General features: G+C 36.0%; 5 protein-coding genes and 1 pseudogene across 8 annotated transcripts; 4 read left to right on the top strand and 2 right to left on the bottom strand.

Moving 5' to 3' along the window:
• Positions 1-51: 51 nt before the first annotated feature.
• On the bottom strand, positions 52-7,080 carry LOC113085854 (ornithine decarboxylase antizyme 2-like; annotated as a pseudogene).
• Positions 7,081-37,133: 30,053 nt separating this feature from the next.
• LOC113085849 (RNA-binding protein with multiple splicing 2) lies at positions 37,134-48,132 on the top strand. Of its 2 annotated transcripts, none has more exons than XM_026255283.1 (8): positions 37,134-37,535; positions 40,448-40,525; positions 40,636-40,674; positions 41,069-41,131; positions 41,441-41,591; positions 42,861-43,009; positions 47,029-47,101; positions 47,191-48,132. In XM_026255283.1, exons 1-7 carry the CDS (start codon positions 37,482-37,484, stop codon positions 47,092-47,094), a joined length of 600 nt encoding a protein of 199 aa, XP_026111068.1. In that variant the 5' UTR covers positions 37,134-37,481; the 3' UTR covers positions 47,095-47,101; positions 47,191-48,132. The 2 variants fall into 2 exon arrangements, with proteins under 2 accessions (XP_026111068.1, XP_026111067.1); XM_026255282.1 differs by having other exon boundaries at positions 42,861-43,024.
• Positions 48,133-50,966: 2,834 nt separating this feature from the next.
• LOC113085848 (AP-3 complex subunit beta-2-like) lies at positions 50,967-83,420 on the top strand. Of its 2 annotated transcripts, XM_026255279.1 has the most exons (28): positions 50,967-51,194; positions 60,673-60,748; positions 62,976-63,050; positions 63,603-63,698; positions 64,896-65,056; positions 65,791-65,857; positions 65,943-66,125; positions 66,203-66,379; positions 67,388-67,485; positions 67,872-67,926; positions 68,358-68,429; positions 68,571-68,633; positions 70,243-70,375; positions 70,664-70,773; positions 70,851-71,027; positions 72,040-72,226; positions 72,383-72,501; positions 75,289-75,327; positions 75,865-75,979; positions 77,597-77,786; positions 77,885-78,056; positions 78,186-78,273; positions 78,353-78,462; positions 78,904-79,132; positions 79,226-79,310; positions 79,807-79,904; positions 81,298-81,436; positions 82,209-83,420. In XM_026255279.1, the coding sequence occupies exons 1-28, from the start codon at positions 50,971-50,973 to the stop codon at positions 82,393-82,395; spliced, it is 3,525 nt and encodes a 1,174-aa protein (XP_026111064.1). In that variant the 5' UTR covers positions 50,967-50,970; the 3' UTR covers positions 82,396-83,420. The 2 variants fall into 2 exon arrangements, with proteins under 2 accessions (XP_026111064.1, XP_026111065.1); XM_026255280.1 differs by lacking the exon at positions 75,289-75,327 and having other exon boundaries at positions 50,970-51,194.
• Positions 83,421-83,931: 511 nt separating this feature from the next.
• On the top strand, positions 83,932-95,856 carry LOC113085852 (cytoplasmic polyadenylation element-binding protein 1-like). 2 transcript variants are annotated; one of them, XM_026255285.1, is made up of 12 exons: positions 83,932-84,102; positions 84,587-84,692; positions 86,528-86,725; positions 88,361-88,563; positions 88,669-88,924; positions 89,931-90,044; positions 90,131-90,220; positions 91,016-91,152; positions 91,247-91,445; positions 92,419-92,513; positions 92,588-92,668; positions 94,668-95,856. In XM_026255285.1, exons 1-12 carry the CDS (start codon positions 84,088-84,090, stop codon positions 94,776-94,778), a joined length of 1,605 nt encoding a protein of 534 aa, XP_026111070.1. In that variant the 5' UTR covers positions 83,932-84,087; the 3' UTR covers positions 94,779-95,856. The 2 variants fall into 2 exon arrangements, with proteins under 2 accessions (XP_026111070.1, XP_026111072.1); XM_026255287.1 differs by lacking the exon at positions 83,932-84,102 and adding an exon at positions 86,408-86,458 and having other exon boundaries at positions 84,605-84,692.
• An 11-nt stretch (positions 95,857-95,867) lies between these two features.
• Positions 95,868-100,525, bottom strand: LOC113085853 (synaptic vesicle glycoprotein 2B-like). Its single transcript, XM_026255288.1, has 13 exons — positions 100,349-100,525; positions 99,923-99,979; positions 99,650-99,811; positions 99,155-99,317; positions 98,937-99,058; positions 98,289-98,452; positions 98,043-98,123; positions 97,831-97,926; positions 97,634-97,722; positions 97,339-97,466; positions 97,073-97,168; positions 96,765-96,924; positions 95,868-96,212 (listed from the first exon to the last, which is right to left on the bottom strand). The coding sequence occupies exons 1-13, from the start codon at positions 100,410-100,412 to the stop codon at positions 96,029-96,031; spliced, it is 1,566 nt and encodes a 521-aa protein (XP_026111073.1). The 5' UTR covers positions 100,413-100,525; the 3' UTR covers positions 95,868-96,028.
• Positions 100,526-100,839: 314 nt separating this feature from the next.
• LOC113085851 (sorting nexin-1-like) lies at positions 100,840-114,315 on the top strand. Its single transcript, XM_026255284.1, has 15 exons — positions 100,840-100,986; positions 102,680-103,265; positions 104,331-104,464; positions 104,786-104,852; positions 106,732-106,775; positions 106,858-106,999; positions 107,089-107,167; positions 108,632-108,707; positions 108,886-108,999; positions 109,084-109,177; positions 110,366-110,571; positions 111,751-111,894; positions 111,982-112,062; positions 112,941-113,012; positions 113,089-114,315. The coding sequence occupies exons 1-15, from the start codon at positions 100,885-100,887 to the stop codon at positions 113,137-113,139; spliced, it is 1,992 nt and encodes a 663-aa protein (XP_026111069.1). The 5' UTR covers positions 100,840-100,884; the 3' UTR covers positions 113,140-114,315.
• Positions 114,316-118,789: the final 4,474 nt, after the last annotated feature.

Raw genomic sequence — 118,789 nt, 5'->3', positions numbered from 1 at the left:
TCCCTTCTGTAAAAAGTATCTCTACCATGTCTGCCATCTGTATCCTGTTCTAAATGTTCCATACATAGTGTACACAAAAGTTTGATATATGGTGTGAATTAACAGAGAGGGTATGCTGGATTTCTGCTTTAGCACCAACCCACCTCCTGCTGATGGAACGGCCAATCAGAACCGATTGGGATAATAATGGAAACTGAACCAATCAGAGTGTTAGTCTGCCCAGCTTCACCCCTCCCCCTTTCTTAAAAGTCCCTGATGCAGAAGTATAATAGTAGTAAGTGTGATTGAGAGTTTGATGGTCACTCTTCATCAGAACTGCTGCTGTCCATGGAATAGACCATAAAGAGAAGATCAGGCCGGGCCGGCACCAGCGGGTGACCCGGTTTTACCACTTCAAAACCCATGTAGTGGAAGGTCTTCATGATGGACACTGCACAAGTGGAAAGAAAGACAGTTCCTCATTTACTGAATGGTATAAGATTCATTATCCAGTTTAAAAAAAATTTATAACCCAAATGAAAGTTCTATTATCATTTACTCTCCCTCACGTGAAAATGTATGCATTTAGAAGGAATTTCAATCCGTTCAATCAATCCTCTCAATGATGGAGTTTGGGTTCCTTGCCACTTGTCTGAATTTAACTGGTTTTATAAATGATGAACCCTTACATGGTTATTGAACTGAACTGACTTGAGCCAAATAATGTCACTATTGTGATTTTTTTTAGAGCTGCATTACAGCACAATTTAAATTAGACTCATATTTTAGTTGAACTTCGTTGCATTGTTATTTCCTGTTTATTGCTGTGAAGCTACTTTGAAACCCTTTTTTTTTTTTTTTTTGCACAATCATAAGGCTGTCCAAGCTCCAAAAATTACAAAAAGCATTATAAAGCTGCATTGTTTCCATTATAGGGGAAAAAACTGCAAAATATCTTTGGTTGTGTTGCACAAAAAAATGAAATCCCTGTTGACACCAAGACGATAACTTTAATGATCTAACGCTTTTAATAGACAGAAGGTTATTGTGTGGTGGTATGGATGGTAAAATAGTTATAGTCATCTTTATAGTTATCATTCTTTGGTTTGAACAGGCCATAAGTTATATCAGTTTGGTACAACATGAGGGTGAGTCAATGATTACAGAATTTTCATATTTTTTGTCAAAATACTTCTTCAACGTGTTTTTAAACATTTCTTACATCGATCGTCTCTGTTTTTTTGAAGCCACAGGAACACATAGCTGACTTTCAACTGCTCCTCTGCAAACTCCAGCAGCCTGGTTAAACTGCAGCACAATGAGAGAGACAGAGATGGTGACGCAGTGCTGCTTTTACGTAATGTCTACCTTATGTAATAATGCAGATGTAGAAGCCAGAACAACTTTAGTCAGAGCGCACATATTTCTACTGTGCCCTAAAACTGAACCATGTAGAGACAGACAGATATGGTTCTGCTTTCATCTTCAATATAGAGCAGCACAATGACAGATTATTAACCCAACGTACCCTTCTCTGCTGCCATTGTGAAGAGCTCCGGTGGGGATTTCCAGGTAGAGCGCGTCGTCCGACAGAACTGTGTCCCAGCAGGAGAACCGTCGCTCACTCAACTGGTACTGGAAGTGCAGGACAGGGGGCGCTCCGTTTACTGACCCCGTCTGAGTCACCGTCAACTTTTCGTCCTGCAGGACACATATGTAGTGTTTACTCACAAGCTTGTTGTCAGAATGTTAATAGGAGTCAAGTTAAGAGTCAAGGGACCTAAAGGAGATCTGTTACGTTTCGTTTAAATATCAACTGTATCTTTATCGTTTCTCCAAAAATAAAAAAAATAAAACACAATCGACGCATTTGGGTTGCGTAATTATCATACGGTCTTTTCTCAACATAAAGCATCTATGTTTGATCCTATAAATATAAAAATAGCATTATTTTTTACGGTGCACATAACATTTCCAGCAGTTAAATGTAGAAACAGGTCATCTAAATAAATGTAGACTTTTGCAGTTCGCAATGAAATCAAACTATGCAAGAGAGATAAAAATGCTTAAAGAGTTACTCTCTACAAATCGATTCAATTATGATATTGTGAAGCACTGGAGTATTTTTGGAGTATTTTTGGTAATGAACGCAGTGTTATCCTATACTTTTTCAATTGATTTTCTCTAAATATTATCAGAGTGGCATATTTAAACACAATCAATTGATATAAATGAGCTCAAAAGCAACCAACAGTCACTTAGTCACTTGCATAATATCTCGTTGCACAGTTGTGAGTGATGCAAAACCTCTTAACGTTTTTGAGACGGTCGCATGTCTGCACACAGACAGTGCTGACATCTATAGTCTCTCACACGTGGTCAGCTGTATGCTGAGCTCGAGTCGTAAGTGCCAACACCGTACATATGTAGAACAGATGGAAACTCTAGCTGTAAATATGGCACAGAGCTACGTGACAAATAACAAGCTCTAGAGATCTCGTCGCACCCATCTCCTCCCTTGGGCTGGTTGTCTGTGTATGTTTTTTGGAAATGGCATGGCTTGCTGCTCCAGTGTCTTACTGACCTAAGTATTCATTTACTGTTTAGGGTGTTTATTTAGGTCATGCTTCGGTAGTAAAGTAGTAAACGGAGATGGGCTGCATCACATTTTGTGTACTGTAAAGTATTGATTAACTAATATATCTGATATTCGAAAATACTGAGATATTGTTGTCAAAAATGTAGTAAATATTGTGAGTGTAATTCATTACTAGGTCTACATCTTAAGTGTATTACTTCACATCACATACTTACTTCACTAATCGATCAGATTTGGGGAAATGTAGCATTGCATCACTTGCTCCCCAATGGATCCTCTGCAGTGAATGGGTGCCGTCAGAATGAGAGTCCAAACAGCTGATAAAAACATCAAGGTAATCCACAAGTAATCCACACCACTCCAGTCCATCAGTTTACATCTTGTGAAGTGAAATGTTTAGATTACTTGTGGATTATTGTGATGTTTTTTGACTCTCATTCTGACGGCACCCATTCACTGCAGAGGATCCATTAGGGAGCGAGTGATGCAATTTTACATTTCTCCAAATCTGATGAAGAAACAAACTCACCTACATCTTGGATGGCCTGAGGTTAAATATATTTTTAGTAAATTTTGTTTGGTTGAACTAAGCCTACCGCTCTATGGTTTTTGGTGAGCAATGCAAAAATGAACTTTTAAATATATCTACATTTTTTTATGTTCAAATGTGAAGTTTGTACAAAAACATGTTTATTCTTACCTTGTGCAGTACACTATGAGGGAGATCCCTGCCTGTCCCTCGCCCACCCGGGATCTTCGTCAGTGGGAGAGGGGCATCAGGAGCACCACAGAGGCCCTGGAGCCTGCTGCCTCGAGCCCAGCACAGCACAACTACAAGACAGACAGAGACGGATCATTTCATAGCTGTGTTAGATTATCCCTTAGCTCATTAACAAAAATTGGCATGTGCTTCTAAAAGCTACCTTCTCTCTGCATCATGAGTCAAGTGCATGACGCAGCTTGGCACAAGCCTGAGGGTGCCAGCTGATAACAAATAGCCATCCTGCTAACAGCATAACAACAGTCTGACTGTATGCTCCACTGAAACGTTGGCACTTTTATGGGCTTGCTCTATCTATATCTGATCTTATGCCTTATCAGACACTGTGTCACCTTGTAATATTTTCTGCAGCAGTGTTTTCACATTAACACTCGGTTCTCTGATTACAGACAATGGCAGCACTTGAGACTTTGATGTCGGCTTGAAAAAGCTAAGCAATAACTATTTATGGAGTTTTAGGAGGTCAGCATCTAAGACTTGGAAAACAAGTAGCCTACTGCTTTTGCACAAACTACATCAGGTCACAGAGCCCAAGCATGAACTGACCTGATGTCAGCTTTACACTATCTGTAAGCAGATATATTTGGGTTCTTGGAGACAGATGTTTCGCTTTCCACTAGACAGAAGCGAAGCAGTTTGCGCAGCTCACAAACAAGCACATGATGTGAAAACAAGTCTGTATATAGCAGCTTGGCTGAGAACATTTCACATCCCAGAGGGCTTGAGTTACAGCACTGGCTTTTAAAGATGGAAATAACAGACATTTACGTCCCCGTGTCATGTTGGGAGATCTTTGGATCTGACTTCTAATCTGAAGCCAGGCCGCAAACTGTCAGCAAAAATGTCTTGTTGTGATTGAAAGCAGTCTTACTTTTCAAAACAGCCCTGTTTACAACAAACGAAACGAAGGAATATGATATCTCATGATCACCTATTGGCAATATGCTGATCAGGAAACAGAGCATTCATATTTTATGGCATTATCAGCTGACATGGTTACAGCACGCTGGCACAAAAGTAATGGCTGTTCAAAGCTAGAGTGTTTTTTCACGTCTCATGAGCCTGATTACCCAGCAAGCAAATGAAAGGAGGGGTGTGCTGTGGTTTCTACGCCCTGGCAACTGAATATGTAACCCAGGTGACAAAATCTGGATAGTGACCACATGAAAACAGGTGGCACTGTTACCAAGGATGCTGAATTGCATTTTTGGTTACGATACAGACTATTTTTATTCAAGGGCAAAGAATTATTATGAGAGATATTTCAATGCACTCTTGAGATGTTCTTGATTGTCTTGATTCTCCTGGTCTCTATATAGAAGCAGTGGGCATCTGCGAGTGAAATGTCAGCTTGTTTTGAAAGCCGATGCTTTCACCCTCTGACATTCAAGCACCCCTTTCCCCCACTACAGTCTCTGACTGTATATGCTCTGGATCAAAACAGATTCAGGCCTACTTTAAAAAAAAAAGAAATGAAAACTGTGGGTCTTTCGTAAAAATTGTGAAACTTAACACTTGGAAAATAATTAGCATTCATGCCTGGTGCACAATGAGGGCACGATGACCGGTTCCACCTTTAACATCCATGAAAGCTTTCCAAAAAAACATGAAACCATTAAAGCTGGTCAAAATTTCTTTATGTTATCAAAATGTTCTTCACACCAAAAAAAAAAAAAAAAAAAAGATAATAATCTGTTATTTTAAGAACTTTTCACTGAAAGGTTCTTTCGGAACCCAAAATGTTTCTTCTACAGCATCACTGCAGAATGCATTTGTTTTTAAGAGTGTACATGGGTTGCCAATTATGAACAATAGTGATATAAAATAGGAATAATCTATCTCTTAAACGATCCAGTATCAATAAAGATCATTCCTGACTCCTGCTGACCTCCAGGACCAGCACAGGGTGTTAATTTGGATCCGTTTAAAGCCTGGGATTCAGGTTAATCTTTAGTGTAGTAATTACTGGCTCTGGTGGTGAGTGTTTGGAGAAGGGCCAGGAAACAGTCAGAACCAAAACAGGATACTGCGAGTCTTCCAGGAACAGTTATAATTTGGCTACAGAGGGACACGAAGGGGGAAGTCCAACCTTCAACTCATAGTGAATTAGGGCTGCACAATTAATCGAAAATATGATTACGATTACAATTACGGATGCCACAATTAACGTTCAAAGTGGAAGTTAATATAGTTCATTTATGTTATTCTGCATGCTTAATAAGCGTTTTCTAAAGGGTTTCCCCCATTATTTTAATTTTAGTTTCAGTATACCATTCAAGAAACCAATCTGATGTACAGTTGACATTTGAGGCTTATTCTTATAGAAAAGCGCGAAAAATGTTCAGTTATAGTGCTTTCAGCTTATTTATTTTCATATAAATACGGCATGCAGTTGCATTAAACAATGGAACATCATTCAGTGTAAATTGTGATAATTGTAATTAATAATGCCAATTACAATTTCAAGGGTATTAGAGGTTTTTGTCATAATCACCTACAGTGAATGTGGTTTAGACCAAACACTGACCAGGACAAATATGCCAGGATTGTGTTTTTCAGATTACAAAGCCTCAAGCAAATGGCTACCTTTGAAAACAAGTTTGACATGTTTCTGTTTTGTCAGAGATTTAGTGCTGCTGCATTCTTCAGATAAGTGTTTGTCTTTTGAGAGTTGCCGATCTCGATGGATTCCAAGTAAAACGAAAATAAAATGAAAAAAGGAGAACAAAATTAAATGAGGTTTGAATTTTGAATGGGTCTATAAACAGGGCACCTGCAGAGATGTTAACTGAACAATAGAACGCTCTAGGAACTATACCTTAATGTTTATCTAATGTTCTGTCCTTGTATTCTTTGCTCAGAATACATTAAATCCCAGGTTAAATGTGGTTTATCAGCTCTCACCTGCACTTGTGCTAATCTTGTTACAGAAAAGTTTCATAACATGATGCTTGCAGGTGATCTGTGCTGGGGTTTTCCAGTCTCAATCCAGATTAGAAAATTGCAAACGAGGAAATTAGATCGTTTCTGAAAAACGAAGTGATTTGGTCCTGTTACAGGCTCATAAATCCTAATTGAGTTAATGGGGTTTTGGGTGAAATATTTATAGCATCGGTTCTCTCTCTCAGACACTCGTCTGTTTGCTCGACATTGAATCCGCTTTGATAACAGTCTGTGAGTCTGATCCTTTAGAACATCGCAATAAATCCAACCCATTCATAATTTACATACATGACATCGCTATATCCGAACAAAATATAAAATTGATTTCAATTTGAAATATTATCGAAAATATAATCATATAATTATTTAAGGGGAAAGAAAATATATTATAGAACGTCTGAATATATTCAAATATTTTATGTATTTTATAAAATATAAGTAAATATTGAAAATAATATAAAAAAATCATTCTGTATAGATATTTTGATTTATTTAATCCATTTTAAGTATTTTAATATATTTTCAATATATTTAAATATGTTAATAGAATGTTAAAAGACTAAACAGATATGTAAATTAATCATATCAGCTGAAAAAAATCTTGCACGACTATATTTATAAAATATGATCGTGTTATTCTCACCTCTCCTCTGTGTTGCACATGTTTTCTTCGTAGACCGTTGTACTCTGATAACACAAAAAGTGAATGCTGTGCAGAAAGTCCACGGAGAAATGCACCATATATATAAAAATTCTCACTGACGCGTTCTGCGATAAGCCTCCGTGCTTTGACACCGAGTACTGACTGCGCGGTGACGTTGAGGAACTACTGCTGAATATTAATGAGCCTACGCAACGTCTGCCAATAGGCGGGCATTGTCAACCGATACGCAGCTTTATTAATATTCATCGGCGTGCAGCGCGGAGAATCATGGGAGACACGACACCCATAATAGGGAAGTGATAGTAAATCTGCTTTTATTGTATCTTTATATATCAGTATCAGTATAGTGAATTTGTAATGTGTTATTCCAAAATATATAGTATTTCAAATGGAATTTAAGGCATATTCAGAAGCATAATGTTGACTGAAGGTTTCTGTGAAATGACGTTTTCAGCTTAAAAAATTCCAACACAGAGATTCTAAATCACCTAATTAACCAATAAATGTAAAATTAAGAATAAAAGTGCTTAAATCAACAGAGAAGTCACGTTCTTCTCAACTATCATGTCAAATCTTATGAAATTATCCTTAGAAATTAAACGAAACTGATGAATCTTCTGAAAATATTTGTTTTATTGTACCCCTTTATTGTTTATTTTTTAAGACCTCTACAGGACTTTTGGAGCAGGACTTATGTAAGAGCTGATAATGGAAACAACCGAGGGCCAAGAGATTAAAGGATTAGGAACTGGACACCAGGTAATGTGATCGTTACACAGCGGTGGGTGAAGATCAGTCTCAGTGAGTGACCTCCAGAGAGAACCCACAACACAAGTCAATATCTTACAGGGTTTAACTCTGCAAGGCACTGGGTTTGAATTTTCAGTAGTAATGGAAAATCAACAGTGTAGGGAAGGGGTTTTCAGCTGTTTTTGCTCAAGGATCTAGATCATCTTATCCTAACTATGCATTAGAATTTATTGTTTGCATTAGCTGGGTTTTAGTAAACTAGTTAAGAACCGCTGCGGAAGGGGAACTTAACCTGGGCTGTGGCCTTCTTTAAAGGGATACTTCACCCAAAAATGAAAATTACCTCATGATTAACTCATTCTCAAGCCATTCTAGGTGTATATGACTTAGTTTTTTCAGACAAATGGTGGTAGAGAATTGCATTAGTAGTGCAAAAGGTTGTGGTTTCAATTCCCAGGGAGGTTAAAATGTTAGCCTGAATGTACTGTAAGTTGCTTTGGATAAAAGCGTCTGCTAAATGCATAAAAAATGTCCAGGCTTTGTAATGGAAATGAATGGTTGTCAAGATTTTGAAGCCCAAAAAATGCGTCCATCCATCATAAAAAGTGCTCCACATGGCTCCGTGGGTTAATATAGGAATTCTGAAGCAATGTGTTTGTGTTCGAAAAATGTCCATATTTAAATCCATATTTTACTCCATATTGCCATTATAAAGCTTGGCAAAGCCAGGACATTTTTTTAATATAACTCCAATTGCATTCATCTGAAAGAAGAAAGTTTAGCAAGCAACACTTGATATCTGCTTATTTTTGGTTCAGTATTGGATTTCATATAGCTCATTTGTTCTTTTTGGTGATTTGATTACATTAGCAACCACCTGATTTGGCGGTACCTGAAACTGATAAACAAGTTGGACGACCTGAACATATAGTAAATCACGTGAGATCTCGCCAGTGTCTGTGACACATCCCTCTGTGTGGTTTCTCTCAAACTGAGGTATTCTGAACCCCCCAGGGCTAAACAAACAACAAAAATATATTTCCTCTTCCATGATGTTCTGAAATGATTCACCCTACCGGCTGCTGACAGATGAATAACAACAATAATTTTCCAAAATTTAATATTTGATAAAGGCAAAGATTGTTAGAGCAGTAAATCAATAAGTAATCACAAGATTCAGGACTACCACAACATCCACATTCCGGAATTCCCTAACAACCACCCAGAATACCTTCGCAACCAGCCAGAATTCCCTAGAAAATAGTCAGAGCTTCATAACCACACATAACCCCCAATCACCACCCAGAATACCAGAGCAACCACCCCAAATTCCATATTAATTCCCTATGACAAGCACGCAACATATCGTAGTTATCAGTCACATCCTAGCAGCCAAGAATTTCCTAACGACCACCCGGAATACCCTAGTAACAGCAAACATTTCCTAGTAATGCCCTAGTAACTGCCTTACACCATATAACCACCCAGAATGCTCTAGAAAGTACGCAGAAACCCTAGCAATATCCTAGCAACCACCTAGAATTCCCTAGTAATGCTCTAGAAAAAGCCTAGAACCCACCACCCATTTCCATAGCAGCTACCCAGAACAACCTAGCAATGCCCTTGCAACCCTGCAGAATTCCCTAGCCAAAATGTTTCGAAACATGTTATGAACAAACATCTGATGACTATGTGTCTATAACTGTGTACTAAAACATTTTACATCAATCAATCAATCAATCACCTTTATTTATATAGCGCTTTAAACAAAATACATTGCGTCAAAGCACTGAACAACATTCATTTGGAAAACAGTGTCTCAATAATGCAAAAATGTACATCCATTTGCATGCATTAAAGGTGTGGTATGTAGTAGACTGGGTACTGCAGTCCAAATTCAAAATATTAGAGAGGGTTGCCAGATTGTAAGAGGAATGAGTGCAATTGATAGTGTAATGTGATGAGCCCTACACTGTAAGTTAATGAGTTGATTTATCCAAGTTTTAATATTTCTCTGGAAAAAAATAGATTTTTAGTTGGATGGCGAGGCTTTTAAGGTCGGGTAGTATCTGTGATATCTGGTCCAGTTCTTTTGCTGGCTTCCATGTCTGCGATACGCTCTCTTTTCTGCTAACTGGCAACCCGGGGGTCAAAATACTATTGGATAAATTGGCAGTGGGTAGAATCACACAGACCAAAACAAAAACAGACATTTCTAAATGGAACACGCATTTCAAAGCAGAATAACTGGCTATTCGGTTGTTAAGTGATGACGTAAGAAGCGCTGTTTCCGGGTCCAAGCCTCAACTCACTTCACTTGAGAATACGACCTCAGCAGCCGTTTATGAGCACTGTTTATTCATATTAATCATTTAAGCTAAACGCTTTCAAACTTACGGTTTACACTACAGTCTCCGTGCTCACAGCGTCCCAAACACAAATAATTTTTAAATATTTTTTTTATATTTATATTTTCATTGTCTGGCTATCTGGGACTTCGGTATGGAGTTAAAGGTTAAGATTATAACTTTTTCGCTAATATTCTATCACATTGTGAGTTTATATTAGCACCTTTTGTTGTTTTCTCATGGTAACTGATAGAGCGTTTGGACACGGAAGCGCTGCTACGTGACGTCAGACTTAACAAGCGAATAGCATTGCATTTCAGAGAAAACTTACAATGTTTCCTAAGCATGCAAACACTTGTTTCCTACACTGTAAAAAATGACTGTTTTTTTAACGGTAATTTTTTTTTGAAAATGCTACAGTACAAACAGCAATTTTCTGTAAAATTTACAGGGAAAAAACCTAAACTGACTTTCCCAGAATTCTCTGCGTTGCATTTCAAATTTTGTTTGAATTTGATGTTTTTTCTTTGAAATAACGATGTTTCTTCTTATTTTTCTCTTATCTGTTATGTTTATTACGGTTGTAGGTTACATAAAATGTTGTTAAGTTAATGTTTATTGCATATTTCAGTTTAATGAGTCTCATCATGATGGTGTTAGTGTGAATGACACCGTGCACCTTCTATGTATCTTATTATTTAAAAGCTGCTTGTGATGGACTTTGTTTCATCACGTGACTTTCTAATCATCACCTGCTTTGGGTGGTTATCAGTGTATTACAAAGTTACAAAACAGATTAAGTTGTTATAACATTATATCAGTTAAATTATGGTATTAAACTGTAAATTTTGCAATAAAACCTAAAACGTTGTTACCCTATTTTAATTTAATAATTCTGGCAACAACAGCTGCCGTTTTTTTACAGTGTAAGCATGCAAACACTTACCATGTTTCCTAAGTATTATGATATTTTTATGCTTTATTACAGTCAAAAAAAGGACATATAGCACCTAATAATATACAGGCTACACAGAAAGTGCCCCGTCTCGCTCCTGACCTCAGCTGTGAAGCTCTGTCACTCGGGGACAGGCTGCTAAGCGACCGTGAAATTATCCAACCGAATGAACTTTCAGCAGCAATGCTGAGTTCAGGCTATTCCTCATGCGTGCTCACCTGGGTATGTTCTGTCCTGACTGACGTAGACAGAGTCATATCAGTTGCTAACCCATGTTAAAACACACATCAATAAAATACATTCTGTTCACTTTATGACCCCTGACCCCTGATGGATGGTTAGGGATGCTGGCTTGTGTCTGGCACTGAACAGAGGTTCTGTGTCGCATCAAGGGTTTTGTGGTGTACAGCATTAAGCTAATTGACAGGTATACTTTTTGTAATGGCTTTGAGCTTCCATTGTGGCGTTCCTCACAGGACAGCTGATCACACACGCATGTCACTTCCTCTTACTGTCCATACATCCATCATACATACTGTTATTCCAAGAGTTTAGATCATTAAATTAAGATGACAGGTGTTATGTCGTGTCATCTAGACACAAGATTTTAAATTCCAGGGAGGTAAATGTTCAAAAAAAATTATGCTTATTAGAGAATTGCATTCTTCATTTCTGTCCTGAGATCCATGACTTTTCAATGTTCCCATCTGAGTCTATTTTTGCACGCCACGCTTGGAGAAAAAAAAGGTCAATCTTTTAGTGATCTGCATGAGTGTGTAAGTAGGAAGGGCAGCGGGTCATGGGAATGGGCTCAGCGCACCAGCCTGGGCCTTCAGCAGAGACTCACTTCCAGCAAAAGCATCAGAAGTGCAGTAAAGGAACAACTGAGGAAGTGGAGAAACAATGTATGAGTCTGAACAAACACACACAGGGTGTGGGACTGCAGCGCAGTGACTGCCCTTTCTCTGGACCCAGAAACCCACTGAGAGAAGAAAGTTCGGTTTCCCATAATTCTGTTTACGTTTCCGCTGGTTACGTTCCCACGGTGACCTCTCTTCTTCTTTTTGAATGTATTTACAGTTTCCTTCCAAACTAAATTTAAAACTGGTTATAGGATAATGCATATAAATTCATGAGTGTGTGACAGTGAGTGTGTTTGTAACTTCAAAGGGCTCCGGGCTGGAAATGAACCAGTTTGTTTAAGGGTGTTGTTTGTTGAAATGGCTCTTGGTAGGAAGCTAGAACGTGACCAGTTCAGCTGCTTGTGCAATGAATCCATGAATAATTATGAATACACACTGTTCCTGTCTTACACAATTGCTGGTGACATTAAATTCACTCTTTCATCAAACAGAAAGCTATGGTCAACCACTTCTGATCACCACTTCTCTCACATTAAGCATTTTTGTTCACTTTGTTAAAACACCAGCTTTGACCAGGAATGAGTTTTAGTGCTGGTCTGGGCTAGTTTATGCGTGTCTATCGAGTGGATCAGTGTAATTTGTATAGTGTGCAATCTTAATAGCATGCATCATCATTCTTATGGCATTTTTGGTGATTTGTGTAGCAAATATAAATGTAACTTCTAGGTTAATCTCAAAATATGTTAACAAATCAACCAAATATTACAGGAAAACTTAACTATTTTATGAGGTGTCAATTTCTTATGAATCAAATTGCCATGAGATTTATTTTTTTGTGTGTGACAAACATGTTGCTTGAATTTTTAATAGTGATAAAGTTTTCATATAATCAAGAAACTCTAAAAGGCATCAATTTGTAACTCTGCCATTTATTAAGTTAAATTAAAAGGTTATGCTATTTTGCTTTGCATTTTATGAATGTTTTATTTTCATTGATTGAATGTAACAAAAAAAAAAACTAAAGAAAATAAGAAGAGTCTGTTCAGATCTACATCCTGATTTTCCCAGAATGTAGAAATAAACATTGATTTATTACAACTACTACTAATATAGCAATAATTATTATTATTTCATTGGTTTAATGTGTCATTAGAGTTAAAAGTGTCATTGTGAATAATATTTATAGAAAACAAATGATCTGAGTTTTTTTTTTTTTGGCGTACAAGTTAAATAATTATATAATACATATTTATATATATATATATATATATATATATATATAAAGAATAATTGAAGTTATCTTTAAAAAATTAACATTAACTAAAAACTAAAATTGAGAATGACTTTTCTAAAACCGTATAGGGAAGACATAATCTTCTGGCTCCATCACTGCAGGAATTCCCTCATACTGAAAGGGCTCTTGTTTTGTGGTTTTAGACACTGAACACTGTGCTGTTAAGCAGAACTTCCAGTAAACAGGGACTGAAGTGTGACATTCTGACACTAAAACATCGTTGAGCACTTAATGAGCATGTTGTTACTACCCTGCTTTTCTTAATCTCTGTGTTGAAACAGATGGAGAGGACAGATATTCCGGGTATGTCCGGGCCTCTGTGCTCTTCCCAGCAAGCCTGTAAACATCTGTAGAATAACACAGCTAGGTTTCAGCATTTTGGACCTGCTCTTTCCACATGGCCTGAAGTAGGACAAACTGCACAGCAGGGCTTTAGAGGGGCAGATTTGTGCCGAGTCGAGGGAATTCCTCCCATACTTCCCCTCGCGGAGTCTTTTTCTGCGTGAATGAATTGCTGCAAAACAAGAAGGGAGAAGAGCTCTGACTCGTAATTCGGGTCAAGTACATGAACAAAAAAAAATCACATAAACCACAGAGAGCACAATGTTTCCTCTTACAACTAACACAACTACTGCAACTAGAACATTAAAGGAATAGTTAATCCAAAAAATCTTTGGACTTTCGTTCTGACGGCACCCATTCACTGCAGAGGATCCATTGGTGAGCAAGGGATGTAATGATACATTTCCCCAAATCTGTTCTGATGAAGAAACAAACTCATCTACCTCTTGGATGGCCTGAGCATGAGAACATTTCCAGCATGTTTTCATTTCTCTTTACGCTCGTAGTTTGTTGTTGTGTTAATTGTAAAGCACTGCAGAGAGGAAAAAAAAAAGAAAAGCATGTGCTCTGTGGTTTATAATGTGATTTTTATCACTCACTGTTTGGTCAGAGTGGCTCTGACCTCAAAGTGCAGCAGCAGTGTGTGCTGGGAAACATGTATCCTGGAATTTTAGATGAGTGGTGTGTGAACATAAAGACACAGAGAGAGAAAGTTGAACATGATCTAAACTCATCTTTGTTCCCGCTGAGTGTCACAATGGCACACTGAAATCTGAAATATCTGTCTTAAATCCGAAGCACCTGTATTATTAGTGAAATATGGGAACTTTTGACTTTACCCAGTGAGCAATTGCATAGCAATACCAAACAGTGTTGTGGGTGCCAACTTTTACATGAGCAAACAGCAGTTATATTTTCTTCAGAGCTCACTTTGTATGTTTTTCATTGTGATTGTTTGAACACTCAGACTATATTCATCACATGATTCGCAATGCCTGCAAATAAAGACCTCAAAATACAGCAGCTGATGTGAGATCAGCAGTTTTCTGCTGTTCTTGAATCATTATCAACCATCTCTTTGTAATAAAAAAGGGACTATTTAAACATAAACCTACATTTCGATCTATTTATGCTTAAGACAATCAACTAAGAAGTTAATTCAAGATATATTCTCTAAAAATAACATTTTCGTATCTTACACATTTTTATTTTAACGTGTGTGTGATGCTTTGCACCTCTCATCATCTGCACCGTAGAACATCATGTGTTAGTGATTTAGAAAAAAACCTCGAAAAACTCAAAACGTCTGAAAAATGTGCGTGAAGTGAAAAAAGTGAAAAGTCAAAAGATGTGTGAGTGTGTAAAATCATTTTACTGTGCTGAACAGAAACAGTGGATGTTCTCTGGTTTATATTCCCACCTTTCAAACCCTGACCTAAATACACAGACACACACTGACCAGTGATGAGTTATTGATTTGGCTAGAGACTCTCTCTCTGGCAGAGAGACACATATGGAGAAATTGTATTTCTGAACCAAATGTTCACACTGAATTTGACTGATGTAAATTGATTTAAATGTAGAGTAGAGTGGGTAGAAAACACCCCCTTACTGTTTTGCCAAAAATATCCACTAGATACAATCAAGATCATTTTTTTGTTGTAACTGGACTGCACTGACAAGAGTGCTGTAGACCTACTGACCATGAAGCTTACACTGGTGATGTGCCTGAGAGAAAATGGATTTCACAGCAAATTATCTCATTTACAGCAGTAAGCAAAAAGTGTGTTAAAGTTAGTTGTTTTGTGGATCATCACAGTTAAATGATATGAGAATAGTAGGGCCTGTAGATAGCGAGTATGTGTTATTTAAGAAAAATATATTTTGATATGTATATATATATATATATATATATATATATATATATATATATTATTTTTTTTTTTAAACACCCCCAGGTTGCAAGGCTTAATTATTCTGTTCTGAACTTCCTTTTGTTTTCGAATCAAATGTATTCTTACTATTTTTCTGTACACACACACACGCACGCACACACACACATACACACACACACTCACTATATGTTTTCTCCCACTCTTCTCTAACTGCACAAGAGGTCAGTCAGGGGTCAGGGGCATTATCTGTGTAAAATAAAAACAGTAGCTGAGATGTCATGGTCTAGTTGTTCTAGCAGATAGCGTCATCTGCTGTTTGTAGTTGAAAATGAGTTTTAGAAATCAAGTGACGTTTGCTTTTATCCACCTTATCGAATTTGCAAGATTTCCGATTCACGAACAAAGTGCAGAATAGAGCACGTGCGTCTGCAAAATGTCTGTTAAAGATCGCTTCATCTGGAAAGCATCTGCTGTGTACAAACATCTGATAGACCCACTGATCTATAATAAATAGTATATCTCTTTTTATGTATTTTCTTTAAATACGTTTTTATTTATCGTCACTGATTTTCAGGACACAGTCGGTTGAAGTTTGTCTCAAGTAAGTCAAATAATTTTTCATGTTTATTGTTTATCATAGCAAATTTTAATTATGTCCACAAGAGGACGCTATCGTCTTACAGGTACTACAATAAATAGCCATAAATAATCATCTTTCCCCGGGTTCCTTGCAAGTTTGATGAAAATGCATAGTCCTCCTTCCTGATATGAGCTCTGGAGGTCAGTGCCAATAAACTACAGCTGAGATGTGTATTGTATGCTGTTTGCAAATAATATAATGGGAAAATCATCTGTACTATATATATTTATGCTTTATGGCTGTATATGCTGTAAAAATCTAAATTCTACTTTGCTGAAGCTCTCATAAAGATAGAGAATCCTGCAGCTCATAATGGAAAATCATCTTCTGCATCACACATACGCACGCCTCCAGAGCTAACAGCTGGACACAATAAGCATAATCTCCTGTCTTTCTTTTGACTGTTTTTCCACAGTGTTGTGTTTCATAAAGCACGTCGATCATGTGAAACCTGTTATGTTTGTATTAGCAGATCTAAGAAACAGAAAGCCAGAAATGTTGACTCTTTTAAATGATCCTATTGCTTCATGACAAAATATTTACCTGCGCCAGAAAGATGCACAATCCTTGCATCATGGGAGAGAGAGAGCGTAAAACTTTCAAGTTTGCACTGATTCAGTGAGAAAGACCAAACACAGACACATTTCCATAACTACATATTCATGAATGTGACAAAACAAAGGAAGCACTAATGATTACTTAACCATTCTGACCTCGTGGCAAAGTGAGGGAAACATGCGCTACCACTGTGGCTCAGTGCAAAAGGTCATGGGTTCAATTCCCAGGGAATGTGCATACTGGTGAAAAACATGTATAGCCTGAATGCACTGTAAGTCACTTTGGATAAAAGCATCTGATAAATGTAAATGTAAGTATCATATTTAAGACGATTAGCCATGTTTCAGTAGTTATTTTGCTATTTTCGCCATTATTATTGACTATAGCGTTTTCTAGGTTGATCATTTTCTGACTTTTGTGATGGTTTATTGTTGGAAAGGCAGTTTGGATGGCACAAACCTGTGCATTGCATAATATTAGGTTTTGCATATAATCTCATGCATGCATTCCTCATCTTTCTCTCTCTGGACATACCTGCACTGATCAGAGCAAAGGAGAGTTTATGCCGCAGGAATCTGATTTGTAGAGGAGAGTGTTTCATTGTGATGTCACTGCACTGGAATGTGGCGCGGTTGATGAATAACGAGTGGAATTCCAACCAGGAAAGCGCTCGTTATCCCAGCGTGCAGGAGTTTTCTTTTCTTTAAGGATTGCATCATGATATAAGCACGAAATCTGTCTGGCATCCCACAGTGCCTCGTATCCCTCAAATAAAGTCCACAGCAAAACTGAAAGAACTAATTCACCCAAATTTATCCAATAGAGTCTGACCCGCTGCATAATTTCACACAGGTTTGATGATGTGTAGAAAATGAATCACACTTACTTTTATTTTTTTATTTTTTTATTCAACAACAGACCAACCAATGATTTAAGAGAACAATGTGTACTTATCCGTCAAATCTTGTGTTGATTCCCTTTCCATATAATGCAATTTTAACAGTTTCGGTGCTAATTGTTTATGAACCTGTTAAATATGATGCAGCTTTCCAAGCTGTTATTAAAGAAAAAGATGGTTAAAACGGCAATAACTATGGAAGCTTGTTTCTGTCATGGGATAAATAAAAAAAGCTATTTATGGCTTGATTTATTTATTGATTTTTGCCTTTTTGAAAAAACTCAAAATAGCTCACAATTCTGATTATTATTTTTTTTAAGTTAAACATGAGTCTGTATCTCACAATTCGGACTTTTCTTCTCAAAATTAAGTTTCATTTCACAATTCTGAGTTAGTTTTTTTCTGCCACAGAATAAAAAAGAAAAAAGGTAAGCAACCTGTTTTCTTACAATTATGTATATATATATATATATATATATATATATATATATGTATATATATATATATATATATATATATAAGTTAGAATTGTGAGAAAAACTCAGAATTGCGAGAAACAAGTCTGAATTTTGAGATAAAAAGTTACCAATTTATTTAACTCTTAAAAAAACATTAATGCAAGGCACTCAACAATTTAAGAAAAAAGTTAAATAAAACACTTTTATTCAACCATGGTTTAAATATTTAAAAATAAGTGGTTAAATGGTTATTTGTTACTGTTTTTAAATAAACAAATAAATAATCATTTAAAAATGAAGGGTCATATGACCCTTTAAAAAATACAATTACCATCATTTAGCAGACACTTTTATTCAAAACTCGATCCCACTGGAGTAGCCTGAGGCACAGTAATATTAGTTTCTCTCACCTGGGGATCAAACCAGAAATCCTCCATTCCTGAGCTTTTTTTTTTTTTTTAAAGAAGTATGGTCAAGGGAAAAACATATTTAACAAAAAAGAAGAGAATTAGAGTTTGTTGAATGATGCAGGGTCTGTGGAGTTCAGGGAGCTGTGGGCGACCGCCGCTCGTCTGTATCTCTGAACTCAAAGTGGCAGTTCTGTGCGAGCATCAAATATTTAACCTGTTAAGTGGAGCTCAACGGGACGACTCTGATCCGAAACGAAGCCTGGAGAGAGCTGCCATATAGCTGCACACACACAGCTCCATCTCTGTGTTCTGCATTAAGACACAATGAGGATATAAAATTCATCATGATGGAAGAGTTTTCAGAGTTCAAGCCAAGTATGTACCGCCCTTTCAAAAAGTATTATGATGCTGCCATGTTTTTTTGGGCTCTTTGGGATTCTTTGAAGGACAATGATGTATCAAATTGTATGTCCTACACTGGCGGTCAAAAGTTTGGAATAATTAGGCTACATATTCAAAAACATTTTAAAATATACAACAGTATTTCACAATATTTCAATTTTTTATTAAATAAATGCAGTTTATAACAACATAAAATAACATAACAGTATTTCCACCTGAAGTAGGGCCAAGGGGCCTGCTTTTCTTTTTATTTTTTTTTTACATTTTTGTTTATGCTGTGATTTCTGCTGTAAACTTACAGTAACTGTAACTCTTTTGGAGTTACAAATGTTTCAGAGTAATCGGCAGACTGATGGGTAAACTAAACACTCCAGTCATTAGCCTCTCTCTCTCTATCGCTCTCTCTCTCTCTCTCTGCATTCCTCCAGTGTTAGGTAAGAACCTCTCTTGCCAACACAAGTAAAATGATGTATTCAGATTTCCATGATTCAACTTCCTCATCCTGGTCATCGAGTCCATATATGGCTAATTTCCATTTTCCTGACGGAATCAGACTCTGCGTGTTGTAATTGGTTCTCAGGGCATTCAGATTCATATCACACGAGTAAATAACTGCACTTCTGTAATAACTGTGGGAGTTGTGGTGTTCTGAGGTGTTGGTTGTTTTGGGCAGAACACACTAATGTTGTGTTTCTTATTATTTAAGTGGAATGAGATACTCTCTAAGTTAATTGGTTGATTTTGTGTACTTTTTAGAGGAGTCATATTCCATTCTTCTTCACTTCCCAAAAGTCTTCTTAAGATCTTTTTAAGTCATTGTTTCACGCAACCAAAACAGCATGATTGACTTTTACACAACAGTTTTTTTTTACTTTTGTAGTACACTACCATTTCAAATGTTAGGGGTTAGTAAGAATATATATAATCATTTTTTATGATATGACCCCAAGTTCACCTGATTATTGCTCTTTCTTTATTTATATATATATTTGTCTGAGCTTTAAATCACTTATGTTCTTGTCACAGTAGACTGTAGAGACTCTCCATCAACACATTAGACAGAATTATCAAGTTTTTGCTGTTACCAATCTCAAGTTGGTATTTGTCCAGTGGGATGTCCATCTCTTCAGTTCCTCCACCTCTGTGTGTTCAAACAGGAAACACGACACGATTACATCAAACTTACTCAAAGTTCTTGAAGAACCCTCTGGAGAAGCGTGTTGAGATTTATTAACTGCATAACCATTTACACACACACACACACACATACACACACCGACCTTCAGTGACCTCTCCTCTCCTCTTTTTCTCACTCCCTCTTTCTTTCCGCAGTTCACTGTAAGTTCTTTCATATTTAATGAGATTAGTTCCACCCACTGCCTGTGCTGCAGTGTTCATGCAGCTGAGAGAAACACAAAGAGATGGACAGAGAAACACATGACCATATGATAAAGAGAGTTTGATTCTCCCGAGTCAGTCATCATTAGTGTATGATGGGCAAACCTGACCCCAGATCAGATCTCCAGCCCTGTCTGCTGTTTCAAATGGAATTCGTCAGAAATAAAACATGCAGACACGTTGTTTTGGTATTTGTTAATCTTAAGTAAAACAACATTATGTTTTTACCAGTATTATTGATTGGTTTATAATTAAAACTCCATCATTCTTGTTTATCAAAACCCATTGCAAGAGTTTGTTTTTTAACATATGGGATTTCATTTTGATAAGCAATTGAGTTGCATCAGATATTGTAGAAATTATATGGTTTCATTGTGTTTTTGTTGCAATTTCACACACACTGAATAGTTTGGAAACTTAGACCGGGGGGGTTATCTAAACACGCCGAGAGCAGAGGAGAGATTTTCAGGTGGGCCTGTGGTTTATCACTGACAGCTCATAGACGTAATCCAGATGACAGCGGGAAGAGTGCAATAGAGACAGAGATATAAACAGAGATGGCATGTGTTATGGTTTCACATCTCTGATTGATGATCTTTAGCGCAAGGTTGGTGCTTGCAAATTACCTCTTGTGTCGATCCGGAGAGCAGGAAGTTTTAACATCTCCTTATGTCCAATCCAAATGTCCAGGTGATATTACCTCACATGTGCACATTAGTGAGGGGAGAGAGTGAATATTTCCATTTTTCTGCCCTGTTAGGGTTTATAAATAGTTAGCGGCAGCTCGCGATTGGGAGAGGACGTCCCACACTCGGATATCTTATCTTAAACAGACTCTTCAAAGCTCCAAAAGGAAACACACACACAGCCTGAGGGACGGAGACTGTAATCTGAGGATGTTAGCATTGCTGTAAGCTTGTATTTATACAAAGGAAAAGATGAAACAGTTTTTCACAAAATCAAGCTTAAACTAACTTGATCAACAAACCAAACCCTCCAATGTCAGGAACCATGTAGTCTAGCAACATATCTGGTGCACTTTCATAGATTCAGCAGTAAAAACCTTGCAAGCAAATCCACAAATCCACCCACTTTTGTTAATTGTCACAGCCCTGGCAACTCCATAACAATGTCATAAAATCACTCGGAACACTTTAGCAACCACCTCGCAACACCCTACTAACTACAGGTACATCGAAAATTAACAAAATAAGCACTCAGAATGTCTTTCCGACCACATACACCCTAGAAACCACCCAGAACAGTCTGCAAACTTTGACAAGTCCAGTGACTTTTCTTCTTTAGAAGTGCTAGCTGCAGCAGTCCTGGGAACTTGTAAACACGATTTTGCTTCCTGTGACTCAGTGATGCTGTGTAGAAGCCAGCTAATCTGATCGGATCTAGATCTAGTGCTCTGAGACAGCTTTATGCTGTTTGGAGAAAGCCCTTGATGTTTTTTATGCTTGTAGATGGTCAGCAAAAGGTCTGAGACACATGGAACCGTGTGATTTTTTGACTCCTAGGAGGAGTTGATATGATCATGACACACAGACGTAAAGAAAAGGTTAAAGGTTATTATTTTCTGCTCTCCATCTCACTTCTTCATCAACAAGTTTTAAATATGGATTTATGACTAATCCTTTCAAAGCAGGTAAATCAGAATATAACCTTTAGAACAAAGCTTCACTTAAGTTTTTTTTTTTTTTTTTGCACTAAAATCTTTTTATCTGCACTGTTTGTTCACTTCTGGTCTGCATTCTGTCTGCCATGTGCCTTGCGCTACTTTATTTAAATGTTTTTTTATTTTATTACATGGCCTTATTGTATAGTTGTATTTTATATTTGATCTAGATTTCTAGGCTCTAATGTTAGTGTTATCTGTATGCACTATAGGTCTGAAAGTAATGCAATTCCAATTCTCTGTATGTATGTACTGTACATGTGGAAGAATTGACGAATAAAGCAGACTTGAATTGAAAGCAGAATATAGTGAGTGAGCAGTGGGCAGACATATTCCTGCATCACCGGGGAGCAGTTGGGGGTACAGTGTCTTGCTCAGTTGTGGTATTGGGGTTGGAAGAGAGCACTGGTTATTCACTCCCTCCACCAACAAGTCCTGACAGATATGAGACTTGAACCCACAACCTTCAGGTTACAAGTCCGACTCTTTAACCATTAGGCCACAACTGCCCCTATATAGAAGTGTGGTCAAGGATGTCTTGTTTACTTCCTACTAACTGCATGCTCTATCATGCATTTGGAAATCCCCTAAAAACACTGATACACATCTGGAATATTCAAAATTCATGGACGCAAATCTCATTCATGGACACAAATGTCTGGAAAATGTTAAGTGTTTTAGTTTAATGTCTGAATCTAAATATAACCTGAGATGTTGTGTGAAGGTGCTGGGATTCCCACACTGTGTGTGTGTGTGTGTGTGTGGTTGTGTGGATCAGTTCACTGTAAACGGGGATAACGGGTCACAGAGGTTATTTTACTTTAGTTATTTTACTTATTTTAGTTTAGTTTAGTACTGCTCTGGCAAATCAAATTGAATTTTAGCACTAGTTTAGTAGTTTTCAGTTTATTTTAGTGTGATATTGTTTTGGCAACAAAAAAAAATTACACTAAACTGTTGGTTTGTTGGGTTTTGCTTCTGTTATTTTACTCTGCTTTGACCATGCAAATGGACAGTTTTAGTCCATTACAATGCACTGTTATTTCGTTTGAAACTAAATTAAGAGAGAGAAAGAACAGAATTTCCCATGTTTTTCTTTTCTCTCTCAAAAAGTTCTCAGAGAACTAAATTTAGGAGCACTGGGTGCTCTCAGTGACACTGTGAAGAGGAAGGTCAATTTCCTGCTATTTTCGTTCTCTAGAGACCCCCTCAGCTCCCTCCATATTCTCCCCTGCTGTGAAAGTCCTGTTAATTGTTTTCTCTCTGTGTTTGTTGGGAACATGTTGCTCTTGACCCCCTGGTTACAGAGAGAGAGAGAGAGAGACCACTCAAACTCTCTCTCTCTCTCCACCAGGTGTGTTCACGATCAATCGCTGCTCTGTTCTTCATTCCACTGTTCATGTGACCTCTTTTGTTCTACACATGCACACAGTCAGTCTCCACTCTACAGTATTTCTCTCTCTTCTCTGGTCTGTGGCCAAGTCCCTCGTTCATTCCAGTAGACTGTCCTCCTCCACAGAGCGAGGGAGGGTCGGCTGGGGGAGGTGGAGAGAGGAAGGCAGGAAAAAGAGAGAGAGGAGAACCCAACAGTATGTAAACACCTCGTGTCAAGGACAGGCTGTTCTTAAGCTTGGCATCTCCAAGGAATTGATTTATAAAGCTTAAGATGTAGAAAGAGTTTTTTTCCTCCTGATTTTAGAGCAGCACTAGATCTCTCTGAGCTCATGTCACAAGTCAGAAAACCACATCTCTGTGTCATTCCCTCACTGTAATGAACACAAGCTGCATTTCCGGTATTATTCCCTGGCAGGAGCACTGTGTGCAGCTACCTTGAATACTGTATATTGTTGGTGGATATCTGAAGCACTGTAAGACACATCTGACCTCAATTTGCATCTTTGTTGAATTTTATAAGTCTGTTTACTTAATAAATTACATTGAAACACTGTGCATTTGAATGACAATTACTTTACGGCTACATGCCATTGTTTTAAAATAAGTGTTTTTTATGTAAAATTAACCATTTCAATATTTAATTTGATATTACATTATATGTGATATTATTGATTTAATCATATTAAAATCAATGGTAAGATGATATATATTTATTAATGACTGTAATAAATCAATAAATGACTGAAAAAAAAACTTGATGGGCATATGCCATTGTTTTAATCTGTTATTAAATGTACAGTATTAACATAACTTTTTAATAAAGTTATTATGGTTTCAGTGTTTTGTTTTATATTATTATATTTCATTGTATTAAAATATTAATATATTTAACTTGTGCCAATCACATTATAAACTTTGTTTGAAAATCTGAAAGAAAAAAAAACACTTAATAATATCTAATAAATTAATATTAAATAATGCACTATGAATTATGTAATACATTTTCTTTTTTTCAAAACATAAATATATTAAACAAATTTATAAGTATAGAAATATATAAGTAGTTTGAGATGGAGTTTTGTGCCGTAACTTTTTAATAAAAATATACACAGAAAATCGTATTCTTGCTTTCCAGTCCAGGTACCTGTGATTTTAGCGTGTTGTCTTGTAACCCTGACGTGACTGTTGGAGATGATCTCTGCTGATTAACCAGCTCTCCATTTGGTGACACCCTAAAAAACACTGATAAGATTTAAAGACCAAAACATGACCGTAATGTGAACAGATCCACAAGCTAATCACAGAATCACTGGAGTAATTTTGTGTCATTATTGGCGCTGTGTTGTCTTGAGCGTTATCAAACACAAACCCAGTGCAGGAAGTGAGGCCAGCGATCTTTCCTGTTTTCCTGAGATTTTCAAAGTGTTTCTGTTTGGGGGAAATGAGGGCGTCAACAGCACCGAGGACAGAGGGGGTGCAGAGAGAGCGTTTTAGCACTGTGATGAGGCTAACGCGATCGGACGGCTTCACTGAGGCGAGAGAGAGAGAAGGAGGGAAGAGAAAAGAGACATGCGGGGGGATGTCGAGGGACCTCTGGGACGCTCTTTCTGCTTTTAGGTGAAACCGCGGCTCCACTTGTACCTGCTGCACCTCCTCTCTGAAGAAAAGAGAAAGAATGAAATACAAAATATACAAATATTATAAATCTAAAATATTTTAAATATCATAAAAAAGTGCAGTAGCTAACAGTAGATGGAGGACCAAAACGCTGTCGATTTAATTAATTAATCAATAAATAATGAATAAATTAAAATTACTTTAGGAAATAATATGAAATAATATATTTTACCATAGGAAGAAATTATGATTTATTAACAAAACAGCAACTTTTGAATTAAAAAAAAAAAAAAATCATGCTTTATTTTAAAATGGCTTTTGAAATTAGTATGTTTATTATGGGAAAAATAATTGAATTACAGTAATGGTTTTGTGAAAGTGGATATTAAATGCTGTGTTTTTTTTATTGAACATTAAAAATAAATAGTGGTATATTTATTTATTAGTTTAATTAATTATCGATTGAATTTTTTTTACTGCTTTCATTAATTATTAATAGATTATTTTTTTCTCCTTAATATCTATAAACATGTTTTTTTACCATGCAGTAGTACCCCCTGAATGTGTTCTGATGCATTTATGGAAGCAATATAAAATCATGCTTGTTTTGCAAGAACAGTCATGTACATGTGGGGAGTATGTGTTGGGCCGAAGAAGCCTTTATCCCACACTGGGTACCAAAACACAGCAGCAGTGTCTTTTCAGCAGGGAAACTAGAGATGTGGTGACCTATACATTACTGAGTGCAGAGAAACACAACTGATCCATTCCAGGCAGAAGAAGCCAAGAGCTGTCACTTTTAGGCAGCAGAAGGCTAGAAGATGTTAGAGGTGTGACATCATGTCCAGACACCCGTGGCCTCCTGGGAGTCTGTCTGCGGCCAATCGCCTGGAAGAGAGAAGTAGAGGTGTGATACACAGCCTGATCAATCAAAACAAGAAGAATAATAATACAAAAACCTAGGTACCAATTTATTTGGATGATGTTAGATTTTTAACTGTGCATGGTAAGTTCCCATATTTTACATTTAGATTAAGTCTGCTGTCATCTAAATTTCACATAAAGTTGATTAATGAAAACAAAAATAATTCAATAACACTGTTAAATGTAACATTTTGCAGATCTCAAAACGAATATACGTTTTTTATGCTGTATTTTACAATGTTGTGATGCCTAAATGTACTTGTAGCAGGGTAAAAAAAAAAAAAGTTCTTATTTTTTATTATTATAACGATATACGAAAGTAACTAAAACAGAAATAAAATGAATATCTTAAAATCTTAATGATACCTAAATAACACTGGCTTTCTAGCATTTTGTTAGCAATTGTTAATTTTAGTTTTAGTTTGAATTTACTAAAATAACACCTAATTTTAAAACTGATTACATTTACATTTATGTAGCTATCAGATGCTTTTATCCAAAGTGACTTTCAATTATTAAATATATTTTTATATTTAACATTTATAACATGAAAATAATTATTGGTCGGAATTTAGAAAATCCTCTGACAAAATACTAACATTATCACAGTGGGTGGAGACATTTGGTGCTGTCCTTCCGTAGGAAAATCCATAAAGCGTCTTTCCTTCTTCTCCGAACAATGGAGTTGTCCAGTCTTTATGCTCAGGTGTATAATTCCTCTGCCTACCCTTCCTTCGGTGACCTCACTTCCGGTCTTTCCTCTCTTCACACTTCCTGTTTGACAATAGATTTGTTTTTTCCGCAAGCTGCTTCTTCAATCTAACGTTTGGACCGTTTCCATTGGGAATGTCATCCCGGGTCCCATGAATTCAATCAGTGGCCTTGAGTTAAGACAAGCTACGACTAAACTAGCCATGCCAACTTTATCTCTTACTTCACCGTAGACGACAAACGAGCAGAAACTTTTCTTTCTGAAGCCACAGCGCTGTGAATGATTTAGCGTCCCTGCGGCCGTGCTGCCGGGAACAGCAGGGCTACACCAGCACAGGCTTTAGAGCTCATCATTTATGGAAGTTCAGGGGAGAGAGGGGCTTGTTTTAACCCGGAGCTGGAGAGCATGAATAAGACATGTTCAGCCTCCGCTCGGTCTATATGGTAGGCAACGGACGACATGATGGAGTCCGTGGAGGAACAGGAGGAAAACATACACGGGGCCAGACAGGAGGCATGTTGTGACTGGGAACAGTGAGGTTTATTTATCATGACAGCAGCAGCAGGAGATCTAATGAACATGAGAGCTTCAAGCAGGTGTGTGTCCGGCTGCCTTTAGATCAGTGGATGGCAACATGTTAAGCCAACGACTATGCTGATTCACTTTTTGGGATATATTTAAAAAAAAAAATTAAGTGGTCTTAAAGGGATACTCCACCCCAAAATGGAAATTTTGTCATTAATCACTAACCCCAATGTCGTTCCAAACCTGTAAAAGCTTTGTTCGTCTTCGGAACACAATTTAAGATATTTTGGATGAAAACCGGGAGTCTTGTGACTGTCCCATATAGACTGCCAAGTAACTTACACTTTCAAGGTCCTGAAAAGTATGATATAAGCATCATCAGAATAAGTCCATTGAGTGATGTGGAGAGACACAGGGGAGACTGTTGACAAATTAATTGTTGAATAAAGTAATTATTTTAGTTTTCTTCACTTAAAAACAGTATTCTCGTCACTTCATAATGTTACGGTTGAACCACTGATGGCAGATGGACTATTCTGAAAACGTCTTTCATACTTTTCTAGACTTTGACAGTGTAGCTTTGTGAAAGAAACTATGTTATTAGATTACCCTTGCCATCATTTAATGCTCACTTAATGTTAATCTTTAAAAACATTGATAATTCAACAAATGTGATCTTTAGCTAATCTCAAAATCATCTATTTTCAAACTGTAGGTTTTAGGTTTAGCATTTACTAAACCACTTTTTTGTTTTAAGTGCTTATTCTTAATTTATTTAGATAAGCTTCCTAAAAGGACTCAAAAAGCAGCATAAAAGTACTCCATACTATTTTTTTTCACTATATTACGAGTCCTAGATGGCTTTGTGTGAGAAACTTAATTCAGTAATTGTTATTCATTGAAAAGCTTGGTATCTGCTTTTATTAGGGTTAATGAGACAATAGCGATTCATCAATGAATCATTCTTTAAGATCAAATCTTTGAAAAGAATCGGTTCTTTGTGCAGAGAAACCCTCCCAGTCGGCATAATTTGTTCATAAATCAAACTGATTCGGTTCAATGATTCAGTTACAGCAGTTCAACATTACTTGTGAAAAAGTTTTTCTTCAGAATGTTTTGCTCTGAAAAAAGACTTTTTAATGTATGACTAATGAATTACAGTACACAAGTTGTATGGACTAAATTTTTTTTTGTCCTGACATTGATAGTAATTGTATTTCATTGAAAAGAGAAAATCTTTTTTTGTTAGGAATTACATGAGGATGAATAAATTATGACGTAATTTTCATTTTTATGATTTTCATTCTGAACTCTTCTTTTAAGGGAGCAGTCTCTGCAAAGGTGGAAAACATATTACCAAGACTCAAATGCAACATTTTAGGAATCCACCCAAAAACACCCAATATTGACTAATCACTAATCTGATTATAGTGATGGACATGCAGCATCTCTGTCGGTTACAGCCCTGCTCTTTACACAGTGCTGTGATTTATGAGATTAACATTTGATTACACATGATGAATTAAAATTTGAAAGGATGGCTTTCTTCTCCTTCTCTGTTTTCATGTATCTTTGATGTGCATTTCATTTTTTTTTTCTTTGGTTCACTCTCAGACCCAGCATAACACACGCATAAGGACGTTTTTAGCTTGGGTTGGGTAATGAACTGTAAGATTTGACTGTGTGGAAGAAAAAGCAGTGAGACGGAAGACAGTCCCTCTTGAGGGCTGCTAAAAGCATGCTTAAGTACAGCCTTTCTACCACCACACCCCACCAGGGCAACGATCGCTGAATCCCACGCAGATGCAGTACACCGAACACACACTGACAAGATTTTGTTAGGATGACCATACGTCCTGACCAGGATTTCTAAATCGCCTAAAATGTCGGGTTTTGGCTTTGTTTTCCTGTTGCAACACTTTCTACCATCCTCATATATTATATGTACATGCTTTTGCATTGTTTTGACCATTCTCTGTAGATCCCGCCTTCTCACTTGCAATGATTGGTTGATATGTTCATTGCCCGAATGCTATTGGTCAAACTACTTTTCAGTCATTACTTATACAATAGGAAAACAAAGCCAAAACCTGGATATTTTATGCAATTTGTCTGGGAAAAAGAGGACTTATGGTAACCCTAATTTAGGAAGACCAGCTTCACCAATACTAGCATGAATTCCTATGCTGGTTTTTCAAATTCATTGGTCAAAAATGTGTAGGAACCAAAGTTGTGTTAAATTCAGAGTTGGCTCTATTTCTCTTCGCGAGTTGGGATTTGAATTGCATTGGCCAAACTAAACAGGAAATGTAACTCAATTGACGAGAAGAGGAATTGTAATTCAAAGTCATTCAACGCAGGCAATGCATTCTGGGAAATGTAGTCAGATTCAATGTTGAATTGGGCAATTTAAAAGGCATTCTCAATTCAGTTCTGAAAAGTGCACAATCCTGCTGGGAACCTCACTTGAACTTACTGTTAGTTTGGAAATTGTACGTGCTGGTCTTTTCAGCAGGGACATCCTTCAAAATCTGCTTAGTACAGTTTTCTCAAGTTTGGACCAGCCTGAAAGTCCATGTCTGTGATCTTTCACTGCTATATCAGGTGGACGCTTCAGGGGGCCAGTGTCACTCCGGGGTCCTAGTCAACAATACGACTGACAGCCAAACCTTTTAAGGCAGAAAAAAAAACAGAGATGATCAGTAAGAGACACAGATGGACTCACCATTGTATGGCCTCAGCGTGTAACAGTAGTTGGGACTAATATTTCTCTTCATGCTTTGATGTCCATGAGCTCCTCGCCTCCTTAAAAGGACAGAGAGGATCTGAATCCGACCTTTAAAATCAAGCTAATAAAAGACTTTCAAGCTTCTTGACCACACGGGTTTACAAGACCCAGATCTTCCATGCAGATAACGCCGGATTACGTAGTAAACTCCTGCTACCAGCTTTTTTTCCGTTTATCCTTTTAAGTCAGGGTTTTTTTCGGTCTTTATATTAGTCCGATTTGGTCTCTAGCTCTCCGTCGGTGTGTTTTATCAGCTGACGAAGGACTGGAGTGCTCAACTGCTGATTTGTTGGAAAATAAACACTGACCGTTTAATTTATCTCAGCTGCTCTGGACTCCATAAAAGGCCTTGGTCTTCTGAAAGTCATTTGTTTACATTTGAGCTCTTGGACATTAGATATAAAAATATGAGAATGGGAATAAAAAAGCCAAAGGGTGTTGTAAAGAATGTTTAAGCTTTGCTAAATCTGTGCTATTCTAGTCCTATATCCCATATCTGGATGAGGAATCATTCAGCGGGCTGTTTTTTTTAGTTGATGTGTGTCAACGGCTTTGAACTTCTGTGTCTAGTCGTGCTGAAAAGCAGAGGAAAGAGATGTTTTAGCAGGAAATGAGGACAGGGATTTTAGTTAGGTTCCTGCATCAACTTTGTCTTAGATGTTTCGTCCAAAATCATACAAAACAGGCCAAAAGATGCAGTAAGCATATAGAGTTATAAAATATATGTGACCCTAGACCACAAAAGCAGTCTTAAGTCTCTGGGGTGTATTTGTAGCAGTAGCCAAAAAAACATTGTATGGGTCAAAATGATTGATTTTTCTTTTATGGCAAAAATCATTAGGATATTAAGTAAAGATCATGTTCCATGAAGATATTTTGTAAATATCCCACCATAAATATATCAAAACTTAATTTTTGTTTAGTAATATGCATTGCTAAGAATTAATTTGGACAACTTCAAAAGTGATTTTCTCAGTATTTAGATTTTTTTGCACGCTCAGATTCCAGATTTTCAAATATCTCGGCCAAATATTGTCCCATCATAACAAACCATACATCAATGAAAAGCTCATTTATTTATAAATTGACACTTCAGACTAGTTTTATGGTCCAGCGTATTACATAATGCTTGTATTGCTGGAATCTTCCAAAACTCTAAAGGATATACATTTAATAAATCTCTTCAATATCTCCACTGTTTCTCCTACACTGCAGTGAGATTAAATGCTTCTCACAATCTTCTCCGGGGTCCTTCTACTCTCAAATCCTTCAGAGTTTCAGAAGACATCTCCAGATTTCCTCAGATTTTTCAAAATACCACAGTCTCAGAGATCTCAAGATGAACTCAAATATTTATCATCAAATTCTTAGACTGAGCGATGCCATCCACATCATTTTATCTCTCTGTACTTTATTGTATTGATATAAACGTAATGCTATATATAAAATACTAATATTGTAATAATCGTAGTATAATAATAGTTCTCACAAACAGTCTCTATACTTTAATGACAGACTGATTTGTGTTTGGTAAATTTCTCTATTTTATCTCAATTGAATCTCATTGCTGTCCAGAAGAAACAAATGAGATATTATTTATGATTATGGACTTATTTGTGATTTTGCGTTTCCATAGTTCTCTCTTTCTCAGGGAGATTTTACTGGAACGGTCTCCCAACAGTTCTTGGCAGCAGAAGTTCAATGCAGAGAGCAAACAGGGAATTCACCTTAAAAGGAGCCAATCTTGAGTCTCTATAAACCCAGAGAGAGCCAAGAGTGTATATACAACTGCATGAAACAGTTTACAGTCTCTCCAGTACTTCTTAAATAGATACTCGACGTCTGTTTTCCTGAGCATGTGTGTGTGTGTGTGTGTGTGTGAGAGAGAGAGAGAGAGAGAGACTGTTTGCATGGCTTCACTTTCCTGAGAGAAAGAGTGTCTTTACTGTCCTGTTTTTACAGTCATATATCATCTATTGTCTTTTTACTGCTTGATGCACAGCTTACACAACAAAACACTCACTGCTGGACCACCAGACAAGCATGTGATGAATAAAACTTTGAACTCTGCAAGAAAATGACTTCCTTAGTATCTAAGAATGGCAGATTTTACTGGTTGAAGTCATCATGGGAGACCAAAGGGCCTCAGACAAACACTGAAAAAGATCACTGTTAAACCATCCTGAAATCATGTTCTTTCCTGGTTTTAGCTGGTGTTTAGTACAAATGTTAAAATAAGCTTGAATTAAAGCACAATGCAAAATTTTACTATTTAAGGCAACATTGAAATTCAACATGAATTTGAAAATTTTGTGTAGACTTGAACCAACAAAAACACAATGTTATGGTCTTGATTTGAGTTCCAGAATAGTTGCATCTTCCTGATAAAAATGGAAATGTGGTTTAAAACAGGAACAAATTTAGGCCTTGAGAATCTCAAAACCATCTTCAGACAGACACAAAACTGCAATAAGAGGTTGTGAATATTTTACACGCAGCTCTGTGGTCCATCAAACACAGCTGACAGCACTGAGAGATACAGCGCACATTAAAGCTGGTGTCGGATCTGAGATCAGCCGTCTGTAGTCCGACATGACATTTTCAGCTGAATTTAGTTAATATTTACTTTGATAGATTTAACATTTTCATATTCCGAGTTAAATTTAAGAAAGTTTGCTTTTAAACTGTATTCGCTTTCATTCACCCAATAAACTTAACACAAACTGAAAAGATTGAAATTATTCTGTTTGAACTCGTATCTAACCGAGAATATCTCTTTATTGTATGTTATTTATTGTATGTTTTTTAATGAATCTTTGCAAAGTTCTGAATGTTTTCAGCACTGATAAACCTCGGTTTTCACCACAGCATAAAAAATAAAAAAGGTAATTGTGACTTTTTATACACCACAATTCAGATTATTTATTTATTTATTGTATTTATGTTTTTGCAATTCTGAGTGCACTGAATTTTTTTTTCTTCATTCATCACTTAGGGCAAGTTATTTATTTTTCATTGGCTCAAGTTAAAAAATATAGATGTGAATCATTACCCTAATTTTTTTTTTAATTGGATGAATGAAACATTTTTTTTCTGTGTGAGATATAAACTCATAATTCTGAGAATGTCAGATTTGTGAGAAAGTTTACATCTTGCAATTCTGTTTTTTTTTCTTCTTCTTTCCACCACGGAATAAAAAAGACAAAAGGAAAAAGGTCATTGCCACTTTTCATCTCACCATTCAGACTTTTTGTCTCGCAATTGGAGTTTATATATCTTGGAAATAATTCTTAGAAAAAAAAAATCAAGAATGTTAAGATCTTAACTCACATTTCTGATTTTACATCTCACACCTTAAGACTTTTTTCAATTGTCAGATAAAAAGTTAAAATTCTGAGAAGAAATCTGCAAAAAAAAAAAACTGTAGAATTGTAGAAACATTTTTTATTTTTTACTTATCCTAGTTAATTTTACAAACAATTACAGAGAAGCAAGCAAAGTAATGAATTGAATTAAACGTAAAAATTCTTAATTAATACCAGAATGTAATTTTTTGGGAGAAATATACCCCAATAATCTGTAATAAACTTTGGAAAATATTTTTTTTACAATGTATAACACGGAAGTTCTGCCTGTTTCTAAGCATTAATGCTGTAATCCGGAGGCTGTTGTAAATCACAGAGCAGAGTGAGAACATCTCGCCTTCTTCTGTCTTCTCGTGCAGTAGAGATCTGTACATAACAGAGGAACAGAGCTATACACAAGCTCGATTTATAGCAGAGAACACGAGCACACATGTCCGGAGTTGACGCTTCATTCCTTTTGCTAATTCGCTACTCCTTAAGAAAACCAGAATCCCTTTGTTTATGAAATTTTTCATCCTTCAAATTTTATAACTGACCCCCTGAGTGACCCCTGCAGTTCCTCTAAACACTAACAGGCTCTCGTTTAGGTCCTGTTGCTGTTATCTCTGTGATGATGAAGAATGTTAGGGGTTGTTATTTATACCCCTGGTGTCTGATAGTGAGGTGATGGTGGCAGACGTGTTTATCTCTGCCAGCATTTTCTTGATTATGAAGGGGGCAGGGTGGTCTGCAAAAGAGACGCAGACCCCCGCTGGGACACTACAGGGTAAAAGCAACGCCCAAATCACGCCCTCTGCTAATTGAAGTGTTTATCTGATATCTCAATTAACCGAGAAAGACATTTGCAGACTAATTTAAGGAGATTCGTCTAAGACACGAACCAGCTGCAACAGTGATTTTTGTTTTTTTTAATAGAAATTGTTAGTAAATTTCACAATTAATTACAAAGAATCAGGAAGTAACTATAGAAGCCTGTTTCTGCCACAGAATAAAAATAAACTAAAAAAGCAACCGTGGCTTTTTAATTCACAATTCAGGCTTTTCACTATATATATTTTCTATTATATCTCATATATATAGATATAATCTCTAAGAAAAAATTCAAAATTATCAAATTGTCAGCTAGAACTATAAGGTAGAAACTTGCATTTCTCAGAAAAAAGTCAGAATATAAGATTTTGTTTCTGCCACAGAAAGAATAAAAAGAAAAAAAATTAATTGGGATTTTTATCCCACAAGTTATATTTTTTTGGTTTCGCTTTACAAGTTTAGATTAGATTTGATAATTCAGACTTCTTTTTTTTTTTTTTTACAAAAAACATGTGAGATAAAGAGAAAATTACCTTTTTTTCTGTGTTGGAAATTTTGAAGTAGAATTTTTTTTTTTTTTTTTTTTAAGTGTTTTCTGGTAAAACATGCTCCAATAATTACTGTATTATTTACATCTTCAAAAAATCTATATATTTTACAATGTACATTTTTAAGAACTCATGGCTGAAACATATTCAGTATCATGATATTTACAAAAGTAGATACTATAATATCTACAGACAAAATAATATATCATTAGAGGAAGTTATTGTTGCAGCATTGAAATTACAATCCATGAAGGAGCATGCATTAAAAACAGAAATAATAGCTGTATAAAGGTCTGAAAGAGACCTTTTCTACATGAACTCTCAATGAAATCCTAAAACTTGAGAGTGCTTTTGTTAGTCATGGGTTAATCAGTGACTCGAAACATATTTAGCAATGCTCATGAATATTTAGCACTAGCAAAACTTAAGAATGGAAAAATAAAGCAATAAACAAAAACTCAAACTGGCGGAACTATGCAACATTTAAATTACAGATGATTACTGAAATGGTACATGTGCATCTTCTGTACATGGAGGGAGTGTAAATAAACACACTACAGCTGTAATACTACAACAATTGTCAACAATATCTACTAACACTAAAATTATATCAGAATATCAGAGACTGAAGATGTAAACCGCAGATATTGTGCCATCTTCTCCTCTCCACACATGAACTAGGAAGGTTAGAGATAGTTTTAGTTAAGCAGTAAGCAGGTTAATGATTGTTAAGGCCTCAGACCTTCTCCGAATCCTGGCAGCAGGTTTCTGGTCTCTGAGTAATTGTGCTCCAGTACAAAGTCAGGAAACCAGTCATTCCTGCACACACCGGCTGAGTGTGCATTAACACACACTCACAAGCACATTTACACACACACACACACACACACACACACACACACTTCAGGCAGAAACTGACTTCAGCCCTGCCTGTGTACATATTAGACCAGTTGAATCACAGACTTAAACACAGAGACAAGCCTCTACAATTATACATACACACACATACACACACACAAACACACATACACACACACACACCCACACACACATACACATATATATACAGTAGGCTTATTGCGAAAAGTTATTCGATTTCAAATGAAGGAGCATTAAATAAATATAGAAATAAAAAAGCTGTGTAAAAACTGTTTCTGTTTTTGTTTGTCTGCTTTAACGCAGGTCAAGAAACTGTCTGCTAAATGCTTTAACAGGATCGTTAATGTTTCACACACTCGAGCGCGTTTACTATGAACATGCGAGGAAGATCGAGTCTGTCACGAGACGTCACACGGGACAGCCGCGAGATCTCACAGACCTCAGAGGATATTTAGATACGTAATGTGGAATATTAAATCAGAAACTACATTTGTGTAACCCTTATCCAGCATTTGCGTCACATGTGGACAGAACAAATTCAGTTCGTTTTGGTAAAGTGGGGCCAAGACCCCAGAGCAATACTTCAGCCAGTTAAAATGTGTGTAAAATCGATTCTGTCTCACATTAGAGTCAAGGAAATCGTGGCATTTCATACAAACATATACATACACACGACTATGAACATTCAAAATAAAACCTACAAAACTCCTATGAACCCTGGAGTGAAAGGCAAAGCTATGAATACAATTTTTAACTGTGCAATACAGAAATTTAGAAAAGGGAGGGGTACATACAGGGCTGTTGTTGATGCTGTCCCAGCCACAATGATGAGGGGCCCACCAAGGTCCTCTGTGATGTCATCGACCCGTTGGACCAGAGGGGGAGAAAAATACTGGCCTGGGCCTTATAGAGTTTAGCAGTAGCCCTGGTTGGATGAAAAGACACTTAAATGATCTGTAGATACTTTTAATATGTTGTGTTTATGTAAAGATATAAGATCATGAAAGAGGCAGGGTTAGATGATATGATTTTGTAGAGTGAAGTGAGGAAAAAAACAATAAGCAGAATCTGATAAAGTGACCAAAAAAAAATTGTTGTGTGAAAAAGGTGAAAGCAGAAAATATTAAATATTCACACATTAATAAAATCTTAATAGTATATCAATCATACTAAAAAACTGGATAGAAGTGAATTCATCTATAAATATAATTTTTTATTTATTTGAAATTATAATTCTGTATATTTCTGTTGGGAAATGAAAACAGCCATATTCATATAGAATATATATTTTTGCAGTAATTATTAAAAATTCCATTATATTGTAAGTGATATTTTGATATCAGAAGCTCTCAATAGTTGCCAGTGTTTGGGTTTGGGCCCCTTTTTCTGTTAGCATCAGACAGTCAATTAAAATTATTTCCTTTTGGCTCCAGAGTGCGTAGTCACGTGACATATGTGTCTCAAGTGATTGGTTCAAAACAACCAGGCTAAGGAACTCAACGCCAATGAGCAAAAATGGCAGATTCGCATATTTGGCATGAATAGTAGACATTGGAAGGCATTCTGTAATCATTATAGACCTCCTTGGTCTCAGACACAGCCATGCAGGGTTAGATAGAGGCAGGCATGGATGTAGAGGAGGGGTTAGACATGGTGATGATGGTGGTAAAGTGGGCCGGGCCTCGCGCAGCTGAGTCCCATCTGAAGCTCGGGTGCGCGCATTTAACATGATTGATCCGCTAATGGGACAGAAGAGCAGACGCACAACTTCAGCTTTAAACCTACCCACGGTTCCTCTTTCCTCCTTTCTTTCCATTTCAACTCAAACGAGCTTGATGTGAGCGAGGGGGGAAAAAAACTCCAAAAATCACCTCCTTTCCCTTCTGTCACCCTCACAGAGCACCTCTCACCTTTACTTTCGGATTGTGGCTTTAACTCACGGCTTCACTGGGCACAAACGACACGAGATTCTTCTGCAACTTTAACGCACACCAGGGACAAAATCACCGACAGGGAAACTTTTTATTTTTTCTGGCACAAAGAAGCGTTAAAGTTACACAATGAGTCTGAAGTCAGATTCAGAGACGAACACCAGTGTTTCATTAGAGGAGGAGGTAAGAGAAATAAACTCTTTTGGTCAATATAAACTTCATTTAGGGAAGTTCAAGGCTCTGGCGGCGGATGACTGTGGAAAACTGTTCTGGCGTTTGACTTGACGTTTGAGGAGAAGCGTTTGCTGTGGAGAAGCTTGAGAGGAATGCGGAGTCTGTTGATGATTAATCTTAAAGTTGCCATTGAAATATGAGACCCACCTGATGAGAGACACACTCGTGTGACTGTGCATAAAGTTTAAATGCAGATTTAACAAGCAACTGTTTCGGTGGCTGTTCTTAAGTTTTTCTGTTATTGTTTTTTTCTGTTGTCATTCTCAGGGTCTCGTTAAAGACGACGCACTGAACGTGGGTCTACCAGAGATAATGACATTTAAAAAATAAAATAAATGAATACAATTAAAACCACTTTATTAATTTTAGAGTGGGGCTGTCTTTTATTTAATTCAATGTGGGTCAAAAGTGTTGTAGGTGTTTTTTTTTTTTTTTTTTTTTTTTTAATTCCCAAACGTCTTAATTTGCATAGACGCAGTTTTACTTTTATTAATTTTTTTAACTAACTTCTGTCCTTTTTCCAGTATTTGTTTCCAATGTTGATTTAGTCTGATTTCTAACGAAGGAATTTTAAATTAGAACTTAATTTTAATTCAAGACCCCAAAAGACTATGCTATTTAATATTATATTTTGTTTAAATAATTCTTTTTAAATTGAGTTTATTATTATTATTATTATTATTATTCATGCTTTTATTATTTAGCCTTTTCATTTAATGTAGATGTTTCAGCAGTTGCTGTAAATTGAGTGGAGCATATAGAATTCTTATTCTAAAGTCTTATTTTATTCTATGCTCTTGAGTGTTGTCACCTCTGACCTCTTGTAGAGGCATTTCCGGCTGCTTGGTGTATTATTTTACTGGCTTAAGACCTTACAAGGCAATTTGCAAACACTCCCTGTCAGAACGCATCAGTCCTGGGTAGTTTCTTGTTAAAGTGTGAAGTTAGTGAGGGTCTTTGTGTAAATGGTGTAGTTTGAGTTGGACTCTGAGTGTTTGGGTGGGAGTTGTGTCCTGTCATTGTTACTGGGCAGCACTGGGTCAGAGCGTGTGGTGTGTTCAGATTGTTCATTGTGTTCAACCTGCAGTAATTAGGACAGGGGTTTCCTCCCTCTGTGCCTCGAACCGGTCGCTCGCATCCCCGTACATGCCCTTTGTTTCTGTCCTGCGAAACCTGCATCCCATTTTTCTGACCGCAGACAGAATCGACTGTTTATTTAGGTTATTAAGTGGCACGTTGTCCATTTATTTGTGCTTGTGGACTGCGTTTATTCCTTTTTGATTAAATTCCTGTTTGTTTGCCCTCTCAGCTGCTGGCAGCACTTGAGCACTGCACTCATGTTTCGTGTTTCAGGAACATTGAGGATAATCTGAAAGTTTCTGCTGGGGTCTTCTAGCCTAACAGGAGTCTGAACTCTGCGACTGCTCAGGACATGACAGGTGTCCAGTCGCTGATATACTGAAGGAAATGTAGAAATCTAATTGATGGACGTTTGTCCTGCTACACATTCTGATTTGCTCTTTTAGCATTATGACCTCGCACTGTTTTTAGGATTTTTACCATATATTTTATATACAATGGTGTTCAATCATGGCATTATATTTAAAAGAATACCATGGTGCTATCAAGCTACAGTAGATTTCATACCCCCCCTGCCCAAATAAAAACAATAAATATTTTGATATCTTTGTTAGTGCAGAATTAAAATCAAATGGTTAACTATACTAATAAAATGTATATTTTTATATTTTGCTTGGTCTTTTTTTTATTATTATTTTTTTTTTGCATGAATTTTCATTATCCCTACAGGGGAAAAATACTGTTTAATTAACGGTCTGTAATTGAGAATAATTGGAATTAAATCATGCAGGGCTATTAAATATTATAGATGCTACTTTGCCTCTTTTTTTACTCTGTCAGACAAACATTTTCAATGACAATTTGATTTTATGTAATCTGTGTTAAAAAGGAGAAAATGTTATAATAATTTTAATATGCACTAACTCTAAGGGAGAAATTGCTAGAATTAATTGAGTTCACTGAGATTGTTTTGAAAATGTTGCAGAATGAAAGGGAAAACTTCAAACAATTTTACAAAATTGTCTTTATTTTAATGCAATAAAAAAAAAAAAATGGTTTCATCTGGTTCTCTGGTAAAATGTGAGCTGGGAGAATGTGATGGGTCAGGCTGAACTGAAGTTCTTTCTCTCCCTCTCCTCTTCTCCCTAAAAGGTCATAGCACACAGTGTCCTCCAGTCTTTCTCTTCTCCCCACTAGATCTGTATAGAGTTGCTACATCTGTTTTTAAATGCTCGCTGCTTTTTGAGTAACTTTAGAATCCGTAATACTCGCTCTTAATTTGTTGGATAAAATTCGGAATTCTGAGGTCAAGTGCTAGTTTCTTTTTTACTTTATTTATTTGATCGCCATTTGCTTTCTCTCTCTGTTCACTGTAATATAATTTGATCCATCCTGTTAATTTGTCGAGTTAAACCAGGTTTACCTTCCACTCACATTGGAGCAATAATGCTGTCCGCTCCCTGCAGAGGTTTCCGCATCCATGCTCAGGGTCACACACACCTGATCACCACGCACACACTTCTGCTCACTAAACTAACACAATCTCATGATTTGATCTGAACACGTTCAGTCTCCAATAGCAAATTCTGCAGACAAACGGGGAGATTCTGACACGATAGGAAGGGACAGAGACGATCAAAGGTAGTTCTAAATGATTCCTATTCTTTTCAGGTGCACTTTTATAAGACCATACATGGCACTCATAGGTCAGAGGTCACTGCATTTTTGCCTTCTGTAAATCGATTGTGTGCTGATGTCATTTAGGCTTTTCCTTGTTCTAGGTACGAACACTATTTGTCAGCGGGCTGCCTGTTGACATCAAACCACGTGAGCTTTACCTGCTGTTCAGACCCTTCAAGGTAAGAGGGCGTTGTTTTATTAGTCCACCTTTTTCTGGATGTGGTTTTATTTTAAGAATTGACGTTGAAATTGTCCACAGATTTTATTAATTTTGTCTTTTATTAAACAGGGATATGAAGGATCTCTCATAAAACTTACCTCAAAACAGGTAAAGTGGAAACTTATTTCCGTTCAGTGGGATTATTATTATAATAATTCCAAATTAGTTGTTTTTCCTAAATGTGTTCTGTATGTAAGAGATGGTTAAGATTTTATCACCTGTAATATGCATGTGACAATATCTTAATTTTTTTTACATATATTTGTCACATGCAGTAGACCCTTGAACCCATATATAATTAGAAAATGTATTTTGAACTCCTTTCTTTTATAGGTTGAGGCTTTATCACATTAAAAAAAAAAAGTTTAACTTATTTATCTTAATTTTGAAAGTTTTTGTGTGAGGGTCAAATGATGCAATTCTTAAAAGATTTGTTTTCTGCTTTAGTAGATTGGGAAAATCTACATTTTTGTCTCCGTTTCTGTTTCTTTCCATTCTCTAGCCTGTGGGGTTTGTCACGTTTGACAGCCGGTCTGGGGCTGAAGCAGCCAAGAATGCATTGAACGTAAGTAACCGCTGGTCCATCAGTAAGCTGAAGTGATGGCAGCTTTTAATGATTTATAAGACTGTCTGTGCTTTATGTCCCCCCCAAACTTCGCTCTTAAGTCTGACTCAGATGTTGCTCTCCTCTCTGAGGGGGAAGTTTCACTTCGTCTCTAAGAAATGTTCCATGACGTCATGCTTTTTCAGTGGGATGTAGGATACTTTGGGAATCCGTGCACTTGTGCTGCTGTTCTGTTTATGGACCTGCTGATTGATTTGTGCATTGTATGAAGATTAATTAGACCCAACACCCGACTTCATCTCTTCTCAGGGTATCCGCTTTGACCCAGAGAGCCCTCAAACGCTGCGTCTTGAGTTTGCTAAAGCCAACACAAAGATGGCAAAGAGTAAACTGATGGCCACGCCAAACCCTTCCAACCTGCACCCAGCTCTGGGTGCGCACTTCATCGCTCGAGACCCATGTGAGTAAAACCTTGGGCTTATGCCCCGCCCACACCGCAAAACAGGAGTTCATTTGCGATAAGCCACCAGTAACAGTCAATGTTGCACTTGTTTTCAACCAGAAACAATACTTTATGCATTTTGGTTTTTCATTTACACTACAGTGCTGTTTTGAGGGAAATGCAAATGTTTGAAAACCATTTGAAGACCTTTGTCTCCTTGTAAACTTCATAAAATGTGAACTTGTAAAAACTGTGCATGTGTATTACGTGTTTATTCTGTAGCAGACACAGGGTTCTTTTTATAAATTGCCAACTACGGGCCTGGCATGTATAATACAGCAGTTTTATTCATTTTTGTGGATCTATTTTTTTTTTTTATAACGTTGTCATCTGTACACAAAACTTTAGAAACACAAATGAAAAGGTTTTTCGATTTCTAGTGCGTTCTTATAAACACCCTGATATAATTTTGAATGCTTTTATTATTCTCATTGTTTGAATATAGCTTTTTTAAATTTGAGATTTGGCATTGGTAAGCTGTATTGGTGGCGGAAAATAGTATTTGCCAATGTATATAATTTAAGTCTGTTCACCAAGAATGCACTAGTTTGATTAAACACCGAAACAATGTTGTGGAATATTATTAGTTACACGTTTTTCTGTTTGAAAATGTTATTTATTCCTGTGATGCAATGCTGAATTTTTAGCAGCCGTTACTCCATTCTTCAGTGTCACAGGACTTCATATTTTTGTGGAAATATTCGAAGTGTATGTTGGATGTGGTTTCCTTTTGGCTGGCTCAGTTAGCGGTTAAAATACACCTAATATTATCAATTTGATGACAGTGACCCTCATATGAGAGGCTATTCAGTATTCATTATTCAGTTTATTTTGTAGCTGCTTTATAGCTGAATCAAATTTGTGTATATATATCTGATGACATTTTTGCAACATCAATACTGTTATTGAACCGAATTGAATCGACATTTGAATTAAACTAAATAAAGACCATTTTCATCTGTTTAGCTGCTTATAGCTGAATTTAACTGGCGTCGTAATCGATAAACTACATATTTATTGATCCGATCCAATGCTGAATTTACTTGAGCTGAATAATGACACTATGGTGCTTTATAGCAAAATTTGTTACTCCTGTTTATTGCTGTGAAGCTACTTTGAGACCATCTCTATTATATAAAGCGCTATAAAATTATCGATTCGCTTTAAGTGGTGATTCTGTTTCCTAGTGTTTGGTTCCGTGTGTGACTCTCAGATGTGATTCTGTAGATGACCTGACGGGGGCAGCACTGATCCCTGCGTCTCCTGAGGCGTGGGCTCCGTATCCCCTCTACACCACTGAACTGACCCCAGGCCTGCCTCATGCCGCCTTCACGTACCCCGCCGCTGCTGCCGCCGCCGCCGCCCTGCACGCCCAGGTGAGCGACCAACCGGTGTGTCCTCTTTTCTTTCACTCCATCACTGTCTCTCTGATATTGGCTGTTTTTATGTCTGAACATTACTTCTCTTAGTTTGTGTAGGAAGTACATGCTGTGCTTGTGAACTTGTCATGTTCATATTCTAAATGTGTCCCAAGGCCAAGTTTTAAGGATTTACTCATTTGTATTTGGCATACACAATTAAAATAAGATTAAAACTCAATTTAAAATAGAGTCTTTCTGGCTTTGTATATTCATTTTTAATCTGATTCTTTTTGTAGGATTTAAGTTGGTATACTTTTTTCTCTTGGCTTTTTTTTTTTTTTTTTTTTTTTTTTATACAAAAATTCAAAAACAAAACATTTAAATGTACAAAGGCATTCATATAGAAAAGATTTTAATTCATGCGCAACACATACATATGCATATATAATAAATACCCTTTTAAATAGGTTTACTTTATTTGGATTTAAAGGTCCCGTTTTACGCGCTTTTTTGAAGCTTTGATTGTGTTTACAATGTGCAATATAACATGTGTTCATGTTTCCCGTGTAAAAAAACTATTTTTCACACAGTTCACCTATCTGTTTCACTGTCACAAAAAACGGGCTGATGACTTCCTTGTTCTATGAAGCCTCTCCTTCAGAAATACGTAATGAGTTCTGATTGGGCCAGCGGTTCCTGTGCTGTGATTCGACAGCAGCTGAGCGCAGGCTGACCTCCTGGTAACGTGACTGGGCTAGAACGCACGTGCTGGAGATGTATTTATAGTCACAGGAGCGCTTTTCCTGACGAGATGAGCATGAAAACCGCATTTTGTTTTTTTTGCACAGCCCTAACATCTAGTTAACAAAGCTAAACAGCGTTGCCCTTTGTGTAATAAGTTACAGAAACTGTTAAACGCACCAACTTAAATAATAAAATACACTTACCAGTTGTGGTCCATAAACAACGCCTTCTCCAGACAAAGAGGGAACTGCTCCATCTTTCAAGAATAATCTTTGTGCAAATCCAGCATTAAACTGATTGAGATTGAGAAAGTTGTCCTCAGCAAGCTGTCCTCAGCAAAAATGAGCTGCACATAGTTTTACATGTGGATTATAATTTTCGGGAACCGAGTTAAACATAAATTGTAACCATTAATGTCAAAGTACAGCGTTCCTGGGAAGCCCAAACAAAGGTGATTGTACTCCGAGATGAAAAAAACAGCGTTTCAACGACATGGCGACAAAAACAAACAGCTCTTCCTTCTCCGGAGCGCAACAAGGCCACGCCCCCTGTTTGTGAATTCATGTGGGCGGAGGTTAGTCAAAACTGTTTTAGTGATGTCATTACTACAGGAACTAGAGGGCTGTAGTCCAAACGGGTCGTTATTTGTAGGTGAATTCTATTAAATAAAATATCTCGCTTGGCATTGAACTTTGAGCTTTAGAATTTTACAGATATTATTTATACTCTAACAACAACATTACACACTAACTAAAGTTTAAAACATGGAATCACGAAGAAGGGGACCTTTTATTTTATTTGTATTTTTAGATGTTTAACTGAATCTCTTGAACTTTTAATTTTTTTTAAAATATGAAAAATATTTACTTTTTTTTTTTTTTTTTTTGCATTTATTGGATATGCAATTCTACACTGTAAGCTTTATCATGTACTGCACAATTCTACAAATAGCATTAGCCTTCAATTCTTTGGCTTGTAGTACCTTTCCCATAATGCCCTGACTCGAGCTCTGGTGGACACTGACCCTGGGGTGACGTGCTGCGTCTAAACCGGAGGTGTCAGGGGTCCGCTCTGAATATTACCCACAATCCCTCAGAACAGCATTCCTTGGCCTGCTAGTGTTGCTAAGAGATCACATCAGAGAAAAGCTGTTTTTAATTGCATCTCAGAGGTTGGATTATAACAGAGTCGTTGAGTGAATCTGTGCCCAGGGAGGTGCCGGTTAAAGTTTAGCCAAAAAAAATTGTGTTCGAGCATTTTATGATCCATTAAAAGCAGCACATGTTAAAATTCTCCCCTGCAAACACTTTGCAGTGTAGGTTTAAACGGGTAAAAAATTAAAGTGCCTCATGCTACTCGGGCAATAATGACATGGTTTATGGTCAATCATTCTGTTTACTTCAGTTTAATGAAATGTGATTGGTTTTGAAGACTCTGTGCTGACTGATCAAGTTTATTGATTGGATGGCTAGACTTTGTGGTTGTCATGGAAACCCAGTGAGAGCTAAAGGTCACGGATGAAGAGGTTTTACTTCAGTCTCTTGAGTCGTACTGTACGTTCACAGGTTCCTCAAGCCGTAAAGAGAACGGGACAAATGTAAGTTATTTTTTATTAAAGTGTTTTAAGATTTTATCCCCAAAAAAAACATTTTCCAATCCTGTTCGGAAGAACTTGCTAAAGTGTAGGATGTTTTGTCAGGATCTCAAAGGGGTTGTAAAAGGTTTCATCCTCTAGGTGAGAAAGCGAGCGAGTGTGCTAATGGATCCACACGCTAACACCTTCTCTGCCCAATGTCACTCTGAGGGGCTTCAGAGAGATCAACTCGTGTGTGTGTGTGTGTGTGTGTGTGTGTGTGTGTGTGTGTGTGTGTGTATACAAAGTAATTCAACATTATATAAACAACATTGTGCAAAATGTATATAAACATAATCAACACTGTGTACATGTATAATTTCTAAATTTTATATGGTGTGAAGTAACTTTAGTTGGTGGTGGTTCATATGTATTTTATATGGTAAAATATTTCTTTACATAATTGTGCAGATTTTTTTTTTTTTCTTTTATCACTGGATCAATAGTTTAAATATTAGACATTCAAAACAGTTTAAGTCGCCCCAAAAGGGCCATATAGCAGTCTTGCTTGATTTGGCTCAAGGAAAATAGAAGTGGAATTCCTTCTGGCATGTTTACATGTAGTCGGGATGACGAAACTAAGTCTGCAGTTAAACTGCTGGAAGAACAGAGCCCTTGGCTTTCTCTTACTCCACCCTCTCCAGCAGACACCTGCAGAGGAAGATCGTCTCGCTCTCTGCAGCAGTGACCTGCGCTCGGTGTTTGTGTGCGCTGTCTTCAAACATCCCGACCCCTCGTAACGAACGTGGGAAGCTCGGAGTGAGAGTCGGCAAAGGGCTGAAACGGACATGCCAGGCTGATTGTGGTTTTCTTGCCCTTGGCTGGGGAAGGGAGTGTTTTGGGCAGGACGGGAAAGGAGCTAATGTCATCTTGCTGAGAGTTTATAGATGCACCGATAAGTTTCCAGTTCAGTCAGGGAATTCATGCTTGCATCAGGTCATTAGCACAGTTTAAACTACTTGGTGTTGTAGAAATTCCTCTCTCTTTCTAGTTTTGTTTGTCTGTTATTGCCCTCTTCATTTTAAAGACTTTTTACAACGTCTGAAAGGTTTCAAAGTGGTAATTAAATGTCTCTTTGCAGTTGTAGTTGATTTTATAGTTTTAGTTGGCTATATGGGTTTTGGGAGATTTAAATTGATCTGAATATTAAGCTTGTGTGTGTTTACAGGAATATAAATATTAGTATTAAGTCATAGTTTAATACATTTTTGTGAATATTTGAAACTGTAAAAATAATGCATAATTTAAAATGCTTAATTAGGCTTTTATTGTTTTAATTTTTTTTATTATAGAAGTGGTTTTAAATGTATTTATGCAAATACAATTTCGTAATGCATGGTTTTATAAAATTTATTTACACTTCAATATTTTAAAACGATGCAAGTGTATTTTAAATATCCAAGTAACTTAATGTACTTTTTTAGACTTATTTATTCTAGAATATATCTTTTTCATGTCACGTATGATTCAATTAAAACGTAGTAATGTGTATATCATTTTTCCTTATATAAACGGTGCAAATGATAATGCAGCGTTTATCTACATGTTCTATTAAATTAGTGTCAATTAACTTTATTTGTGGTCTATGTTGGTTGAGGAGAAGCTTTTGAAATCTCAAACTGCTCATTGAAATTGTTCTTGTTCATCTTGTCTGTAGATGCGCTGGTACCCTTCTCCCTCTGAAAGTTCTCAGCCGGGGTGGAAGTCACGCCAGTTCTGTTAAAGAATCTGTGAGTATCGCTCTCTTCACTCTCTGCATGTGATCACTGTCTCTGATCATAGATGACCGTAAGCTGACGGGCTGTTCTCATCTCCACAGATGCCATTCTGTACCAGACGTGTTTTTTTTTTTTTTTCTTTCTCCCTCCTGTTTAAATGAAGGCCAACTGGGTGCAGCATTTAATTTAATCAGGTTTATTTAACGGACAATTTAAACATGAAGGATTGTTTTCCTGGAGGAAGTCTTCTACAAAGCACTCTGAGATGCTGAGGACTCTGACAAACCTCACGGTACGGTCTCCATTTCAAAAGCCTCGCATGACGAGCCAATTGTGCAGGCGTTCAACATGTCTAGCTGCTCTGGTAGATGCATGTTTTCGAGGTCGTAATTCTGCATGCGATAAGGCATGAGTTTCAAAATCCAAACCTTTATTTTTTTTTTCATCCCAGCTAACCCAGAGGTTTTTTTTTTTTTCAGCCTGCTTGTTCTTGCAGGTTTTTTTTTTCATAAATCCAGTCTGTGTAATTGTTTTTTATTTTTAAGAACTGATGACATATGCACTGGGTTTTTGTTTGTGATCTTGATGTGAACCGAGCAGATTCGAGTTCTTGTCTCCTCCAGACCTTTGCATCTTCCTCTGCCCTGACATCACCAGTCCTCTGCTATCGGTGTCTGCTTGGAGAATATTTGAACAAAAAAAAGAAATGTACTAGTATTTTTGTACATTAGTGTAATATTTATGCATTTGTTTGGTGCAATTAAATAAGTATATATGTAGGAGTAGTTTAGTGTTCCCTTGTATCTTTGTGTTTTAGTTGGTGGTTAATTCAGTCTATAACCTGTTTGGAGTAAATAAGTGCAATCTTGATTCTTTTCCTTTTTTTTTTTTTTTTTTTTGCTGTTACATACTGAAGTGTACAGACTGTGGCAGAGTTTAAACGGACTGCTAACATGAGATTGCTGTATTATATGAAGAAAAAAAGTAAATGCTGTTTCTTTTTCAGAATGTGAAACTGGAGAATAAAAGGGAATCTGAGGATCTTTGAGTGTTTGGAGTTTTTTTTTTTTTTTTTTTTTTTTGAAAACCTACTCCTAAGGTCATCAAATTTTTACATTTTTCAAGGGACGAGAATTGGGTACATCAAGGGTATCATTCCTTCACTTGCTCAAAGCTGCAGTATGTAAATTTTGTAAAAATATATTTTTTACATGTGTTAAACCTGTCATTATGTCCTGACAGTAGAATGAGACGGATAATGTGTGTAAAAATCAAGCTCCTCTGGCTCCTCCCAGTGGTCCTATTGCCATTTGCAGAAATACATCGCTCCCGGTAAGAAACAACCAATCAGAGCTGCGGTCCGTAACTGTGTTCATAATGTAGAAAAATGTATATAATAAGCGAGTACACCATGAATCCATTTTCCAAACCGTGTTTTTAGCTTGTCCTGAATCACTAGGGTGCACCTATAATAAGTGTTTATATTCAGACTACTTTAGATTGCTTCGGGGGTACCGCGGCGGAGTAACCCAGTACCTTTGTGATGCTTCATAGACATAAACAGAGAGAAGTAGTTCCGGCTACGATGTTCTTCCGCAAGACGCAAGCAGTTCTGTTTATTAACCGCTAGAGCGTCAAGTTACCTACCGCAGCTTTAACCAAACAGCTGTTTAAAAAAAAAAAAAAAATCCACACCACTCCAGTCCATCAGTTAATGTCTTGAAGTTAAATGCTGTGTTTGTAATGAGTGCTCTCTGCAAAATATTACTTTCTTTTGTTAAAGGCAAAATACTCCATTTCCTTCTATGGATTGGACCTGTTTCTATACCCCTCATATTACTGCTGCAGATATCATGAGGTTTCGTTTCATGGTTTTCCTTTTAAGGCATCATTTTCTTAGCAGCTGAAGAACAGAACTTCTAATCACAGCACAACTGCAGATCTGGTCTGTGAGAGGCAGTTTATTTGAACAGTGCTATTGTTTTCAAACTACGTCTGAAGGTCTAATGAAAGAATATCAGTGAGTAGTTCAAGTCATTTGAATGGTGCTCTCAGAATACACTGTTCCAGTCAGCTTTCCCAAAAATAGTACCTTGCTAACTCCCAAGTGAGCAAGCAGAGGAAAACCCCCTTGGATGTTTAAACAGACAAAAAAGAAACCTTACAAAGGAACCAAGACTCCACAAGAGAAATCCTCCTCATCTGACACATATTTAAAGATCCCAAAAGTCAGAACTTGACTCTTGTGGCTTACTGTTGGTTTCTTTTTTGTGTTTGTGTACTCCTGAAAAGTTGATTTCCAAAAGTTTGAGTAAGATTTTAAAACATTCTTATTCCGCAAGGACTCATTAAGAGATTACAAATGTTAAAATATTTAAATTTCAAATAAATGCTGCTGTTTTGAACTTTATATTTAAAAAGTAGCAGCAAATCAATCTAGAAGAATGATTTCTGAAGATCATGTGACGATGACGACTGGAGTAATGATGCTGAAAATTCAGCTTTGCCTCACATGAATGCATTTTAAAATATTTAAATAGAAAACTGCTATTTGAAGGTTTAATTCCAACCCTAATTCAACACACCTGAACCAGCTCGAACTACACATACTATACACTTCCAGGCAGGCGTGTCGAGGCAAATTGGAGTTAAACTCAGGACTGAGTTTAGAGACCCCTGTTAATTTGGCTATTCACATACATTGGTGAATGAATCAGAAGTCACGCACATTAAAACTAGCTGCAAAATAAAGCAGATAAACACATATTTCTTACATGAAGTCATATGTTGACAGAAGAAATGTTAAGAGGGATTTCATGAATCCAAGAAAAATGTTCAAGTGTTCCCTCAAAGAACAGAAAGTCTATCTATCTAATCTAGGGTGACTACAGTCTCTTTCAGCTGTTATTAGAGCATAAAATGTCTAATGGCATGTTGCGCTTCACTTTAAATAAATAGCATAAATGCCTCCCTTTAAAGAATTTTATTTTATAAGATGAATGAACAGTGAGAAGTTTTGTTTATTCAGGCAGGCTGAGGTCAACTTTGGGCCTGAGAACTGAAACCGAAACGCCCACAGAGCAGACTCTGCCCAAAGTCATTTCTTATTGGACTGTTGCTATGACCTTCATTGTAGAATGATGTCATGTTGATATTTTCAGTCCTTGGCTCTTCATTATATGTTATAATGTATGCAATTAATACAGGCAGTGTGAGCAAACCTCTGCCAGCAGGAGCAGCTGCATGATGTAGCTCTGCCGCCATCTGGTGGTTAGAAAGAAAACCTAACCAAATTAAATAATCCTTCTGGTAATAATAATACATTTTAGTATTTTATAAAACATTGCTTATTGCTTGTTTCTAAATTGTGAGTATGTGCGTTTGTTTGTTATTTATATTTTACAGAATAAATGAAAATAAAATAAAATAGAAAGAAAACTTGACAATAAATAAATTACTTAATACACTTTAGTATTTTATATAATGGTGTTTATTGTTTCTGTATTTTTCGTGTGTGTGTTTGGGTACATTGTAGAGTACAGTAAAATACAATTATTTTAAAATATTCAGTTTTTGTCCTATTTGGGAATACTTTATAATAAATTGTTGACATAAAATAAAATACAACTCAAAGTGAATTGTTGTATTCTAATCACAATTCAAAGTGATTTCTCAAGAAATCTCTCTCACTAAAAATAAGATGCTGAATTAAATTATATTTTCGTTTTTTTTTTTTTTTGCATATCTCACAACAGTACAGATAAAATCTAATGTAAAATAAAACGTTTATATCATATGATGTCACTACAGTATTGAAAATAAAATAAAATAAAATGGAAACAGATATGAACAGGGATAAAGGTGGAGGTGCTCACGCACGCATGCGCGCTCCTCCGGCTCTGTCCGCTTCAGCACCGCGTAATTGGTCACGTGACTCAGTCTCCGCTCTCAGCCGCTCCGCATCATCATCTTCATCAGCAACAGCAGCAGCAGCAGGGATGTCCGCGAGCTCCGCGTTCAGCGATGAGAAAGGCGGCTCCGCCAGCGAGCCCGAGTACGGACACGACCCGGCCAGCGGCGGCATCTTCTCCTCCGACTACAAGAGGTGAGACGCTTGGTGAACCCTCGTAGCCCGAGGGCGGCCCACCGGAGCCTTTACCTTACAGAAAATCTCAGACGGGGCGAGGTGCGCATGCGCGGATGAACGAACGAATTCCGTGGAAAAACAAGGACATGATAAACATCTAGATAAACTGGCCTGAATGGAGTGTGTACGTGTGTGTGTGTGTGGTTCGCGTGTTTGTGTTTCAGCACCAGTCGGTGGACAGCGCTCAGGTCCCACATGATGACTTCTGTGCTGTTTTACACCTCACTCTGACTGTTTAGGCGTTTATTTGGTGAAACGTTTGGTTTATGTTGTTAATATTTGTATGGCAGTGATATATCGTTGGTTTTACAGTGTAAATATAGCCATGTAATCTGTATCTCTCGCATCCTGTAGTCTTAGCGTCGCTAGCATCACGTGACCAGAACAAATACCGTCGTCTCTGTTGAGAATAACTCTAGATCAGCATCTCAACAAACACACAATGTTGTTTAATTTGTGGGTGAACGACAGATTTTTTATTTTATTTTATTTATTTTTTGTAATACAAAACGTTTTCTAGATGCCATTTTTACGTTTTATTTTTATTATCAGTAGCTAACCTTCCCAGAAACTTCTGGGAAACAAAAAACTCTTAGATGTTTTTGTCCATGTTTCACATAGTTATGCTTAAGTCTGGGTTTTTAATTCACACTGCTTATCTCTGGCACCATAACCTAAACACACACACACACACACACACACACACATATATATATATATATATATATATATATATATATATATTTAAAATAAAAACAACAAGAAAACTAAAACTAAAAGAAATGACAAGAGCACATAAAAATATTCAAAGTTAAACTAAGATAAAAAAACTGAAAAAAAATAAAAGCTAATAACATATTATTACTAGAAAAATTATAAAAATACTATATATATATATATATATATATATATATATATATATATATATATATATATATATATATATATAATGCAGTTAGTTTTGTCCATGTTTCCCACTTTACTCTGGGATATTAATTCACACTTTTTAACTTTGGCACCACAATTGGAATAACAAAATTACAAATGTAAAAGAAAATTTCAGTTTAGCAATCAAACTAAATTAAAATATAATAATAATAATAATAATGACAAAAACATATAACAAAATCACTAAAAATAAAATTAAAATTAAAAGTGTAAATATAAAAATAAAAGCTAATTCAAAATATAAAAATACTGTGGTAGTAAGTAATACTAAAATTAGTAAAATAATTAGTAGAGTAAAGTTTTTTCCCCTTGTTTTCCTGGGAACCAAAACTTACAAATGTGAAAATGTGGCTTAACAAAGGGTTAAATGTGACCTTAACCCAGGATTTTACATCTTTACATTGAAGCTGGCATCTACCTCTTCCTCTTCCTCTATTCTACCTCTGTCTCTTGTGAAGATGTGATGATTCTGAAGGTTAGATCTTTAACTGAGATTGATAATCAGTGTTGGCAGACTCTTTCTCTGTCTTAGGCAGGTGCTTCAGTCTGGTGTGTGGAGAATATCAAGGCTCTGGTCTGTTTCTGCTGAGGTCATGCTCATCCTGTAGCTGATGGATGCAGTGTTCATTTGCTAATATTGTTTACTTAAAATGTCTATTTTATCATTTATCAGTTGTATTTTTGATGCTTGTTGAATCCAGTGCTAAAACTAAAACAGAAAATGCAAATAAATAATAAATTAATGATAAATTAAATTTAAAACAAATTAAATTTAAATGAAAATGGCAAAAGCACATGACAAAGTTATTCAATATTAATAAATAAATGCTATAATAGTATATAAACAATGCTCAAATAAAACTGCTTGGATAAATCTGTTCTTTCACTGGGCATCATTTATTTCACGCCATCTCTCTCTCAGACAGTAGAGGGAGCCAGATGCACATTTATTCCCATCATTGCTTTTGTCAGGGTGTCATTTGAACTCATTTGAACATGGAGACTAGTCAACAAACCCGTCTTTACTTCTGCTTTACTTCTTGACGATGCGCACTATTCTTTTTTTATATTGTTTAATGTTGATAGAAACACTGATATATAATGTGTACTGATCTACAATGAGCTTCTGTGGTGGAGGGTTATTTGTGTAATAGCTACACTACTGTTCAGAAGCTTTCTAATGCTCACCAAGGCTGCATTTATTTGATAAAAAATACAGTGAAAAGAGTAATATTGTGAAATGTTAATGCAATTTAAAATAGCTGTTGTAGATTTGTATTCTTTTAAAAATGTCATTTATTCTTGTGATCAAAGCTGAATTTCCAGCATCATTGCTTCAGTCTTCAGTGTCACATGATCTTCAGAAATCATGCTGCTCAAGAAACATTTCTTAATATTATCAATGTTGACAACAGTTGTGTTGCTTCATAATAATAAAAAAAAAAAACAGTGATATTTTTTTTCAGGATGAAAAAAAAATCAATAACACCAAGCCCAAGCTTTATTTAGTTTTTAGTTCCTTCATCAGTCCACGCTATTTTATATATACATACATATATATATATATATATATATATATATATATATATATATATGTTTATCAGAATAACTTCTGAAGCAACTTTCCTGTTCTCCTGAAAATGAATAATCAATAATAATAATCATAATCAAAATAATAATAACCAATTATATTATTGCCCAACATATTTTACACTCCCTGTCCTCAATTATTTCCCACTTAATATTCTCTTTTTCTTAGAAATATGTCATGGTATGGAAATGAGATGCATTGTGAATCCGGTTCATTCTGTTGTTTTGTGAATGAGGCATAAATGTGACAGAGGCTAACATAAATATTTTAATCATCACATCATCATAATCATCACTTTCAAATTTCTGCTCTGCTGTCACAGAGATCTGACACTGTTGAGCTGCAGGATGTGTGTGTGTGTGTGTGTGTGTCGTGGCAGCTCCACTGGTTCCATGGTGAACATGAAGAAAAGCGATTCTCACATACTGTTGCCTTGGCAACCCGCCCCTCTGATCTGCTACTGTAAGGCTCTCCATCTCTGCTCCGTTAACAGCTAAATACACAGAGTATCTGTAGAGAATCACCCTCATGGAGATCAGTCAGACAGACTCTGTATGTGAGTTTAGAGAGATTTGGGGGTTTCTGACGCAGGAGAATGTCTTTTTAGAGGTCAGTGGCTTTTAGCACTGCAGTGTGAGTTCTGCATCTGTGTGTGAATTCGGCTGTTCCCCTTCTCCATGTTATTCTGGGCTCAGAAACGCCACGTCACATGCTGACGGATGAATCAAACTGTAGTGAACAAAATGACTGTGAATCCTTTTGATCAAACTGTGTCAAACATAAAGGATCAGACTGATTAAAGTATTCAGTTTGGTTTCTATAAAGATTATACCAAACTGTATCTGACAAAATAACAGTTGACTGAGTCATAATGATTCAAATGAAACAAACTGTATCAGACAGAATAAAACCGAATAATTTTAATCAGACTAAATTTGACTGGAATGGAACTGAATCAGAAGGATTCAAATGAATCAAGCTGTACTGGAAAGAATGAACGAGAATTTTACTGATTCATTTGAATAAAAATGTCATACAGAATGAAACTGAAGCATTTTACTCAAACTGGATTAAACAGGATGAAATTGAGTCAAACTAAATCAGACTGATTCTAATTTAATCATTCTGTGTTGAACAAGATTACAATGAATCAAACTAAATAGTAATTACTCAAATAAATCAAACTGTATAGAATTAAACAGATTTTTTTAAAGACAATTGGACAGAAAAAAAACTAAATTGAGATCAATCAGACTGAACTGGACAGAATGAGACTGACTCGATTGTTTTTATCAAACCATATGGGACAGAATGAAAGTGAATCGAATCGAAGCAGATTGATTCAAATTTATACAAACTGGATCAGACAGAATGATAGTAAATGGAACTGAATCACACTGATTTAAATGAATCGAACTGTATCAACAGAATCATTTTAATCAAACCGAATTGGACAGACTGAAAATAACTGAATTGAACTGTATAAGTCAGAATGGAAGTAAATAACATCAGTGAATCAGTCTGATTCAGTTTCACTCAGTTTTAAAACAAGTTTGAGCTAGACAAACACTGTTTTGCATGCAATTGATGCAAAAAAAAAAAAAACCTGTTATTTCACATTTTAAAGCCAATTTTGTGTAAGAAATATTTGAACCTTTTTCAAATGAATCAAATAATGAGTCAAGAAACAGAAACCAATTGTGAAGGGTGCAATATGTACGCACACTCAAGACAACATGTATGACGCCACGTAAGAATATCTGCGCTGTGTTTTTAAATTTTTATGTAGTATTCAAAGCGAATAATAATACAGTGCCTGTGCTTGCCGACATCCCAACTTAGGGGTTTTCCTGTGAAATCCTTTTTTCAGAGCAGCGTTTCTAGCTGAGTCATATCAGAGAGAGGGAGAGGCAATCGACCGTTGCAGAAAATACAAAGGAAAAGAGGACGAGGGACAGAAAAATGTACCAGGGACTGGTAAAGAGTGATGGTGTGAATGAAGGAGAGGGAGAGACCAAGTGTGTGTTTCACGAGGGGTGGGGTCTGGTGCTGGTAGGCGGGGCTTAGCTTTGTTTAGCGATCAGAGCAGTGTGTTCACCATCAGTCGGCTCTGAGCAGGATGAGAACAGCTTTTACTCTCACCTCCCTTCTCGTCTCCTCACCTCTCAGAGTCGCCTCGTGTGAAAGAAGGAAAGAGCGTAGAACGCTTTGAAGCCTGCATATCTGCATTGTGTCGACAGCTGAAGACCAGACCTGAGGATTTAGCACAACAGGCTGTTTCATGCTTTGGAGTATACGGTCTGCTTGCTTTTGAAACTGATTCTACAGGTGTGTGTGTGAACGCTTGGCTCTTCAAGAATCATCTACGGGTGTGTTTACCTGTCTCAGGGGATCTAAACAGGTGCAAAAGTTTTCAGACTAGCTTGACGATGACTACCATGCAGAAGTTGCTCCAGCTGCCTGTGAACGCCGTGAACATGGTGAAGGGTGTGCAGGGAGTCGCTCAGGGCCAGGAGGAAGCTCTCAGTCCGGTGCTGACGCCCGACAGTGGCCCACAAAACTGGTACAGCGCCGTCCAGCCCGAAGAACTCCGACACCTGAGATCTGGGGGGACGGGGGGTGGGGGTGGAAGTGGGGGTGGGGAGGGGTCAGAAGATCGATCTGCGCTGGAGGAGGGGCTTAGCAGCGTTCAAACGCAACATTTACGGTATGCTAACTCTCATGATTGGCTGTGTGAATGATGCTCTTTCAACGCATAATTTAAGCCACTTTGCCTCTGTTGTTTCTCTGAAAAAAATAGTCACATATGAGAAAACTCTCATTAATGCTTTCTCTTCCCTAGTGGATCTTGTCTTGTTGTACCTCTTGAGCAGAGGGTTTGTTAATTGTCAGCTCTGGTTGGTGTAATAGTCACCTGTGCACCTGCTCGTACAGTCATATAGATCTTCAGAAATGTTGGCAGAGACTCTAAGAGCATCACTGTCTCAGAGTTTGTGTCCAGAGCGGATAGCTGTGCTCCTCAACAGGTCATTAGAGAGAAAGGAATAACCCTGTGGAGTGTTGAATTATGAATATCTTTAATAATATGGAGCTCAAAGTGTCTCATGTTTGAAGAAGATGATCGGGGATATATTGCAAATAAGATTCTCTGCAGGGAGCTTATGTTACATAATTATTTGGTTGTTACAATATGCTATAAAATAGCTTTAGTTTTACACGAGTTAAATATTGTTCTCATGCAAATGCAGCTGCTGGGACAATGCAATGCTATTACTTTGTGCTGTTTAACATATTGAGCATGTCCTTGTGTTGTTACTGGGACTGTAGCAAGTGCTCTGGAGTTCATTCAAATTACTAGATGTTTTACAACTATACACAACAACAATCATTAATTTTACTATCAGCTTTATCAACAGCTAAATAAAATGTTGATTTTACAGTCTATTTCGAACATATTTTTTTACTATTACATTATCTTGAGTAATATTTTTACAGTGTGCATCAAGCTTAAATGTTATAATATAATATATAAAAATAATAAATATAAAATAAACATATTTGTATATTAGCTATAAGCTTTTTGCAAACACTCCTGTTAAAAATGATATATATTACATATAATATATATAGCTGTGCAAGCTGGATGCCTAAATATATTTAATGCATTCATATATGTATGTTATATATATTATATAAAATATCTATCATTTTGTTTGCAAAAAGCTTATAGCAAATATACAAATATATATATATTATATTTATTATTTTAATATATTATATTATATTACATATGTGTGTATATATATATATATATATATATATATATATATATATATATATATATATATACACACATATGTTAGACTGTGTTAGCCTGTGTTTCAGGCCTAATAGTTTTCTATTTGTCGAAAAATATACTGTGTAAGTATACCCAGCATCAGACCTTTCGTCAGGACTAATTAATTTGCTAAAAGCTCCAGTATGTAAATCAAAGCATTGGTGCTCAGTCACTGCAGGTCAGGAGGGAAAGTGATTACAGGTTTGTATTCCCTCTGCATGCAGCCGTTTATACTGTGATTCAGAGACTTCCCCTTGCTCATCTCTGATGTGTGACACTGTTTATCCACTATCTAAAACGACTTACAGTGCATTCAGTTCATGCACAGTTCTCTGGAATATGACATAATAATCTGCCATGATGTGGAGATGATGTATTTGACTGTAGCATGTCTGCTGAATCACCGAGCCTGTGTTCATCCTCTGATCACGACCCACCGCGTGCGCGCGCGTCTGTGTGTGTGAGGTAACTGGAGCGGACAGAGCGCATCCACACACGACTAGCACAGCCATCAAGACAGGACACACACTCTGATGCATGAAAGGAAACACCACCCCCACCTTCTCACACACACTAATATTTGACGGTGCTTATACGGCCGTGAATCTCCGCGCACCCTTCCAGCTAATGAAGGCCGCCAAGGGAATCTTTTTTCAGGAGCGATAGATGGTTGTATTGGGTGGGAGACTCTGGCAGCAAATCTATTCGCTGGAGTTTATTGCTCTCTTTGTTGCTGTGGAAACCAGAGAGCAGGACCTGGGTGTGTTGCGAGATATCATAGTCGTTTAATTCCAGCGACAGTGGCATGACAGCCACCGGGGGAATGTTTTTAATTAGCGAATTGTGTTATCTCAACCCGTTCACAATGTTTTCATGCAACAGCTTTGAGGGCACACACTCGCTCTGATTCGCTTGTTCTGAGCCCGCTGCGACATTATTAGGAGTGTCATAATGCTTCACGTTTTTATTGATTTACAGGGTTCTGATCTGTGATGACATCAGTGGAAATCCAGTGTTGCATCACTGTAGACTGTTACTTTATTATAGTACTGCATTTGCCCATAGCTAATTAGAAATCTGCATACATTTGAATATATTAAATGATTGGCTTTTGACTATTACAGGACAGACCTTTATACACTACAATTCATTTTGAAAGACGTCTCTTATGCTTACCAAGGCTGAGATACAGTAAAATAGGGAAATGTTATTACTATTTTAAAATAACTTTTTTAATGAAAATTATTTCTGTGATGCAAAGCTGAATTTTTTAGCATCTTTAATCTTTAGTCTTTTTTTATTTTTTATTTTTATTTTTAATTTGATGAAGAGAAAATTCAAAAGAACAGCATTTATATGAAATATATATGTATTCCCTTATTAAACAAAAATATATTGCAGGATATTGGAAAATATCATGTAATATATTAGGCATATATTCTTATATATGGGATTTAATATTTATTTTTTCCAATATATTGCAATATATTGAAAGCTGCAATCATTTTTATATTTTGCAATATATTATATAATATATGTATCATCAATATATTATTCAATGTATTCAAATATATAATATATTAGAAAATAAAAAGGGAAAATAATATATTACAATATATCACATTTTAAGAAATATATTGGTAAATATATTTTCCTTTCGTAAGGGTTGTAACATCATATAGGCCTAAATGTTTTTACTGCCACTTTGGATGCATGCATTGTTGCTCAATAAAAGTATTAATTTCTTTAAAATAATAATAATAAAATCTTACTAAGCCTAAATTCTTAAATGCAACAAAGCCTCTATTTTGATGTTGTGGTGGGTCATTAATGTTTGACACTCAAATGAGGCATTTTTAAATATGATTTTGAACTCAATTACTATTTCCTGCTGTGTATGAATCATCATCAAAGAACAAGCAAACATAATTATTATATTTTTTAAATACATTAATATCTGTGCATAGCTGAGGCAAGACTGGACACTAGTAAGTGGGAATTGATACTAGATATGTTCACTGAGTTTGTTTGTGTGTAAATGTGTGAGCAGATGTCACTGTTGATTTAAACCCAGCCAGTGTGATTAATGGCAAGAGAGAGAGAGCCATAAAACGAGACTTCATGACTTCTTTCTAAAACAAGATTGCTAACATTAGGATGTGGTTGCTATAGTAATGTGTGTTTATAGACAGATATTTCTTGCACAGGATGTCAGACAGTCTCATCTGCGACGAGTTTAACTGACCCAGGATCAGATGTGGGTCTCAGCTAAAGACTGGCCAATCAGAATGAGTTTGGCTCGACATTATATCTTTTGTCATTTGAGCTTAATTAATTAATTTTAATATTAATAGTTTTTCCCAGATGTCTGGAGGATCATTAACATTGCCAATAATTTAGATTTATACCCATAGAATTTTTTCTAGTGAACACAAATGCTCGGAAGCTGCCCTTTTAGGGGAGATTTAATGGAGATTTCATTTACATTTGAATATCAACTTTTCCTAGATGTTTTTCCTATAATTCATCATAAACAAGGCAGTTTTTGACATGATGAATGAATGTGTACGGTATTGCTCAAGTCATCTGATGAGAAATGTTCGAGTTCATACTGAGATCTCTAACTTTGCAATATCTTCTGGTATCACAGTTTGAGACTTCGTTGTAAAAGATGCATTTGAGAGTCTTCTTCTCAGGAGAAGCGTGTCAGAACAACAAATCACTGATTTCTTGGAGAAGCAATTGCGATCCAAATGAGAAGCGAATGGTTTGTGGCTTCCCCTGTGTTAATATCTGGTGCTTATGAAAACCAGATCGTGCTGTTGATGGTGTTTCTGGGTGTGTTTGTCTGCTTTGATTCTCTGTATGTCAAATTTGTGTGAATTCTTAATGCAAGGTTTAATTTCATTTGCTCTGGTTGGTTCTTCTGAACTCGTGAATGTCTGCAGGGCTCTTAAAGAGCTGAAACGAGTCTCTCTGAATCTTCTTTTAATGGTCACCTTTGTGAGATTTTTAATAGAGAGAGAACAAGAACAGTCTTTTTTGTTTTACATCTTCAGACACGATGACCTGAAGGAAATGCTGGACAGTAATAAAGACTCCTTGAAGCTGGAGGCCATGAAGCGTATTGTTGCGGTGAGTACACCAAACACATTTTTGTTTTGTTTTCAAGTCTTAATTTAACATACAGTTATTTGACATACAATATTAAGTCTTTTTTTGTGCATACTATTTCTGAAGTATTCAGTATGTGTATAGCATGCACATTTTCTGAACGCATTAAATGACATGCCAAAATGTGCATTATAAAATGCGTAATGTGTCCCACAATGCAGTTCTCTCAAGCATCAATTGCATTGTCTCGTTGTGTGATGCAAAGCTCGACTGTGAAATTTGTGCTCAGTTTTCATGGATCATCAGTAATAAAGTCCCAGCAGATTCGGTTTTATAGCTGTATCGATGAACAGAAACAGATATTTACACAGAAATCTAAGTCAAATAACAAAGCTGATTTGTGTTTCAGGAAGAGACATTTGGTTTCATGTCAGTAATTATGCGACTGTGTAAATAGACAGAAGGCTGATATAGAGGGCAGTAAATACCGTTGTCACTGTGTGTTTTGTGAAGTCCGGGCTCTCGACGGTTCGTAACTGTTGCATCAGATCTGTTTCTATCGCGAGATGAGCGATTTCAGCGAGCGTTTTGGAAACGGGACAGAAATGTGAAATGCGTTTAACATTCATGAGCTGTTTTAGTGTCTCTGTATTGTGAAGGATCAGATCAAGAATGAAATATTGATCACTAAGAGCTCAGAAGCCACAAACAGCCACCTGATACTGTTTCCATTCACAGATCACAGGTGGCACTGGCAGCAGATACATGATTCCTTCAGAACCAAGCCAAATGTTACCTATTTATTGTTATCTTCCTGTGAATGATTCATCACTGCATATTATAAAACCTTTTTTTTTCTTCTAGAGGCAAGCAAATATGTCCAGTGAATATAGTGCAACAAATTTACTTGGTTGTAATATTATTGCAAACTGATGCAATAATAAAACCCACTGTCGTCTTTCATATGTAGCGCTTATTGCACACTTTATTATTGAAGTTTAAGACTATCCTTGTTGTTTCTGTACTAGATAACACTGATTGCATATCAAAAGTAGACCATATATTTAGATTCAATATTAATATTTAAAATAAATTGTGACTTTAACTTGCTAATTGTAGTTGGCAAACTTTTCAAATGGGGAACTTTAAATTAAACAAGATTATTTGTTATTTGCATACAGGCGCTGGTCATATAATTAGAATATCATCAAAAAGTTGATTTCACTAATTCCGTTCAAAAAGTGATACTTGTGTATTATATTTATTCATTACACACAGACTGATATATTTCAAATGTTTATATCTTTTAATTTTGATGATTATAACTGACAACTAAAGAAAATCCCAAATTGTGTATCTCAAGAAAATTAGAATATTGTGAAAAGGTTCAATATTGAAGACACCTGGTGCCACACTCTAATCAGCTAATTAACTCAAAACCTTTAAATGGTCTCTCAGTCTAGCTCTGTAGGCTACACAATCATGGGGAAGACTGCTGACTTGACAGTTGTCCAAAAGACGGCCATTGACACCTTGAACAAGGAGGGCAAGACACAAAAGTAAATTGCAAAAGAAGCTGGCTGTTCACAGAGCTCTGTGTCCAAGCACATTAATAGAGAGGCAAAGGGAAGGAAAAGATGTGGTAGAAAAAAGTGTACAAGCAACAGGGATAACCGCACCCTGGAGAGGATTGTGAAACAAAACCCATTCAAAAATGTGGGGGAGATTCACAAAGAGTGGACTGCAGCTGGAGTCAGTGCTTCAAGAACCACTACACACAGACGTATGCAAGACATGGGTTTCAGCTTCGCATTCCTTGTGTCAAGCCAAACTTTTTGATGATATTCTAATTTTATGACCAGCACCTGTATATCTTTAGACACATTTGGAGACAAAAGTGTGGGCTCAGTAATATTTTTAGTTTGTTTGTTTGTTTTTTAAATACGTTTTTGACAAAAAATCTGAAAAGACAGTAATACTGTGAAATTTTTATTTCTATTTTTTTTTTTTTTTGATATTATCTTTAATATGGCAAAGATATCTTTTGTCATGTGTCGCAGTGTCATGTTACGTCTGGTTTGGACACAGTGTTTAGCATGATGCACCCAAAAACTAAAATTCTGTCATTTGTTATAGACAGAATTTTCATTTCTGGATGAACTGTACTTTTAAGTGTCCAGAGTCTTTTTAGGGTCACAGTATAATTGAATCACACTATATATTTTACATCAGAATGTGTTTCCCACAGATGATCGCCCGGGGGAAGAACACTTCAGATCTCTTCCCTGCAGTGGTGAAGAACGTGGCCTGTAAGAATATCGAGGTGAGTGAAACGCCGAGGAGCAGGATGTCAGCTTTTCAGGCTGGTGTTAAACTTAAATTTTGTGTTAGTTTGCAAAGGCAGCATTATTCTGCTCATGAGTCACTGTAAGCTCAAGTGCTCAGTTTTACTGAGTATCAAAGTTATTAGCAACTCTTTACTCCACTACATTAGGAATGAGTGTTGCAGTTACACATTACACTTTGCACAGCACCTAGCTTTTTCTGCAGCAGTTTACTTCTGATTACCAAAAAAAAGTGAAATTTCAACTACAGGGCACTGAAAGTACTATATTTTGAGGTGTTGGTTTTAGAAAATAAACGTGATTGCCCTCTTTTTTCTTGTTTTTCGCTGGCATGTCTCTTTGACTAGTGCAACTTTGAGCCTATATTTATAGTAGTATGAGTAAAATACTTTTACTCGAGCTGTTTTGGAATTGGTGAGTTGGATTCATTTTCACTGTGAGGTACTTTTACTCAATTACAGATATTCTTTACACCTCTGGAGTGTATGTGTGCTTTGTGAGTTCGCAGTGACGTGTGTTTTCTCTCTCAGGTGAAGAAGCTGGTGTACGTGTATCTCGTGCGGTACGCTGAAGAACAGCAGGATCTCGCTTTGCTGTCCATTTCCACCTTCCAGAGAGGACTGAAGGTCCTAAAACACACACTCAAACACATTATTCAGGCTCTAAATATGCTGCTTCATCCTGACAAAATCTTCCCTCACCATCTTTCATAATCAACATCCATAACATAAGAAAATGCTACATTTCAGTTTGTATGCTTTGTATTGAAAGTGCATAATCTACTTTTGAGTGTGTTGTAAGACTACTGCTTATTTAGTTGAAGCTGCTGTTTATTGCAATGTTTTCAATTCAGTTATGTAAAAATATTTGTATATATATTTGAATATGTTATATAACTATATTAAAATTATTGTAATATATAAAAACCTTTATATAATGTTTATGCTTGTTGAATATAGTTATGTTAAAGATAATGTATAGTCAGTTTTCAGGCTAGTTTATTGCAAAATAAACCCCAAGATCAAGTTAGTACAAATGTATTCATATTTTGAATTAGGTTTTTATTATTTAGCAAGTTTGTTATGTGCTTTTGTAATTTTTATTATTATATATAATTTTTTTTATATTACTATTCACATTTTTAGTTTTCGTTTTATTTATATCCAATTAATTTGACTGCTTCAACTTATTTCAGTTAGTTGCCAATGCAAAATTTCTGATTTCTCATCTAATATTTATACTATATAATATTAAAAATATAACTAATAAATAAATAATAATGTTAATATATTGTATATAGAATATTTAATTTTACATATTTACATTATAGTTACTAAAGTACTCTGCTTTGCTGGTGATGTAAAGTGTTACTCTATTTATGAGTATATAGTACGATTATTACATCATAAAGTTGTGCTTTGATACCACATATCTTGCATACTGTTTGCTTTAGCATTTTAGCGTTAGCTTCTATCTAAATTCCTCATCTTACAATTCATTATTAATTTTAGCTTCATATATTTAAAGCTTCTGTGGTTTTCTCATTTTTCTACTTCAATTAGAGAACTGTTACAAACCTGGGGAAATACTAAACCATAAATCAATTATATATTGCCAGAATGTGGAAATAGTATACCATCCATGTGCCTTTGTCATACTGTTTGCAGTGTTTTATGACTGGAGAGGCGCTCAACGTACGTGTGTCGTATGGGACCAAAAATGCCCTCTAGTGTTCAGATAGAGGAAATACCTGTCACACCCTTTGACTCTGCTGTGTGAAGTCACATCTGTTTCTAAATAAATAGTTGTGACCCCTGATTCAGGACCCCAACCAGCTGATCCGTGCGAGTGCCCTGCGTGTGCTGTCCAGCATCAGAGTGACCATCATCGTGCCCATCATGATGTTAGCCATCAAAGAGGCAGCGTCTGACATGTCTCCATACGTCCGCAAGACCGCAGCTCATGCCATACCCAAACTACACAGGTACAGTAAAACATGGTCTGAAGTAACTGTTCATTTAGTGCTGCATTTATTTGATTCAAAAATTCAGTAAAAACAGTATTAATTTTACATATTATTCCAATTTAAAGTAAATGTTTTCTGTTTGCATATATTTTAAAATGTAATTTATTTCTTTGATGCAAAGCTGAATTTACAACAGCCATTACTCCAGTCTTCAGTGTCACATGATCCTTTTGAAAACATTATTATTATTTTTATTATTATTAATATTAATTTCAGGATTGTCTGATGAAAATAAACAATTTAATGCATCTTTGCTGAGTAAAAGTATTAATTTCCTTTTTATAAAAGTTTTATAAACGTAAAAAGTCTCCTTATTTCAAAATACAGATATATTTCTCATATGAATTATATAATAAAATACATTTTGTGTAATATACTGTGTAATAAATATGTATTTTATATAAATATAAATTATTATAATTTTATATTTAAAACTTTTTATGTATTATTCGATTTCTAGGTATTTGTAAAAATGTATTTGTTAATCTTATATATTTAAGAATAAATAAAAAATAAGGTATGGTCATTTTTCAAGTCAGTCTCAAGAGGGTGATCAAGAAACTTGTGTATCCTTAAATATCCCACTAGCAAAACAATAAATAATGAAGTAGATATGAAATATTAATTCGTAATGAAATAATTTAAGTATGAAAAAGCATGGAATTCTTTCTTTCCTTCTTTCTTTCTGTCAGTCTGGACCCAGAACAGAAAGATCAGTTGATTGAAGTCATCGAGAAGCTGCTGTCTGATAAAACCACAGTGAGTGACAGAATCATTTCAGGTCAGTGCTGCTGAGATATGATCCTCATTCCTGATGCGCGCGTGTGTGTGTGTGTGTGTGTAGCTGGTAGCCGGCAGTGTGGTGATGGCGTTTGAGGAAGTGTGTCCGGACCGCATCGATCTGATCCATAAGAACTACCGTAAGCTGTGTAACCTGCTGATTGACGTGGAGGAGTGGGGTCAGGTGGTCATCATCAACATGCTCACACGCTACGCCAGAACACAGTTCCTCAACCCCAACGTCAATGTGAGTATCTCACACGTCTGTGAGTGTGTATCGCAGGAAGATGTGTCCACTGTTAACATGTGTGTGTGTATACGCAGGAGTCTCTGTTGGAGGAGAACAGCGAGAAGGCCTTCTACGCCTCTGATGATGAGGAAGATGAAGATAAGAAAGCTGAGGCGGCCTCTGTAGTGAAGAGGAAGCCATATGTGATGGACCCCGATCACAGACTCCTACTGAGGAACACCAAACCCCTGCTGCAGAGCCGCAACGCTGCTGTGAGGCACACACACACACACACACACACTCAGTTCTGCTTTTGCTTCACTACAAGTTAATTATTAATTAGAAACAGTATTATTTATTTTCTATATATTAAACAATTATCTAGAATATTTTAGTAATTATATTTAGGGAAATTCTGATTTTAAGAACGAACTGATCAAACTTTGAATTGAATTGTCCACATGCTGCAGGAAACTGAATTGGAATGCCTTTAGTCCAGTCATTTATTTTAAAGTGTATGCCAAATGCATATATGTTACTATTTTAATTAGTTTTGGAGTCATGAGAATTTACTTTAGTTCACTGTCAGTCTTTCCAATTACTCAACTGGTGTTTTTATTATTCTAATTATTTATAACTGTATTTAATTGTTTTAAATTGTATAATTTTGGCCTTTTTCGTCTTTTTTGAAGTCTTTTTGGTTTGATATTGTTAGTGTTTTTTATTGTTAAATTTAAGGGACATTTGTTTTATTATTTATGTATTATTAATGTATTTTTAGTTTCAGTTTCAGTAAATTAGTGTCAGTTTTTTCCAATTGTTCGGTTATTATTTTTATTTATTTTTTTTATTTTTTTATCGTATACTTTTTTATTTAATTTATTGTTGTTGTTATTATTATTTTTATTATTATTAAATGCATGTTTTTTTAATTTTATATTTATTTTATTAAAATAAATATAATTTCATGTTATCCCCCCCCCAGTTTTTCTTAATTTTATTTTACATTTAAATATATTTATAATCCAATTTAGTGTCATTTTTTAAAATTATATATATATATATATATATATATATATAATTTTTTTTTTTTTTTTTTTTTTTTTTTTTTTTTTTACTGTTGTTCACACATTGCATCAGTTATTAAGTTGACAAAGTGCTAAAGCTGTTTTCCCAGAATTATGATAATTGGATCGGTTCACACATGACCTCTAAATGGAGAAATGGTGTTGATTTAGCCGGAACTGTCTCATAATGAGCCCCTCTCTCTGTCTGTGCAGGTGGTGATGGCAGTAGCTCAGTTGTACTTCCATTTGGCTCCTAAAGCAGAGGTGGGCATCATTGCTAAAGCGTTGGTCAGGCTGATGCGCAGCCACAGGTGAGTAATCAGTCACGTACTAATGGAACATTAACACACTCACACGCAGATCAGAGACAAACACACTTTTGTCCCTCAAACTCTGACACCACGTGAAGTGTCTCTGTTTAATGATGTAAGATATGACGTCAGCTGATAACATCATTAGTCAACGCAGGCGAAATGGCACTGGATGATGACACCGCAGTTCGCACAGAATTTGGCATTAGCCGCAGATAGGGAGATACTCAGACCGTAAACCTCATCCATTATTCACATGCATCGCTCCGTTTATAAGCCTCTTCTTTAAAAATATTACTTCTCATCTCAAACACTTTTCAAGGCTTTTGAATTCTGAACGTCTTGATTGTGTCACTGATGTTGACGTGTGTTTTGTGTCTCTGTAGTGAAGTGCAGTACGTCGTGCTTCAGAACGTGGCCACGATGACCATCAAGAGACGAGTGAGTGATTCACAGAAAAGTGTAAAAGCACATGCGTCACTTTGACTTCCTCTTGAAAAGCACTGGAGATCACTGAGTCATAGGACAATTTGACCATGTACTTACATAATATGAGGATTTTATGCATCAAGTGTGATTGGAAAGGTCAACAAACAACGCTTGATCTGAACGCTGGAGCTTGATGTTTTACTCCATATAGTTCAATGCATCGAGAAGCTTTGCTGCAAATTGAAATAATATTTCACGATTCAATATTTAACCTAAAAGGTTCCTTGTGGTTTTGCTTTCATCCATTTATTGGTTTGTCCTTGAGAGATTTCAGACTTTGAGAAGCCTTTCTGTAAAGGCATAATAGAACAGAAACATGTTAGGTTTTCATCTGTTTAGATGAATGCTCTGATGTTGGAATATGCATGTTTTTTGTCTTTCAGGGAATGTTTGAGCCGTATCTGAAGAGTTTTTATATCCGCTCCACAGACCCGACGCAGATCAAAATCCTCAAGGTGAACAGACACGCTCTGAAACACGTGAATCTCTATAGTGAGATATTATGCCATTGAATGGTTTCACTCAAGAGTGTTGATTCATATACTTTGAGAGTTTTAAAGTTGGACTGATGATTTTATCTTCTCTTATGAACACAGCTGGAGGTTTTGACTAATTTGGCTAATGAGACGAACATCTCCACCATCCTGAGAGAATTTCAGGTACCGTTTTATATACGTGTGTATATATATATATATACTGCTTTTATGGTGTAATATAATATCATTTAATATATAATTTATGATTTATTATAATATACCATTCAAAAGTTTGGGGTCTGTTTTTTTAAGCTTTTGAAAGAAGTCTCTTATGCTTACCAATGCATTTATTTGCTTTATTTATTTGACCAAAAATACAGTTAAAACGCAAATATTGTTACAATATACTATTGTTGGGCAACGATTAATCTCAATAAATCACATCCAAAATAAAAGTTTTTGTTTACATAATATATGTGTGTGTGTGTGTGTACTAATTAATTATTGAATTGAATATTAATTATGTATATATAAATACACACATACAGTATATATTTTGAAAATATTTACATGTATATATTTATATTCACCTACCGTATTTTCCGGACTATAAGTCACACTTTTTTTCATAGTTTGGCTGGTCCTGCAGCTTATAGTCAGGTGCGACTTATTTATCAAAATTGATTTGACATGAACCGAGAGAAAACATTACCGTCTCCAGCTGTGAGAGGGCGCTCTAATGCTGCTCAGTGCTCCTGTAGTCTACACTGAAGACATATAGCGCCCTCTGGCGGCTGGAGACGGTAATGTTTTCTCTTGGTTCTTGGTTCTAAATAAATGTGACTTATTATAGTCCAGTGCGACTTATTTATGTTTTTTCCCTCATCATGACGTATTTTTGGACTGATGCGACTTATACTCAGGTGCGACTTATAGTCCGAAAATACGGTAATTTATATTATATATAAATATTTTTTATATATAAACAGTATATTTTTCTTAAATATGTACATGCATATGTGTGTGTATTTATATATCCATAATAAATATACACAGTATACACACATATATTATGTAAACTAAAACATTTATTTTGGAGGTGATTAATCGCTGCCCAGCACTTCTATGTATTTTTTACAAATATTGTTGCAACTTTAAAATAAAATCTAAAATAACATGTATCTATCTATCTATCTATCTATCTATCTATCTATCTGAAATGTTTCTAATATGCTAAATTGCTGCTCACAAAAAATAAATAAAAAAATTAATAACGGTTGTGCTGCTCCATGCTTAATATTTTCAAAAATATTTTTCCATGATTCTCTGATGAAGTTTAAAAGAACAGAATTTTAAATGTCTTTTCTGTGACTATAGATCAATGAAATGCATTCTTGTTAAAAAAAAAAGAAACTACCCCATACTTTTGAACAGTTGTACACATTATAAACTAATATTATGTTAAGTTTTTAGGATTATATATTTTTTTAGGAGACTACATGAAATATTTGCATGATTTATTTGTCTCACCACGACTAATTAAGTGAACTGCAAACTAAAAGGTTGATAAAAATTATGAAAAAAGAAATGGTGACCCATCAAAACACTTACAATACACTTACACTACACATACATATACAGTACATTTGAACCTAAAATGTTGATGTTGAATAAAATAAGTTCATGTCATTTTGTCAACCACCCATGGTAAGATTATAGTTAACAGTGTTAACAGTAGTATATTCTAGAATGTTATAATTAGGGATCATATATTTCTCTATCTGTGTTCAAGACATATATTAAGAGCATGGATAAGGATTTTGTGGCGGCCAGCATTCAGGCCATAGGTCGCTGTGCTACAAACATCGGTGAAGTCAGAGACACCTGTCTGAACGGCCTCGTCCAGCTGCTGTCCAACAGAGACGGTGAGAGCGTGTGTTTGGGGGCAAGGGAATGCAACAGAATGTTTTTAATGCCCATTAATTATCCACAAAGTGAGAACCACTTAAGAAGACATCAAAAGTTCTTTACTCGATGTCAGATGAGGTTCTTATGATGCAAAAGAAGAAAAATATGAGCCTATTTTCCTGTAAATACTCTTGAAATACACTTGAAATTGGTCCATCGCATGCTGAATAAAACCGCAAGCCACAGTGCAATGGCCAAAGACGTCTGTCAGGTAATTTTGAGTAATCTTAGGTGTGTGTTTTCAGAGTTGGTTGTGGCTGAATCAGTGGTGGTGATCAAAAAGCTTCTGCAGATGCAGCCTGAACAGCATAGTGACATCATCAAACACATGGCCAAACTCATCGACAACATCCAGGTAAAGTTGTGATCTAAACTACCCTTTTTTTCACATTTAAACGCACTCCCTAGTCCTGATAGTGTGTGTGACGTCAGGTGCCCATGGCCCGAGCGAGCATCCTGTGGCTGATCGGAGAATACTGCGAACACGTCCCCAAAATCGCCCCCGACGTCCTGAGAAAGATGGCCAAAAGCTTCAACAACGAGGAAGACATTGTCAAGCTGCAGATCATCAATCTGGCTGCCAAACTGTACCTAACTAACTCAAAACAGGCGAGGGGACAAACATGTGCTTACAAAGAAGCAGTGTTACTTTAATAGTATTTTTCATAAACTATTCATGTTGTGAATTTTTTTGAGCTTTTATTTTTATATTTTCAGTTTTTATTTTAATTGTAGTTTTTTATGTGCTTTTGTCTTTTATTTAATATTAATAGTTAGATTGATTTTTATTTCAGTTTTAGTTATTTATTTCCATTTAGTAATTTTAGTACTTTAACTTCATCTTAATTCCGGTAATAACCGAGGCAAATTTTATCTTAGATTTTCCTTTCTAATATTTATATTTTATTTGAGCTTTATTTCAATTAATGAAAATATTTGAATAGTTTTAAATATTGATAACCCTGCACAGAAGTGAGATGCATGATTGTTTGCATGCTATTAGGATAAGTAATGCAGATCACATTAGCAGTAAGCTAGCTGCCTTGCATTATGCAACATGACGAAACTCATAAATGAAAGCAAACATGCATCAAAAATGCATGAAAAGCCAGTTTAAGATGTTTAAGGTAATCTGGTGTTGTGCAGTATTTTTTATAAATGATGGCTGAATATAGCTGAAGCTTTCTGAAAACCTGTGAAATGATGTTAAAACAGCTGAAAGACAGGGGATAATATAGGAGTGAAAACATGGGAACACAACTGAAATGTACTGTATTAATAAATGTATTTTTGAGTTAATTTCCCTGCATACTCATGCATTTATTTTCTTTTGTTTTAATAATTATTTTTACATTTTATTTGAGTTTTAATAATTTTTGTGCATCAAGTTAAACTACATAAAAATGAGAAATGTTGCTTTGGCAGGTAACTAAATTATATAATTTTATTTAACTTTTTCTTTTCATGTAAGATTCATTATTTCAGTCATTATTTAATCAAGCAATACAATTTTTGTCTGCATGTCATATCATTTAGATGCACTCAACTACGTTGACTGAAACTCTTGAGACTCCTGAGAGTTCAATTCCTTTGTGTTTTTCTTCTCTTTTCTATCTTTCAGACTAAACTGTTGACGCAGTATGTACTGAACCTGGCAAAATATGATCAAAACTATGACATCAGAGATCGAGCCCGCTTTATCCGCCAACTCATTGTGCCCACCGATAAAAGCGGCGCTCTTAACAAATACGCCAAGAAGCTTTTCCTGGCACTCAAGCCTGCCCCCGTCCTGGAGTCTCCATTTAAAGGTTTTCATTTTAGTTTCAGTTATAGGTTTAGATCCTGAATTGCGTGCAAATCCGAGCATATTTTTACATCTTGAGATTACTGGGACCTTTAGAAAAATCTGTGGACACGATTGAGACATTAGAGATCTCATTGTGATTTTCTTCAATTCTTTGCAGACCGAGATCACTTCCAGCTGGGGTCACTGTCCCATCTGCTGAACGCTAAAGCCGGAGGATACCAGGAGCTGCCCAACTGGCCTGAATCGGCACCTGACCCATCCGTGCGCAACGTGGAGGTGAAGGATTCTGTGTGTGCAGAGCAAACAGTTCTGACAGGGCCAGAGGGTGCAGGGGTGCTTCTCCTACAGACCACAAGAGGAAGCTCCAACATGCAAGATCTCCCAAAGAAACGCCCCAAAGCACTGACAAAAAAACACACTACCAATCACTTTTATATCGCTCACTCTCCTCGCTCATTAGCATAACTCCACCCTCATAACACATAAATCACACACTCTGCATTTCAGCGGGGTGGTAGCTACTCATCCTGCAGCCCTATTGGTCGATGTGTCAAAATGATTTCCCTTGGTATTTAATAGAGTGCAACATTCGGATTCTGGAAGGAAAATCTCCATTAATTTTCTTAATAGCAGAACTTATTTTTAATGATAACTTTAAAGACAGACCTGTTGTGAGCTACGAGGTTGTTAATCGAGGACGTTTGCTTTTGTTGAAGTAATCAGCTTTCATTATTTAAACTTTTAAATAATCACGTTTAACCATGAAATTTAGCTGAGACTCTCCTCCAATCAGAGAACCGCGAATCATGCAAATTATGCCATGAGAACTCTTTAGCATGAAACACTGCAAATGGCATAGAAAATGTAAATTATATTGCTTTGTTTATATATATATATATATTTATAAAATATATAAACATTTTGCTGTAAATCAAAGATTGTTTTACTCTATTAACAGCATGTCTTTAATGAGTTTAACTTGAACACTGAACATTCCTTTAAAATTATTTACACACAAATTCTAAAATTATTTGTCCAAATAGTAGATGTTTTTCTGTGGTTCTAGAATTGTTTTAAAATCACTGAGAGTTCTAGAACTAACTAGACAGACACACCCACACACATTCACACATGCCACTCCTTCCTGATTAATATTCCATGATCAAATCTGCATATGCATGAGGTCTGTACCACACACTGATCGCTCAGGGTCTTGAGTCCAGCCAGGTTTTTGTCTGCATAATCATGTTTGTTAGTTCATCGTCATTCACATTCACAGCAGATTTCTGGGAGTTATCAGTTTTATCCCATCCGATGTTCATCCACATCCCCTTTCTGACAGTCTATCTGTCTCTTTATGTTCCCGCACGCCATATTAAGCAGCAAGAGGAGGTCATAGACACCAGTGGGGGCCGAATGGGTCTCTTGGGAGACTGGAGAGAGGTGCCCACCAGAGTGCTGTGGCTTTTCTCTCTGTCCTTTATGTAGTCGAGGCCTCTGGCTCAACCTTACTAAAGTGTGTGTTTTCGTGTCTCAGTCTGAAATCTGCTGACTTAATTTCCTGCCAAGCAAACCACAACATTGCAAAACCTTCATATTAACGTTGCACTTCCATTACTGTGACACCAAATTCTCAACAAAGCATTAAAACATCATCCTAATACAGATTTGTTATTGTCACGTTTAGAGACCTTCTGAAAGCTCTAAACTAAGGGGTGAATTCACTAAACAGACACTCTTGCGTACAACATTTAAATGTAAACCAAACACATGCAAATTTAATCAGCCAAAATCTCTGATGGTTTGTCCAAGAATAAATGTTTTTAATAAAAGAAAAAGCGTAATATAAGTGACTTTTTCAGTTTAAAGAGCTGTTTTAGTTGCCTGAATAACAGCTGTAGTACAGTAAAGTATGTCAAATTGTGTTAATCTGCCGTATTTCTTACCCAGCTATCAAAAATATGCTCTAAGAACGTTTTACTAATGTATCAATTTAGTTATTTATGAACATTTATTACTGATGTTCTCCGAACATTCAAAACGTCCAGTTTTTTTTAAATGTTGTTACTTTTTTTCATGGTTATACAAATGTTGTTGTACATGTAGTAACATTTAAAAACATTAACTACACGAACATCCAACTTAAACATTTAAGAAAAAAAATGTTTCATGAATGATGTATAAATAACATTTTTGTGCTAACGTTTTGAGAACATTACTAAAGACCAGATAACTTTAAACAGACATTCTATTAAATTTACTGGAAGAACGTTTGTTCAAAACCTTGCCAGAACGCTAGCCAAAGTTTTTGAGAATGTTCTCTGCTGGGTAACAACTCAGTACTTAATAACAACCGAAAAGATTGTGAGTTGTGCAGTGCAGATTTATTTAAGCATTAAATATGTGGGCGTGTTTATGCAGTTACCCAATTTGCATAATTTGCATTGGAAATTATGAGTGCTAATTTGAGAGAATTTATTAAATTAGACACCAAAGGATGTACGGATGTAAATAATGCTATTCATTCTGAGTGAATTTCCCCCTTAATGACCCGTTCACACCAAGAATGATAACTATAACCATAACTATATTAGATCCCACACCAATGTTTATTATAAGCGTGCACTACAGTTTTGTTGTTTGACACTTTAAATGCTCACTTGCTTTAAAGTAGAATGCATTCTGATTGGCTGTCAATGTTTTTTTGTTTTGTTTTTTGTTCAGCACTTCGAAAAAACTTCAATAATATAATTATTCTGTGTTGTTATCGTTATACCTGTGGTGTGGAAGTTGCTTTTCTCGTTTAGTTCTAATTGATTCTCTTTATAAAGTTATCGTCTTTGGTATGAATGTAACACTTTCAGTTTCTTTGACTGAAGCTGTTAGCGAATTATGGACATAAAACGTATCCAAATACGTGCTAATCTGTGGACAAGTGCAACCTAAATCCTTGTGTGTACTTTAAAATATAATTTTTTTCTGTTCTGTTCTTTTCTTTCCTCTTCTTCTGGCCATCTCACAGCATCATTCTTGCGTTTCTTTTTATTCTTTCCTGTTTGCCAGGTTATTACGCTGCTTGAAAGAGTCACCACTTTAACCAGCGTGAGTCTGTTAGTCACCCTTAGCGTCAGACCCAAAGAGCTTTTGCCACCAGCCTAGCCTAGCGTCTGTACTGTGCTAGATCAGCCTTTCCCTTTCCTCAGCCTTTGCTCTACGATTAAAGACCAGAAACCTCAAAAAACACCCTGGAAATTACCTACAGCACTCACTTGTGCTAGTTGCTAATCACTAATTTAGTTCAACAACGTAAAGTTGAATTAATCTTGGGTTGAATTTATTCAGTGCTGGAGGTCTTTTGGGGTATTTTTCTTAGGATGTGATTTCTTTAATTATATGTTTAAATGTACACAATGAGAATAAAAGCCATGAATGCACAACCTTCCCTGCTGTAGACATCAAACACTGAGCAAAGAGAGACACAAGTCTCTAGAACCGAAGTTATATTGATGTATGAGTGTAAACAGAGATGTTTGCTGCATATTAAGAGGCATTCATGGCCGTTATTTGAACCTCTTTCTCTGATTAGGTCCTTCAGATGTACTTGAGCTTGTTTTGATGCTGTTTTGTGATCCTTTGCAGATTCCAGATTGGAGCAAATGCTCAAGCCGGAAGGATCGTAAGGAGAAGAAAGTAGAGAAACCTTTCTACTCCGACTCTGAAGGAGAATCAGGTCCAACTGAATCAGCAGATAGCGGTAACTGTGGCCAATATAGCATATTGTCCATGGAAAAATCACAATATAAACAACAAAATAATAATGTTTAAAAAAAACTAAATGGAATAAGAATATAGCAAACATAAAAAATTAAGATAATTTAATTTAAATTAATTAATTTAAAGATAAATTATTACTAAAAACTATAATAATATATAAATAATACTAAAATAACATTTCAGCATGCTAGCCAAAATATATCATAATATAGTATATATGGCAACAACTGTGGTAACAGTTACTGAGCTGTAACAGAAAGCTGAAGGCATGTTGCTAAGTTAATTACGTTTATTACAAGAAATGCTTAGTATATGCAAATAATAGAAAATAAGATAATTTACATGTGATTCAGCACTGATTACTGTAGGACATTAGTTTGTTGCTAAGCTAACGAAATACAGATAGAAAATACTAATTTTGATTAGATTCCCATATAGTTCTTTTCATTTTCTTTTCAAACCTGTATTACAAAAAATTTATAGTACATGCAAATATTGGGGGAAATAGTTTATTTTCATGAGAATCAGCACTGATACATGTTCCATTTTAGTTTTTTCATCACGAAGAAAATGTTGAAAAACATTTGTTCGTTTTTTTCATCACAATTCCATCACAAATTCTTCATCACAATTTCATCACGTTTTTCATCACAGTTCCATCACAAATTCTTCATCACAATTTCATCACATTTTTCATCACAATTCCATCACAAATTCTTCATCACAATTTCATCACATTTTTCATCACAATTTCATCACGTTTTTCATCACAATTTCATCATAAATTTTTCATCACAATTTCATCACGTTTTTCATCACAATTCCATCACAAGTTTTTAATCACAATTTCATCACGTTTTTCATAACAATTTAATCACAAGTTTTTCATCACAATTTCATCACAAGTTTTTCATCACAATTTAATCAAAAGTTTTTCATCACAATTTAATCAAAAGTTTTTCATCACAATTTAATCAAAAGTTTTTCATCACAATTTAATCAAAAGTTTTTCATCACAATTTCATCACGTTTTTCATAACAATTTAATCACAAGTTTTTCATCACAATTTAATCAAAAGTTTTTCATAACAATTTAATCAAAAGTTTTTCATCACAATTTAATCAAAAGTTTTTCATCACAATTTAATCAAAAGTTTTTCATCACAATTTAATCAAAAGTTTTTCATCACAATTTCATCACAAGTTTTTCATAACAATTTAATCACAAGTTTTTCATCACAAGTTTTTCATCACAAGTTTTTCATCACAATTTAATCACAAGTTTTTCATCACAAGTTTTTCATCACAAGTTTTTCATCACAATTTAATCAAAAGTTTTTCATCACAATTTAATCACAAGTTTTTCATCACAATTTAATCACAAGTTTTTCATCACAAGTTTTTCATCACAATTTAATCACAAGTTTTTCATCACAATTTAATCACAAGTTTTTCATCACAAGTTTTTCATCACAATTTCATCACAAGTTTTTCATCACAATTTAATCAAAAGTTTTTCATCACAATTTCATCACAAGTTTTTCATAACAATTTCATCACACATTTTTCATCACAATTTCTCTCACTCTTCTGGTAGAATCAGATTCGGGCAGCGGTTCAGCAAGCGCTAGCGGCAGTGATGAAAGCGGTTCCGGTTCAGAGAGTGAAGAGAGCGGAGAAGAGACCGAGTCTGAGGAGGAAGATGATGATGAGGAGGAGCAAAAGAAGAAAAGGAAGAAGCTGGATAAAACCAAAGCAAAGAAGCCAGCAGAGGAGAGTGCAGAGAGGTGCGCCATCCACACAATACACCAAACCAGTGTCAATTATAAGTTCTGATCAGCTTGTTTCACCAAATGTCTCATGTTCTGCTCCATCATTCCCACAGCGAGCAGAGCAGCAGTGCAGAGGACAGGAAGAGTGTCAGGAAGGTAGTGAAGAATCAGAAAAGTGCTTCAGAATCAGAGAGCGAATCAGAGAGCAGCGAATCAGAGGATGAGTCGGAGGAGGAGTCAGAGGAGGAGTCTGAGTCGGACACATCCAACATCAGGAAGAAGAAGGTCGGGCTAGATTGGAGTAGAATACCAGCTGACTACTTCGTGAATACTGTGCATTGTATGCAGTATACTGCCTTCTGGTTTTTCTTAATAATAAAGAGTTAACAATAGACCTTTTCTTGTTTCGCTCAGACGCCTGTATCAAAACAGCCTCCCAAACAATCCAAAAAAGAGAGCAAGAAGGAGACGCAGGAAATGTCTTTGCTGGATCTGGATGACTGTGAGTAAAACACATACAAGATTAAAGACAAATACTTGAATGTAAAAGCACCTCATTTGTCTTTCTTTCTCTCTCCCAGTTGAACCAGCTCCAGCATCGGCTTCAGTGACTCCGGTTAACTTCCTGTCCAGTAGTCTGGTATCTGATCTGGAGGGTTTGTCACTGACCGACGCTATTCTTGGACCTACAGTGAGTTTTAAGCCAAATTTTAAATTGCAATAAATATAGCAGAAATATTGTCATAATCTAAGTTTATCAATATAATTCATTTTCCCTTAGAATTTTCTTAATTTTTTTATGCACCTCTTTTTATTATTTTCAGAATTAAATAAAAGAAAATCATATGCAATGCAAGATTAAAATAAATAAATAAATACAAATTATATTTTTCCAATTATAATTTTTTTTCTTCTCTCTCTTGTTTTAAGCATAAAAAGACAGAAATGTGAGTTTTACATTTTAAATAAAAAGTTCAAAATAACTTTTGATCATTTTAATGTGTCCTTGCTGAATAAAAGCATTCATTCCTTTCCAAGAAATCTTTTTTTACTGACTGCAGACTTTTGAACGGTAGTGTATAATACATTTTTATACATTGATATGAATAAAATCACTTCTGTTTTCTCACAGACCATTGCACCTTCTGGTGCGATAAAGATGTATGAGCTCCTGCATCGTATAAAAGGTGAGGGTCTTGCGGTTGACTATTGCTTCAGCCGGCAGCCCTTCAGTCCAGACCCAAATATGGTGGCCGTCCAGATCCAATTTACCAACAACACAAACTCTGAGATCAAAAACCTGCACATCGAAGATCCCAGGCTGCAGTCCGGGAGGAGGATCCGAGAGTTCGCTGAGATAGGTCTGAAACCCAGCGCAGTATGAGATCTTCCACAGCAGCTTTATCTACAACTACTTCAGGTTTATTTCTGTTCTGTTTGTATTGTTCTTTCAGAAATGTTAGCAGTAGGTGATTCGGTTACCGTGATGATGGGCATAGATTTCTGTGATTCCACGCAAGCAGCAAACTTCCAGCTGTGGTGAGTGTTAAAAAGAAGCTCAGTTATAAACTTCTATTTCCTGACGTCCACTTGTTACCCAGCTAACAGGATGTTTTTTACTTGTTGCAAAATTTTTAGGAACTTTCACAGAGCATTCCAAAGTAACAATCCAATAATGTTTGCAAAATAATCAAATGAATTGGTCTTTGATGTTGTTAAAATCTGCATAACTAAAAAAGTTCTAAAATCATTTAAAAACTGCGCATTTTGAACAATCGGAGAACATTCAGAAATGACATTTTCATAATTTAATGGGAATGGTAGAAGTACCTTAGAACTTATTTTTGTTGAATGGTCCATGTATGGTCATAATTTCGCTTTTTATTGCCATTCTTCACCTTTTGAATGAAACGGGCTGCATGTTTCTTTATGTAAATCACATACCTGTACAACATGATTGGCTCACCTCTATACATATAAGTCAAATAGCAGTTTATTGACTCCAATTCCAAGCATCTTTGTTCACGTTTTTCAGTACTCACACCCGCAAGTTCTTTGCTTCCATCCAGCCGCCCGTCGGGGAGCTAATGACACCAGCATTTCTGACAGAAAACGACTTCAAGAAGGAGCAAGGTGAGAGAACGTCAGCCCATTCTCGCTTTAACACTCACAGTTGCCCTTCTGATTGCTCCTTTTCATCAAAACATCTGTCATATGCAGCAGTGTCTCTCTGAGATTAATTTTCCAGAGAAAGTTTTTCTGTCTCTCTTTTCATTTCTCATGAAATATTAATTTAATGTTTCATGGCTTTTCCTAACTGATTTCTTCTATTGTGTACTAAAACGACATACTTTTGTAACCAAACTCATGTTTTCCTCTTCCGTGGGTTCGTTTTTCTGCTGTTCATTAGAGAATCTTTTGAATGGTAAGTTTCTCTGAGGTAGCTGATTAGCATATCACTTCCAGTCCTCCACTTCCTCTATATTTCCTGATTTGTTTTCACAGATGCACACAACCAGCTCACAGGGAACGTTCTCAGAACTTTGGTTAAAGTGTTCTGGCAAGGTTCTCTCAATGTTATGAACTAATTTTCTTCCAGAAACGTTACTAAAACACTAAAGCACATATGGCCATCCTACATGGAATTCATTTTTTGTGAAACATTTCAGTCTGACATTCATCTAAAAAAAAAATTCTAACAAGTTTGATAACTACTCGTTTAAGAATGTTCAGAGAACATTCATGAGTAACGTTCCCATAATGTTTGTAAAATAATAAAAATGGAATGTTCGCATAACAAAGAATCTTTTTTTTTTTTGAAAATTCTGATAACATTGACAGATTTTTCCACATTGTGACGTTTTCATAACTTAATGTTTTCAAAACGTTCTTAGAACATATTTTTGTCAGCTGCACACCCTCTTCATGTTATTCTGGAAATGATTTTGCTTCCAGCTGCCCCTCCCTCTTACCAGTCTCCAGATATTGCCTTGGCGACTGTTACCATGACTTTGCATTTCCTCACACCATGTCAAGGTAACATTATGCTGCATCTAGGAATGTGGCTACGAAACACTGAACCTGTCTGAGTGACCCTGAACCATCACAACACTTGTGAGACCAGCACGCTCAGCACAGCTCACAAAACCTTGTTGTGTACTGTCTACATAGTCAGCTACCTACCAAGGTGCCGTTGTTAATGACTTTTGAGCTTTTAAGTAACACTCTTCGTGGGCTGCAACTCTGTTAATGCACAAGAGACCAGACAGACGTTCACTGTTGAGTAATAGTCTGACATAAGCATGCTGGTAAGCTAACAATGTAATTAATTACATGGAATTAGTTTCTGTTTACTTAATAAAATAAATGTAGAATTTTTCCAACACTGTTCACAATCTAGGTTGACAATTCCAAGTTGGGGTTTGACGAAATGGACTCTGGGCATCTCTGGGGCTCCATCAAATGTCTCAGACAGTTTGACGGAGCACTGATCTGACGAAGAGATGCTGTCGGTCTCTTTTCACAGGTAAACTGATGGGAATGAATGAAATCTTGGAGAAGCTGACGCTGGGAGAGAAATGTGTGAACGAACATGTCATCGTTGAGAGGGTCACGGCCACCGCCAACTTGAGCAGAGTACCATGCGGTTCAGATAAAGAGTGCAGGTAACACACACACGTGAAGGGGTGGCTCATTTGGGATGGGGTCTCTAAAGGCCCGTTTACACCAAGTATGATTACTATATTGATACATTTGTAAAATCAGGCCTCCAGGACTGTAATACTTTTAAAAAGTATTTTTTTTTTAGGACTTTTCATGATAAAAGAATCCCATTGACCATTTTGTGGTGATAATTTGCATGAATTTGCACAAAATTTGCGATGTTTAAAAAAAAAATTTGTATGATAGTACATTTACCATAACTCTTTTTTATTACATTCCCCCATGCAATGCTTTTTATTTTGTCATTCATCCTGTTTCTTGATCACTGTAATGTGTTAATAACTTAAAAAGTGTAAAAGAAAGTCATAACCATACTAGGAATTGGTGCTCTGCATTTGCATTAGGAAATTGCTTTGCCTTTCCATGGCAGTTTTCCATGGCTGTCGCTGTTTCAGACACACCATTCACTGATATCAGATGCACATATCTGTATTTTGAAAATGATGCATTGCAACTTAGGGATAATTCATTTTTTGTGATTATGCAGGATCGCAAAAAAATGCAAAAAAATTTTATTTAGCATTGGATTCAGTGATCACAGAATCGCTGAAATTCCGTGGAGGGACTGGTATTAGTTATATTTTAGAGGCATTTGTATGTTCATTTATATTTAATGTAGGTTTGAATAAAGGTACCCTTATTTGAGTATGTTAAACTCTTTCATTCTTCGCTTTTCTGCCTTTATTTCTGGCCTGTGATCTTTTGAAACCTCAGTACACCTCCTCCTCCTCCTTCCGTTCCTGTTTACAGATTCGCAGGTAAAACAGTCAGCAGCGGTTGTCTAGTGCTAGTCACCGTAACTACGAAGGAAGGCGGCGGAGCTCAGCTGACGGTGAACTGTGAGAAGATGGTGATCGGCACGATGCTGGTTAAAGACCTCGTGCTAGCCCTGTCGCAGTGATGGCATCCCCTACAGCCAACACCCTCCTACTGCTGCTTACCACATTGATTTGCAGATATTTCGCCCATGTGGACTGGCTTGTAGCATCAAAAATATACTTAGAACTGATGTCAGAACAGCTAAAGTAACATTCACGGCCCAGTGTGTTCCTCTTATGTTCTTCTGCTGAACATTGCATGGCATCAAAGAGATTCTTCACACCATAAACTCACCTGAACTACTGCACAAACCTGCATCAGTTTCAATTTAGGCGCTTGTTAGGATATACAGTACATGCTTGACAGTTTTTGGAAAGCACCTTGTAATCCATGAGTCTCTAACCAGTTAATAAATCCATCTGCTCAGACTAATAATCATCTGAGTGATTCATTTGCTGCCTTTGTGATCTTCCTGAAATCAATAGAAACTCTGTGCAGTGTTTATCTTTCACATTTACTGAATGCAATGTCTTACATCTAATGCCAGACCACATCCACATGACGACAGTAGATTTGTTTCCAGAAACCGCTTCAAACTGGTTTAGAAAACATGAACTTTGTTGAACTCTTCTAAACGTTTTCTCATTCGTTTCATAACACAGTCACTTTCTGTTGGTTTAGCAAAAATCAAAACCTCCAAAAACATCAGTATGAATTCACTGCCTTCATGTTGTAGCAACATCTCTCTCAACAGGAAATGTGTCTTTTCTGTAATTGCGAATGTGTAACTACTGAACTAGGCTTATGGACTGGTGTATCTCCCAACATTCATCAGCTTCTTGTTCTTGTGAAGCTCTCAGAAGAATACAGTATATCACAATCCAGTTATTTTAGATATTTTAATGCAGTCTGGAGCCGTTCATCCTAGTGAAGACAATGTTAGTTTTAGACCTTTTTTGTTTTGATGATGTGCTTGATGGCATAAACCAGATCTTCCTTCTCCTTCTCATAGCTTTACTGTGTGACTGTGGGAAATCATGTGTTGTTTAAATATTATATCTCTATTTATTATAAAGAGTTTTAAATGTCAATAAAAGAGAACGCACACTCAAATGAAGATGTCTTCTATTTTTTTATTGAACTTTGATGTGTTTACATGGTTTGATATTTATATAGATAGGTGTGACCGGTGCAAGTTGTCACATTTTATTCCAGTTGGTTTATTTATGAAATGCAATGTCTTTATTTAAACTCGTTTAACCTAATGCCTTGTCTACAAAAGGTAATTGATCGATTTCGTCGTTATTTTACTCAAATAATATTCACTGAACATACGTTAACCGTTGTGACAACATGCCCCAATAGCGATTACAAAGTAGCAAAGACTTCGCTTTTTCATCTTGATTTAAATTGTAAAACTATAAAGTCAAAATACTTTTTTTCTAAATTTCTGATCACGTTACAAACATTATATACAAAAATAAATGTAATTATTTTTCTTCGTATGTTTAATTTATCCATGTTATTAATTACTGAAAAATAACCCTCGTGACAACTTCCCGTGTGACAACTAGCCCCAGCCTCCACTGTATTATTTGGTCTGTGCGCGTGACCGTGAGCGTGATTTGCTAATGCTGGAGTCATCCACCTGTTTAATCCAAAAAATGACCGAAACGTGTTCTGTTTTGTGTCTTGGAGCAGCGGCGGCCTGAACTGTTTCAGAAAGTTAAAATTGGCCTGTTTTTGTCTTTTTGAGCTGCATATAGACGCTCTAATGGATTTCTGCAGGGTAAGAGACGCTCTGGTTTATGTGTGTGTGAAAGAGCTCATACACACACTTTCAGTTATCGTTTTTTAACGGCGCAGTTTTTAGCTGTGTATGATGAAAATAGTGCAAACACAATTTTGGCCTACACAAACCGAGACAAACAACAAAAGACAGTTTGCTGAAGAATATAAACAAGATGATGAGCATTAAGTATTTAATAAACAAAAGAAGGAGTTTAATTACCGTCTAAATAGAGAGCTCACTAGGTTTTAAGACGGGGTCCCTTAACACTAAGTGGAGATTTTTCATAGTTCGGTAGGTTGTCTCAAAAGTGTTTATTCGTAATTTTGAGGTATAGCCACACATCCTAGCAAGCTGAATATATATGTGTAAAAAGTCAAGTACTAGTAATGTTTCAGTTGCAAGTAGACTTAAAGTAAATGTTCAGCTAATATGGCAATATAGTCACACTCTTGTGCATGTGCCATACTATTTCTTTTAACAGAGAGAGAGAAAACACTGCAAGGCCGCTTATGGAGATCCTGGAGCTCACAGAGCCTTTGGGCTGTTTTCAGGAGCCAAACCGCAAAACGATCGGAAACACATCTCAGGTGAGATCCACACACCGATACCATCAAGGGAATGTGACACTGAAACAGGCCATAATTGCCTAATTAATATATGTTTCTGGATTTATTGTGAACAGTTCATCACTGCCAGTTATTCCTTCATCATCTTTAATCAAAATGTTAGGTCCCATTAAGGTCAACATTAACTAACAATGAGCAAACATTGTTATGGTATGTATAAATCTTTTTAAATTATTTAATAAAAATAGAAATTGTACATAGTTTGTTCATGTTAGCTCGGGTCCATTAAATAATACTGAATAGTTGAATAATAAGTTAATGTTGAAATCAACCTGACATAACATTAATACATGCTTTATTGTAAAGTGTTGTTACTGTATGGTAATAACATACTCTGAAGCTCTGGTAGTCTGATGCTTTCCTCTTCTGCGGATGTCACTGAGGCCACACTGACCAGTGGATATTGGATAATGTTAACCTGTCAGTAAATAGATATTTAAGAATTTCTTTAGCATACCTGCAAATCCTGGTATGTAACGCACACTATTCATTATCCTTTTGGTTAAAAGAGCCGATCTATGTTTTCTTTTCATTATGTGACACAATTCAACTTTCACTCAGAAATATGTTGTATTAAAATAAAAAATTAGTTTTGGATGGCAATTGACATTTTCAAAAACATCTAAAACAAGTTAAAGAACCAAAAATTTTTTTTTTATGCATATATATATATATATATATATATATATATATATATATATATATATATATATACTGAACTAAATTATAAATGCATGAGTTAAACTACATACACAAAAGGCCGATTTCTCTCAAATATTGTTCACAAATCTGTCTAAATCTGTGTTAGTGAGCACTTCTCCTTTGCTGAGATAATTTATCCACCTCACAGGTGTGGCATATCAAGATGCTGATTAGACAGCATGATGATATATTTTCACTCAGAATTTGCTAGTAAATTTCACAAATTATTACAAAGAAACAGCAAGTAACATTTAATCAAACATGACATTTTGAAGCAGAAAGACTGAAACAGTATTTTCAATATTTTTACTTACAACTTGACAATGCATACTTTTGGACATACCCCCATCATGTTGCTAGTCTTGGGGAAAGTCACTTTTAAAATAATGCATTACAATATTGCATTACTCCCTAAAAAAGAAACAAATTGAGTTAATTAGTTACCTTTTATGGAAAGTTATGCATTATTTTACTTTTGTGTTACTTTTTCTCCTCTGGCCTGCATGGGCTTTAGTTTTTTTAATATAAAAAGGCTACTTTTGGACTTTATTACTTGACACGCCCTCATCACGTCCAATGTTTTTGGACACGCCCCAATAATGTTGCATACTTTTGGACACACCCCTGTCACCTCACTTTAGTCTGACACTAGGGTGTGTTTGGTACAGCCTCACCACCTCCCGTCCCTGTGAGTGTGTGTGTGTGTGAAATCAAATGAGCTGAATCATAGTGATCACTGGAGCCCTGCCCGCTTCTGTCTGTCTCTCTGCTGAGTCAGGCCATGAACGGGAGACGGGCCAGAGAGACAGACAGTACACGTGATTCACACACACACACACACACACACACACTCACAGGGACGGGAGGTGGTGAGGCTGTTCTAGCAGACAGAGTGTGCGTGTGATGGAGTGAGCATGGCTTTAGCACTAGCAGCACTGTGTGAGGTTTGAACGGGCCGGTCACATGTTTAACAGGTCAGTGATGAACACACAGCAGTATGATGACCTCCACTGGACCCACGGCAGGTCGGTATAGGAAACCAGGTTCGGTTGTGTGTCTTTGTGCCTCTGTAACTCTCTCTCTCTCTCTTATAGATGGTTCGGGCACAGCCTGCTCTCCGCTGGTTAGCAGAATGCTGTTCGCTCCAGAGCAGCAGGATCCTCTGGCTGCCGTGCCCAGCGTTGATGAGCTCAGTCTGGGCCTGTTGTCTCTGAGCTTCCCTTGCTGGAACCAGCAGCCCTGGAGCCGCCCAGCGTCCCAGCGGTCGACCCAGCCCTCCTCCCAAACGCCCGGTGAGTGAACCTGTGTGACCAGCGTGATGTTTAAATGTTGACTGGCCACTCCTGTCTGTCTGTTCAAGCTACTTTCAGACACTTTATCAGTGTTTTTGTCTCGATTATCTAGGAATATATGAATAATAAATCAAATATTTTATACTGCAAATTAAAATATGTAAGATAAAATATATAAACATCCCTTTAAACAAGATACATTTACTTGAGTTGAAAAAAATTTGTAGAGAAGAAAAATAATAATTGACTTGAATATTGTTTATATTGTTAATGTATATGCACTTCACAATCAATGTATTTTTTATATAATTTTATAAAATATGTTATAGAATGTACTTTTAATTTGTTTATATGATTTGTATATTTCCTGTAAAAAGCATAATGTACAGTAAATAGAATATTCTTCAATGAAATTTAAACTCTTACGTGTAAATACTTATTCCTGTACCTATATACAGTGTTTGTCTGTATTTAAAAGATTTTTTTTATTATAAACATAAACCTGAGATAGGGAAAACAATGAAAAGCAGAGGGGAAGACGATAAAGAAAGTGTTTTTGTATTAGGTTCAGACCTTTCTAGAGCAGTTTTGATGGATTGTTCTGGAAGGTCTGAACTGTAGTGATGTCTCATATCTTGATTTCTCACTCATGACTAATCATTTTCACACCTTTCACAGAGGACAGAATGCTGGATTCATCAGCGTTGGCTTGCATTTCATTTTGACTTTCCCCTTTAGCTTCCCTATCTCAGATTACAAACATAAATGCATGTCCATCCATGTTTTAAATGAAAGCCATGATGTGCCTAAGGTTTGTTCTGACCCAAATCCAGTAATAGAGGGATACACACACACACACACACACACGCATACAGACAGACCAAGCTGGTTTCTGCTGTCTCATCCAGCTCTTCTCTCGTTCATTCAGTGTTTTCACAGGAAAAGTGTTAATTTCAGACAGATATACACAAATGATAAACATGCCACCAGATTCACTGCACTGATGAGCCAGAAGTTGGGCAGTTTGTAAAAAATAAGCTAATACTCATAAAAATAAAATATATTTCATAAATATGTTTGTATTATTTATTGGTTTAAACATGCTACATTTTAAAACTACTGGCTTGGTAATTTTGTATATTTTTTTATTTTTGAAAGAAGTTTCTTATGTTCATCATGGCTGCATTTATTTGATAAAAATACAGTAAAAACAGTATTATTGTAAAAATAATTTTACAATTTAAAATAACTGTTGTCTATATTAATATATTTTAAAAAGGAATTTATTTCTGTGATGCAGTGCTGTATTTTCAGCATCATTCCTCCAGTCTTCAGCGTCACATGATCCTTCAGAAATTATTCTAATCTGCTAATGTGCTGCTCAAGAAGCATTTCTGATTATTATCTATGTTTAAAACATTTGTGCTGCCTAATATTGTTATTTAAACTGTGGTACATTTACTCTCAGGGTTATTTGATGAAAGTTATGTATTTTTATGTTTGTATGATATATTTTGAAACACCTTCTTCACATTCTGCAGTTATGTTTTCACTAAAATATGCCATTTAAGGATCAAATTTGCTCAGTCAGTAACTAGCACATCTCATAAAAGTCGCACTGATTCTCTCCTGCAGCGTTGGATCTCTTGGGAGCCTCAAAAGGTGGTGATTCGGGTCAGCAGCACGCTCTCCAGGTCCTGGAGTCTGCATCTAGAAATCCACTGGAGCACTTCTCCAGCCTGATGGCGGCGCTCGAACCTCACTCTCTGCTACACTCGGGATCCAGCAGCCCTGTCAACTCAGAAAACAGCGCGATCTCATCAGGATCTGACCACCTGGTGAGCAACAATCATACCCAAAACCCTAAAGAGTGCAGTGGAAGCTTTAGAAGATTCTGTTTCCATAGCCTCTGTGTCAGTTGTATCTGCATCCGTCTCTTTTAGGTCTCTCTCAGAGTTTCTCCTCCGTTGCCCCTGATGCTGCCCAGACTGCAGGCGGAGGGTGTGAAACTGGACACAGATGCCTGCTTGAAGCAGAGCCCCCTGAACACCTTCACGAATGCGTCCAGTGCTCAGGCCGAGGGGTCAGTGGATGGGTGCTGGTCCACAGGTCCTGTCTGGCCCGGCTGGGACACTTTGGGCTTGAACAAGCCCACGTTCTGCATCGAGAGAGAGGCAAAACTGCATAAACAAGCTGCAGGTACAGTGACATTAGCCACCCTGCTAAACAGAACAGGAGGCAGCAATACTCTTAGATTCACTAAAAACTACTAGTCAGAGCTCAGAGAAACTCAAAGCAGCAAACTATTTTTGAAGTTTAGCTATTTTTAACTTGACATGACATGTGATGCTCACAGTGTGAATGCAGATGGCTAGCCGCTGGTTTTCAGTATTTCACATCTGGACTGTCATATTTATAAAACGCAGTGTCAAATGAATGCTGTAAAGCCTACTGTATCGTATGCATCATCATTTTTAATGCCTCTAAATTATAAAACTTTGCTGAAAAAACATGTCTTCTGACATCTGATTGATATTTTACCTTGTAAACAAGTAAAAGGCCTTTAACTATGAGCTAAACATTTATTATATTAGGTAGTGGTTCATTACAGATTTTTATGAAGTAAACAAGAATAATTCTAATATTATTAGTAATATTTTAAGATGAACACTTGCTGGACTGAAACAACTTAGGTTTACTTGATTATCCATTCATACATTTTTTAGAAATACCATATTAAAATGTATCAAATATGATCCATTAGATGCAATGTCTATTTGTTCATCTCAATCATCACCATATATTTCATTGCATTGTATTTTTTTACACCCATAGAAAAAATCTTTGATCATAAAACGAAGCATTTAATGTGATTTTATTAAAACATATTTGGAAACGTAGCGTGAAAAATTATATTTATTTTAGCCATATAAATGTAAACAACATTTTTTACCTTTCTTTTTTTTTTACACATTCCTTTTATATTTTGTCAAAAATTTTAACAAAACCGTTCCATTTCTGAATAATAATAATAATATATATTATTTTTATAATTTATATATATATATAGATATATATATATTATGAGTGTTATTTCATAAATCAGGCTTTAAAAATGGTTGAACATTTGATAAACACATCTTAAAAGCCTTGTCTACAGCTGTTATTAATATTGTTGTGATTATTTTATGTCTGTTTCTCCCAGCCGTGAATGAACCCGCTTGCACCTGGGAAGGACGTCTTCCTCCGCGCCACTACAAAAGCCCTGTTTACTCCTGTAAAGTGTTTCTGGGAGGAGTGCCATGGGACATCACTGAGGGTGTGCTGCTGACTGACACTCATTTGAGATGGAGCTTTTATTCTGTATTATGGTTCTGAACACAAACAACTGTTCTGTCTCTGTAGCGAGTCTGTTGAACACATTTAGTGTTTTTGGTCCATTGAAAGTGGAGTGGCCTGGTAAAGATGGAAAACATCCACGCTGTCCTCCACAAGGTAACAGCAGAATTTATCTCATCAATAATTCAACAATATCTTACACAAAGTAGGCTGTGTATAAAGGACCAATATAGAAACATATTTGATGTTTAACCATAGAAAGCTTCACATATCATCCCCTGGTGAATTATTCATGCTTTTCAGGAAATAGATGGCTTTTAAAATCATTTCCCAATTATCAGGATTTGTGTCAAACATCTTTTTGCTGGGAAATCGTTGCTGAATTTGATAAAATAACAGCAAGTATAACTTTTATTTTGTTACTATTTCAGAATCAATATTAAGTATCTTTTTTTTGTTATTATTCTTTTTATATTATTATAGATTTTATTAATATTTTGAATTAGCTTTTTTTGTAATTTTGTTATGTGCTTTTGTCATTATTATTATTATTTTTATTATTAAACTTTAATTCACTTTAACTTTTTATTTATTTCCAGTTAGTAATTAAATTTCAAGTTTTGGTAATTTAACTTCAGTTTAATTGATTTAATTTAAATTATTTTAAAATGTCTTTAATAGTTTTAGATAACAATAATAAACTTATTGTTTTTACTTAAAATGCCTTTCATGATGACAGTAAAATGATCTTCAAACCATTTAATTATTAAATTATATAAAGTAAAATATGATACATGCGGACTTCTTCATAATTATTAAAATTAGATTTGATTAGTATTTTTCATTATTCTTAATAATTTAATTTATGCATATATATATATATACACACACACACACACACACAGTATATGTATAGTGCTTTGTTTTCACGTCTTGTATGTCTTGGCATAGGTTATGTGTATCTGCTGTTTGACTGGGAGAAGTCAGTGAAGATGCTCCTGCAGGCCTGTGCTCAGCTTCGTCTGCAGTCTGACGATTATCTCGAGTTTTACTATAAACTGTCTAGCAGGCGGATCCACAGCAAAGATGTGAGAATAACATGCACTTAACCGTACACCGCCACCGAGCCCTGATCTCTGACCTCTGACCTCTGACCCCACTCTCTCACTCGCTGTACTGCAGGTGCAGGTCATCCCGTGGGTGATCTCAGACAGCAATTTCATCCGCTGTCCCGCGCAGCGTCTGTGCCGCAGTAAGACGGTGTTTGTTGGAGCTCTGCACGGGATGCTGAACGCAGAGGGTCTGGCCCACATCATGGACGAGCTCTTCGGAGGGGTCATGTATGCAGGCATCGACACGGACAAGCACAAATATCCTATAGGTCTGTGCATTCCCCTCTCATCTACAGTGAAAAAAATAAGTGTCGATTTTATACTGGCAGCCATAAATTTGGCATAACGGGAATAATAATAATGCTTGGAACTGAAATATTGTGAAATATTATTAGAATTTAAAGTTTTCTGTTTGAAGATACTGTAATAATGTTTCTGTGATGCAAAGCTGAAGTCTTCAGTGTCATATGATGCTTCAGAAATCATTCTGTTATGCTGATATGATGCTTAAGAAACATTTAGTATTATCATCAATGGTGAACACCGTTAATAATTCATAATATTATAATATTTTAATAGAAAATGTGATGCACTACCATTCAAAAACGTGTATGATAAAAAAAAAGAAAAAAAAAAGAAATCAATACTTTTATTCAGCAAGGATACATTAAACTGATCGAAAATGACAGTAATAACTTTTATAATTGTGTAGTGATAACAGATATTTGTTATACAAATCCGTTTCGAATTAATGTTGTTCTTTTGATCTATTTAGAAGCGTGAAAAAATATATTTTTGTTTCCACAAAAAAGTCAATATTTTCAGCATTGATAATAATAATAACCATTATTAAAAACTGAGCACCAATAATAATGAGCAGCAAATCAGCATATTAAAATGAATTCTGATGGATCGTGTGACACTTCAGCTTTGATCACATAATTAATTACAGCTAAAAATATATTTGCATAGAAAATGGTTAATGTAAATTCCAATTATATTTCACAATATTACTGTTTTTACTGTATTTTTTATCAAATAAATGCAGCCTTGGTGAGCATAAGATCTTTCAAAGCCATTTTAAATTTGTAATTATTCCATATATATATATATATATATATATATATATATATATATATATATATATATATATATATATATATATATATATATATATATATATATTAATCTTATCTTACCGTTTCTTCAGCCATAGAGTGAATGTTGTGTTTGTTCATCTAGGCTCTGGCAGAGTGACGTTCAGAAGTCAGAGGAGCTATTTGAAAGCCGTGACTGCAGCGTTTGTGCAGATAAAAACCTGCAAGTTTACCAAGAAGGTGAATTAGAGCAGAACTCAGATATACCATGTGCTGTGGGATCAGCCCTCACTCTCTTCCTGTTCCCTCTGTAGGTCCAGATTGACCCGTATCTGGATGACTCCATGTGCCAAATATGTAACAGTCAGCCTGGCCCCTTCTTCTGTAGAGCTCAGGTAGGAAACAGATTCTGCACAGCATCATACCGAGCGTTACAGCTCAGTTCCTGATTCTTAGGTCTCTTTCGCACTGAGTAATTTGGCTTTTGAACAACCATTTTTAAGCAATGAACATTTTATTTTATTTTCTATTGTGGAAAATATTTCTTACAAGTATGGCTATGAATCTTTGGGTTGACAGCAAATTTTTGATTACCGATTCATCGGGTTTTGATTCAATTCAAAAGCAAGATTTCCAATTTCTTTATAAGACAAATTGATAGATAAAGTCTCTCTCAAATTCAAACTACACTCTTAGAAAAAAGGGTTCATTGGGGTTCTATATAGAACCATAGGGTTCTTTACTCAACTCCAAAGAACCTTTTATGCTAAAAAGGTTCTATAATGACAAGAAAGAACCCTTTTGGCACAAAGGTTCTTTAGGCTATTATTCATTCATATATTTCAAACATTTATTCTGCAATATTTTGTATTTGTAATTAAATTATTGTTTGTAGTAACTTAATATCACATTTTAATCATGCAGATTTTTGGAGAAAAACTGAAATGGCACTCTTTGTGTGATATTGATTAACTACATAAAATGATATAAATATATAAATTTTCTAACCCCCATATCTTGAATTTTGTGATCGTTCACATGAATTCATAAATGCATTTGAATACACCGAATAATGCAGTGAAAACGCACTCAAAATGCACACGTGCGAAATTGAACTCCCGAACTGACTCAAATGATTCGCAAACCCGCTACGAACTCCCGAACTAATTTAAATGATTCGCGATCCCCAAACTGACTCAAATGATTCGCGAACCCGCTTTGAACTCCCGAACTGATTCAAATGATTCGCGATCCCGCTACGAACTCCCGAACTGATTCAAATTATTCGCGAACCCACTTCGAACTCCCGATCTGACTCAAATGATTCGCGAACCCGCTACGAACTCCCGAACTAATTCAAATGATTCACGATCCCCTGACTCAAATGATTCGCGATCCCGCTACGAACTCCCGAACTGACTCAAATGATTCGCGATCCCCAATCTGACTCAAATGATTCCCGAACCCGCTTGAACTCCCGAAACTGACTCAAATGATTCGCGAACCCACTACGAACTCCCAAACTGACGCAAATGATTCGCGAACCCGCGTTGAACTTCCGAACTGATTCAAATGATTCGCGATCCCCAAACTGACACAAATGATTCGCGAACCCGCTTTGAACTCCCGAACTGACTCAAATGATTCGCGAACCCGCTTTGAACTCCCGAACTGACGCAAATGATTCGCGATCCCCAAACTGACTCAAATGATTCGCGAACCCGCTTTGAACTCCCGAACTGATTCAAATGATTCGCGAACCCGCTTTGAACTCCCGAACTGACTCAAATGATTCGCGATCCCCAAACTGATTAGCGAACCCGCAACTCCCGAACTGTTTCAAATGATTTGCGATCCCACTCCGAACTATTACTCGGAAATATTGTTGTCGTAAGTCAGAAAAATACATTTTTTTAAAATTAATTTACTCTTTATGATTACATTTCATTATCAATTAACTAGATTTGATTTCAATTTGGTATAGTCTTGATTTATTAGATTTTTAGTTAGCATTTTAAATGAAGTATATACACACACACACAGGATTTAATCGTTTTTTTTTTATTTCATGTGAATATTTATTTAACTATAAAACAAGCATTACAATTTATTTTATACACACACACACACACACACACACACACACATATATATATATATATACAGTATCTATATAGAATTATATTGGTTATATGAATTTAAATAAGTTTTAAGTCATGTCTTAAGTATGTGTCAAATTCTTTTCCAGTACTGTTGAAAATGATGATCCTGTGACATGCATACAAATTATACACCACCTATAAGTGATTAATAGCAATTTATTGATTAAAACTTAAAGTAAACTGCACCCACCTACCAAACTAAACTCATGTTGTTGTTTTTTCAACTCTTCAGGCCTGTTTTAAATACTACTGTCGGTCATGCTGGCATTGGCAGCATTCTCTGGACGTGTTGAGCAGCCATCAGCCTCTAATGCGCAACCAGAAAGGCCTGAACCCCAAATAAACCCACTGCTGCCGGCGTGGGGAAGAGTCCGGACTGAGTTCACTGTTTTGGGGAAGGATGTTAGCGTGAGTCAAGGGTGACTCACTTGAGGAATCACTGCGTTTTATTGCACTGCTCTCGTTCATTAAGGCTCTATGCACACTAAAGGGTTCTTTGATGGTGACCCGTTTGCACAGTTAACCAGACAGCCATCTGATTTTAAGAGTGGTGTTTTAGATTTTGCATGCACAGATTATTAGTTTGTCTCGCAGGTTTGACCCTCTGATGCAGGCAAAAGCCAGTCGGTGCCTTCTGCTTCTCTTTTGTTACCAGTGTTTTAAGACCATTATTTTGGTTTATTTTAGTGATTTTTTTAGATGGTTTTATCTGCTTTTTTACTGCTGGTTTAGGTCATAGTATATGAAACAGATTTTTTAAGTTTGCATGCCTCAAAGGTCTTTTCCTGCCTTTTTTATTTTACCTTTTTAATGCTCTATTAAATGGTTGATGAGCATGTTGGCTTGTGAAATGTTCTAGGAAGTGACATCACAGCTGGCTGATGCTGTTGCTTAGCAAACACCCCGCATCAATCATCCATCAGATCGGATACACGTTAGCAACTCTGGATTGTTCTGTGCTGTATATAGTTTTTATCAAATAATAGCACTTTTTTTAACGTAGCACTAGGGAAATGTTTGCCAGTGGTTTACAATCGTTTGTTTGAGCAGATAAGAGGTGGAACACTCACGCTGAGTTCGGTGTTTAGTGTTAAACCCTCCTAACCGTAGTTAGCCGCTCTGGTTTCTCGCTGAAGCTGTGCCAAAGCGTATAATCTCTTCCTCGTTGCCTTTTGCAGCCGCTTTTTAGAATCTCAAAGTCTCTACCTCATTGCTCTGCAAGTATTGCCATGGTTATATACAAACGTTCAGACTGGACAAAATAAAGTTGTTGAAGCACTGAAACATTTGATGCTCGGTTTTATTTCTAGGTTCATACAAGAAAGAGTTAGAACAAAAAAATATCTCAAAAAACAAACATTTAAGTTAATTTAATATCCTGTGATTTCATTTATAAATTACTTTCATAAAAAAGAAAAAAATGCATATCATATAAAAATCAAATACCACCCCTCAAAAATGATTGGTATAAACAAGAAATAATATGACTATAATTCAGTATGCAATAATGCTATCATTTTTGTGTTATGTATTTTTGGTTTAGTGTTTGGTCCCAGAATGACAGGATTGCCAGATCGAGTGTGTGTGTGTGTGTCATGTGAGTTCAGTCTGTTTAGTTTGAGGCAGGCGTAGAGCCGCCAGTCCTCCTGCCAGCAGGAGCGCAGACACCATCAGCAGAGGTATGGCACAGTTTGAGTCCACCAGCTGCCCAAACACTACATTTCCCATGATGGCTGCCACACGACCCACTCCAGTGAAAACCCCCAGAGCTGACGAGCTACACAACACAAACAGGAATTAATACAGTCATTCTTTCAATTCTAACAATTCCTCTGCTCACCAAGGCTGCATTTATTTGATCACAAATACAGTAAAATTGTGATATTATTACAATAGAAAATGACTGTTTTCTATTTGAATACATGTTCAATTGTAAATTATTCCTGGGATGCAAACTGAATTTCCAGCATCATTACTTAGTTCTAGTGTCAAATGATCCTTCAGAAATCATTCTATTCATCAAAGAATACTGTGATGATTTCCAAAATTATTAGGCAGCAAAAACTAATTTCAAAACTGATGAGAAGTGTCATTATTAATAATTGCATACTAATAATAATTGAACATATATATATAATTTATATATATATAATTCATAATTTTACTTTAGTTTACTGTAGAGACTTAAAAAATGTTCTATTACTGTAGAAACATAGCAAAATAAAATCGTAATTATTTATTTTGACCAGTAGTGTAAATGATGTCTGTTTTGATTGCATGTGAAATCAGTTCCAATATGACTTCATTACAAATGAATATTGGGCTTTACCGTAGTTGTGTGGGGTAAAGTTCAGTTCCCAACACGTCTAGAGCGTTCCAGGAGATGACCGAGACACCACTGAACACGCAGGACATGATCAGACTCTGAGCTTTGGTCTTCACCACATAGATGATGAACACGCTCATGCTGGACGCCAACAAACTGACGCCTATCAGAGAAAAATCTGCATTATTATAAAAATATAATGCAATAATAATTATAGCGCTTTATTAGTTCTTTAATGTTTTGTTTAATGTAGTAATTAAATATTTTGAGCTGCCATTCAAACACTGGAAGACAAAACCTGTTGTACTAACAAAGCAGGATTTTCCCGCCAATTCTGTCCATGAGCAGGATAGTGAAGATGTTTCCCGGCAAGTTTGAAGCAGCTGTTATAAAACCCTCCATGTACACTATAAAAACACATGAACACAAAGCCTTGATAAAAGATACTTGAATATCATGACAACAAAACACAATGCACTTCCTGATAGTATAACTAACAAATGTTAAAAAATTTGTGCTTTTGCTGATTAGAAAAATATTGAGTAGTCTCATTCAGTCTGCTTTTAGTAACATTAACCTGCAGTTTTGACTGGATAGCAGCTTTCATTTACTGAGTTTTGGAATCGAGACACGTTGGCGCATGGAGACCCTCCATCCTCGGTTCTCTTAAAAAGCTCCGGAAACCACATCCATAACCCATAATACCTGCACAGAGAGGATTACAACATTGAACACACTTACTCATAATCTGAGTAACTTAACCATTTTTAAATGGAGTTAACTAATAATAACAGATTTAAATCTTAAAGGTAGCAAAACCAACCGGTCGTGTTCAGCCAATCAGAACAGAGCTTATAATTTATGTTAAGTACCCAAATGAGATGCAGAAAAATATAATCAGCAGAGAGACACTTCTGGAAGCCAAGGGTCCAACAAACAGCTGTTTCATGGGGTCCAGAACCTGTAGAAGAACCAGCAGGGGCCATAAAGAGACTTCATGTTAGCATTAATAGCTTCTAAGAAAGCAGAAAAGAAAATCTCGAACATGTATCAAAAAAAAGCGCTGAACCTGTCTGAGTTGGTGGGTGAACTGCTGATATCTTGAGCCGCTAGTGGGTCTGTTTTTTACTTCATTATCCCTGGATCTGATCACAAGACCTGGTACCTGTTAAGAGAAACTCCGTTTTATTAACTGACACAACAATTAGTGTACTTTCCTTTATGAAAAGTGGGAAGGTTTGGCTTAGAATTGAAAGCAAAGATCACTGAGGTGGTACATACAGGAAATGGTTTTGTGGCCCATCTGTTGTTCAGTTTGAACATCGTCTGGAACACAGACAAAGCCTCTGCCTCACGTCCGGCCTGTGGAAGAGAAACACATCGTGTAATAACATGCCACCAAACATGCAGCCTGTAATAGACCTTAAAACAGTACATGCCATATGTGCAGCTCTACTGAATTCTAGAACTGTACACACGACACAAGTTCTAGAATTCACAGCCTGTAAATTGAACTTTTATACACACCTCCATGAGGAACTTGGGGCTCTCTGGCATGAACAGTCTGAAAATCAGTGCTGATGACAGACTGGGGACGGAGCAGAGGACCACAAAAAGACGCCAACTCTGAAAATTCAACCAACCCCAATTAGCATTCAAAGATGTTCTGGGAATCACCAACCACGCCACACCTGGAAAAAACACAGAACGTGTATTCAAATCAATATTCATGCTTCAATGTTTTGCACTAATGACAATAAATAAGTACAGCCTACTTATTAGCTTATTATTTAGACTCTTTTTGTCTAAATAGTGGCACATGATATATTTGTATCTTTTTTTTAAATTTTGCCATTTGCATTGTTATTTTGTTCCTTTAGATACTTTTTATATTTTTATTTATTAAAAGGATACATTTTTGGTTGTTTACTTTTGTCTTATGCATTTTTTTTTTATGTTTATTTGAATATCTTTTATATTTTTATTCATATGCATTATTGTTTAGATATTCTTTTATTTTTTATTAATATTTGAGTATAGCTCTAGATCTTCAGGTTGTGTTCTTTACTGCTCATGTTTCAATATTAAAACTAAATCGGAAAATAAAAAATGATACAACCTTTCTAGGCAGTATTTTAGAGACTCCTCTCTCAGCTCAGAGGATGATGGTTTTACCTGCCGCTAAAATATTTCCGGCCATCCAGAAGGTGGCTAGAGCGCTGATCATAGCCCCCCTCCTCAAACGTGGCTGAAACTCTGAAAAATAGGAGAAGATGACAGGAATGGAGCCGCCGACCCTGGGAGAGACACAAGACACAAATGCATTCATCTGATTCAATCTAAACCTTCAGAATGTGTCTGTGGAGGTCAAGACTCTTTTGGCATGTCATTACCCGACTCCACTGAAGAACCGCAGGAGCAAAAAGAGCCAGAACCTCGGGGCCAAACTGGCCACCGCCCCAAAAACGCCATTCACTGCCAGAGAAATGACCAGAATGCTCCGGCGTCCTCTGCGATCAGCCAGATACCCCCAAACATAACCGCCCACCATCATCCCTGTCAAAGGAAGCAGTCGAGTTGACACGTTACTGAGGAGCATGAAACTCAAATCACATGGCTATGTCAGCAGTTTTAATTTCTGGCTCAGTTATGTTTAAAAAAAAAAACTTAAAAAAAAAACATGAGCATGACTCTGCAATTTTCAGACTCGTGAGAAGGCAACAAAAGTTCACCCAAATAGGGAACAAACTGCATTTTTGACCCGACTGACTTTTTTGATAAAAAGTTCGATTTGACCTTTAGTTTTCTCACCATGAATGAATTACAAATACCTAAAATGTAACATGATTAGAACATTGAATAAAAAAGAAAGCAGCACAGATAATAACCAAGGAATATGCTGGCGGTGAGGAGCCCCATGTGGGCCGAGGTGAGATGGAGGTCACAGCGTGCCGTGGGCAAGAGGAACGAAACACACAGGATCTCCACCGCATCGCTAGCGTTCGCCCAGCCGCAGACCACCAACAGCAGCCAGTGGAAGAGCCCGAACCCTGCAGACAAACACAGACATGAGGATGATCGCTGACCACTGCATCTGGACATAACAAACTACATCTAGGACAACTTATTCTCCATATTAAATACATAAAGGTGATTTTAACCTGCTTTCTCAACAGCCTCCTCATATGAAAGTTTCTTTCTGCTGGATGCCTGGTCATCTAATGGAAACATTACATATCACTAAAATGATCATACATATACAGTACATACATGACGAGGCATTTGTATAGATATATATATATATATTATTAAACACGAACGAACACACACACACACACACAAACAAACACAGTACTTTGGATCTATATCAAAGTACGACCATCGATGTACCATGGTACTTCAGTACTTTTCTGTGTTCAAATAAACATGTTTTCGTGCTGGATCCAGATTTAATCGTCTATATATCTGATGAAAATACATCTGGTTCTCTTCAACAACACTTGAGTAATACATAAGTAACGTTAAGATCGAGTAAGATAAGTAAGATCGAGTAATATTAAACACATTTGATAGCAAGGCATTTTTACCGTCTTCGTCGATATGAGTGGATGAAAGCAGGGGTTCTGTGTCTTCATGAGCCCGTCGAGGCATAATAATATTTCAGATGAAACTATTTATGAGTATAAACTGCATGATCGCCGGTCAAAACATTCAATTCGATCCTGTACTTCTGTAAACAGAAGCGTTTGTGGGCGTGGTTTGAGTAACGTAACACAAAGTCCCGCCCTCTCACGCGCGCTTCCTGAAATGAAGTGATAGCTTTTTTATCATATTTTTTCCATTTAAAAATATAGAAATCAATAACAACTCCACCCCAAGCTGTTATTATTTAAAAAAACAATTTGCAGTGTATAAATAATATTTTATATTGTATTACTTTGGGAGTGGTCTTGTGAGCGTGACGCAACCGAGCAAACCCCGCCCCTGTTGACCACTAGGCGTCGCTGTTTACCACTCTCTCTCTCTCTCTTCCCCCCCGTTTAAGTTCAATGTCACTCTGTCATTTTTATCTCCCGCTTGTAATAAAGTTTTTCCGTGTGTGTGTGTGTGTGTGGAGTTGAAGATGGCGGCTAACTCGGAGCGCAGTCCTCCGCCTTTCCCGGACTCAGAGGAGCCCGAGCTGCTGGAGGACAGCGACGAGGGAGCAGATGCGTTCACGGGCACGGTAAGACACAAAACTAAACGGAGCTGCAAAGCTAATTAGCTATATACTTCCTACACACAGACAAACAGACCGATCGCTTTCACTTCTCTGACACCTTCGGATCTGCCCGTTCTTCTTCTTCAGTTAGCTCTTCAGCTCTGCCGGCTCACACAGAGTTTGTTGCGATCACATCTGCGTGATAGTTGAATAAAGAAATCTTATTTTCATCGTCACCTCATATCTGGTCCTGCCGCAGGATTAAATAGATCTGAGTTTAGGCCTGCGCGTGACACACTGAAGTTCTTGGAGGACTCTTCTCTTGTAGTTGAGTAACTTTAGAAATACCCCAAGGTATTCAAACAAGTTTTCAAAGAACAAGAACAAGTTTTCAAAAACTGACGTGTGTGTGAAATAAACGTGCTATGTCTAATATGGGAAGTGTGAAAATTCATGAACTTGTTTATGCAAAACCACCCAACACACTGTAACTTAGTTAAGATATTATATACATATTAAATATGTATATGCATGCATGCATGTATTAGAAGGCAGGTCTCTAATGAATGAGCTGGTGTCCAGCAGTCAGTATTTACTTAGTGTAATTATTCCAGTCTTTTCAGGTCAAAGAACTGATGGTGTGATCATGTGAGTTTCAGAAGTATAAATGACTTTTATTCCAATGCCAAGCTTTTAACGCCTTGTGAATCACATGAGAAATTAGCAAATATATAGCATATAATTAATGTTTTACCCTAAAATCAAAAATGGAAATATGCAATTTATTTAACATAATGCAAAAGTAGTTAATTTTAGAAGCATTGTTAGGGACACTTTTATTTATTCTGTCTTATCTATGTATTTATTTATTTTTAAATAATGTGACAGTAATGAAAACCACCTTCTTGGAGATCAATTATATTTATATACTTCAAATCACCATTTGTAAAAAATGCTGGAATACATAAAACTAACATGATAAATATTTTAGAACTTAAATACTATATAATTCTGTTACAGTAATGAGAGTTTGGTTGGAAAATGTGCTTAATTTTATATGCAGAAAAATACTAAAATAGGCTTGCTTGCTTTAATTTATCTTAAATCTCCAAATGTACAAATGCACAATTACATAAAAATAGCAAATATTAATGATAATTATTTCCAACCAAATTCTCATTATTATCACAGTAATTACATAGTATTTAAAATGATATTTACATTTTAAATACTATGTAATAACTGTTATAATAATGAGAATTTGGTTGTAAAAATGTAATAAATATAATAAATATTTAACTTTTTTTTTAATAGGCTGTGTAATTACTGTCACAATGAATAATGAAAGCTTTAAATAGCATAAAAAAAACATTACATTTATTTATTTTAAATAATCAATTATAGAAATACACATAAAATAACAAAAACTGACTTAATAAATATATAATTGCTGTTACAGTAATAAGAATTTGGGTGGGACATATGCTTGCTTTTCAATGCAAAATAAAATAAAAATAAATTATTTTATTTATTTATTTAGTGGAGAGCTTTAACCAGGCAGGTTATGTGAGATTCAACCCTGAAAAAGTTTACTGTATTTAATAAAATTTCTTTGCACTGGCCATTAAACGCAATCTAATCTTGTTTCAGCTCCTAATAAATATATTTATAGTCATTTGACAACATTAGCTCTGTATCATTTCTGTGCTGTTCCTAGTCGATCTCACAGATGGATTCTCCGTCACCGGACACAATCAGACCTCCTAAAGACATCTTCAGCGAGCCACCAGAAGACATCTCCAGCGATCCTCTCAGCAACATTAACTCTGATCCCCAGAAGAAAGTAGACGCCAAGATCCCTTCTCCTAGCAGCGATGAGGCCGACCTGTTCAGCGAGCCGCTGGACGATGATAGCGAAGTAATGAGTTCACCTGAGGTCCAGAATCCCTTGCCAGATCTCTTGAACGAGCCTGTAGAAGCGCCAAAGTCTGGTGTCCTCGGTGGACCACCTGTGCACAAAAGCTCTTCAGTCAAGAAGGCGGTGAGTGCCGAGATGTTCGGTGACGACGATGACGAGGAGGAACTGTTTAAGGAGCCGCCAAAAGTTGTGACGAAGAAGCCTCAGCCCTCGGGGCCAGCTGTTGATGTTTTCACAGAGGTGAAGGTCAAGCCACAGGCTAAAGACGACCCCACGGATCTGTTCACCGAGGAAGCCTTGACTGCACCTGTCCCCAAACCCTCCGCCAGCAGCAGCAGCTCCAGGACCAACGGGGTCCACTCCGAGGAGCAGGATCTCTTCTCAGGTACGACACATTTCACCTGTGACACCAGATCATAACTGTAGGCCCTTCTGAATCCTAATGAAATGCCTACACGGACAGCAGTTTCTGGGCATTTCAGGTGTGAGAGTCGAATTATCACAAGTGCATTCAAACCATCTTCTTAAAGAGCATTTTTTGGCATCATATGTATATAAACTTGCATTTTTGAGCAAGTTCAGTTTGCGTTTCAAAACCTAGCTACCTTCCTATACAATTTTTTTGAGCATTGTACATTCACCTGGACATTTTCTTTCAAAACCTAGTGGACTTTTCCACATGACACTTTTGGGCATCATACGTGCGCTTGTATATTTTGCATTTGAAAATGTGTGTTTCGAAACCTAGAGCTGCCTTCCCAAACATTTGAACATCACATATCCATTTAACTGTATGATTCGTGTTTCCAGACAACTATTGGGCCTTCACAGGAGTATTTGATCCTCGATTCCTGTCTTAGTACCTTGTGAGACACAGTTTGAAGCAGTGCTTTTACTGTTAACTTATAGTTTATGTTGTTATTGTTGATTAAAATAAATCTGAAATAAACGAAAAACTTAAACTTCTTGTTCTGGTAACTAACTGGCTTAAGTTTAAACTGAAATAAAAATAAATGAAAACTAAATATTTAAATAAACAGACTAATGAAAATATCAAAAGCAGATATTATTACTAAGTCTGACACTAAAAATGAAAACTGAAAATATAAAAATAATAGCAGATTCATAATAATAAAAAAAGCTATGTTAGAATATAAATAATACGGAAACAACACAGAATTGACTTGCTTTAGGTTTATTTTTTTATTTCTCTCTGCTGTTGTCTACTGGAATGCAGGAATGCATGCACATCAAATTTTAGCGATGGATGATGAATTTGCTTTCTCAGCGTTGACTCAGGAAGAGGAAAAGGAATTTCTCCTTGACCTTTGCCCTCTCACCTTGTGCTATGTTGCTGATGGAATGTGTTTTGCTGTCTGTGTGTGTGTTGCAACATCTTTTCAGTTATACTGAATACATATAATACTCTTTCTCTCATGATTTCACTCAGAAGCTACAGTGGAGTTGTCTCTGGACAGTCCTCGAAATGACCGCAAGAAAGACGCTGTGAAACCGCCAGTATCTGCTCCTGCCGCCCCTGAAGCCAGCAGCTCCAGCAGAGCTCCGTCCAAAACCCTGGAGGAGGTACAACACTCCATAAACCCCAAACAATACAAATTAACAAAAAATACTGAAACCGAATGATGTTTGATTCTTTTAATGATCCACTTCACATGCAAATGACTCTTATGAGCTGATTCTTTTGAATGAATCTTAAAGTCATGCATCATATATTTCTATTGATCTAAAATTTACTTACCAAATTTATTCGATATACTAGATTAAATGGAATCAGAATCAAAACCAGATTCTCTGATCTCTAGAGGTCAGATTAGACCTTCATACACACCTCAGAGCAATTTCTCAGTCGGTTTCCCTCTTCCTTTCATTTTTTCCCACATAAAGCTTGAGGAAGAGGAGAGCGAGGACAAGTTTGATCTCAACATTTCTGTCACGAATCCAGAGAAAGTCGGTAAGATTGTCCTCCGCTATGACAGCTGCGCTTAATTTCTAATGTCTCTTTTTTTTTTCTAGCTTTTGAGGATTAATACTGCGCACGTAACACATTAGTGTAAAAGCACATTCGAACACAGCTGCAGAAAACAGGAAGCTGATTATCTTATGAGGTGAAATTGTTCTAATTAAGGATCTGAATCTGTCTGGAACTTCCTCTTTTTGCCCTGTGCCAGCTATTTTTCATTTCCTGTCCTTCTCTTTTTTAAAGGTTTGGTGTTACTTTAATGTCTAAAATCAGCAGAAGATGTGTAATGTTTCAGTTTCCCGCTTGACTGTGTATGGGATTGTGGTTTATAGACCGTTACAGAAGGAGTTTTGGTTGTTTGTGATTTCGCAGGTGCTGATTATCAAGTTACAGTATTGCAGAAATACATTTGTTGTGGAGGATCTTGAGAATAACAGTATAGTGTAATTAGGGATATGCCGGGATCAAATTTTCCTGTTGTGATTAATTGCTCACGCTTTTATGACGGTAAACGGTATTATCACGGGATTGAAATTTAAAAAAAGTGCTCAAAATATAGTATAATATAATATAATAGGTTAAATAACTTTTTTCTAATAACAAAAATAACTGAACATTTAAATAAAATAAAACAATAAAGAAAAATATTTAAAGTTAAAAGGATTGCACAGATTAAAGTGCAAAAGACCCATAGGTATCACTTTACAATCTCATTAGTTAACCATTAACATTCATAATAGCTACATCTGCTACAGAAGTTATTAATCTTTGTTAAAAAAAGTCATAGTTCATGTTAGCTCATTAAATAATACAGTTGCAACTTTACATTTTAACAATGTGTTATTAATTATTGGAATACCTAACATTAATGAATGTTCAGAAGAATTTGTCATTGGCAGTTTATGTTAACCAATGAATTAACTAATGTTAAAAATGAAGTCCTGATGTAAAGTGTGAATTAACAATTAAAATATATATGGGCACGTTGTAGTCCAGATTAAAATAACCTATTAAGTCTTAATACTTAAGTATTTGGCACTGTGATGAACATCAAAGCAAATACACAAATCTGATTGGCTATTTAAAATTATTTACCATATTTTTCGAACTATAAGTCGCACTGGACTATAAGTCGCATTTATTTAGAACCAAGAACCAAGAGAAAACATTACCGTCTCCAGCTGCCAGAGGGCGCTCTATGTCTTCAGTGTAGACTACAGGAGCACTGAGCAGCATTAGAGCGCCCTCTGGCGGCTGGAGACGGTAATGTGAACTCTTGGTTCATTTCTCTCGGTTCATCTCAAATTAATTTTGATAAATAGGTCGCACCTGACTATAAGTCGCAGGACCAGCCAAACTATGAAAAAAAATGCGACTTATAGTCCGGAAAATACGGTAAATATGTTTAAGAAAGTAGTCCAGCTGGTTTATTTAAGGGGTTTCCACGTTAAGGACATTTTCTGCAGTTTAGCGCCATCTGCTGTCAGAGAGTGAATGTGCTTTCATTCAGCGTGTCTCTCACGTGTTCCTCCATGTGCTTCTCTTACGTGCTTGTTTACATCAGAGCGCACAGAGTCTTTCAAGCAGCATACAGCGGTGTTGTGCACTTTGACCAGTTGATGGGAATAGTATTCTTAAAATGCATTCCAAATTTAGAATAATTTGTAATATAATTATTGGCGGTATTTAGAAGTGCCCATGATACCAATACCGTGCATATTCATTACCGTGATATATTGCATTACCGAATACCAGCACAAGTCTTAGCGTAATAGCTGTTTAGATCCTATAATAAAAAATAAAAAAACAGGATTCTTTTGCATTTCTTTTGTTCATGCAAGGAGATTCTCTCTCTCTCTTCTTCTCACAGGTGATGGTATGAACGCTTATATGGCCTACAAAGTTTCAACACAGGTGATTTTCGGTCTCTTTACTCATCCTCTTCACGTTAACACACGAAGTAACACATCGTCTGAATCTCACTGCTCTCTCCCAGACGTCTTTAACCATGTTCCGTAGCAAGACGTTTACCGTTCGCAGACGTTTCAGTGATTTCCTTGGATTGTTCGAAAAGCTCTCGGAGAAACACTCACAGAATGGATACATCGTACCTCCAGCGCCAGAGAAGAGCATCCTGGGTAGGAACTCGCTTCTGCCCGTGCGTCACATCTGATCTGATTGTGGATTGAAGTGGCTGATTCTGAATAAATGTGTGTGGATTTGCCAGGTATGACAAAAGTCAAAGTCGGGAAGGAGGACCCATCGTCAGCAGAGTTTGTGGAGCGGAGGAGAGCCGCTCTTGAGAGGTCCGTCTACATTGTTTCTTATCTAGGTGCACTTAACTAAAGCAATGAATCACTATTCCTCTCTGACGTTGTGTCTTGACCAACAGTGTGGCATGACTGAACTCATTTGGTTTCTCTTCTTATTACATTTCTCCATTCCCTGCCTCCAATGAAGTCTCTTTCGTCTAAAATCCCAAATTTTATTTGCATTTGAATGAGGATTGAAAAGTGACCTAGACTGGATAATATAAAATAAAATAATATAATACAATACAATACAATATAAAAATACTATTGTAGAGTAATTGATATTAATCTACCGTATATATTTTAATTCATGAGGAGAGAAAAAAATTAACTAAATTAACATTAATTACTACTAACAGTTTTTGCGCATTAATCAAGACAGAAAAAATACTAAGATTGAATAATATCACGATAATAGTCATTAATACTAATAAATAATTTCTTACACTTAAATTACTTAAAAATGGCATAAATTAGTAGTGATAGTGATGGTAGTAAAAATATTGTATATATAGAATATAGACAGAAAATGATGTAGATATAATGTTAGTTATAATTTTTACAAATTTTAATTCGAATGTGTACAAATGTAATATAATGTTAGTGCTAACTAATCTTAACATATTTACATATACATTGTATTATTATAAATATTTAGATTGCTTAATAAATTATGTGTATTTTGTCCGTCTCTATTATATGTATTTGTGTCTGTATTATGTTATATCAAGTCACTTTTTTATAGTGCTTTATACAATATTAATTACAGTTTATTATATCACATTTTTTTCTATTATCCAATCTAATCTTATTGATTGTTTAGATTGGATAATATAATAAAATATTACGTTAGTAGTAATTAATATATATTTTATTTGTAATGAATGTAGAAAAATTACTTTACGCTTGAATAATATAATATTAGTAGTAATTAATATTAATATATATATGACCCAGGACCACAAAACCAGTCATAAGGGTAAATTTTTCGAAATGTAGATTTATGCATCATCTGAAAGCTGAATACATAAGCTTTACTATTTTACTATTAAGAGATACTATTTGAAAATCTGGAATCTGAGGGTGCAAAAATCTATCTATATAATCTAAATTGAGAAAATCATCTTTAAAGTTGTCCAAATAAAGGTCTTAGCAATGCATATTACGAATCAAAAATTAAGTTTTGATATATTTACAGTAGGAAATTTACAAAATATCTTCGTGGAACACTTTAGTTAATATCCTAATGATTTTTGGCATAAAAGAAAAATCAATAATTTTGACCCAAACAATGTTTTTTTTTGGCTATTGATACAAATAAACCCAGAGACTTAAGACTGCTTTTGTGCTCCAGAATCACATTTTTTTTCTACTGTAATATAAATGTTAGTTGTAATTATTATTGTACTTCTGTCACTATATTAAAATGCGAATGTGAGATTGTTTGTGTTGTTGCAGGTATCTTCAGAGGGTTGTGTGTCACCCGTCTCTGCTGCAGGACCCTGATGTGAGAGAGTTTTTGGAGAAAGAGGAGGTAAAACATCTGTTTAGTGACATAATTATTCTGCACATTAATCTGCACAATTTAACATTAGCATAAAGCTTTCCTAAGAGAAGTGACTTGCAGAAGTTTATCTGTCTGTTCCTCACATGCAGAAACATCAGCTTTGTTGTGTGTAATGACAATTCAATGCTCTGTGCGTGTGTGTTAGTTACCCAGAGCGGTCAGCACACAGACTCTGAGTGGAGCCGGCTTCCTTAAAATGCTGAACAAAGCCACGGATGCTGTGAGTAAGATGACCATCAAGATGAACGAACAGGATGTGGTGAGTGGAAGAGCAACTCCTCTTCACTGAGGTCAAGGCTTAAAAACAAGCTAGTATAAAACGGTGTGTTTGTGTCGGTTTCAGTGGTTTGACGAGAAGATCCAGGATGTAGAAAATGAAGAGCAGCATTTGAGGAAACTTCACGTCATGGTGGAGTCACTCGTCAATCACAGAAAAGGTCAGAAGTGCAAACGATCAGTCTCACATTTTCAAATTAGCTGAAATTTGAATTTAAATGCAGATATTTATTCTTAAAAAAAAAAAAAAAAAAAAACGATTTTATTTGTGTAATGTGACATCTGTTGAGTACAACGGAGTTTTAGTGCCATGTTGAAAAGAGATTACAACATTAAAGTCGTATTATTTCGACTTTAATCTCATAATATCACAAGAATAAAGTCTAAATGTTTCGAGAATAAAGTCGTAATATGCCTACTACGAGAATAATGTTGAAATATTATGAGAATAAAGTTAAAATATTTAGTGAATAAAGTCGTAATATTTAGTGAATAAAGTCGGAATATTTAGTGAATAAAGTAAAAATATTTCGCGAATAAAGTCGGAATATTTCGTGAATAAAGTCGGAATATTTCGTGAATAAAGTCGGAATATTTCGTGAATAAAGTCGGAATATTTCGTGAATAAAGTCGGAATATTTCGTGAATAAAGTCGGAATATTTCGTGAATAAAGTCGGAATATTTCGTGAATAAAGTCGGAATATTTCGTGAATAAAGTCGGAATATTTCGTGAATAAAGTCTGAATATTTCGTGAATAAAGTCTGAATATTTAGTGAATAAAGTTAAAATATTTAGTGAATAAAGTCGGAATATTTAGTGAATAAAGTCGGAATATTTAGTGAATAAAGTCGGAATATTTAGTGAATAAAGTCGGAATATTTAGTGAATAAAGTTGAAATATTTCTTGAATACATTTTCACATAGCCTATTTGGAATTTTTCACAAAGAAAAGTTTAATTTAATGAATTGTTTCACATAAATACAGCGATCTGATCATTAAAGAGCTTGAATAACACATTATTGCAAGACATAATTTGTGTTTCGCTATATAACTGATTTTGAAAGCTGAGACATTAAAAGTAGGTCTATCAAAAACACAAATCTTATTACTATTGGGTGGCTGGCGCACTACAAATAACGAATTTAATGGATTATATGAATTTATTTCAACTTTAACCTCATAATCTTAGATTGTTTTTTTTTTTTAAGTGGCACTAAAACGCTGTCGTAGTTGAATGAATATTCATTGACAAATTAAGATTTTATCCACCATAAATTGATTGGATGATGAAAGTATGTGATCCTGTCAGCCGACTGCTGGTTTGATGGTATGGTTGGTATTTTCAGAGTTATCTGGGAACACAGCGGTGTTTGCGAAGAGCGTGGCGATGTTGGGCAGCTCGGAGGACAACACGGCTCTGTCGCGAGCTCTGTCTCAGCTGGCCGAGGTGGAAGATCGAATTGAGCAGCTCCATCAGGAGCAGGCCTCCAACGACTTCTTCACCTTCTCCGAGCTGCTGGCCGATTATATACGTCTGTTGGGAGCTGTCAGGGTACACACACACACACACACACACACGTTTGTTTTTGTGAAAAGTGGGTTCATCCCATAGGTGTAATGGTTTCTATACTGTACAAACTGTATATTCTATGGCCCTTCACCAACCCTACACCTAACCCTAACCCTCACAGGAAACTTTGTGCATTTTTACTTTCTCAAAAAAAAAACTCATTCTGTATGATTTATAAGCGTTTTGAAAAATGGGGACATGGGTTATGTCCTCATAAGTCACCCTCTCCTTGTAATACCTGTGTCATACCCATGTCATTATACAGAGTTGTGTCCTGATATGTACTGAAACTAGAGCACACACACACACAGAAGAAACCGCTTCAGATGTCACTCATCCAGTCATAGTTATTGTGTTTATAATTAAGAATGAACCGAATTGTCCATATTTTTTTTAATACATGCACGCACACACACACACACACACACATATATATGTATTATCAATATATATAAATAAACACACACACACACACATATATATATGTATTATCAATATATATAAATAAACACACACACACACACACACACACACACACACACATATATATATGTATGTATTATCTATATATAAATAAACACACACACACACACACACACACATATATATGTATTATCTATATATAAATAAACACACACACACACATGTATATATATATGTATTATATAGATATAAATAAACACACACACACAAACACACACACATATATATATGTATTATCTATATATAAATAAACACACACACACATATATATATGTATTATCTATATATAAATAAACACACACACACACACACACATATATATATATATGTATTATCAATATATATATAAATAAACACACACACACACACACACACACACACATATATATATATGTATTATCAATATATAAATAAACACACACACACACATATATATATGTATTATATAGATATAAATAAACACACACACACATATATATATATATGTGTGTGTGTGTGTGTGTGTGTGTGTTTATATATATTGATAATACATTTATTTTTTGTAATATAAATAAAAAATAAAGTATTATAAAAAAGCTGTATCTAGTTATTAATCTTGTTCCTGTTGTAATACCATAAGATTTCAATCATGCCAGCCATCCACCTCTTAATCTAACTTCTTAATAATGTGTTTTTCAGGGCTGTTTTGATCAGAGGATGAAAGCGTGGCAGCGCTGGCAGGACGCTGAGAACATGCTGCAGAAGAAAAGAGAGGCCGAGGCCAAGCTCCTGTGGGCCAACAAACCTGACAAACTCCAGCAGGCCAAGGATGAGATCGCTGAGGTTACTGCTGCTATACAGATAAACAATAACATCTGTGACCTTAACTACTCCGCTTTATTAGGACTGTCTCTTATTCTTATCCTCCAGTGGGAAGCAAAAGTCACGCAGTACGAGAGAGAGTTTGAGAGAATCTCAGCCACCGTACGGAAAGAAGTCATCCGATTTGATGTGAGAGCCGATTACCACGTTAATTTAAATATCAGCATTAAAGGAGTAGTTCACCCACAAATTATAATAAGATGAAAATGTGCTGAAAATAAGATGTCGATGAGTTTGTTTCTTCATCAGAGCAGATTTGGAGAAATGTAGCATTGCATCACTTGCTCTGCAGTGAATGGGTGCCGTCAGAATGAGAGTCCTAACAGCTGATAAAAACATCACAGTAATCCACACCACTCCAGTCCATCAGTTAATGTCTTGTGAAGCTACCAGCTTGTTTATAAGACACAAATCTATCATTAGGAGAGTTTTCGACTTCAAACTGTTGCTTCCGGCTAAAATACCACGAGTCCACAATATTGCTTTCTTTATTGAAAAAGTCATCTCATCTGAATCTGGTGAGACATTGGCAAAGATCAGCACCATTTAAAAGTGAAAACAGTCTTAAACAAATATATAGGTGGATTTTGATGTGAGAGATGACAACAGGAGATGGATTTTTCACTGGAGGAAGCAATATTATGGATAATGATAATCATAGTTTAGCTAGTAGCAACAGTTTAAAGTTGAAAACGTCTTGATGATGGATTTGTTTTCTTACAAACATGCAGTTATTAGCTTCACAAGACGTTAACTGATGGACTGGAGTGATGTGGATTACTGTGATGTTTTTATCAGCTGTTTGGACTCTCATTCTGACGGCACCCATTCACTGCAGAGGATCAAGTGACGCAATGCTACATTTCTCAAAATCTGTTCTGATGAAGAAACAAGCTCCTCTACATCTTGGATGGCCTGAGGGTGAGCACATTTTCATCAAATTAAAACGATAAAACATCCTTCTCTTCAAAAAGACTGACTTTTCAGTATAATTTCTTTGCTAACAGAAAGAGAAAGCTCGAGATTTTAAGAGACAAATCATCAAATATCTGGAGTCCGTGCTGCACTCACAACAACAGGTACAGAAACCTTTTTAATCATTTTATTTGACTGAATCATGTTCAAAACACATTCATATTTCACTCTCTCCTCTAGATGATCAAATACTGGGAGGCGTTTCTGCCCGAGGCGAAAGCGATCGCGTGACGCGGCGTCCGCACGCAAACACAAACTCACAGAAAACTGAGGCCTTTCTACACTCTTTACCTCTCGCCTATAAACCAAGAGAAACCGTGCTGCAAAGGGAAATCATCTGTCCGGCTGCTCGTTACTCTGATTGAATTAGTAACTTGTATATTTTCTGTGTAATCGTCATCTTTATTTTCTTACTTTGTATCTTTATTGTTTTGGGGATGTGAATGCATGTGGTGGCTGGGTGTCTTCCTCATCTGTATGCAACCACACCTCTGTTATTGGTCAATGGTTTTCACTAGAGGGCGCTCGCCCCTCAATCATACACTCACTCTGTAAGAAACTTCCCATCAGGCCACTTGTGGGACCTGTCAAGGAGTCTATACTAATTAAGGAGGGACAAATAGTGACCTAGTCTGTTTTAGACGTCCGGAGTATTGGTTTATACACCTGTAAACACCATGATGATATTGTATTTTGCAGTAAAAGATGCTGTAATACAGTTATTAGTGACAATTTAAATAAAAAGACTGAAACTGGCTGGATGCAGTGGAAAGGATATTGATCAGCCTTTTTTTTTTCTTTTTTTTTTTTTTTACTGAATTGTTGCTTTTTATTCAAAGGCTCATTTCATGAATCACGAATCTTCCATAGATTTCGGATCATGTTAAGCATTTAAAAACACACTCCTGATGTGTTTTATATCAGTTTTAGCCTGGTAAAACAGGAAGCCCGAAGCATTTCAGTCTTAAAGTTGGTTTTCTTTGTTCATTATTTCATTCCTTTTCTCTTCACTTTTTGACATTTATGCCAACATGTTATTATTTTGTGTCAAATCATATTTTTTTGTTATCTACTCTGGAATCTGGCATGTTATAATAATGAATCAACTTTTGCTACGCCACTAATAATGATGAACTTGTTTCTACATCAGATTTTGTGTTTTTTAATACAGATTTTGCTGCTGTCAGAGTTTGTTAGGCTGGTAGATTCATTGTGTTTTTGTTTGCTTCATGGATGATTTTGGGCCCTGCTGTAATGACACTTTGAACACACATCAACAGGTTCAACTTCACCTTTAGGTGCCATAATAATCAAAAGTTTGTTTATTAGAAAAAAGGGAGCAGATATTTTTTTCACTATGGACACTTCTTTTGAGAAAAACAATAAAGATTTAACTACAAATATCAAGCTTTTGATTTAATAGTTTTTTGTTGTTTGTGTGTGTGTGTGTAGATACATACATAGATAGATAGATGGATATTTCAATTATAGACTCTAGTTATACAGTATAAAGCTAAGCAGAAGGATGGATAGATACTGTAGATACAAACCCGATTCAACAACATTTGGGACACTACAAATTGTGAATAAAAACAATGCAATGATGTGTAAGTTTCAAATGTCAATATCTTATTCAGAATACAACATAGTTGACATATCAAATGTTTAAACTGAGAAAATTGATCATTTTAAGGGAAAAACAAGTTGATTTTAAATTTCATGGCATCAACACATCTCAAAAAAGTTGGGACAAGGCCATGTTTACCACTGTGTGGGATCCCCTTTTCTTTTTATAACAGTCTGCAAACGTCTGGGGACTGAGGAGACAAGCTGCTCAAGTTTAGGAATAGGAATGTTGTCCCATTCTTGTCTAATACAGGCTTCTAGTTGCTCAACTGTCTTAGGTCTTCTTTGTCGCATCTTCCAGATGTGTAAGCTGCCCATGCCACACGCACTCATGCGACCTCATACCATCAGAGATGCAGGCTTCTGAACTGAGCGCTGATAACAATTTGGGTTGTCCTTGTCCTCTTTAGTCCGGATGACATGGACGTCCCAGTTTTCCAAAAAGAACTTCAGATTTTGATTCGTCTGACCACAGAACAGTTTTCCACTTTGCCACAGTCCGTTTTAAATGAGCCTTGTCCCAGAGAAGAATCCTGCGCTTCTGGATCATGTTTAGATATGGTTTCTTTTTTGACCTATAGAATTTTAGCCAGCAACGACGAATGGCATGGTAGATTGTGTTCACTGACAATGTTTTCTGGAAGTATTCCTGAGCCCAAGTTGTGATTTCCGTTACAGTAGCATTCCTGTATGTGATGCAGGACCCGAAGATCACGGGCATCCAGTATGGTTTTCCGGCCTTGACCCTTACACACAGAGATCGTTCCAGATTCTCTGAATCTTTGGATGATATTATGCACTGTAGATGATGATAACTTCAAACTCTTTGCTAGTTTTCTCTGAGAAACTCCTTGCTTTATGATATTGCTCTACTATTTTTCACCGCAGCATTGGGGGAATTGGTGATCCTCTGCCCATCTTGACTTCTGAGAGACACTGCTACTCTGAGAGGCTCTTTTATACCCAATCATGTTGCCAATTGACCTAATAAATAGCAAATTGGTCCTCCAGCTGTTCCTTATATGTACATTTAACTTTTCCGGCCTCTTATTGCTACCTGTCCCAACTTTTTAGGAATGGGTAGCTCTCATGAAATCCAAAATGAGCCAATATTTGGCATAACGTTTCAAAATGTCATTTGATATGTTATCTATATTCTATTGTGAATAAAATATAAGTTTATGAGAATTGTAATTATTCCATTCCTTTTTTACTCACAATTTGTACAGTGTCCCAACTTTTTTGGAGTCAGGTTTGTAGATGGATGGATGGATGGATAGATATATGTGTGTTTTTATCCTTTTTTAGTGTTATTTATATCCTGTTATAGTATTTATTAATATTTAAATGAGCTTTTGCTTTATATTTTCAGTTCATATTTAAAATTATATTAAATTAATTTTTAGTAATTTCTATGTGCATTTTTCATTAACATTTTAAGCTTCCATTTCTTTATTTTATTTTCACAGATTTTAGTATTTTAAACATTTGATTTATTTTTTTAATCTTCGCATTTTTATTTTCTCCTATTATTTTTATTTCAGTTAATAATAACAACAATGATAAAATTGTATATTTTTAGTTAACGATAACAACACTGATCATAACTGGATGCATAAAATGCTTCTTAATATTTGTCATTTCTGAAATCTTGAACTGAGAGATCCACATCCACACAGTGGACTAAAGAAGGAAGTGATCCTCTTTTAGGCCTTCCCTCTTTTAGTATTTGTTCTGTGTTTGAGCACCAGCTTATTTAATACTCTTATCGTAAATGGCTGTTTCTCTGAAATCTGATGTGACATTATCATATATCAAAAGCCTTTGAAGTATAAATTCATAAAACTTTTCAGCTTGTTTATTTTCCAGCAATTTGTAGCTCAAAAAAAATGTCCAGCGTTCATGATCAGTTGCTCTTTTTGGATGAGAATAAACTGAGAGCATTGAATTAAACAGAACAGGATGAAGTGGGAATGCTGGGATAACACTTGAGCATCAGGAGTGTGGGTTATCTTCAGACCGGAGTGTGTTTAGTCAGCAGTAAATGCATGGGGTGGTTGTGTGTCACGGGAAATCATGTGATTCTCATTTATTCTCCATTCAGACAGAAGAAAGGAGTACATCAGGTTTAGTGCTGATGCATTGTTAACTACTGACCTTACAAAAATAGTCATTCTATTTTAAATACTTAAATGATTTCGGTCAATATCATTAACTAAAATATTTAAACGCACAAATAATTGTTACTTTTGTACTCTGCATAGATAAGTTACACAAATATCCTTTCATAAGTCTAATTACCGAGTTTGTAAAGAATGATAAGTGTTTGTGAATGAGAGATCTCATGACAGACTCATGAGTAAATGACAAACAGACACTGTCCTCTTTATATTTATCCCTCAAATAAAAAAGATGTTCAGAAAACACTGGTCTGAAGAACTTTGAATGGTATAATCTCCAGAAAAACATGCAGTTCTTTCCCTCTCTCTCTCTCTCTCAAGAAAATAATAATAATAATATTAAAATAAATCAATAGTTAGACATCTAATGTGTCACAGGCAGGGTATGTGATTTGGTTTCAAAAATATATATATTTTTTTTGTTATGCTGGTTGAAATTCTCTTCACATCCCAATAGCAATCACTTACTTAAGTGGTTTATTCATACATTTATGTATTTTTATATGGTTTATTTGTAAATGTATTTATATTTATGTTAATGTTATCTGTGAAAGGCGTAGGACCATAAATTGTTCGACTTGATCAGGTCCAAATGGGGACAAAAAGGACATCTATTTGAAAAGAAGTATTTATAGTATTTATATATAAAGTGTTTGCTCAACTGTAAAACATCTACAGGGACGTTTCCTATTCAGATGTCAAATAAGATGACTTACAAGATGGTGCATTGGAAGATGTTTATAGATATAGGAAAATGGACCATTCTTAAAGATGTCTTATCAAGATGTTTGTACAGAGCAGATGCTTCTCAGTGTTGACACGATCAAATTTCAGGGGAAAGTTGCAAAAGGCAAAGGTCGTTTGTGGCATAAAAATTGCTAAAATGATGCTGTGATATCAAATTCGGTGATGCAACTTCTTACGTCAATCATTGGCACAAACAAATTGTTCACCACATCAAACCTCAGCAAAAAAAATCGAAATTGTTCGTTAATTATAGTATATGAATGCCAACAATATAACTATTCCAATATAAAAACTTTATTTTTAGATTCAACACGTTGAATACCTGAACACTTTTGATTGATTACAATACGTTTTCTTCTAATAAGTTAGTAAAATTACAATTTCTGAACAATTATAGTTTGAAGCAGTGTATTAGTAAAAAGTCTGCAAAAAGTAGTCTACTGTGTTAACATTGAAGTATTTTCTGTATTGTTTTTTTACAGGTTTTTTACCTGCATTTTAAATTATGCATTGCATTTTGTGTTTTGGGGTTTCAGGGTTACAACAAATAATGGATAATGACCTGGAAAATTACTAGTACCTTTTCAATTTTCTTTTTTAGATAGTTTTCTTACAGTTTACTAAATGATCAATAATCAAGCTACTAACAAAGTGCATCATAACTTATGCAACAATTATATATATTTTTTCAATTAGTATGTTTAAATTGAACAATTGCAAATAGCAGCTAACTTCATTCACATATGATGTGTGTACTGCTAGGCATCTTTGGTTTCTTCTTTTAGTGTAATTAAGATGGAAAATGTGTGCCTTTTTATCGTTCGTGTCACTTATCAAATGTTGCTAAAAGCAGTCAAACCAATTTTGAAAAATTTGTTGCGAGGTGCTTTTGGAAGAAAAAGTTGATAGAGTAGTTTTACAAGTTGCTAAATTTAGCAACAAAATTGCTAAGTTGGCAACACACTGGATGCTTTCCAGATGAAGCAAAGTTTTTTAAGATACAGCTTGCTGACGTATGCGTGCTATCTGGCATTTGATTGGACAATAAATAAATAAATACAAACTCGGGCACGCCAGTGAAGACGATTACGTCACTTACATTTTTATGCTAAAGTTTATATAACATTTTTCTATTTTTTTTCTCTGGCAGTTGGTTACCTGTATAAGTAATGCTTTTCCTATTGTATTTTTTTTAATTTAATGCTATTTCATTAATTAATAAATTAACGCTATTAGTTAATGTGTCGTTCTGTTTGAATGTCTCTCTCTCTCTCTCTCTCTGAATTCTAAAAGGATTCATGGTCAACGTTCTGTGACGTCATGTTGTC

This window comes from Carassius auratus, unplaced genomic scaffold, assembly GCF_003368295.1.
Source record: "Carassius auratus strain Wakin unplaced genomic scaffold, ASM336829v1 scaf_tig00042450, whole genome shotgun sequence".
Taxonomy (NCBI): domain Eukaryota; kingdom Metazoa; phylum Chordata; class Actinopteri; order Cypriniformes; family Cyprinidae; genus Carassius; species Carassius auratus.
The sequence above is the reverse complement of the archived record's forward strand: the minus strand, read 5'-3'. Positions and strand labels throughout refer to the sequence as shown.

Bases quoted from the DNA above. Each gene is read 5' to 3' on its own strand.
- LOC113085849 (XM_026255282.1), top strand. From the start codon at position 37,482: ATGAGTCTGAAGTCAGATTCAGAGACGAACACCAGTGTTTCATTAGAG. The intron at 40,675-41,068 runs GTAAAGTGGAAA...TCCATTCTCTAG, and splicing joins TAAAACTTACCTCAAAACAG to CCTGTGGGGTTTGTCACGTT. The intron at 43,025-47,028 runs GTGTGTCCTCTT...TCTTGTCTGTAG, and splicing joins CCCAGGTGAGCGACCAACCG to ATGCGCTGGTACCCTTCTCC.
- LOC113085848 (XM_026255279.1), top strand. From the start codon at position 50,971: ATGCGCGCTCCTCCGGCTCTGTCCGCTTCAGCACCGCGTAATTGGTCA. The intron at 51,195-60,672 runs GTGAGACGCTTG...TTACATCTTCAG, and splicing joins TTCTCCTCCGACTACAAGAG to ACACGATGACCTGAAGGAAA. The intron at 78,057-78,185 runs GTCGGGCTAGAT...TGTTTCGCTCAG, and splicing joins CCAACATCAGGAAGAAGAAG to ACGCCTGTATCAAAACAGCC.
- LOC113085852 (XM_026255285.1), top strand. The intron at 88,925-89,930 runs GTACAGTGACAT...TGTTTCTCCCAG, and splicing joins ACTGCATAAACAAGCTGCAG to CCGTGAATGAACCCGCTTGC. The intron at 91,446-92,418 runs GTCTGTGCATTC...TTGTTCATCTAG, and splicing joins CAAGCACAAATATCCTATAG to GCTCTGGCAGAGTGACGTTC.
- LOC113085853 (XM_026255288.1), bottom strand. From the start codon at position 100,412: ATGCCTCGACGGGCTCATGAAGACACAGAACCCCTGCTTTCATCCACT. The intron at 98,124-98,288 runs GTGTGTATAAAA...TCTCTTCCACAG, and splicing joins GCCCCAAGTTCCTCATGGAG to GCCGGACGTGAGGCAGAGGC. The intron at 96,925-97,072 runs GTTAGTACAACA...TTTCTCTGATAG, and splicing joins TGGCGGGAAAATCCTGCTTT to GCGTCAGTTTGTTGGCGTCC.
- LOC113085851 (XM_026255284.1), top strand. From the start codon at position 100,885: ATGGCGGCTAACTCGGAGCGCAGTCCTCCGCCTTTCCCGGACTCAGAG. The intron at 104,853-106,731 runs GTAAGATTGTCC...TTCTTCTCACAG, and splicing joins CACGAATCCAGAGAAAGTCG to GTGATGGTATGAACGCTTAT. The intron at 108,708-108,885 runs GTAAAACATCTG...CGTGTGTGTTAG, and splicing joins AGTTTTTGGAGAAAGAGGAG to TTACCCAGAGCGGTCAGCAC.